At 40.8% G+C, this 144,179-nt stretch overlaps 4 protein-coding genes and 2 long non-coding RNA genes across 17 annotated transcripts; 1 reads left to right on the forward strand and 5 right to left on the reverse strand.

Moving 5' to 3' along the window:
- Positions 1–2,808: 2,808 nt before the first annotated feature.
- Positions 2,809–17,608, reverse strand: LOC310756287 (F-box/LRR-repeat protein 21-like). Of its 2 annotated transcripts, XM_083600027.1 has the most exons (7): positions 17,339–17,608; positions 16,407–16,492; positions 13,661–13,760; positions 7,971–8,430; positions 6,610–6,732; positions 5,772–5,943; positions 2,809–4,664 (listed from the first exon to the last, which is right to left on the reverse strand). In XM_083600027.1, exons 4-7 carry the CDS (start codon positions 8,340–8,342, stop codon positions 4,021–4,023), a joined length of 1,311 nt encoding a protein of 436 aa, XP_083456153.1. In that variant the 5' UTR covers positions 8,343–8,430; positions 13,661–13,760; positions 16,407–16,492; positions 17,339–17,608; the 3' UTR covers positions 2,809–4,020. The 2 variants fall into 2 exon arrangements, with proteins under 2 accessions (XP_083456153.1, XP_083456154.1); XM_083600028.1 differs by lacking the exon at positions 13,661–13,760 and having other exon boundaries at positions 17,339–17,526.
- A 173-nt stretch (positions 17,609–17,781) lies between these two features.
- Positions 17,782–26,475, forward strand: LOC310756305. Its single transcript, XR_014544794.1, has 3 exons — positions 17,782–20,221; positions 25,264–25,420; positions 26,161–26,475. It is a non-coding gene; the product is annotated as an uncharacterized lncRNA (long non-coding RNA).
- Positions 26,476–28,476: 2,001 nt separating this feature from the next.
- Positions 28,477–34,703, reverse strand: LOC310754049 (uncharacterized protein). 2 transcript variants are annotated; one of them, XR_014543567.1, is made up of 5 exons: positions 33,534–34,703; positions 33,401–33,433; positions 33,284–33,310; positions 29,369–29,472; positions 28,477–28,702 (listed from the first exon to the last, which is right to left on the reverse strand). XR_014543567.1 is itself a non-coding variant. In XM_083595498.1 (5 exons), the coding sequence occupies exons 1-5, from the start codon at positions 33,627–33,629 to the stop codon at positions 28,580–28,582; spliced, it is 414 nt and encodes a 137-aa protein (XP_083451624.1). In that variant the 5' UTR covers positions 33,630–34,703; the 3' UTR covers positions 28,477–28,579. The 2 variants fall into 2 exon arrangements, 1 of the variants encoding a protein (XP_083451624.1); XM_083595498.1 differs by having other exon boundaries at positions 29,369–29,503.
- A 6,416-nt stretch (positions 34,704–41,119) lies between these two features.
- On the reverse strand, positions 41,120–68,139 carry SLC25A48 (solute carrier family 25 member 48). 9 transcript variants are annotated; one of them, XM_083600053.1, is made up of 9 exons: positions 63,875–64,157; positions 60,499–60,584; positions 54,686–54,729; positions 51,817–51,888; positions 50,453–50,705; positions 48,918–49,178; positions 45,615–45,748; positions 43,016–43,142; positions 41,120–41,699 (listed from the first exon to the last, which is right to left on the reverse strand). In XM_083600053.1, exons 5-8 carry the CDS (start codon positions 50,682–50,684, stop codon positions 43,023–43,025), a joined length of 747 nt encoding a protein of 248 aa, XP_083456179.1. In that variant the 5' UTR covers positions 50,685–50,705; positions 51,817–51,888; positions 54,686–54,729; positions 60,499–60,584; positions 63,875–64,157; the 3' UTR covers positions 41,120–41,699; positions 43,016–43,022. The 9 variants fall into 9 exon arrangements, with proteins under 9 accessions (XP_083456179.1, XP_083456180.1, XP_083456173.1 ...); XM_083600054.1 differs by lacking the exons at positions 60,499–60,584; positions 63,875–64,157 and adding an exon at positions 68,044–68,139; XM_083600047.1 differs by lacking the exon at positions 60,499–60,584 and having other exon boundaries at positions 63,875–64,183.
- Positions 68,140–87,270: 19,131 nt separating this feature from the next.
- Positions 87,271–94,812, reverse strand: LOC310756292 (uncharacterized protein). Of its 2 annotated transcripts, none has more exons than XM_083600043.1 (4): positions 94,730–94,812; positions 90,437–90,598; positions 89,263–89,748; positions 87,271–88,585 (listed from the first exon to the last, which is right to left on the reverse strand). In XM_083600043.1, exons 2-4 carry the CDS (start codon positions 90,590–90,592, stop codon positions 88,256–88,258), a joined length of 972 nt encoding a protein of 323 aa, XP_083456169.1. In that variant the 5' UTR covers positions 90,593–90,598; positions 94,730–94,812; the 3' UTR covers positions 87,271–88,255. The 2 variants fall into 2 exon arrangements, with proteins under 2 accessions (XP_083456169.1, XP_083456168.1); XM_083600042.1 differs by lacking the exon at positions 94,730–94,812 and adding an exon at positions 94,228–94,591.
- A 21,196-nt stretch (positions 94,813–116,008) lies between these two features.
- Positions 116,009–138,758, reverse strand: LOC310756314. The gene is made up of 3 exons (XR_014544804.1): positions 138,211–138,758; positions 137,486–137,524; positions 116,009–116,137 (listed from the first exon to the last, which is right to left on the reverse strand). It is a non-coding gene; the product is annotated as an uncharacterized lncRNA (long non-coding RNA).
- Between the last annotated feature and the right edge of the window lie 5,421 nt (positions 138,759–144,179).

Raw genomic sequence — 144,179 nt, forward strand, 5'->3', positions numbered from 1 at the left:
TACTTTTGTAGTTTTCTTTCCTCAAACTCAAAATCCTATGTTCTGACATTTGTGCTTGAACTAGCACGTTTGTGCTTGAAATTCAGCAGGCAGAATGATGGCAGTGATCTCTAGCTGCTGCTGCTGCTGAAATAGTGTTTTCCAGCCCTGGGGAATCAGTTCTAGCCAGATGTTCATTTCAGTATGGTCCACTTAAAACTACAGCACTCTTCATACAGAAAAGTTGGAGAAGTTAACAGCTCCCCAACCCTTGTTGTTGCCAAAATGTATCTGCAAAAGCAAAAACTGAGAGCTGCATCTACAACCTTAATACAGATGCAAAATGCTACGACCCATAAATAACTATGTAGAAGTTGTTCCTTACAAGTTATCCCTAAATAGTCCATTCTGGAGCTTTGCAGCAGGCAATAAAAAGGATGTAATCACTTTCCTCTACTTAAAATGTGCAAGTTGTTTCTTTCTGGGAGCAGAATGAAAACAGCATTAGTGCTACATTAAAAGACTTTTCTACCCCAACCTGGCAGTTCAAAAGCACATCAAAGTGCAAATAGATAAATAGGTACCACTCTGGCAGGAAGGTAATCAGCACTTCTATGCGCTGCTCTGGGTTCGGGGTTCCGTTGCACCAGAAGCGGCTTAGTCATGCTGGCCACATGACCTGGAAAAACTGTCTGCGGACAAACATTGGCTCCCTCGACCAGTAAAGCGAGATGAGTGCCGCAACCCCAGAGTCATTTGTGACTGGACTTAACTGTCAGGGGTCTCTTTACCTTTTCCCAGCACAATTTTTACTTTTCATTGAACCTGCAATATGAAGCTGCCCTGGGTTTCAAAAGCAGATTCCTACATGGCAGCAACGGGGATAAGTATTTTTAGTGAAAAGCAAAGTTTAACCTTCCTTGACTTTTGAAAAGCAAAATGAAACACTCCATCTCTCCAAGTGTCAAAAATCATATTTCATAATGTACATTTCCCCACACACTATATATAGTCAACATGCATAGGAAGCAGATCTTTCAGTATGCTAGCCTTGCTTAACTGAAATGAATAAGCTCCATTCCATTTTCTTTTCTTTACATGTATGTAGTTTTGAAATAGTTTTATTTACAACATTATACATTAGTTGATATATCACTGCTCAAATAGCAGTAAGCAGTGTAAAAATTATTTGTATAAATGGCTCTACTTGGTTTTGTTTTACATACCAAGGATTAAACTTCTATAGCTTTCCATAATGTACAACAGATGGCTTTGGTTAAAAGTTTGGAGAACCTTACAATACGACTGTCGGCTTTGTTTTTAAGAAGCTTTGCGCAATAAAGGTAGCGAGATATGGTTCTGGGATTCAAGAAGCTCATCAGGAGACAAGCTGTCTTCCACTTTACCTTAAAGTCCCTGGTCTCTGCTGCTCTTCCAACCACACCTCACCAACTGCACCCTAGTTTTAAAGTTTTAAAAATGCCCTTCCCATTTGTAGTGATAAAGTGGATTAGTACTTTAACTGGAGCAATTTATATGAACTGAAGGAAACTGGTTCACTTATCTTACAATTTTGCTTTCTCTAGTTTATGTGAACAACACATAACTAAGGCTACAATACTAAACACACATACTTCTGGGTAAACATCCATAGGATTACACTGAAATTGTGCATAAATGGTTACAAACAAAAGCTGTACTAAAATTCTACCCTGTTTATGCGTAACGCAGTGCTTACATGCACTGAACATCCATTTCAGCTGTTGAGATTTGCATGGTTACAGTTTAACAATTTTGTTAAGGTAACATTCTACTTGACATCAGCAAAGCCTGGTTCCTACAGTTACACCCAAGGCTCAGAGCTGGAAATGTTATGTGAAAATGAAACACTCAGAACTGATCTTATGTGGGAGGCTTAGGTAATTTCTACGCCACTCTACTAAAACCCCAGCTGCCAATCTAGGCAGAATCATGCAGCCAATCCTATGTATGTTTACTTCGTAAATCTCGCTAAATTTAATGGGACTTTAAACTAAGTGTATACAATCAAATTCCTGTTCCAACTGATAAAATGTGCCTGCCAAATAAAGTATTGCACGAAATAAAAGAGCATGAACTGAGCTGAAGTTAAACACCTGCTTCCCAAGTAGAAAAGGTGTGTACTATTAAATATTGAATGAAGAGAGCAGAGCTTCTGATTGTACCTCTAATCAGGCATCCCTTAAACATGACCATTTCTGCTTATTTCTGAGATATGTGGCATACGCGCAATACACAGCAGTCTTGCTTACATCTCTGGGCTAGCAATCTCTGTATTTCATTCAGGATAAAAAATTTCGTCATCTGCACAACTTCAAACTACAGGAGAAAGTTTTCACACTCTCCCATGGAAACCAATAGAAAAATGGTGCATCTGGGAAAGTAGATCAAACCTTTCTCCTAGACATGCTTGTTTTCAACATGAAGTACTTTTCATGGCAGGAGCAAACAGAAATACCAAAATATAGTACAAGTGGGCAGACTGGCCAAACTTTTTCCAATAGGATTTTTCAAATGGTTCTTTCTTTCCACTCTGTACTAAAGGTGTTTGTTTGTTTAGCAATGAGTTGCTTACACTTGCATAAGTTCAGATCCTGCAACAGTACCAAGGCAACTGTTAAGATACAAGAACCCTGAGCTTCAGTAGCAGGGTGGGAGGTTAGAAAGAACTGTTTTTTCTCTGTAAGGGGAGCACAACCTGAGAGCCTCCAACCAGAAAAGATGGGAATTTCTCTCTCACACACATGCACACAAATGCAACCAGGGGAAATATCTCTATAAACTTATGGGTTCGGGTAACCAGTATCTTTAATATCAGAACATTCAGAAACACAAGTTATTTTCCTGGAGAGGCATCACTTATAAGTAGCATCAACACTATACAGACATACATTATCTATCCTTTCTCAATGCTGGTATCTGTTTTATTTACATAATGGAATCCTGTGTACAGGAAGTAGTAAGAGTTCTCTCTGTGGGTTGTTCGGCAGAGAAGAAAAATCAAATGATTGCTTGTATCAGACTGGCAAGATGAGAAAAGCTGCTGGAGAAAAGTGAACTTGCAATTCTACCACGCTTCAAGCTGTGCTTACAGCACATGTACGGGCAGTGATTGCTGAAGAGGATAACTTAACTTACAAGTGGCGGAAGGCTGAGATGTTTCCAAACTGCCTTTGCTGTGATCACTATGGCTGCCATCTGCAGTGCCACCATCCACCCGTAACTAGAAAAACCGTAAGCTCTCGGACATGTATTGACCAATGTTTTCTATACAGTTACATAAGCAATTTTTCAACTGGTTATAATAATTATAATAATTTATTATTTATACCCTGCCCATCTGGCTGGGTTTCCCCAGCTACTCTGGGCGGCTTCCAACAGAATATTAAAATACAATAGTCTGTTAAACATTAAATGCTTCCCTAAACAGGGCTGCATTCAGATGGTTAGGGGGGTTGGGGGGGAGAGAAACAGTGAAATAGTGCATTTACACAGTTGTCCTGTTGTAGCTTGAGCATTGTCACAATACTAATACAAATATAGGCCTCAGGCATCATACTATAAGCTGTTGTTGTTTACAAGTTGTATATAACCACTGGTTTTAATTAAAGGAACAGCAACAGGAGAAACAGCACTTTAACTCAAAATCCAGACACCCATTAGGCAGAAGTTTACCAAGAAGGCCGAAGTGTTTAGCCACACCAGAAATACTAGTACAAAAGTAACTTGTACTAAACCAAGTGCTTAACAATTAAATACAAATCTGTTAAAAATACTCCAATTAACTGGAGGATAAACTAAGCACTTTATGGATATACTTTCAATGTATACACTATTCAGTATACTCTATTCCATTTTATGATTGGCATAGTACTGCCGGTATGCAATTAACTGAGGAAAATAATTCAGTATGTTTATATTTAAGATTCCTTATTTGCATAGAAAGCAACACCCTGTACAGCCAGTTCTGACCAATTCGGCCATTTGCCTTATTATTATTTTTTACCATGTTGGCATCATATCAGGAAACCACATTCTTCCAAGGTGTTTGGAAACTTCAGAATGAATTTGATCCAGATTGTAGTCATTGTCTGGAATAAGCACTTCCTCCATAATGGACAGCTGGGTAAGCCTGCCTCCGCACATCTTTACAAACTCAATGAAGCCTCGACATGTAACTTCACATTCACCAAGCCCCATGGCAGTTAGATTCTTACAGCGTTCAGCAATGCGAATGAGTTCATCATCCAAGGGCTGTAGGCCATTAGCACAGACAACCAATTCAATCAACCTTGGGCAGTTCAGTCCAATACGTCCGAGCATTGATTTGCTTACTGCACGGCCAAAATAAAGATGAGTTACAGGTGTTTCCTCCCTGAAGAATGCATCAAATTCCTCCTCATATAGGAAGAAGTACATCACAATGTTGACTTTGGGGGAGTGTTTAATGAGAGCATCCCAGCTTTGTTTTTTGATAGCGTGAAATTCAATCTGTCCAGGATTCTCACTCACAACATCTATACGGAGATGTTCAAGATTAACATGCTTCTCACTTGAAAGAGCCAGTAACAATTCATCACTTAGTAGATAGTAATTAAGAGCTAGCTCTCTAAGGCCATGACACTGGTCAGCAACACAAAGAATTCCTAGGAATGACAAAAAGAAGGAAAGAAAAGTTAAGTACAAAGAAAGACTCTAATTTAGTTTACCTCTACCATGCTGAAAAACATTCCCAATTCCAGGACATCACAATTTTCAGAAACCAGCATCAAGTTCTTAGGCTGTTATCTAACAACTTTTATGTGAAGCTTCATAAGATTGTGCCATTATGTACGTAGCCTATAATAAGGGCTAGGATTTTGCCTGCCATGTATATCTGTTTGAATGCATCACTTATTTATGTATTATTATTATTATGTATGTTTTAAATGAGGATTATTGGTAAGAAGGTCTGTATATTGTTCAGCGGATATTTTAGCAATCATTCTAGATTGAGGTCTAGGATACAAAATAATGCTTGTAAAGAACTGTTTTTGGACGTTCCAATCACAATGGAAAGCAATGTAAATGCTCACTGAGAAAAATAACTGCATTTCAAAATGTAACTTTTTTGTACAGTCTGCTGTCTGTATGCATATTTTCTCTCAGTATGTTTCAAGAACAAAAACCTTCACAACAATTTTATTTACCCAAAAGGATTTGACACCTATGAAAGGCAGTACTTGTCAGTATATTAACAAAGCAAGCAACACAAGCATAAAGGACTCAAATCTTTATATAGTCAATTAGTGAAATTCATTCACCAAAATTTGAAGTCTATGGAGAATAAAGCTGTGATTTTCTTAATTGTTTTCAGTTTCCAAACATTATGCTGGGCCTACAAAGGTATTTCATCTCAGTAGCAGAGACTATGACAGCATCCACATAGCTCAATAAAGCAAAGTTAATAGTTCATTGTCAACACACAGATGGCTCTTGCTTTGGGAATGCTTGTGTTTTGTTGCAACCCAATCGTAAGGCTAAATCATCTCTGGAGTGAAACAAGCCATGATCCTCTTTCAGATGTAATGCTAATAATGATATATACAGTTTATTTCTTCTGTAATAAAGACAAAAGTTGTTAAAAGAATTTCATAAACTTGGTAAAGTGAGAGGCAACCTTGATAATTATGAAGATGATTTTTAAATAAATAAAATGTTAATTGAAGTAAGTAATCATGAACTGCTACTTTTAGTTTTCTCAGATTACTTACCAGCTGGTGAAACATGAGGGCAACTGCTCATTTTGAGCAATTTTAAAGTGTCACTATTGTTTGCAACAAGGACCTTCAAGGATGGATCATCTACTGGTGTGTCTTCAATCTTGATGGAAGATAATGACTTGGAATTGACAAATACTACTGTAAGCGCTGATACGAAGTGAGCCTATTCAGACAAAAAAAAAAAGAAGAAAAGAAAAGAAGGAAAACATTGGTATGCAGTTATACATTCACTGCATGATATTTAAAAAGTTTGTCTTGAGACAAAAAAACTTTAGGTTCTATACAATACCATTTACATTTGGCTAGTAAAAGGTATTTAAAGTTCCTTGATTTTAACAAGAAATATCTAGAGACTAAAAAATTAATGATCTATTACCATCAACTGCAGATGTCAAAAAAATATGACTTTAAAATTTTATTCCCAAATCTTTCTTTCCAAAGGAAAAATGTATGGAAATAACAAACAAAATAAAAAATAACTGACAGTCAGGCCACTATGAAGTGGAAGCTCCTAATTCCATTTGCTGACTGGTTGAGTACTGGAAATTCCAATAAATTAATTAATGAAAGTCAAAAACTGACATTGAGAAATCAAATGTTATTTTAAAAGGAACATGAAGCTCATGCTCATTTTACATCCTGTATAAAAATCTGGTACTGAAGTCCCAATAAACTTCACCCTGCCACTGCAATTAGAAACTTTGCCCAACCTCACCCCAAATTACCCTAGAAATTCATTAGGTGCAGAGTAAACCTAACATTTATAACAGGTCCCACCTCATTCTATTTACAGACATAATTTCAAGTTCAGAACTCTATGGAATATTACCTTGGAAACATTCATGAAACTTGGTTTTGCCGTTGAAATCAAGCCAAGTGTCTTGATAGAACAATTCACCAGCTGAGATAGGATGTCACAAGCTGCTTCTGCAGACTCTGTACTACTATCAACCTGAAAGGCAACACACAATACTTTAGTGAAAATCAACATTACATTGAATTATATTCATTATGCAATGTAGAGAGCCATGTGCTGTTTTGTACTTGTGCATTGAAGTTATTGCAAAGCACTTTTGATTCTTAGTGAGCACACCTGTCCAAAATTTTGTACTGCAACTTCATTAATGCTTCCCAGAGATTCTTGAGCAGCAACTATGTATTGCATGCATGACACAGAGTTTAGTGCTGATTTCATAAAACACAGCATCCCTGTGTTTGAAAAAGGAATGAAAGCAGTCTATGCCACTCCAAACCTGCTGGAAGGAAGTGTACCTTCCAGGCTGTCTGGAGTGATTCAGTTTAATCCAAAGGCAGGTTGACAGTGACCACCTGATGCCAGACTTCTTGGTGGGGAGGTGGGAGAGGAACTGTTTGGTTGAAGTGAACGGTTTCTGGACCAGCGAGGGGCTTGAGATTTGTTTATCTGCTAATTAGTGGGTGCAAGTATTGCTTTGTTTATTGCTTGAGTACTGCCAATGTTTTTGTTACTGTTTATAGGGCTGGTTTGTTTTTGTATGTAATATGAAATGTTAATCTATTATATAATCTCTCCCTTTTTCCAACAGCATTATATATGTGCATATATTTTTCTTTAATGTAAGTCACTTAGACACCTTCAAGTGACAAGTGACTAAATAAGAATAATAAGAATCACCTGAAGCTATTACAGTATTACCCTTTCTCCAAATTGGTTCAAGGTGATGTAGAAAATCTATTCCTATACCTTCACAAGAACACCGTGAAGTAGGTTAAGCCAAGAGATTGTGATTGGTCCAAAATCTGAATTTGAATCTCCTTGGTTTCAGGCTCTCTACTTTTCATTTCTACCTGAAATGCTGCAAGTAGGTGGTAAATACACTATATTTCACTTACTGAAATTGGTAAAGAAATAATGCTGAAGGTGCATTTGAAAAGTAAACCCTACCTAATTAACAACAACAAAAAGTATCCTGAATCCAGGAGATGCCCACATTATCTCTTAACACTGGTTTCCCTGGGAAGATAGGAATTGGAGACATAGAAAACTTGCAGTTGCCAGCACATTTCGATTTGATATTTCTACACTTAAAAAAACAGTAAACACTAGCCTAAACAAGTAAGTTTCTTTAAAATTGACAAATACATGTTCTAAAATTCAATGTACATAAAATATTCTTAATTATTACTAGAACACAAAAGAGGCTTCTTTACCTTGAAGCTGACATACTGCAAATGATCAGCATGTCTTTTAATAATCTGTTGAATAAGATCTGGGTGAGTAGACTTCAAGTATGAAGTAGCAGGCTGATTAAGCTCAAATTCAAACTTTCTCCAGAGATCAGGAATATGGAACACTTCATTCCATCTCCGGCAAACTGAAGATGCACGGGCACGATCAACAAGAGGCAGGCATTGAAAGATGTGCAAGACTACGTGGTGTGGCAGACTTCCCCAGTCCATCAAGGTAAAAGGATGAGATGTATCAAACAGAGTGTTGTAAAAACCAGTTTTCTGCTTTTTTGTCCTCTGTAGTGTTTGAAGAACTGGATTTTCAGCTTTAGCTGTCTGCCTGATCCTCTTCATTCCGAGAGCAAAATGATTTCAGGTACAATACTGTTGAGATGTATAGAAGCTACAAAGCTTTCTGAAAGTTTTCAAGTACTGTAGATCTCTATAAAAGTACATAGGGCCGTAACAAACAAAATAATTAGAATTCCAAAGTATATCTTGCAACTTTGCTTTTGTAAGCTATAATATTGTTTGATCCTTTGTCCCAGTTTTCAAAACAATGCATAAGGACTTAAACTTAAAGGGGGGACGGGGTGAGGCACATGCATGTTTCACTCCTCTTATTTGGAATGAAGGCACTTACTAGTCTCTGTATCAGAAACAGTGATAAGGTAGTGTTCCCAATCACAGGGAGGTTTGCAAGCATGTTCAGCTGCACAGCTAGTCAAAAAATATTGGCAGGTATAAGCACAGTTTGACATAATTAGTTGGGAATCATGTTCTAATGACAAGTGATATATGAAACATATGGCTACAGTATTTTTCTTGTGGCAAGGAGTTCCATAGCTCAGCTCTCCTAAAATAAGTACTGACATTTGCTCTAGAGTATCACAACTTACCCACTTCCAAATTTTAAGCAGAAACAGGAAATAAGTTTTCTTTGGTATTTCCCCCTTTTATACATGCCTTTTAAAGGTGTTTTTATTCATCTCCTGTAATTTCTTCTCCCATTCTCCTTTCACACTCAGCTCATATCTTATCTCCAACAGCCATTCCTCCATTCTGTTGTTTCTACATTCACTTCTACCCGATTCCCTTCCTTTGTATTCCTAGTTAATTACTGCTATTATATTTATTAACTTGCATCCCTGGCAACTTTTACTCAGCATGCAAAAATGGTGGCTGTGCTGACACTGATTCAACCAAAAGCTTATGGTATGCCAAGAGAGTAGTTCAAGTACTGGGCATGCTGTGGCCTCCCTGAAAGTGGCCCAGGGCCCATCAGTAGGTCCCAGCCCACTGTTTAAGATTAACCAAATGAAAGTTTTAAATCAATTAAAAAGGTGTTTTTAATTTTGTGAATTATAATTTTTTGGTAGAAGTTCAAATCCTTTCATTAATGATAAAAACATTAAGAGGTTTAATCTTAAAGGTTAAATCTTCCACAAAGAGGGCTGTGTCCAACTGTGTCACTTACCAGCAGAACGTTTCACCAGCAGAGCGGAACAATTTTGGTAAATTCTCCCTTCTTCCTCCCTGCCCCATCTGTTCTGGAGAATCTTATAATTCAATACTGTATTTAGGACTTGGGGAATGGGGAATTGCTAGAAATTGTTTCCCCCCTTCACCTTGCTGAGTGACACCATTGGATACAACCCAAAATATTTAAGCAATGTAAGATGAGGACAAGAAAGATAATCTTGTACCGTATAGGTTACAGACATTTGCAGCCAAGACAGACAAATAACATAGGAACAATGGGTTGTATCTAATGCTAGTTCTGCTCAGAGTAGACCCATTAAAATTAATGAATCTTAGTTAGTGAGGCCTAGTAACTTAAATGAGTCTACTCTGAGTAGGACGAGCACTCACTCTATGTAGCCCAATGTTGCTGGGGCTTTTTTTTTGGGGGGGGGGGAGTTAAGCTTAGAGGTCTTAAGTATGAGCCAAGATGGAGTTCATCAACCTTTTTGCTCTAGAACAAGTGGTTCTCTAATCCTGGTGAAGGCCTGGACCACTTAAGTAATCCATTTTTAAAAAAATAAAGAGCAGACAAATGCTGAAAGACAAGTGTTTTTCCAGAGGAAAGATAAATAGTATATTGAAGCTGAAGGTTCACATTGCTCTAAGAAACACTTATATTCAGAGAAGATGAATAGCAGGCAAGCGGGGGGGGGGGGGGGGAGGTCCCAAATAATGTTGCTGGAGTCCCTGGCTGCTAGCATCAGTCATTTATTGGGATAATTAAATGCGTCCTCCAATCACCAAAACATTACTAGCAAACAAGGACAATTTACAGCACACAAGTCCACTCTGAGGTAATTCTGACCGAATAGGCCTTATTCGCAGGTAAGCAAAGTTAGGACTACAGTCTTAGTAATAATATTCAGATACTATTACAGTATAATCTCTAAAACATCAGCTGTGAAAGTCATAGTATAGTTTTCTGATACTTAGTTGACAAAGCAACCAAAATATATAGCTATAAAATGACACAAACTATAAAGCTGCGACTGCTGTACGGTGGTACCTCGGGTTAAGTACTTGATTCGTTCCGGAGGTCTGCTCTTAACCTGAAGCACCACTTTAGCTAATGGGGCCTCCTGCTGCCGCCGCGCCGCTGCTGCACGATTTCTGTTCTCATCCTGAAGCAAAGTTCTTAACCTGAGGTACTATTTCTGGGTTAGCGGAGTCTGTAACCTGAAGCATATGTAACCTGAAGCGTATGTAACTCGAGGTACCACTGTATTCATTTTATAATCTACCTCACAAACAAATGAGAGCATGTGACAATGGTAGTGTTAGCATACCATGCTAAATCATAGCTAATGGTTTACAGTGGTACCTCGGGTTAACATATGCTTCAGGTTACATACATGCAGCCAGTTTGACCAGAATGCAGAGTAATACTGTAGGAACAACTAATTCTGCACATCTAGAAATTATAAAGCTGTAGTTAGTACTTTTCTCTGAACAAATTAATAGTTAAGACAAAAACATTGCATGTGAACCAAAGTGTCTCCAAATAGATTCAAGCTTGCCCCCCTCCCCAGTTAAGTCAACTACAGCTTAATGGCTACTTGTACAAGTCACCTAGTCTTGAATTAGAGGTGCACTTGCACACATACCTCTAGAGAATGTGGAAATTCCTGTCTAACACAAGTACCTTTATGGTGTCAGAACAGCCATCCCACTGATGAGTCATCCTGTCTGTGTGAAAAGATTCCTTAACTGGAGAGCAGGGTGGGGTCCTAGAAGAATGGCTGACCTATGAAGTCATCCACCAAAGAAAAAACGACCTGCCAAGTCTAGGAAACCCATATGAGGGACGCAGTCAAGTTTTGGAACTATGACTTGTGCAAGTAAATCACTTCCTACTAGTGGTTTGAAATTCAAAATATCTGGAACTGATTAATTTCATGAAAGAAAAACACCAATGGAGCAAGACTTCTAACACAGAAGAATGTACCATGCAGTTTATAAAAGCTTGGCAAACCTGACTATATCCAAGCATATGCCTTTATACTTCAACTAAGAAAATTACAACTGTTTAAGTACTGAAAATATGATAAACAATTCAAGGTTCACCCAGGCTCAGTTATGGTGTGTCCAGTGTTATATCGGAACGAAACCAGATACAGAGGACAGGACAGCAAATGGCAGCAGGTCAGGGATGTCCCCTCAATACTTATTTAGCAAGGTGAGCCTGCCTAGCAAGCTGACCAGGCAATTTCCATTCTGTAAGCTAAGCACAATTTGTATTAACATGCTTGCAACAAGTAGGAAAATTAAAAGCCCTGAAAGAGCTTTGGACTAATGGAATGGAATGCCAACCCAGCAACAAATCATAGAATAGTTTTGAAGCTGGGATTCAGTAGTGCTGACTTCTTCCCATGATTGCTTCTTAAATTTGTTCATTTGTAGGAAAGCTGCAATGGCTCTAATAGATTCTAATGAATCTCTGTGCAGTTAGGCAAAGTTCAGAAAAGGGAAAGATACTCCAAAAAGTATTGTGCAAAACAGGGAACTAAGGCTGCAATCCTATGGACACTTATGGGAAGAAAGCAGTTCTCACAAGGGAAGGAAATAAAATGTAGGATCTCCTAAGAAGTAGTATTGAGCCAATACTTTCTAATTCTTTCATACCTGTATATAACCTAGAGTTAAGGCTGATCATCAAAGTGCATGAGATCAAATTATTCAGGAATGCGAAAACTCAAGAATAAGGCTGATAAGGAGCATCTTCTCTAAAGAGAGATGCAACTACATTTGGGGTCTTCAGAAAACAGGTGACCAGGGAAGGGGTTATGACAAGATTTAAAAATTAAGCATGTTGTGGATGAAGGGCACAGAGAAGGGTTCTTTCCTCCCTCTCTCAGAACAATCTAACCGTTTCCAAGGAAGCTATTTAGATTTAGGACTGAAAAAATAAAATACTTCACATAGAGCATAATTAAAGGAAATGGGTGCCACGAGCTATGCTGACGATCACTACTTTAAGGGCTTTAAAAGTGATTAGCTTATGGTGACTAATGTGTCAATGACTACTTGTTAGGATGATTATTTATCCCTGCCACAAAACACTAGTTGTTCAGGAACAAATACAAGAGAGGGCTATTTCTACATGCCCTGCTTGTGGACTTTCTAGCTGGTCACGCTGGAAAACAGTATGCTGAGCTTTGGTCTCATCCAACAGCGCTCTCCTTATGTTATCGCTGGAACATAAACTCCCATGAATACAGTGGGTTTTGCTTCTGAGTAACATGGATGGGAATCTGCTCTAAGACCTAAGACTCCTCCCTGCAAGAGAGAAGAGGATGTCAGGAACTCAGCTGTGACCAATAAAGGATGGGCCAGATTCTTTCAGCTTGGCTCACAGAAAAGCTGCCCAGAAGATAACTAAAGTACAAGGAGTAGAAGATGTAAGGCAGAGATCGTAACTGTCTCTCACTGGCAGACTGCTAAGTGCAAATCATCTTTTTCTCAAAAGTTCTAAAACTCCCATTCAGGTTAGGCATTCTGGTTAGGCACTCTTCGAATGAATATACAGTGGTACCTCGAGTTAGAAACACCTCAGGTTCCAAATGCTTCAGGTTACAAACTCCGCTAACCTGGAAGAGTTACCTCGAGTTGAGAACTTTGCTCCAGGATGAGAACAGAAATCGTGTGCCGCCAAGAGGCCCCATTAGCGAAAGAACGCCTCTAGTTAAGAAGAGTTTCAGGTTAAGAACAGACCTCTGGAACAAATTAAGTTCGTAACTAGAGGTATCACTGTATTTTAACTATTAAGGCAGTATTTTGGTTGTAGATATATTATTAGATGCAGACATCTGGAACTGGATTTTAAAAGTTAGTAACAGTTGGAAAAAAGTTACATTAATATCTCATTGAAGATTAAAATACTCTTCACTATTAATTCTTTGAAATGAAGTGGTTGTCTTGATATTTCTTTTGCATTTTATTTCAAAAACATACAGAAGACATATTTCTGGTTTATTTAGCAACAGAACATGATGGATATCATAGCATAGATAGCCTGTTTATTGCTGCACAAAGAACAGAAAGCACATCAATGAACAAATATTTATGGATAACATTCAGCTATTACTAATATGGCAATGTTAAACCCAAAGCAAACTATACAATACATTTTTGTACCAACATTCTCTTACCTAAAGAATGTGTCCAAATTATAGTTAACGCTGGATGAATGAACTGGGTTATCTGCGTCCATGAGTCAATCACCCACATCTGTCTGCTTGCACTTGTAGGCTAGGTAAAATATCAAAGAAATTTTAATTTAGTTTGCCAAAACAGAATTTCAGAGTGAGTTTGTAATCGTCCTATATGATGTGGGAATTTAAGAACTATAACTGCACCGAGTTCAGATTTTCACCTATTCTGACACAGAGAGAGGAAGATACAGTGGAACCTCGGGTTACGTACTGTCCTCCTTACGAATGTTTCGGGCAACGAGCTCCGCTAACCCGAAAGTAGATGCCCTTAGTTGCAAAGTTTGCCCGGGATGCAAGCGGAAGTCGCATGCCGCCGGCGTGGCAGCAGCAGGAGACCCCATTAGTGAAAGCGCGTCTCATGTTAAGAATGGTTTCGGCTTAAGAACAGACCTCCAGAACGAATTAAGTTCGTAACTGGAGGTACCACTGTACCAAACAAATCAATTTTCTTCTTCCTTGGAAACCAAGTTCCAGTTTTAGGAGTGGAAAATGTTTAACATTCAATCTGCAATCCTCAATCCAACGAGCACCTTATAACTTCATCACTGCACCTGATAAATTATGTAGAAGATCCTGGAGTGTGTGCACCTTTTTATTTTTAAAATTATGAACATTCATTCTCATAAGGTGCCATTATAGATTCAACTGATCCCTTTAAACTACAAATACTTCCCGAGTGCAAAAAGCAACCTGTAGTTTTGCCACCACAGTTCCGCCCCCACCCTTTCCCCAAGGACTGATGCTGCTTTTGCATACACAACAGCTTGAATCCAACTCCTGATGGCAGGGGGAGAGCAGAAGATGGCTTTTCCATCTTCTTTCCCTAGCAGTCCCCTGAAATGCCTTTACTGAATAGGGTGAGCTATGGCACAGGAGACTGAAGGTAACTGCAAGAAGGTGGAGGCACCTTCCAAGAGTAGACAACATTCTCACTGAATGTGCCTTCGGTGACTTCCCTCAGCAATCTCAGTCCCCTGAGCCTTGTGGCGAGGCTTTTCAGAAGGAGGAAAGTCACTCATTGCACACCTCTTTCCATCAGTACATAAAATCCAAGCCACAATCTTTCCCCTCCCCCCAAAATTTCCTATTAAAAAGAAAACCCTGAAGAGCAGACTCAACTGCTGTTTAAATTCTTTTGTATTAAAACACACTTTTCACCATATGCTCCCTAATTGTGTTTTTAGTTCTGCTTTAATTCCGCCACGGTTTTATGTAACGGGTTATTCTGTTTTATATAATACTTTGATTTAGTTTTCTTTTTATATAAAAAACACACAGAATTTTAAACAAAATATTTATCATGCAAAGACCCCAAAACCGATTAATGAATACTGAGCATTTATAGAGCAGTTTGGGTGACTCTGCAGAGGATCTTTTTAAAAAATGGCATTTTAAAAAGGACACACACACACTGCATATGCTTCTTTATAAGGCATAATTTCATAAAAATCAAGGGTGCCTTCAGATGATCATGCAGAAAGCCATACACCAGATCAGGACAAAATCCCAACAGTGCCATATCTAACAAAAACCCAAGAATTCTAGATCTGACAGAAGTACACCTTTTTTTGATGAGGGGGTTTTAAGTACAATTTAGAAATTAAGAGAATATTCCTTTTCTCAGAGGTTCAGCCAATGATCTCAAACTGGCTAAAGTACAAATGCTGGAATAGAAATTGGTAAGTGTAGTGTGGCATGTGCAAACACAGTGGATGACTTGACCCAATTCATGGTATTTTCAGAGAATTCATGAACACAAACTTTGCCATTTGCAAGTCAAACTGATATGCTGGAAACTGTTTCACTAACTTTCAATTCTGTCATGACACAGTACAGTTTTGAAAGAGGACAAGATAAAATGTCCAATCCAAAACACAGACAGTTGAAATAACTGAGTATAGGCTCAGGTGAAAGAAGTTGTCCCATAATAACTCACATTACCATATATATTATGTATTGTCAATAGTTTAGTTTTCCATTATACAGGTTTAAAGTCATCTTGCATTCCGACAACTATTTAACATGAAGACAGCATACTTGCTGTGACCCAGTTGTATTAACTTAGACACTGAGAACCAAGTTACAGGTTTTAATGTCTCAAATGTAAACTGAGGGTTGTTTTGGAAATAAAAATATAATGTATTCTGGACTGAAGTAACAGGAAACAACATGTAATGGCTGTTAAGAATGATGTGCAAACATAATCATGTTATATTGCTTTATAACTCATTTAAAAACAGCTGCCATTTCTAGTTGTATATTGCCCTGTGATCTTCAGATGGTAGCAAAGAAAATAAAAAAATAGTTGACACATTTCCACACAATTGTTTACCATGTGACTATGTACCTTTTGCACTAGATTCAGATATATGTTAATAACTGGAACTCATAGTTCTGCAGTAAAATCCATGTGAAGATATAAACAGTCCTACTACCCTTATCTGCTGCATAGAAAATTGGTGTAGAAAAACTGACCATCTTCAAGAACTAAGCAAAGAATCAAACAGGATATTTAAAATCTCTACCATCTGCAAGAAAATTGACATTGGGTTTAACATCACCACTCTTAAGCTGTCTTTCAATGACAAGCTCACTGGACACATACCAGAAAATGCATTTTTAGCAAACAAATTTCATGATATATTAGCTCCTGCAGTTATTTGTGAAATAAAAAGCTACCTACTGTCGTTTGTTCAGTCTAGTGTTAAGCACTCCAACTTGCAATGAAGGTCCCTAGATTTTTCATTCAACACTGTTATTTTTCAAAACCTGCTGGGCAAAAATCAGAATTGAGTCAAGTTAACAGTTCACTTTCCCCTACGAAGAAAAGAGCCCGTGTACTAAGCCACAAGAGCACAATGTTAAGTATCAAGTAACAACTCATTAGGTGCCCAATACTAGCTGTGTGGGTTAATTGTTTTTCTTTTCTCCCTTTAAAAAAATCTTCCTGGCAAAAAAAGAGAAAAGCTTCCAGCAGCGAAAGCGCATCAACTGCACCGTTTTGTCCCACTGGCTGCGAGCACACTGACAGGCAAACGAAAGGCAGATAAGTCTATTTACCTGTCAGCAGCTGCAGGGCTGTTTATAAACAGTCGCTCAAGGCGTACACGGACGCGCACTCTTTTACGTCAGAAGCAGATTTTCAGCTCAGGGTGCATTAGGGGGCTAAGGGCTAATTACTGGCATCGCTTTATGATTTAGGGAGGCTACGGCTTTGCTTCTTCCTCGTGCCCCCCCCCCCCAAACCACCACCAAAAGGCGCTTCTTTCTCCCTCCCTCGAGAGCTGCCACCGACTTCCAAACAGGCTTCGTGACTTCTGCCAGGGGAAGGAAGGCGCGAGGGATCCCAACGGACGCCCCCAGCCGCACACTTCTGGCGGACGCCCCACTGCCGCCCTCCGGGCCAATGGGGACTCGCGGCGGAGGCGGCTGCTCCTCTCCCGCATCCTGGCTCAGCCGCGCCTCCAACGCTCCCGACGCCTTCCAGGCCCTGAAAGTGCGCGCGGCCGTTTCTCCGCCGCGGCCCCCCGCCCTCCCCCCAAACGGGCCTTGTTGTTGCGTCTGTGGCGCAGGAGTTAATGAACCCAAGGCGCCCCCTCACCGCTCTCCCCTCACCTCAGAATCCCGAAGGCTCGTGCCAGGACGCGAGTGGCGGGCAGGCAGGCGGAGGAGGGAGGCAAGGAAAAACAAGTCGACGGCGCCACCTCGACCCCACAACAAGCCCAGTCACTTCCGCGGCGGCGGACTGGAGGAGGAGCTGCCTCAACGCCTGACCCGCACCCACCCTCGCCTCCTTTCCTTCCCCTCTGGCGCATGCGCGAGCGTACCCAGCTCCGTTGACCTAGATTCCGGCGCGTGCGCATCTCGATCTCCTCGTCGCTCACTTCCGCACTCTGCCGCTTCGCCGCGTTCTTTTTACGACAGGCGGGCCTTTCCCTCCCTTGGAGCCGAAAAGCGGGTCGGGTTCGGTAGGGTAGGGTTAGGTCTGGTGCGGGGTTGTAGTAGCGCGCGCATACGGGGGTGGGCGGGGCTGCGTGCCTCCCGCCACCATTTTGTGCTTGTCAGGGGTTGCCATGGCGACGCTTAAAATGGTAGCAAAGGCCTGTTCAGTAGCTTTAGGGAACTCCGCTTACTTACACTAGGGTAGCATAATAAATAACAAGATGAAAAAAAATCTTTTTAAATAATTCCAGTGGCACCTTAAATATCAACTAAATATAAGCTTTCAAGGTATGAGCTTTCGTGTGTAATACACACTTCGTCTGATACTCTGAAGCAGAGGTAGGGTAGCAGGGGCAGTTATTAATAGGGTTAGAGAATTATTGCCACTCAATAGGAGCAGCTGTGACGAAGATGCCATTTGGTCATGCTGATGGGAGGCTGAAAACAGGAGGAAAAGGAAGCTGAGTGAAAAAATTCCAGTAGGGCATCTGCTGCTTTCACTGTAAGAGAATTATTTTGTAGACTGAGTGCATGTGTTTTAACACTTCATAGGGCTGGAGCTGAAGCACTTTTGATTGGGTAAATGCTGTGGACGCCTAACTTCTACAAGTCTCAGATGGCATAGCCAATGGCAGGGGCGTTTATTGTGTATATGTTAAATTTATGGCCTGCCATTTGGCCAGGCTGGCAAATGCGCAAGTAATGGAGCTTCTGAACACAGTTTCAATACACGGTAGACAGGGGTTGGGTGGGGACAGTGTGTGGTCCAGTAACATCTGGACCACATCGCTGCCTAGGGAATGAAATCAGTTGAATTAAGTGGTTGCTTCATGTGCTGGAAGGATATTAAAATGGGGAGCATTCCCCAGTTTAGCTGACTGGCTAAAGGAGGCTGTTGGAAATGTGAACATCAGAAAGCTGCAGGGTGGAGCCAATGTGGTTGGTTGAGTGCAGCTGTAAGGAATAGGTTGATTCGAATGCAGAGAGTCATAATGCATAATTTTGGAATATCATGAACACCTAATAGTCTGTAGACTTTGGAATTCCACCCAAAACATCAGGCTTGCCTTAACAGCCCCCTCCCTTTCCCCCTGACTCATTTCCTGAGAAATGGGTTGCCTTTTCTAGGGGGTAGAGAACTTCTGCACCTAGCACAGCCCCCCCCCCCATTTTGACCTGTGAGTCCATTTCCCCCAAACCATACCTACCATCTCCTTTACTGACATGTGGCATCAGATGTAGGAGAGATAGTGACACAGCTGCAAATAAACAAGCAGGAGCCCTATGGTGCAGTGAAACCCTGAGCAAAGTGGACTTGTTGTCAAAACCGATTAACTCATTGGTGCTTACAGCAAGCCACAAGTTGCTATAAGCACAAGCATTTATTTATTTAATTAATTTGTATACCACTCTTCATCCAAAGATCACAGGGCAATTCACAACATAAAAATACAAAATGAAAACACAAAAGACGTAACCAAAACCAACAAAGTGATGCAAAGGATGGTCTTACACATGTATAACTTGAACAGTGCCCACAAATGTTTGTTGTTATTATTATTTTGATTCCTGCTGCCATTGTGGAGAGGAGCGCCACTCATTTGTCAAAGCCCGCAAGGAAGGGGGGGGGAGTTCAGGATTAGGCCTGCTGGCTGGATCTAGTTCTTCACCCAATACCTTTTTAAATGATTCTGGAAATGTGTTGAAATCCTGCACTGTTGCCTTTAGAAAGTATCAGGAGCCTACCACACATCATCAGAGGAAAAATAATCAACAACATACCCTGGTACATTCAGTAGCTGTAAAAGGGCAGCGCATTTATATGGCACCTGGGGGTAGATAGCTGCAAATACTGTAGTCATTTCAAGTGGTCTTAGAGGTGGTCTTAGTGTGCTTCCAATTTTCCTAAAGACCAATGCACTTTCATGGTTTTACACCAAGGCAAACAGACACAATGTAGCACAAAGCATTTCAGGAGTAATTTGGAGGTATAGCATATTTAAATTTTGACCTTTCATCACATCCCAATTCACTCATCACTAAGCTATTGGATTGGGGTGGGTGACTTCTAGTAGCATTTCTGCTATTATTTATGTACCAAAACAAACAATGATTCATCCTTGATAAATTATTTATCAAGGAGATGCAATCCATGAATTCCTTTAGTCATTTGCGTATAGACTTGAAATTGCCTCTTTAATTGCTTACTTTTACCCCAATTGAACTAAGTATGTGCACAGAGAAGAAGACCTCCACATGCACAACAGTCAAAGGAAGAAAATTTGCACTGCAGTTTATTTTGCAGTGTCATGCACAGACTTGTCTGGTGCAAATATAAATAGTTCAGGGTTAGAAAGGCAATAAAAGCTGCACAAGATAGTTATCACATAAATTTACCTATTCAGATGAACTAGTTAACAGGAATAAATTTTAGAACACCATTCTCATTCTTTAAAATTGAAATAATGGTCTTATCATAATTATATAGTGCAGTTCTACTGAGCTGAAATTGCCAAGGAGACAGAAGTGGTAGCAGCATTAATACCTTCAAAGTAGGTTAGTATGTCAACATTCATGAAGGCTGGGTAGTAGTTCTGTTAGTCACCAGCAGTGTTGAGGGCTGTGTGCCATGCAATGTTCTTTAGTGGGTCTTGGCAATTTATTTAGTTCTTTATTTTTTGAAAAGAGGAATTATATCTCTGGGGGTTTTTTATATAAAAAAAACTGCATCATAAAGAGAATCAAGACATATGCAGTTTGTCTGTACTTTCCAGCCTTCAAGGAAGTTTTGTGTTGCTTTAAAAAAAATATAGGCAGTTTTAAAGAAAAGGGTCAGCATGATGTGTCAGCATGATGTAACATCAGTTCTATAAATAAAAAGCTAGTTCATCCATGCCATGGGTTCTTTCACCTGTTTAAAAATAGGTAAGACTGATAGGACAAACAGCATGTACTGTAGTGCATGAAATAAGCTTTTTGAACTTAAAATAGTATAGAAATCTATTGTCACATAATTTCAACAGTGACAGAAACTAGGCTTGCCAAATATTTTCCTGAAATTATTAAAGACACATCCCCATTATTTAGCACAACCCTACTCAATGGTACACCTAGCTTCAGTACAAAATAAATACTCATGTCAACTTAGCCGTGAGACAAAACAAGTTTGCCCATTATTTGCTCTAATTGTAGAACCACTGGCAATGAGATTATGCCAAATTCTGGCAGGATATGGTGTAACTATCAATGGAACTGAATGCATTCTGGGGCTTTATGCCAACGGTCTTGTTTTATCTGCATCAGACTCGCTTAACACTGGAAGGTTATTGAGTATAGAATTAGAGACCTTTTTTAATGTCTCTGGACTTAAGGTAAGTTTTCAAGAATTGGAAATAATATTCTTTCATGTTTCCCCACAACTTCAGGAAGCTTCCAAAATATTACAAATCCCAATAGTGAGAAAAAGCTTCAGATACTTAGGCATTCAAGTTACTTATCATTGAATGAATTTACTATTTCGGTCACAGACCAGTTCCAGCTCACATACAGTATCAGGGAAGTCATAAAACACGATAGGGATACATTTGTATTACTTATAATTTAAACAAATTACTGTGTATCAGACAAATTATATCAAGGGATGGGAAACAACAAATACGGACATACGATGTTGGAAACAGAACTCGCAGCACATCTATTAACCCTTGCAGGAACAACTATTGCCAGCACATGGAAATCATTACAATTGTTAACTATGGACCAAAGGCATAATGTAATCTGCCAAACAGCATTGTTGGAAAAAAGTGACACAATAATTTAAAAGTAGCAAGAGGCCAAAAGAAACACAAATTTTATGCAGTGATATGGATTTATTGATTACAGAAATAGTCCTGCATATGGTAGAACAGTACCCATAGTTCACAGCACAGTCTGGCATGCATGAAGAACATCTTTCCTTTTATTTCCCCTTTCCCCTCCCTCTCCTCTTCCTAAAAATTCTAATGGATACAAAATGCCTTTTATTTACGGCCACCAATCTAAGCAATACACATTACTATACATCGTTTCGTATTTGTAATAATTTTGGTATTTACATTTTGCTACAACTTGGCTAATATATTCAGAAACGTTTATCTGAGTGTTTCTTGTTTTATTTTTATGTAGTTGTTACATTTCAATGCAACCATGTTAAACATTTTAAAGAAGAAAGTGAATAGAAACTGTGTTACAAAAAAGGTAAACACTCATGTTTCCCATATTTTCTAACCCCCTTTATCATTGTATCTACAGTGGCTGTAATAGCAATTGTTTTCCTTCTCCAAAGTAATTAATAGCAAATATAAAATAATTACCTCTCTGAGATCTGTGGATAAAAGGTAGTATACAAATTTAATAAATACATAAATAAATAAAAATTCTATTGGTATTTTGTTTTGGGGTATAAGGCACAGGGACCATCATCATGAAAGAACTTGACTGGGTTCTGGTTAATTTCTAGTCACATTCCCCCCCTGACCTTAGGCCTGAGGGCCAGGGCTTTTTTGATATTGTCATCCGTATTGTGGAACTCCATCCTAGAGACATTCATCAGGCCTTCTTGTAGAAAATGTGTGAAGACCATCTCACTCCCACAACCAAATGAAAATTAATTGCATTCCAGAACTGTTTTTAAAGAAATGTTATTGGGAGTTTTTGAAGATTGTAGATTGTTGGTAATTCAACACATAGTCTTTCTGCCCATTTCATTATGTTGAATTGTTTTAATATATTGAATTTTTACAGATTTGCTGTTACTGGTTTTATGTTTTGTTAACAACCCTGAGTATATTGCCACGTGGCAAGATACAGATTTTAAAAACAAACCACTTACCCAGGCTATCGCTAAAAGTCTTATGATAAGTGCCAAACTGCACTGTTACCTCATTCATGTCTTTAGGTAAGTGTGCTCAATCTTACTGCTTTTATTTTGAAGAAAGATGTTCCAGACCTGGACTGGGTTCCTGTGCCAGTATTCTGCTGAAATTGACCCCACGAGGGGTGTCCAGATGTTTTTCTATAAATCTGTGCCAGGGTATAGTGCCCTCCGTGTTTAATTTTTAATGAGCATTCCTTTATATTAGTAGATACTAATTTATATGGTTTAGATAGTCATAAATTGTCCTACTAATTTTCAGTAAAAGTTGCTTTTTCTCTCATTTCAATCCCAGTAAAAGTCTACTGGGCACTTCCAGTCTGTGCAGAGAGCAGTTCCCATCCTATTCTTATTACTCTGGACTAATAAACATCCTTTCAAATCCTACAAGTGGCTTTCACTAGCCAATACATGCTGGAATTGATAAATCCTCAGCCAGCTAAGAGTCTGTGTCCCTAGATTTCTGTAATGTAATAGGATAACCTTTTACATACAAGTCACATAATCTGAATCCTTTCTCTTCCCATAACTATCAGGCCACCTCAGTGGGAGAGATGGGAAGCAGACTTAATTGCAACTTTAATGCCTCTGGATTACTCATAAATCAATCAGTCAGAACCCAGACAAAGTTGAATGAAATGCTGGACAGAGCCACATTATAGAGTTTCCCCTTCCTCTCACAAAACATATTGCTTCTAGGACACACCATTGCATTCCCACTTCCCTCAGGTTTCCTCCAGATTTTTGCCCTCAACGGACACTCAATGTTCCCTTGCATCTGAGCAAGCAAGTGACCTGGTACTTTTGGAAACCTTGATGTCCCCTTAAATCTTCTGATACTTCCCTCTTGTGTGTGGTTAGTGGTTGGTACCACTGGCTGCATGATGATTGGAGCTTGGAATGAATTTGCCATTTAGTATATACGATAGAAGGTGGTCCTGTGACTTTTGGAGGACCAAATACGTAATGATGAAAAGGTTGCTTTCAAATTCCCATTCCCATACACCCTGATTGCGACTGGAAACCATTCATGTTTAAGAAGCAGCAGTGCTGTGGCAGGCCACAAGAGGGTACTACCACATTATGGTTGCAAATGTGCAACCTTCCAGTGCTGGCAGGAGACTATGCACTGTAGCAAGACATGCCAATATCCTTATAAATGGTGTTTGCAGTTAGACTGCCATATTCTTCTAAGGCAGAGGGCCTTCTCAGTAGTGGCGCCCGCCCTGTGGAATACCGTCCTATCAGATGTCAAGGAAATAAACAACTATCTGACTTTTAGAAGACATCTGAAGGCAGCCCCGTTTGGGGAAGTTTTTAATGTCTGATGTTTTATCATTTTTTAAATTATTATGATCATTAATTCTGTTGGGAGCTGCCCAGAGTGGCTGGGGAAACCTGGCTAGATGGGCAGGGTATAAATTGCTATTATTATTATTATTATTATTATTATTATTATTATTAAGTTTTGTACTGGAGCCAGAAGACCTTGCCTGGATGTCATATTGTTTCACCTGTAATGTTGAGCTGAATTCTCAGTTATCACAGACACCTTTCACTCCTTTTTTAGCACAGTAAGATTGCTAATGCTGTACAGGAAAAAGTTATGGAATTATAATTACCTTGGCTAAAGAAAGGATGCTGTGACTGGCATTATCCAGCAGATGTCAATGTTGCATGTGTATGGTACGCAAGCTGTTGGAACATAACACTGGGACCTGATGTGGGGACTCCCTTCTCTTTGCACGTAAAGCACATATCTCGCCAAAGCATTTGAAACCCAGAGTTGATCCTTCCCTTGAGGAATGTCAGGGGTCAGGCTGCAGACTGGGATCGGTCACTGAGATGGAAACACTACTGGGTTGTAAACAACTCTCTTTCAATGATGGTAATGTATCTGACCCATGCAAATTAATGATCTGTTTCTAAGACCAAGTAAAATAATGGAAGACTTACGGGACACACAGTCACCTCTTTTGTAATGGTCTCAGTCTGCTGCTTGGCAGATTGCCAGCTGAAGACCAGCCATACGTTGCAACTCTCGGGCCTCGGTTCGAAGTAAACTTCCAATATTTGCCCACTCATACAGTTTACCATTCACAAAGCAGACCATTTGCAAATAGGACTTCCGTTTCTGAAATGGGCTTCACCTTCCACTCCTCCCCACACTCCCAAAATCTGCTCCAAAGAGTCCCCCACCCACCCAGAGCAGATTTTGAGGATGTGTGGAGGGCTGCAGGGTGGGAGAGAGAAAGTTGAAGTCTCACTGCACAAAATATGAAGTTTATACTGCTCGTTCCCATGGGTGCCACTCTCTCTGGACACTTCAGTAAAATGAATCTGAGCCTCGAAAAGTGCATAGAGCTGAAGCAGGAAGTGGGAAGGAGTGTCACGCTTCTAACTTCCTTCTTCAGCTCTATGCATTTTTAAAGGGAAGGGAAGATGACTATCCTCACCATCCCATGATCAAGGAGGCAGTGGGAGGGGATTCAGATACTTTGTTATACCTAAGTGTGCAGAAAGAACCCTATAACTGTTTAAAATGCAAGCAACAGTTCCATCCTTCAGCGTTTTGCCTGTTAGTAGACTACTAGAAAAAATGAGCTTTGTGTCTTCGTAGGGAGGGGTTCTCTACTTCAAGAGCCAGGGGCTTTTGTAAACTTTTATGGTTACTTTGCTCTTTTAGCTATGAAGAACCAAGCCCTGTGTGTCAAGACCTCCTCTAGATTCCTTTTTTTCTGGCTCATGCTATATGGGATGTTGTAAGAGTCTCAAGTGATTAAAAGTCTTCTCTGGGAAGAGACCAGAGGGCATTTAGGGAAAGAACAGTGTCAAAACAGCAGGTACTAACAAGTTAGTAGATTGATTCTCATTATCCAATGTCAATTGCCTTAAGGACGTTCCTGTTTCATTCATCTCTTGTTTATAGTTTCCAAAATAATCCTGAAGCATGTCTCCTTTGGGTAAGCTGCTCAGTTTCTTCCTAAATGCCCTTTTGGTGCTCTTGGATGTTTTATTTTTGTTGGCATGAACTGATGCTTGTTTAGATATTCCAGACATCCAGCCTACTATAGGAACTGCTGGTCCTATTGGATGTTCACGAGAAAACTATCAGGAAAGTTTGGTAAATTGGAAAGAGTGAAGCTTAAAAGCCCAAGAGCACGGCAGCTTAACTATAGGGCAACAAAACATAAACTGATAATTTATGTATAGCTAGTTTTGCTGGTGGTGCTGGTGTCAAGAAATAATGAGTTGTATCCAGGATTCTGCTAGCACAAGAGCACATGCATTTCCTCTCCTTCCCTGCATGCCCCCCAAGGGGTGGTCCACCCCTCCAGAACTGATTTTGAGGGGGAATGGGGATCTGCAGAGGACCGAAAAAGAATCTCCGTTGCATGCTTGGAAGTCTGTTGTCTCAGTGGTTCTTCAGTTTTGGGTAATTCCCAATATGTGTCAGAATTCGCATTTGGACTGCTTTGTTCAGACATAATATGAAGAGTTTAATAACTCTTAATGTATTAAAATGAACACAAAGGTAGTTGATGCTCTGATGCTTCATTCCTTATACCAACTTTGCCTTTAGGTTACACTTCCAGCTGAATGGTTTATCCTTGCTTCTGTCAGCCCTGAACTTTCAGCGGGCACCGCTCCTGTAAAAAGAGACCCACACCCACAGATCCATTTCAAAATGATCCTACAGAAAATTGCCGAGTTACACATATTTTGTGAAAGAGGATGTACAATCGGAACGAAGAAAAAGAAAAGAGTTCCGGGGGATTAAGTGATGCAAGTCAAGCCAACCTTTGTTTATACTTGGTTAAAAAAAGGAGAGAATAATCTTATCTTGGGAAATGTCAGAATCAGTAGCATGGCAAATACTGAATAATCCATAAAGGTTTGTGACATCAAGATAACAGATGGTTTGTTTTCGCTGAAAATATGTTTTAGCACCATTGTTCCTGTTCACTTAATCTATCTAGCAGATCTTGCAAAACTCAGTTTGCCTTATAGAATCTTAGCAATTTTGTACCCTAAAGAAAACTACACAGTAAGCAGCAGCTGACTGCATGACGATAGGTTTTACTGCTGCAAATAGTCTAGTCTGCCTTGAATTGCAACTTTGCTTTGATCAACAGTAGATAGCAAAGTGTATCCAAATTATGTATGCCTGTGAACCTATTGGAGAGCCCAAACAGAAATTTGACCCTAGATAGCCAGCAAACAAAAAGAAACATTCCGCAGTCATAGACACCATGTATGTGCACAACCAAACACATGCAACTGTGCACATGTGCACCACAGTCACATGTGCACACACATCTCTGGCAGCAATTTGGCTTGAAAAAAGTGTTCTGCTGTAGGTGATATGAGGACTTCTTTGAGCCTAATTGCAGTGAGAGAAGGGCAGTTTTGGTGTCGGTGGCAGCTGGGGAAGGAAGAGTTAGTTCTTGCTTTCCGAGTAAGAACCTCCTAAATTGCACACACTAAAACACCTTGATTGCAGTGAGGGTTGAACAAAGTCTTCTATTGGCTGCAATAGAATGCTTCGTTCAAGCCTAATGGTGGCAGAGGTGAATTTTTGGTGGAGGGGAATTAACTGTCCCCAGTTTTAACCCAGCCATATTGCCTCCTTGTGTCACAATTAAGACTGGAAAAAACCTCCTATTGGCAACAGTTACAAGGCTTTTTTCAAGCCTGATTTCGGCACCAGGCAGGACCCTGTAGATGCCCTTGGTGACCCATCCTGTAAAGGCTTCATAGAATGTGTTATGCTGAACTTTATGAGCAGTGTTATCTGGGCAATGAATTCACAAGCATTGGGTTATCAGAGTTTTGATTTGGGACAGATGCCACAGAATAAAAATAAAATCGGGATTAAGGAGTTTTCTCAGGATGGTGGAGGGTGTTTGTGCTGTGTCCCAGTGATGTAGTGGTGGTAGCACTTCTGATAGGAAATGCTCTGTAGACCGGGGGGGGGGGGGGCGGGAATTGGTGTGTGTGAGAAATGTCCCTATTTTCATCTGAGGAATGTTGGAGGATATGAAACATTATGAATAAAATGCTTGGGTCCAGATCCAAGTACCCATTCCACTAGCAGAAGGCAGTTCAGGGTGCTAGTGCAACAGGGCTCCCCCTCCCCCCGCTCACCTCACCCTCTGTTTCTCCCCCAAATCTGCTCTGGAGAGTTTGGAGAATCCCCAGATCAGTGCACTGGGAAGAAGTGGAAGATCATTCTGTTGGGCAATAAAAAATGCTTGTGTTGACAGTATATTCTTAGCACTAAGTTGAATTCTGCCCCGTGTGGAGTTTGGCTTCTTGTGTACTTGTAATCCAGGTAAACTCCAGGCCAGGGGTCACCAACCTACGGCCCGGGGGCCGAATAAGGCCCGAGGAACTCATTTATCCGGCCTGCGGTAAGCCCCGCCGCTCCCCGCTCTTACTGGTGTGGCACGGCGCAGTGTGGGGACCCACTTCCAGGGTGGAGGAGCACTGGAAATAGCTTGTGCGCATGCACATGGGCCTCCTCCGACTTGGAAGTGCACCGGAAATAGCATGTGTGCGTGTGTACCGGCATGCGCTCCCCTGCCCTCTGGCCCGCTGTGCAATCATCCCTGGAGACACCGGCCCAAGGCAAGGAAAGCTTGGAGACCCCTGCTCCAGGCATTGTCTGGAAGAATCAGGTTGTGGAATTCTTAGTCAAGAAATGCCCTTTAAAATAGGGTTTCTCATTAGAAAAGTGTATCATTGTGCAAATTGATTATTTTCAACGAGGTCCTCAAAGTTTTGCAAAGAGATCATGGTGAAAGCTCAATATGCAAGTTACCTGGCATATCCTAGGCCTGTTTACTGAGAAAGCTCTTGGCACGATAATTTGGAAAATAAAAAAGGCGTAAAAAGCTAACATATGAAAATCTTTATTCTCTGCACACGTATATGGCAGTTCTGTGGTTTTACAGAAAGTTACTGAAAGGTAAGGCCATATGTGTCAAATACAGTAAATACTAATTTGAGATCAACCTCATGTTCTCCCGTGTTACTGCTTGAAGATGTTCTATAGCCTCACTGAAAAATTTCCCCGTATCTCCACTAGTGGAGTTGTCACACATTGCGTTGCAGATTACAGGCTGTGGAAGGGGAAAAAACATGATGAATGGTCTAATACATTTTATCAAGCAAGTTTAAAGGACAGATTTATTGCACATGGAAATTCAAGTGCTTTTTATTTTCCCTTCCTGGCTTAGTGAAAGAGAACAGAGTTCTTTTACACTTTTAGCAGTTTTAAAATTAAAAATAGATTTTAAAAAACAGACACCCAGATTCCTTAAATATGTAAAAGGTCTGGGTGGACAGAAAAGTCTTTACCTCATGCTGAAAATACCACAAATATGACACTAGGTGAGCCCGTCTGAGAAGGCTAATTGGGGGAGCCACTTCTGAAGAGGCCATTTCCTGGGTGGCTTTTATTTTTGTATCGTTTACTGTCTTCAGTTTACTACTATGACAAAAACTCTTAAATGTTACTTCTTCAGTAAAAAAAAGCTATTAAAAGAAAAAAAAACTAGAAAATTAACCCCATTTGAGAAATTAATACAGAGATCCAGATTTCATACGAAAACTGTCGCAGAATTGTATGAACTGCTAATAAGTGTAGAACCAAATAGAAATTAGAAAGATATAAGGGCAAGGCTTAGAAATACAAATGGTGAATAATAATGTAGCTGTGTTTGTTAAGTATTATAAATATATAAACTCTTGTATGTATTTTATATTTATAGGAATACACCACCAACCTTGCATGCCTGTTTCCTCTTGATTTGTGTATAACGTTTATTAAGGCTCTTAATCTTCTCGGCACACCTGGAATTTGGCTTCAGATTCTGAATAGCTTCAAATCCTTTATCAAGACATGACCATTTACAACCAGTCTGAGAAACATAAGTACTATTTTAACATCAAAACCAACTGCACTTATATCAATGACAACTGTGTAAAACATACTGTTCTGCTAACAGAATATAAAATAGAGTAATAACCCCATCCTTTATATTAGAAAATGGTATAAAACCATTGCTTTTTTTCTAAAAAAACATTTAGGGGTACTCTCACCATTTTTAGTTCAAATTGGGAAAAATAAACACAGTGAATGGACAAAAGTAAAAAGATTCACAAAATATTTAGGGGTATGCGCCCCCCCCCAGAAAAAAACACTGCATAAAACCGTGATTAGGACTTGAAATATGCATATATTGGATCAGAAATTGTGGCATACTTCTCATAATATAAAACTACCATTTTATTGCTAACATTGTCATTCATGGTCAAATGTATTATTAGTGTGCGTTTATATTTCAGCCATCCTTAATGGTTAAGTGAGCGGAGGCGTAACTCACTGTGTAACAATTAGGGATGGCCAGACTCGCTCTGTTGGAACTCATAATTGTCTCCCCATTTATTTCTCACAGCATCATCTTGGTTGAACTTTTAATAGATCCTGTAACTCAGGCATCCCCAAACTCAGCCCTCCAGATGTTTTGGGACTACAACTCCCATCATCCTTAGCTTACAGGACCAGTGGTCAGGGATGATAGGAGTTGTAGTCCCAAAACATCTGGAGGGCCGAGTTTGGGGATACCTGCTGTAACTTTTTTAATTTTTATCTTACTGTTTTTAAAAAATTGACTTTTGGCTCCTGCTTGTGGGTACCGCTGGGGTCCAGTCCATGCACCTGAAATCACTGCTGTGGCTCCTGCTTTATGGTGACCTGTCACTCTCTAGGCAGTACGCAGTGCCAGTACTATGAATCAAGATTGATAGAGTGGTGGCACAGCTAAAAATCAGGGTAGAGAAAGTCCCACAGAACAACAGGTTTTCTTGATGACATGCTATTGCCCTCTGAGAGGATTCTTCACATTTTAAATGTGATTTATGTCCAGGTTACATGCTTTGTGTTCAATTTCTTCATCATAGACCCTGTGCTTCCCTGTGGTAGCCACTTTTAGACCGGTTACTTTAAAAAAACCCACAACAGAAGTGTGCTGTGCCTAACCTTGGAATGCACATGGGACGTTGCTGTTGCAACCAAGTCAGCCACTTAGCAGTTTTTTCAACCGTTCAGATTTGACTTCTGAACTGGCCAGTTATGGGTTTTGATGTCATAACTAATTATAGCCTTCACCCAGCCTGGCCTGATCTTTATTTCTATAAATTTTAAAGGGCAAAGGGAAACCAGATATGTAAGAACATAAAATTATCTGGTCTGAAGTGTAAGGGAGACAGATTGTTAAATGCTGTTGCATATATATATGATGTCTAATGCACTTAGGATAAAAGTGCACCTAGGGGCCACTTAAGTTTTATTCTGAAAATCTCAAATCATGCCAACTTACATGTCTTTAAACTGGGCTCCCATGTATTTGTTCAGTCAGGCAACAAACTCCCAAAATAAGCTAAGCTATGCCAGTCTTATAAACATTGGAGAAGGACTTTCTGTTTCCAAGAAGGAGATAGGTGATCAAGCAGACACTGGATCGTTCATGCACTTATCCCATATAACGTTTCCAGTCAGATAAACAGCTCTCTACAGTTCCTTCATGAGAAAATGGTCTTAGAACAGAGTGGACCATCTGCTTGCCATAAAAAATGTTTTTAAAAGCCTAGCCTCTAGGGTTGAGACCATCTGCATAATTACTTAGCAGTAAACCCCATTGAACCCAATGGATCTTATTTCCAGTTAAATACTTGCATAGGATGAGATTGTGCATCTGTTGAATGCAGTTCTCAAGGCATAACAGGGGGAATGGTTCACATCCAAACCTAGTATGTTTGTTTGTTTTTTTAAAAAAACTTAGCTCTGGTGAATATTTTGAAATTAAGAGTTATGTCATTTTACCTACAAGTCTTCAGGTTAATGCAGTACTTAAAATGATTTCAAGAGAGCATTTAAAGCTTCTTTACCAAAACCGAAAACAGTTGTATAGTTCTGAATCTGAATAAGCCAAACAAAAAAAATTTAATAATTTAGAAATAACATATACTTTTGAGAAGCCATTTTGAGAAAACATGGTCTAGTCCTTTGTCACTCAGAGATTTTTTTTTAATGTATGACAGGTTGACAAAATCCGACAGTTCTTGTAAATATTAGATTTTTTCCATCATTTGTAGGGGCGAAAGGGAATTTTGCTTCATGTTTTATGCATTTTTGGCTGTAGTTTTTAACTTATATTTAAACATATATATATATATATGTTACAAAAATGATACAGTATGATCCATCCATATTAAGCACTGTTAAATACTACTCATAAGAGGAGTTCAGCACAGTTGATTTCTGTGAAACTTAAAAACTGCTACAGTTTCTAGTTTATTCACTTTGATGCATATTTCACATTTCAGAACCATGCACTTTCATGCTGGTATGAACAACAAAAGCCATCGGGCCACATTTCACTTCTTAAGACCCCTTTGTCTCAATCTTTTCATAACCCAAAATTTATAACATGTTCAAATTTCATTTGCAAATTTCATCCTTGCAATTTCAAGAAAGGTGATTTTGATATAGCTGGTTAGCAGATCCAGATTTTTTTTTTTTTTTTTGCAACAACTGTCTGGAAAATAAATCTAATGAACCCACTGCTTCCACTTTCATATATTAAAAAATTCAACACGAATATATACTGTAGATGTACAGTACAGTGGTACCTCAGGTTAAGTACTTAATTCGTTCTGGAGGTCCGTACTTAACCTGAAACTGTTCTTAACCTGAAGCACCACTTTAGCTAATGGGGCCTCCTGCTGCTGCTGCGCCGCCAGAGCCCGATTTCTGTTCTCATCCTGAAGCAAAGTTCTTAACCTGAAGCACTATTTCTGGGTTAGTGGAGTCTGTAACCTGAAGTGTATGTAACTCGAAGCGTATGTAACCTGAGGTACCACTGTATATGTTGAAAGCAGAGTGACTGCATGCTGTCTGTTTAACATATCTAAGTTGTCGATAATTTTTATTGGTGTTTACTGGTTTTAATTGTATGGTTTTATGTTGTAAACCACTCTCATTTTTTTTCCAATGAATAGTGGTATATCAATAAATTTATGTGAAGTGCCCTGAGACCTTCGGGTAGAGGACGGTATAAAAATTAATTAATTAATTAATTAAAATAATTTGTTGGGGGGTGGTCTGTCTTATTAAATTGGATCTAGAGTTCACTTCTGCCAGTGGAAACAACCTCAGAGCGGCAGTGTGGGATCTCTGGAGCAGTGCGGGAGGTGTTGTTTGAGGCTCCAAGGGAAATGGGAAAATTGGCAGCTATCATCTACCCCTCTCCATCAGCAGCATTCTTCTGCTAGATCAAAAACATTCTGTGAAACAGAAGAAGCATTTCTGCTTGTGGAAGATAAAATCCAGGTCTAACCAGTTAAGTTTTATGTTTATTTAAGATGATGATGATGACGACGACACTCTTACACATATTATAATTTTTAAAAAATGCTCTTACACCTTTTAAACTAATCTGGGAACAACATTGTCAACTCCTGCTAATTAATAACAATTCCAAATAGACATGTTAATAACATTATTGGTATTAACTTGTTCATTCTTGCAAGAATTTTAAACAGGTGATAACAAATTGTTAAGAATGACAATGCATATAAGTCAAGGGCTTCAATCTTCCAAGGTTTTTGTAATTTAAGTGTTTTAATTGTTTTCTTACCCACTTAGTAGGAAGACTTAAGTTTACCTGAAAAGGTGGAGAAAAATGAGCATTAAAGATCAGCATGGCTCAAATATCTGTAAAAATAATATTTGCAAAAAAGACTTGTACACTTACAAATTCTCTGTTCAGGCAGGTTTTACTGTTATTCTGAAATGACAATATTATAACAATTTTATTATAACTATGATCATTTTGTAAATAGAAAATAATGGTAATCTAAAAATAATATTAAGCTGTATATACTTACAAGGCTAATTATTTTATTTCTGAACTCATTGACATTGCACTGGTTCACTATGTTCAAACAACAAAAAGCCACATAAGACAGCATTGTGGAGTTCATTCTGTTTGATGCCAGCAAAGTTGCTAGAGAGACTCCTTTAAATTGAGATTTGATCAAAATTCCGTTTTTCACAAGAAGTGGGGAAAAGACTCGTCTCAGAACTGAAACTCAGTAGCCATTTCCGCTTCTTCTAAGGTAACGGTACATTTTAGTGCTAGTAAATTTGGAAATGAGTCATCTGTGTTTGTGGTTTTCCTTCAGACAGGGAAAATTTTATTTAACTTTTAACACGGTGATAAAATTGACTATGATTGAATAATGTCACCATAGGAAGCCATCAGTGTATAATCTTGATGAAAGTATTTTCCATTTTCCATACTTAGTAGATTCTTCCAGTTGAAACTTCCACCCAATATTGAAAAACTGTTGCATGTATACAGCCTTATTCTGAAGATACAGCATTTCGCTTGATTGCAAACTGTGTCCTACAACATCATGGAATTTTCTTATGATCACAACTGAAGAACTCTTGTTCTCTTACTCTGCTTGGCAAAACTGCACCTTGAATTAATATCACAGAAGCTTGCAAGTGCTGTCTTGAAGAACTTGGATTACATATTAGGTCCTAAAACTTGATATATACCACTATGATAAGTTGACAAGATGCTCACTATACACAGTGCCTGAGTAAGTGACGAAGCAGGTTGGTCAAAATGAGCCTATATAATTGCAGAACAATTGGTTCGTCTTGCTTCTAAGATACTTACCTTTCCACCCTGAATTTGCTGGGCTGTGCAAGTTGCAGAACCTGTCTTCCCTCGCCTATGGATAAGGCATTCTATGCATGTCGCATTTTTATAAATTTTGAAAATCCATAATCCGTCAAGTTGCTAGGCTTGTGACACATGCCAAATGAAAAATAACTTGAAGACAAAATTCATCATCCTCTGCTCCTTTTGCCTTCTTCACTTTATCTCTTTATAGCATTTATCTCATTTAAAGCTCTGTTTGATACCCATAGAGTTGTTGCAAGGAGAATACCTCCCTCTTTCTGTCCATGTCTCCCTGTTTCTATGCTTGCTTCTTGCCTACAAGACTGAGCAGCTTTCCTGGGGCGGAGCAAGGAACCCACCTTTATCCCTGAAGAAGTTCCTGTTGATGTGACTGTGTTGTTTGTACCTTTTTATGCATAAATCCTCAAGCAGGGCCTAGTATAATCTTAACAGGAGTAGCCAATAATGTAGTTGGGTCACTCAAACTGGTACTCAAACTGAATTCCCTGTTTAGGGAAGCTTTTAATGTTTGATGCATTACTGTATTTTAATATTTTGTTGAAAGCCGCCTAGACTGGCTGGGGAAGCCCAGCCAGATGGGTGGGGTATAAATAATAAATTATTATTATTATTATTATTATTATTATTATTATTATTATTATTTATTTTAAAATTACATCCCTTAACTGGAATACCTTAAATTGTGGTCTTATCTGATTTCTGTTGTGTCAGTGCTTCTATTGCGCGTTAAATGATTAAGGGGAAGAGAAGAAACCTCTGACTTGTTGATCCTTATGATTTAAACTTCCAAAAATTTACCCACTAATTTTAACTGTTGAATAATTTGAAGGCAGGGTGATTTTAGCAAAAAAAAATTCATATTATCCGATGCATCTTTGAAGTCAATCAAAAATAAATAAGCCTTCCTTGATTTTCTCACTATTTTTTTTTTTTAAGTAATGTCATAATGATGCTGGCTCTGACTCTCTTCCTCAAATTTAAGGAGCGCTTTGTTTTGCAGAAAGATATGTCTGGATCAAGCCCAGATAAAAGAAATGAAACTCACAAGTGCTGTACAAATGTTTAGTTAACACAAGGAAAAATAAAGAATAGATACTGAGAAATCCTTTTAAGGGGAGAATTAGAAACGATTCATAAAATTAACCACATACTGTATTCCCAATAAGTTAGTCTGGGTTTTCTTTCCTTCCCAAATATGTTTTGATTTAAAATTTCCCTTTCCAAGATGGCGTGACATAGACATACTGCTATGCTTAAATCTATCATGCAAGGTGAATTGTTTCATTGGATGACTTCTGTATCCTGTTCTATATTTTATGGTGAATGTTAATGCTGCTGTTCTACTTTCCTTTCCTTTCCTTGTTTATTTTATTATCTTGAGTGCCCATTCAAATGCACCTCAGAGATTGGTGGGACACAAGACCCTTTCCATGTGTTACTCACAAAGAGAGAAAGTGTTACTCCATGTGTTACTCACAAAGAGAGGAAGTGAGCAGGGAGAGGCTGTATGGCCCAGCTTTTGGCCCTGTCCCCATGAAACATGCCTCCTAGCAGCACTGCTCCTTTGGTTGACAGCAGGGAAGCCTTTTTGTGTTGATCAAGAGGCTTCTCGGGATCCTAGTGCTTTGATTTCCCAGGGCTCCAGAATCTGTCAAAATCTCCATGTGAAGAAGTAAATGCACCTAAGCTTCCCCAACTCAGATGGCCAAACTAAAGAAAAGGCAGGCCTTGGGGATCACTGAGTGCCACTTTCCCTCTTTCTGCATGTAACACATGAAGAGGGGATTGAGCAAGGCGGCTTCCGAAGCTCTTAAAAACTGGGTAGGTTTGTGTAGAACAGGCACCCCCAAACTCGTCCCTCCAGCTGTTTTGGGACTACAACTCCCATCATCCCTAGCTAACAGGACCAGTGGTCAGGGATGATGGGAATTGTAGTCCCAAAACAGCTGGAGGGTCGAGTTTGGGAATGCCTGGTGTAGAAGAAGGTGCACTTTCAGCACTCCCAAGCTTTAAAGCTTTGAATTATGCCTTTCACTGTACTTGTACATGCCACACTTGCAAGCTCTGTAAATAAAGATTGGGGAAAGGTAATAAGTGAAATGGGCTGTGGGTGGTGGTGATATGAGCTCCTTTCCATTTTTTTGTAGGTTTTTAGGAGGGGGAGGTTTGTCACCCCGCCATTACTCCTTGGAAACACCTATCTATCTTTTACTCTGAAATGTAAGTACACAATCGCAAGAAATGTTTGTTAGATGCAATACTTTTTCTTTTTAGAATTCAAACCGGAATCTATCCAAAAACAGTTACCGAAGAATGAGGAGGGAAATGAAGGAGCAGGTAGAAAACCAGAGGCAGGAAAAAAATCTACCCCAAAAGATGTGATTGGGATCAAATACAGCAAGAGCAAAAACAATATTGCCACAATTTGATTATAAAAAAGCAAATTAAAGAAACTATATTAGAAGTTCAAAGAACAAAACACTGAAAACAGGCAGCATATAACTAACCATGTCTACAGTTTAGTGTACAGAAGTTTAAAGGTACCTAACTGCAGATAAGACCATTCTTTATTTTATGAATAAATCCAAATGGAAGGCCATCCGTTAATCAATTCTGGATTACCCTTATTCATGAGAAACGCAGAAGTAGGAAAAAACATACTTCTTTATTTGTAGGACAATTACAGTGATCAATACATACCAAGCCCTAATAATTTTCTTGCAGGGTGTGGTATAAATCTCAATTCGAAACAAAAATGAATAGCAAATTCCCACTTAGTAGATGTGACTAGCAATTGTTTTTAAGAACTGTAAAACAACATATCAATATAAGTACTGAAATTCTCCTGACAGCAGCCTTGTGCTCCAAAATTCTACTCAGAATAAACCCACTGAAATTAATAAACAGAAGTTAATTTATCTATTAACTTCAATAGATCTACTCTGAGTAGGACTAGCACAAAACACACGAAGATAGGGAGGATATATCTTATACAGTGGTACCTCAGGTTACATACGCTTCAGGTTACATACGCTTCAGGTTACAGACTCCACTAACCCAGAAATAGTGCTTCAAGTTAAGAACTTTGCTTCAGGATAAGAACAGAAATTGTGCTCCGGCGGCACAGCAGCAGCAGGAGACCCCATTAGCTAAAGTGGTGCTTCAGGTTAAGACCAGTTTCAGGTTAAGAACGGACCTCCGGAATGAATTAAGTACTTAACCCGAGGAACCACTGTATTCTTCTCTTCAGGAACTCACCACAGAAAAAGTCAACTTTAAACAATTTAAAAAATAGGATAGGTCAATCTCCACGAATGCCTGCAGTACTCTGAGTAACAGAGCAATCTAACCCCCACCTTACACTTGGTGGGTGTGGGTTTGGACGGAGGTGTCCCTCTGGCCAGCTCTCCTAGCTATATTGACCTCCACCACCCAGAGTGCTGCAAGCATCACACCATCAGTGAAGGCATCACCAAATGTGTGGCTGGGTGAGAGTGTTACTGGTTTGCAGCCTGCTCTTGGAAGGCTCTGAAGTGGGGCATTCATAAGGCAGGGAGGGGAAAAGGCTGAGCCAGCCAGCTCATTAGATCCCAAGGTGGTCACACTGTAGCTGTATGGTGGCCTGGCCACTGCATCAACTTCAGGCTGCTTCAGCGATTTCCCCAATGCTCACCTTCTGCCCCGGCCATGTGCGACAGCGCAGGAGATGCAGCAGTGGCGGGAGGTCTGCATTGCGGCCTAAGCAAAGGAAAGCTGACAACCCTATTGTGCTTCAACAACTTAGATACAAACCTACCCATCTGAACCAAGTTCTCTAGAACATAATTCTGCAAATTTTGTAAGTGATTTCTTCAAGGAAATTAGTAACATCCAGCCCTTGCTTGAAGAATGCCATGCATGAAAGGCTAGCATGGCTCAAGTTGGAGCAAAAATCCAACTGCTAAGCTAGAGGCAAAAGAATTCACACAGGGAGCTAATTTCCATAATGGTAAAAACCTGTAATGCTACAACACAATAATACTGGTTTTTTGTTTGTTTTTTTACATTTTTGTTATTACAAAAAGTAGTTCCCTGGCATATTTTGGGATATATCCCAGGCATATAAGTATGCATATATGCCACATGGCACCTGACAGATATTTGACTTCCACTGATCACTAAAATAGCCTCCCTCTTCCCGTCACACATCATTCCTAAAACAGCCATTATATCAATGATTTGTAATGGACAACTTGAGGATATACCATGTTTCATGTTCCAGACAATATGAATTCCCTCTGTGCATATATACAAGCTTCAAGAGAAATTGAAAGGTCAATAACCCCTTGCAAATGTCATTTGTTCTCCTATTTTCTTCCTTCTCCAAATGACAGATAAAAATAAACATAAGAAGAGTTAAAGATTTCCCTTTTGGAAGTGTTGTATTCTGAAATTCAGTTTACACTGGCACTGACCATCAGTTGATATGTAAGCTTATAGTAGAACAGTTAACGATTGCATCTTCAGTGAACCAACACTGCTTACAGTTTTGGATTAATGTTTACACTTTTTTCTTTGAAAAATTGACAGGCCCGTCTTGGAGAACATCACACCTTAGGATAATTTTGAAGTCAGTAAAAAGAAATCTGGCTCGCAATGCTTGTATGTGCAGGGTCCCAGCTCACCTGGAATCTCATGACAGGGTGAGAGAAAGACATTTGCCTGAATTCTACAGAAACCTATTTGCCATCTATGCACAAGGGTTGTCTATCTTATCTAACTCTACCAAGAATGCTGACGAGTGGTTTTAAAGTGGGCTTAGGGGGAAATGAAATGGAAGAGGGGAGGGCTGCAGCTCATTGGTGGAACCCATGCAGATGGTCCCATGTTCAATATCTGGCATCACCAGGTAGGGCTAGGAAAAACTGAAACCCTGGAGAACTGCTGCCAACAAGCATAGACAATGCTGAGCTAGGTGGATGAATGGGTCTGAGCCGCTGTAAGGCAGTTTCCTGGGTTCCTGAGATATGGAACTGTCCCTAATGACTCTTAAGGACTTGTCACCTAGAAATTCAGAAGAGGGATATAAGAAGAGTCCAGCTGGATAAGCTCAAAAGCACAACTAATCCAGCTTTCTGTTCTCACAGTGTCCAACCAGATGCTTATGGGAAGCCCACGAGCATGATGTGAGTGTTGTGTGCTTCCCACCATCTGGCATTCAGGGATTTGCTGCTTCTGATATTATCCTCAAAATAGCCATTTTTCGAGTAACAATTGATATTATGAATTTGTCTAATCTCCATTTAAATTAAAAATACCATAAGTTATACTACTTCTTCACACAATGCGTAGTTAATTTCGTATGTCCTGAGCCTTCCAACATTCAGCTTCATTCCTTGAGTTGTATCAAGCTAAATTATACTCTTGAGTCATTGAAATGAATGAACCTAAGTTTATCTTGCCCATTAATTTCAGTGGGTCTGGTCTTAGTATGATTCACATTGGATACAATGCCTTCTTAATTAAAACACTTTAAAGTCTGGTTCCTAAATGTACAAAGCAGTTCACATAAAACACGAAATGCATCCCACTAAAATTAACCACCCCAGGTCTGTTAAAATATAATTTAAGAACTCACTAAAATTATAAAGAAACTATTCCTTTGGCAAAACCAGTCAAGCAAAGTCTTCTTCACCTCAGTAGGAAAGTGGATCAATGGGGTAGGCTAGGGGGAACAGGGGTAAGTGCCCTGTTCTTAGGTATCACTGTCCTAATCTGGTGCACTGATAGCATAAAGATCCATGCTAGATTTCCCAACCACACGTGTAGCATGGGATGATGTAGGAAGACAGGATCCATCAGGTTATGTGAGTCCCAGATTAGATGTTCTTAACCAGTATGTTCATACTAAGTTACATGGTGACAGTGTTAATAATCTACAATAAGCATCCTCTGAGTCCTACTGGGCAAAATGAACAGAGGTACTGTACTGCCATTCTTGACAGATAAATGGTCCAAGATAATGGTATGTTCCACCATAACAAAGGCTGCTGAAGCTTCCAACTACATCAACAGGGAGTTAGTCCCCTTATGTAAACAAAGATCACAATTTACAGTATATTTGGGGTTCAGTGGAGCTGTGTTGCCGTGCTAATAGTAAAGCAATTTTTATTTCAGAGTGATATTTTATCCAAAGCATTTCCCCTGGTCGTCTAGTTGCAGCAGCAGATAACATTCCAATTGTTAAAGAAAAGTACTATGTTGCCTGATTTGTCTACAGACTATGTTCTTTAGCTATTTTGGTAAAGCAAAAGGATCATGCAGGTTTTATTTCTTCTACTCCTTTACCATCCCTTCCTGTTTGTTCAAATTCTCTAGTCTCTGAGATGCACCCATAACCTTTATCCTCTCCTATATTTTCTCATCAGATACCTGTCACAACTAAACTGATGCATTCATTTATTTCTTATATCCTGAATTGAGAAATAATGTCTGAGGCTGAGGTCTGCTAATCGAGAAACTGGTTTTTACTTGGCTAAGAAGGGCTAACTAGGGAAAATTCTGAAAACAGCAGCCTAGCCCTATTCTGCATGCACTACTCTAGCCACCCATTTACTAACAGGAGCCAACTAGGAGTCAGATACCCACAGCAGTGCTGAATGGATGGCAGATATACAGTGATTCCACCTGATTTACTTGATCTTACATTTGGATTCTCATTTGGTGCAACGAACCATGCTCCATAAGATAAAATGTCAGAGAACGCAACATCATGGGACAGTACAAAGAATTTTATCACATTGAGTTACATTTGGGATGGGGGGAAAGAATCAAAAGTGTAAATTTGCTACATAAATGCTTAAACTCTTCATGAGGTTATTACATTCTTTCTTGTCTTACAATGGATAAAGTATCTAGTCACATGGCAACAAACGGGAAGACAGTTTGAGTACACAGGAATATATTTTCTTTGATTCTTCAAGGACCACAATTAACTACTTACTGATGGTTCTAGAAAGTGACATCTGTGGTCGTTTCCCAGCAGAACATGTTGCACTCTTACTTCACCAATAAACGTTTTTTATCATTGCCAGACAACCATGTGCATGTTAAAATTGTTTTTGTCTTTAGAACAAAACATTTTAGAAGAGAAAGGATTTGAATGAGAATTCAGCTGATCCATCCTTGAAACTCTTCAGTCCATGTACCATATCAAAAATCACTCATCGTGAACAGAACATTCTCTGATGAAATTTCTTCACTTCATATGCCACGTTGGTAAAATCAAGTTTCTGATCAAGGCCGTGCAGTTGATTTGGTTCAGGAAGTGAAAGCAATGCTCAAGTACAGAAGTTCCCTTAGGATCAAAAGAAACAGTCATCAGAAAAGCAATCCCACAAGCTGCCTACATACAGCAACATTTTGGAGACATTGGCATTGTACCAGTTTTTGGAATTCCTGCATCATCTCTGGTTGAACTGGTTGTGAATGTTTAAGAGCTTATAAAGCTTAAACTAGTTTCTTGGAAAAGCCAAAACCAATTTCCAGAAACATGGCCAATATTCCTGCAACAGATCTACTGGATGGGCCCGTTCTGAGTAAGCTACTCCCATGACCAGAACTATGCTGTGTCAGGCTGGGTGAGACCCATCTGGAACTCTGGACAGGTGCTACCAGTCAGTGTAGACAATAGGTAGGTAAGACCAGTGTTCTCACACTATGGCTATTTGGGTTTTGCTTCCTCCACTATTTATTATTTATTATTTATTTTTACTTCTGCAAACATTGGGATTCTCTCAAGCCAGCTGATACCGCCCTCTTGTGTGTGCACAGTGCGGTTTTAGTTATATAAAGAATGGTGCTTCTGTCTGAAAATGAGGGAATGGTGGACTTAGTGGCAACAATCCGATACAAAGGTTAAGGGGTCGAAGGATCTGTCAATTTTAGTTCTCTCCATATCTCATTTTCAAATCTTAAATTACGTTCTCCACATTTTGCAGCAATTTGAGATTTTTAAAAAAGAAATCCTCACGAAAAGTCAATTTTCATGCAACTTTCTCTTAATAAAATTTATTTTTATATGCAGTTTTGACCAATGTACCATTTTTTGCAAGCAATTTCCCCTACTGTAATGCATTTTTGGGTGTATGGTAATTTTCACTAATATTTTCATGTTATGCATACTTTCCCCTAATATATGCATTGCTGTAAATATTGTTTGGGTGAAGAACTGCATCACAAAATTCAGAGTAGTGCAAATGTGTGTCATGGTTCATATATTGCTTCAAAAAGTGCATATTTGGTAGATTCAACTTTACATAAGTACTAAATTGAATTTTTCCTCCATTCCTAGCCAATCTGGTTCATTTAAAGTCTAATCTTATGCACACATGCCTAGAAGTAAACTTCAATGAGTTGAATGAGACTCATTCTCAAGGCAGACCATGCAGGAATACAACTTTAATTGGTTTTACATTGATTTTAATGTGCTGGAGAGCATTCAAGTCTGTGCTGGATTTTAACAATTATGTGAAAGTATTTTTAACTGGTTTAAGTGGAAATTGCCTTCAAATAAATATATGCAGCATCACTGTCTACCTTGGTGTTGCAATAATTCCCTAGCTGTATAGACAGAAAAGGCATGAAACCTCAAAACGTTACCATGCAGCTGACCTGGAATTCAAGGATTTGCTTCTGCTTGTTCTCTTAGAGCTTTGAGTGAAAGTTCATATCCAAGAAACATGGCAGCACTCATTGGGAATCCTCGCACTGCATTCACTGTAAGGCCCCTGAAAAAGACCTGTTCAGAACAAAGAAGGAAAATTTACATCAAAAGAGCTTATCAATTTGTATTTTGGACAGAACATAATTGGGATGGGACCTAACAAATGGGAATTAGACATTAGGAGACTCCGGTTTTCTCATTAATGTTCTAAAAGGATTGTGATAACTGATAAATGACCAGGGCTGGATTTAGGTTTGATAAGGCCCTAAGCTCCTGAAGGTAATGGGGCCCTTTATATTTACAGCTGTCCTTTATCAACGACAAATTGTCACTGTTTTTTGTGTTGAATATATGCTATATGGTAATTTATGGACCTAATAGGTCCATAAAAGTAAAGGTAAAGGGACCCCTGACCATTAGGTCCAGTCGTGACCGACTCTGGGGTTGCAGCACTCATCTTGCTTTATTGGCTGAGGGAGCCGGCGTACAGCTTCCAGGTCATGTGGCCAGCATGACTAAGCTGCTTCTGGCGAACCAGAGCAGCGCACGGAAATGCTGTTTACCTTCCCGCTGGAGCGGTACCTATTTATCTACTTGCACTTTGATGTGCTTTCAAATTGCTAGGTTGGCAGGAGCAGGGACCGAGCAATGGGAGCTCATCCCGTCGCAGGGATTCGAACCGCCAACCTTCTGATCGGCAAGTCCTAGGCTCTGTGGTTTAACCCACAGCACCACCTGCATCCCTATAGGTCCATACACAACAGAAAACACTGTTGCTGTATGTATGTTTTATTTTATAAAACATGGAGCCCTAAGTTATAGCTTGTTTAGTTTATACATAAATCTGGCACTGTAAATGACAGCCCCCTCCTCTGTAGCCTCAGAGTCTGAACTGCAATCCATCTCAGACTCTTCCTGCTCACTTAACCCTGTCACTTCACCTGCTGCTGACACCTCCTTCTCCCAGCCTGCTCCTTCTTCATCTGACCACTCATTGCTGTTCCACCACCAATCCCCTGGCTCTGAGCCATCCTCCCCTGGTGGTTCAGTTGGGGGTTCCCTGACTGGTGCCTCCCACGAATCTGCATCCAGCCAGTCCATGACAATGGATTTCAGGAGAATCTTTCCCCCCATGTCTGTCCTTCTCCTTGATGGTTTTCTCTTTTGTGCTTTTATGTTTCTAGGCATAGAGCCAAAAGGAATTTGAACAAGGTTGTTCCCCCCCACAAGTGATTTATTTTTTAAAAGATTATATATATATATATATATATATATATATATATATATATATATATATATATATATATATATATGAAATGGATACAAGGACTGGTCAGTGAGCAGTGTTGTGTCCAGGTTACTTTAGGGAAGCTTTTAATATTTGATGAATTATTGTATTTTAATATTTTGCTGGAAGCTGCCCAGGGTGGCTGGGGATGGGTGGGGTATACATAATAAATTATTATTATTTAATAAGTTAAATAAATCAATATTTCACCCCTCCCCTCAACATAAGTGATCACAGGGGAAGTCACAACAGTATAAAACTCAATATGAAAATTACATTTAAAAACATATCAGTACCCCCATCCGTCATATGGGTCTCAGATATTCAGAAGGCCTATCTAAAAGACTGGGGAAAGGGAACTGTCTTCACCTGGCACTGGAAAATAAATAAATTAGGTTCTAAACAAACTTCAAAAGGAGAAGTTTCCACAATTGGGATGCCATATAGACAACAAGGAGTTGTCTGGGGTGATATTTTTTCCACTGATGATATCTGTTTATACAGCTGTGGGTGGCTGCAGGCAATATAAATTGGCAGTGGGAATATTCATGGCAGCAACCTAAGGCTGATGAGCTGAGATAAACGGGATGATGATGATTGAGGTAAGTGCTGACATAGCAGCATTTAATCATCTATAAGCAAGTGCTGATTTATGGGTAATGACATTCCATGTGCCTGCTTCCCACATCACAAAATGAGGATACAGTAATTCATATTGACCAGAACAACTAGCTAGCCTTGTTTAGTGGTTTCTTATCAGCTATAAACAGCTCCATGATCAACAATGGTTAATGGGCAAAACTTCAAGCCGTAATTCTTTAGTTTGCATGATTTTCAAGTGGCATGAGGCAACATTTTTCACTTGGGAAAGGAATGTCTGTAAAAAATTCTGGTCCATGGGAATGGGGGATGTGCAGCCTGCCACCACAGCTTGGCAAGCAATATTATTAATTACCTGCCTTCCACCCTAAGCTCCTAGAGTGAGTTACAACAAATAAAACACCATGTTAAAAACAGCTTACAGTCATAGAAATAAGGTGGGCCCTGAAAATAAAAAAAAATGGGTAGGCCACATTTACTGGAGGCAGAAGATGGTTATCACGGCTATTCAAGGCCATTTGGACTTGAATTCCATTTCTTCATTATGCATAACTGTGCTAGTTAAGTTGTAAATAAGGGCTGCCATGGGCATAATAGACCCACATGCAACTTGTTACCAAAACCTATTTCCTGATATTTAGTATTTTGATAGTGCTTACTTTTAGACCTTCACTGTGGTAACTTTGGGAGATACAGTCAATGACTCCTCTGTATTTGTTCAAATAAACCCCGTCAGCTTGAAGGCGACTCTTGACAACATCCATAGGAGTGGCTGTTCCCCAAGATATTGCTCCTACGAGAAAAGGGGAAAGTATTAGATATGAATACGAAAGGTTTTCTGAGCACCTTCATCGAAGAGAATTGTAGTTGTCTTTAGGAGTCAAGCTATTAAAAATATGCTAGAATATGAAATGTAACTTAAGATAATGTGAATTTTGCTACCTGGTTAAAATAAAGTTAGATTGGTAGCTAATGGTACTTGGCTTGCTTGTCTAAATACAACATGCTCCTTGTTTGTTGAATGGCAAACAGGTGTACTGTATTTAATAACAAATATATCCACTTCTGAAGTGGCCCTAGCTTGCCATTTAAAATGACCTCATCTGCTTCAGACAAGCTTGTCAACAATTCTTGCTACAGCAGGGAAGTGAGACACTTCAGGAAGTAGATTTTGACCTATTTTATTCAATGACTTATTCTGCCCCCCTTCTCCTAAGTGTTTCTCTGTTCAGTACTAAAAAGAGGTGACATTTAAGAACTGCAGAGTTTTGAATGTAGTATTTGTTGTGAAATGTTAATGCACTACAGTTTCATAAATATGGATTGCTTGCTATAGTTAAATCTGGGGCTTTTCACATTGTGCTAAATGTGTTTTTACAGGACAGTGACTTGAGATGGTGTCAGTGTTGTGAAATACTAGAGCAAACATAGGAAAACTCCAGATGTTTGGGACTACAATTCCCATCATCCCTAGCTAACAGGACCAGTGGTCAGGGATGGTGGGAATTGTAGTCTCATACATCTGGAGGGCCGGAGTTTGCCTATGCCTGTTCTAGAGGTCCTCTTCTTGTTAACTGGCAACTACTTTGTCTTCAAGTGAGATGGTGCTAATGTGCTGGAATTGTCACTTAGCTTACTTCAGCTGGGCTTCTGTTCTTCAGTAACAGAGAGCCAACAGCGGAGTAAACTATATTTTCTAAGTAAAATGATGCTCCATCCTTCTACAGAAATTACCAGGGTGGTTTACAATGAAAGATCCATGTTCATAAAAATGCATAGGGAGGAATTCAATGCCAGCTTGCCAGATGGAACAATCCTTGCTCTCTGCTGTTCTGGGATTTCCCCTCAAAGCTCAAGCTTCCCCCCCAAATCCACTCTGGCTGATCTGGAGAACGCCCACCCCCCACATATCTCATAGTGGAGAGGAGAGAAGGATTGTTCCTTCTGGCAAGCAGAAACGCTTGCACCGGCAGAATGTTGAGAAGTGGATAGTAAGAGAAGCCATACAAGTAATGCTGACACAACCCCTCACACACACGAAGTAGAATAATAGAAGCATAACCCTAACCCCACCCCACTCACCACTCCCACTCCCCCCCTTCCCCCCTTAATTTTTTTCTTCTTTTTCCTAACTGTTTAAACTAATTCACAAACCAAGAATTTATACATTGATCGCTAATAATGAAACATATGTTCTAGATATTTTCCCACATTTATTGTGCTATTTTTGTGATATACAAATGACATGAGAAAACTTGGTATGCTTATTTGTATATTATTATTCTTGTTTATAAAACCCAATAAAACAGTGGTTTACATGGAATATAGTGGGAGGAATTCAACATTTCGCTCTTGTTGTATTTCCTTGGTGGTGGGAGAGGTTGGGTGTGGCTAAGGGTGTGGCTGGTTGTCTTTGGTTGGCTGTAGTGAGAATTGTTTTTTTGTGTGAGTGGGGCGTGAGTGTGTATTTTTTAATCAGGTTAGCCAGATTGATTCGTATGCTGTCAGGGGATTCTTGTTGTTGTCTTGTTGGGCTGTGTATGTGATAAGGGGAAACCAAACCGGGGTGAAGGCGTCTTCTTCTATTTGTCCCCATGTCAGTTTTGGGGTATTGGTTAGCTTTTCTAATTAGGCTGTTTCCCATACTATTTGATACCAATGGTCCATGTTTACTCCTGACAGGTCTCTCCAGTGTCTGGCCATGATGTTTCTGGCTGCTGAGAGTAGGTGGGTTATGAGCTCTTTATGATGTGAGTGGGCATTATTATCTTGGAAGATGTTTAGTAGGGCCAGTTCTGGGGTGACTTCTAATACTTGCTTACTTATTTCACATATTTCTTGTATGATTTATGTCCAGATTTTGGGACATTTCCACCACATGTGGAGGTATGTTCCTGTGAAGGTGCACCCTCTCCAGCATTTTGGTGAGGTTCCTGGGCATATTAGCATCAGTTTCCATGGTGTTAGGTACCATCCGTAAGTGAGTTTCAGGGTGAGTCCTTTCCTTTTCGCTGATATGGATTTAAAGGGAGGTTTAGACCACATTCTAGTCCATTGGGTGGGGTTAATCTCATAGTCTATGTTGTCCTCCCATTGTTTTTTAATTACATCAAGGGTGCCTGTGGGGTTTTGGAGCAGTAGTTTGTATATTGTGGAGACCATTCCTTTGCTGTGTCCCTTTGTTGTTAGAAGGAGGTTTTTGAAGTAACCATGTAAACCACTTTGAGCTGTGGCTGATTAAGCAGTATAGAAATCCAATTAAATAATTTAAACTAAATTATTCGACTTAGGCAGGCACCAAGCAGATGAGTGAGACTGAGCTAGCTCATCCTTAAGGGGAGATGAGCTTGTCTTGGCTGGTGGACTCAAGGTGTCAGTCAAATGTCAGCTTCTTCTGACTGTGTGCCCTGTTTTCATCACCTTTTCTCTTCCGTTCCACTGTGACTCTACTGCTCAAAAGGCATGTGCTACCAAGTGGAAGGAGGCAACCAGCCAGGCACCTCATTGCTTTGTGCAACATCAGCCACAGCACACAGCTGCTAAATTATGCACACTGATCAGTGCATTGCACAGTAATAACAGATTTTTCTGGGCCTCTGACTGCACAGTGTGCATGATCGTATAATAGATAAGCACATTAAAACTTTTCAAAATACTGATGGCAATCCTAGGAGCAACTTATGTGATAAACAAACACAATATGTCTTCAATTTAAAACACTTCTAGGGCTACCACTAACATTGCCACCACTACAGAAAAAATAATATAATAATAAATTTTTATTTATATTCCGCCCTCCCCAGCCGAAGCCGGGCTCAGGGCGGCTAACAACAATAAAACAGTACAAAAGTACAGCACAAACAACACTCTAAAAGCATGTTAGGAGTGAATAAATGAGCTCAAATTTAATCAAGGCTCTAGACAGCATCATTTCTGGTGAAGGAGAACAGAAAAGGACATACCTGCAATGCCACCGGCCATCCACACAGAAAAGGGACTTGGAGAAAGGCATCCATCTGGAGTGATCCATCCACAAAGTAACGTGTAAGGGATGAAGTATAAGCAATATCCTGGAATATCCCTCAGAATCATGGCAGAAGAACCGCGGTACAATCCCCCTAAACCCTCTTGCCGAAGGATCATGCCAACACAGTGAACTGGACCTCTGTAAGCAGTCTCTACTGAAAAGCCAGCCGCTCTGTGCTTCAGGTTTAAGTTGGCTGCTGGAGCAAGGAAAAACACACTTAGTGTCAAGTTACCTAGTATTCTTCAGAACATCGTTTTCCATGTCTGTTTCCTTTATGTTCCTTCTTTCGTTTTGACAATCTCTGTCTGACTAAAAGCTGCTATGGAAGTTTTAAAGCAGAGGTTGGCTGGCCATGTGTCATGGATTATTTAGCTGCGATTCCTGCATTGCTGGGGGTTGGACTAGATTATCCTCAGGGTCCCTTCCAACTCTATGATTCTTCCCAGGTGGTTCTGGGAAGGTGGGGGGGCACCTTACCTACAAACCCAGCGCTGGCTCTGGTGCTTGGTGATTGCAATGTAAGGTCCAAACTACCTTTCATATTTAACAAAAGTGTTTGATCCAGCTGCTCTTGTTTTGAATAAAAAGTATCTGCACTGCAGAACCTTAATCTGGAACCTGCTCCCATTCTGGTCCTATTCCAACTTTTGCTGCCAATTACTCTTTCCTGGTCTGCCTTTTGCCCCTGAAACTGCTCTCCAAAATACAGCTGGTCAGATTAAGTGTTAATCACACTAATTTAAACATGTGACTAACACGATGCGGTTTGCCTGTAGGACAAATAGTTTTGGGAACATCCCTCTGTAATATTACACTGGAAGAAAACTGACGGCAATGGCAAAAAAGGAGGAAGGAAAATTGCCTGCAGCTTTGATGGTAATCTTTTCATTTCAACAACAGCTCACTTTTCAAAATGAGCTGTACAATACATTCAGATTTTCTTTGTCATACTCATGTTCTGGCCTTAACAGCTTATAAAAAACCTGTTGTTTTCTATTTGTTTTCTGCTTTAATAAATAAAACAATACTGTGGCAGATACTGCTTTTTGCTTGTGTAGTTCTCTGTAGCTCAAAGCTCGGAAATTAAAGAGCGAGAGAAATTCTCCACTCATATCAGAGCCTCACAATATCGCTTCTATTCACTGTATGTTTTCCATCACATAATTTGAGGTCAGGACTCTGAAGAATCTTTGCACCTTCATGCAGCTAAATATTTATCCATCTGCAATTAGAAGCATTTTAAACTTTTTTGGTCCATAAATGCTAAATGAGAGTTGTATTAGGTATACTTCATTCTACACATATGAGAACACATGGTAGAGTAAAAAAATATTATATACAAGAATGAGCCATATACGTTGGTCATCTAGCTGTAACACCACCGACATATCATTATAAGGCGGGATAAAGTATAAGCTAGAAACAAACACAGAAGATTAAAAAGAAATTAAAAATTGGATTTTCTTTTACCTGCAATAAATGTTTGTGTCTGCATCTGCAGCCTTATCTTTACCAGATCAACTGGACCACCAATTCCAACTGAAACAGCCCCTGCTGCCATGCTTGCTAAAGCCAAGTCCGCAAGTGATGGAGGATGGTGAGAATTCCCATAGCGCTGTTGGCTAATGAGCCTTTGGGTATTGCTAAATACACCAAAGACCACTGAGTTGTAGATAGCAATGCTAACTAGTGGGAAAGACATTCCCTTGAAGAACCCAGCCACCTGCAGATGAAAGAAAGTTGGATGTGAATAAGAATGTGTATGATTGTTCCTTCCAGAAAGCTTTAAAATCACAGTTTTACCCGGATAAAACAAGAGTGATGGCTTTAAAAAATAACAACACCTCCCTTCCGCTTGACACTGAGCAACATAATAGCAAGTGCAGCAATTGTACACAGTAACTCAATATGTTTAAGAACAGCACAACTAAGATAATGACATCATACAGCAGCAGACCCTCCAAGTGTCCCTATTTTCCAGGGACATTCCTGATTTACAGAGGCCGTCCTGGGTTCTGATTTGATCCCGGAATGTCCCACTTTTCCTTAGGATGTCCCTATTTTCATTGGAGAAGTTTTGGAGGGTATGTTAGCCTATCTCTATTTTTGTTGGAGAAATGTTGGAGGGTTTGGAGTTCTCCGACCCCTGAGCCGTCTGAAGGCAATCCTGTATAGGGAAGCTTTTTAAATGTTTAACGTTTTATTGCATTTTTATGTATGTTGGAAGCTGTCCAGAGTGGCTGGGGCAACCCAGTAAGATGTGTGGGGTATAAATAGTAAAATTATCATTATGGAATGGGACATCCCTTTTTTCACTGGAGAAATGTTGGAGAGTATGCAGCAGTGGAGCTATAACACTGTTAAGACCCAGAATGAAAAGCATATCTCCAACAAAAATCTTTTTACCTGATATCGCAAACTTGACAGTGTGTGGGACAATCACACTTTCTCAGGGAAGGAATTATCCGATCTGGGTGCTGCCACCAAGAAGGCCCTGTCTCAAGTCACCACAGAATGGGCCATGTTGGTTAGTTAGTCATGAGCCAGTTGCCTTACATGAAATTAGACCATTGATCCATTTAGTGTTGTATATTCCAATGACAGTTTCAGCACCTGGCATGTCCTGCTTGGGTCAAACGCTGCTTGGCACCCTTTTTTGGCACTCTGATCACCAACACTGCTGCCTGCTACTAACACCCACCAGCAGCTAAGGCTGCCACGGTGAGCAGGAGGGTGAGGGAGACACTAGCAGAATAGGATCAGAGGCTGCTATGCTGAGGGCGTCTTCAAGTCTAGAGTTGTCATGGTGTATTCTGACAAAATTATATACTTACAGCTTCATTCCTGTAGACAGTGAGAACACATTTAAATGTGTTTCCATAGCCTTGTCCAGCTTGCAAGCGAGTCTACAGAAGAACACAATTATGAAATTAAACAGAAAGAAATGTGTTTCCAATTAATCGAGAGCACATGCTTTACAAACAATGTCCACTTTTATTTGACTATAATTCTTGCTTTGTTCCAAAGAAAAATCAGGGCAACAAATCATGCTCTCTGTCCAGTCTATGCATTACCAGAAGCAGTTCTAACCACAGTAAAAGAGGAGAGAGAGGGAGACAGCACATGTGGGATTTAGCACAATCTTTTACTTTTTCACTTCTTTATTTTATTATTTGCTTGGTTAATTATACTATATCATTTAACAGATTTGTTGCTCAAGGATTCATCAAAAACTAGAGTGCTGGGCAGCACTTAAGTGTCTGTCTGGCTAAGCGAAAGCTGAATCCCATACTTACCCATACACAGACACAAACCATAAGAGCAATCTGGTTTAGCTACATTAAAATCCAGGTCATGCTTGCTTAAGCTACCTTCCAAATTCCTTTTATTCACTGACCATCACATTAATTTCTTGTTCATTGAAATCAGCCCTCTGGCTGGCAGATCCTTCATGGGGTTTAAAGTTTTGTCAAAGTACTCCCTCTGAGCACGGCCTACATGGCTTACTTGTTAGTTTGAAGAGACCTGATGTACTGGAACATAATCCACATTCAATGCACCAAGCTATTCCTCACGGGTCCCCATTCTCAGCCCCCTATTCTTCAGGATGCGCCTTTGCTATGTTCATCAGTAAATACTGAATTACTCTATGACTCCACTTCTCCATTCACCATTTAAGACCTTTCCCTTCCCCCCACTGATTTGGAAATGCAACAAAGCTGCCTCGTTGCTATTCCCCTGCTGCATCCAGATCCAAGGGCAAAGAAGGTGCCAGCTTGACAGTTGTCTTTTAAGCCTTGAAAGATGCGTTGCTTGTTTCTTGGCTGTGCTCAAGCAAATGTAGGAAACGTAGCAAAAATGTTCCCACAAGACCTATTGTCGGCTCGTGGCACGCACTACCAGCAGCGACAGTATGAAACAATCCATTTGCCAGAACTGGAAGGCACATATTCCTTCGACGCTTGCTTCATGGACAGCACAACAAATTGTAAACACACAAATGCGATTAGTGCTCTGGCACAGCAACGACAGGAAGGAGCGGGGGGGGGGGGGGGGGAGAGCATTCAGCCAAGCACTGTACTTTGACGCCTCTCGCTTTCAAACCCTCCAAGCATGCACAGCCACAACCCTGTTCATGGGAAGACAGCACTTGCTACACGCTGGAACAGTCTCCTGCAATATCCTGGCCCTGGCAACAGGCAGCATCTTCTGCATCGTAAAATGGACAAGGCTGTAAACCAAGGTTGGAACAGACACCCAGTCTCAGGGCCGAGTCTCACATGGACCATGAGGGCTTCTTTGCAACCTACAGCGTCATCCGTGTGCATCCAAGTGCTCCGTGGGTTGCAGCATGGCAAATCCATGGTATAATGTTCGCAGTGGCATGCTAAATCAGGAGCTGAACTCTGGTGGTGCTTCTGCAGTCACAGTGGCTTCTCTTTAGATATCGTCAGTGCTTTTTTCTGGGGGTACGCATGCCCCTAAACATTTTGTGACTCTTTGTACTTTTGTCCATTTACTGTATTTATTTTTCCCAATCTGAACTATAAAATGGTGATTTTCTTGAGTCAAAATGAGAGTACCCCTAAACATTTTTTTTTTAAAAAAAGCAGTGGATATTTCCAAGCCACGGAAACAAACACACAAATGTAGGGCATCTCTTGAAGAATCTCCCAAATGAAGTAGCTACCAGTTTCCTATAACATGGACTTTCATTTCTGACTCACATTGCAGAAACCTTTTTTGCCCTTTTTATTACGCCCTTAGAAACAATTGCATCCACCCATTGTTAAGTTCGCAGAAGGGAAGGACATCTCTTGCAAAGATCTGTTTTTTGTTGTCTGACGCAGAGAGGTATATTTATCCTTTAGATTAGAACATCCAAATTTCTACCAGGGCTTTACAGATTCGAGTAATGAAACTTAAAGGGGGAATGGGAAATGATTTATCCTGTAGAGGTCGGGGAGTAGAAATGTAAACCACTATTATAGCTAGGATTTGCCATTTTTAAATTAGTCCTGCTTCTGTGAATTAACAGCAGGGGAAAAAAATAAGCGGGTAAAATATGGAGAAAACTTCATTGATATTTCTGCGACTTCTCTGAAGTTAAGACATAAGAGCAGGGTCAGTGAAAAGGTGGCAACCCTAAACACAACTATGGGGGTGTTTCACGCATTTGTGAAATGCTGCCCCAGGCTTTCCACATGACCCGGAAAGCTATCTGTGGACAAATGCCAGCTCCCTCAGCCTGAAGCAAGATGAACGCCACACCCCATAGTCGCCTTTGACTGGAATTAACCGTCCAGGGATCCTTTTACACACACACACACACACACACACACACACACATTGTTGCACACCACCTCAATCTCTGAACAGTGTGCAAGCTTCTCACTACGTATCTCACTACAAAGAGTACCCATGTTCTCTGTAACATGATCTCTTTCTGTTTTGTATACAGTGGTACCTCGGGTTAAGAACTTAATTTGTTCTGGAGGTCCATTCTTAACCTGAAACTGTCCTTAACCTGAGGTACCACTTTAGCTAATGGGGCCTCCCACTGCTGCCGCACTGCTAGAGCACGATTTCTGTTCTCATCCTGAAGCAAAGTTCTTAACCCGAGGTTAGTGGAGTCTGTAACCTGAAGCGTCTGTAACCCGAGGTATACTAAACTGATTTCAGAACGACTGCAACACTATTTACCTTTACTGTGTCCAGAGGATGTCCCACAATTACAGCAGCAGCTCCTGGAGATTAAAATAAAACAACTGAATAAAAAACAAGTCATTTTTTAAAAACGTATCTTGTTGTTTACCTCAAAGCATGGGCGGGGGGGGGGGGGGCTGCCATCTGAACAAACGACAAACCTCTCTGTTTTGTAAATTCCTAGTCAGCTCCCACCAGCATAATTATGCAAGCTGAGAAAACAATGTGAACCATAGATGGTCGCTGCATAAGCACCCCAGAGGAATTGCTTGTCAGTACAAATCCGTACTTTCTCTGGACCAGGCTGGGGTGTGGATTGGACTGGGCAAAAAGGGTTCCTCTGCCCAGCTCTGCCAGCTTCTGTCTGCAGAGTGATGGTGCCAGTGCCCCATCTCTAGCACAGAGCCACCCTTCTGCCCACCAAACAGGAGGGTGAAAGTGCTGCTGATGGGTTCTCCATTGACAGAAGGCAACAGAAAGCTCTGGAATAGATCTCAGGCCAGCCCCACTGCTGCCACATGATAGCATAGGGTCCAGTCTGGGTCCATTCACTGTGTCATCTCCAGGTTGGTGCAGCAATCAGCCTTCCCTTTCACCCTTGACACCATGCTCAGTGGAGCTGTGGATGCAGCAATGGCCCCACCACTCTGTTAAGCCTTGCCAAGATTAGGGTTGCATCCTGAGCCGGCAATTTCCAACCTGTGTGTCAGAACATAACCAGGGCTTTTTTTCCAGGGAGAACTCACAGGAACTCAGTTCTGGCACCTCTCAGAAGAATGAGGGAGGGGTTCATGGTGAGTTCTGGCACCTCTTTTTCTAGAAAAATAGATCTGAGCACAATAGTTTGGATGCCATGAAAAAATACATTAATGAAATAACTACAGACCATCAGCTGATGTGAAATTTTGCCTATTTTCAATTCACCTATCCAGGCGGTACCTTCTCTGTGAGGAATTATATAGCCCATAACCCTCCACAACGTGTGCTAAAAGTGATCTACAGAATATACCGTATTTTTCGCTCTATAAGACGCACCAGACCACAAGACGCACCTAGTTTTTGGAGGAGGAAAACAAGAAAAAAAATATTATGAATCTCAGAAGCCAGAACAACAAGAGGGATCGCTGTGCAGCGAAAGCAGCGATCCCTCTTGCTGTTCTGGTTTCTGGGATAGCTGTGCAGCCTGCATTCACTCCATAAGACGCACACACATTTCCCCTTACTTTTTAGGAGGGGAAAAGTGAGTCTTATAGAGCAAAAAATACGGTATTTGGAAATATTCTCTGCAGCTTTCTTTCATAAGTCAGGATGTGTTTAAAGCTTTACCCTTAACATTGATTTTTGCATCCAGTTTATTGTTCACCCAATTTGAGAACAAGATGACTCAAAATTACCAGGAGACACTGAGAATACAGACAAATAATTAAACATACTATGCATAAGACGTGCATAACATGCATACAGAAATTAGGTTTTCAGATTTCTCTCATCGAGAAAATAAATGACAGTTTTGTGTAGATTTTTTGTTTTTTTACTTACTTGGGAGCATTTCTGAGAGTTTTTCAATAAGACAGTAGTTGTGCAAGAGGAGGAGGCTGCCAAATCTGAGCTAACACTCTCAACTCCTACCCACCTGTTTCTCATTCAGCAGGAAAATATCTAATGCATCATCGTCGTCTGTGAAGTAAGGTGCCAGGAGAGGATTTTGCTCCTGGGGAGGTTTTTAAGTACAATATTGATGAGGATCCCAGTTGTTACCATGCTATTTGGTTTGGTTAACATTGAAACCAATGTAATTGGTAAATCTATGTAAATAAATGGGGCAGGAATTTGCCTACCAATTTGAAATCAATTAGTTTGATCAACTTTATTGGCAACTATTACTGGAAACCATCTGGAAACCGTTTCCTGTTTTAGGGTGGTATTCAACTAAGTTTTACTCAGAGCAAACCCACTGAAATGAATGAACATCACAGATTTAGCCCATTAATTTCAATATTCTGAGTAAAATTTAGTTCCACCCTTTTCAGGTTGTTGGTTTTTTTTGTCATATGTGATGCATTCTCTTAATTGGAAGGGATTCCCATCAAATTGCTTTCAGTCAGAGAAAGCTACCTATACTTTCCTGCACCAAAGGTGTGTTTCTTTTAGCACATACCAAGGTGGAGTCAAATATACTGTTAACTTTTCTGAGCGAGTGCTATGACAAAACTTATTTAAGTATACAGATGAGGAAATGAACATTCTTGTCTTTGGTCATTAGCCAGGTAAGTAACAGATGATGTACTGACAACCAATCTATAGAACAAGTTTGAACCCATCAGTATCTGTTGTTGTTATTCTCAAGCTGAGATATCTGGCAAATAAGGGCTTAGCTGTTAGATGAAAAGCCAAGCAATTAGCACCTTGGCATTTTGGCTTGCCTTCCACCAAGGATCTAAATATTGCCAATGTTTCGAACCTGTTAGGCTTGTATCCAATATAGCGCTGCATAACCATCCTGTCAGCACAAGGATTTCCACTTGCGCAATGGTGCTTTTCCTTTTCTCCTCCCCCCACATGCCCCCTAAATCTGTTATGAGATTTCTCCCCAATGCTCCAGAGCAGATTTTGGGGGGAGAGCACAGGGCATGCACAGGAGGTGTGGGAAGAGAGAGGGGGAATAAATCCTTGCACCAATGGGACAATGCAGGGGGCTGGACTGGATTACTCCAACTCTACAATTCTATGATTCTATGACAGCTACCCAGAGGCGTAAGAAGGTCAGGTGGTACCTGGTGCAGACAATTTTTTGTCACCCCCTCCACACACATTGTTTTTTGGAGTTTTTTGCCTGCAAAAATGGTTTTACATTATTTCATATTTACTTACAAAGGAATGTGGATTCTGAGCCTTTGATAACAAGTAGGCAACTATGGACAGATACTTAAAGCTACAGGATGGATTGTGTTTTGGCTTGTGTTATTTTATTTATATTTCTTGTTTATTTATTTAATAAAATTTATTTTAGAAAACCTGCAAAGTGGTTTACCAAAACAAAAAACAAAAAAAACACCACAGCAATAAAATCAGGAAAAATTAACAATCCTACTTTAAAACATACAAAAGCTAAAATATTAAGATTAAAATTACTTCAACTTCCCAAGCATCTAGGTATGCTTGCCTAAAGAAGAAGGCTTTTAGCAGGTGCCCGAAAAGTGTCTAGCAAAGGCACGTGCTTTGCTGAAATTTCAGCCTTCATGACATAGGAAAAATGCCAAGTAAACAGCTATTTTCGTGGAGGAGGGTCAAGATATTAACTGATATGCATGAAATTTCATATTAAGCTATATAATCCCTAGTGTAGTAAGATAAGACCTTTGGAGCAGGCATTAAAAAAAAGAGAGTTTTTTTATGAACCGCCCTAGTAGGGCAGTAATTGTTCCTTGATAATTTGTCACCCCCCTTGATAATTTGTCACCTGGGGCGACCCCTTTCCTACGCCCCTGCACCTACCTAGCACTACATGGGATACAAGCCTTAGGTTCCAAATTTAATCAATAGTTGCTCTCTCTATGCAAGAATTGTGTTCTGTTTATCTATTAGAAACATAGGGAAGTTGCCTTATAATGAATCTAACCCATGGCCCATCTAGCTCAATATTATAAGATCACTAGCAGCACTTTTTAGATCTGATCAGGCCGGGCTACCTACCCCTCATTTTCCTCTACAGCACTTGCAGAAATCACCTTCTTGACCATTGGACTATCAGTCTCGCCTGCTTATAAAACTATACTTCTATCATTTGCCCAAATTTGAACAGTTACTGTTCCTTGTTAATTGTTTAAGCAAAGTCTGAGAACATGAGTAGTTCTGTACATGAAGTAACAATCTTCTTCCCCCCTTTTTCTTTTTAAAAATTAATGTAAAATTGTAGGTGGAATAGAAGAGAGAATTTTGGATCCAGAATTGATCTTCCATTCTGGGAGAGCCTTTGATCCAGCAGAGACTCTCACTGATGGAGGTGATTTATTTTATTTTTTGGCCAAATTTCCCACCTTTCTGCTTCAAGCTTCTATACCACCTTCCATGAAGGACTGAAGGATCCCCCAATTATCCAGAGTAGATTTTCAGGGACTGAAAGTGTTTATAAAGTACCCAGTGAATATGCACTAATGAGTGGAGAGATAAATATATATACTGTAGTGCCATTCAATGGAAATTGCCTCTCCATGCATCTATAAGAGGGAGCATTGCAAGAGTGGAACTCCATTCACAGAATTTCATGATGCAACCCATTTGTCATTTAAAAATAAAAAACTTGTTTTTATTATTGCTTGTTAGCCGCCCTGAGCCTGGCCTTGCCTGGGGAGGGTGGGGTATTAATTATTATTATTATTATTATTATTATTATTATTATTATTATTAATGTCTCTTTATTGTCATACCTGTTTATCTAATTTTCAGAATCTCTGTAAATGATCCTGTATGATTTTATGATGTTTTAAACAGATAAATTGGACAGAGAATATTTATATTACTTTGCTTAGATTTTCTTCCGCATAGAGGACAGAAGCTGAATTACATCAGCCATCAACTCAGTGGTCCTAAGAGCTTCCTCATACGCTATCTTTTTAGCATGGTAAACATGTTGTGCATTTACTAGAAAGACAGCATGCAAGGCAGACCATCCCTCTCTATCATGTGTACGCACAGTGCAACTGGAGTTTATTTTTAGTAATGTGAGTAAACAACATTTGCCGCTAGTAAATCTTCACTAGAACTGATCCTGCATCTACTGTAAAGGTGACAGGTCATTTACATTTTCCTTACCATTAATTACCTTGTCATTTTACAGCTTTACAGTATAAACAACCACTACAGTGTCTGGGACTGCCACCAGACAGAATCAGCTGGAAAGGCTGGTGGCCGTGAAATGTGCTCCCTTGGGAGGTAATAGCAAGACGGCAGGCTGTGCTATTTGCCAAATGAACATTTGCCCATTGAAAAACAGAAGAGGATGTTGCATGAGCATGGCACTATACACACAAACACACACACACACAGTCATACCTTGGGATAAATACGCTTCAGGATAAGTATTTTCGGGTTGCGCTCCACGGCGACTCGGAAGTAACGGAGCGCGTTACTTCTGGGTTTCGCCGCTTGCGCATTTACAGACAGTCAAAATGACGTCACACGCATGCGCGGAAGCGGCAAAAGGCGACCCGTGCATGCGCAGATGCACAGTCGCGTTCTGTTCAGGATGCGAATGGGGCTCCGGAACGGATCCCGTTAGCATCCCAAGGTACCACTCTGTGTGTGTGTGTGTGTGTGTGTGTGTGTACACACACACACACACACTATTAGGCTATAATTTGAAGACTTCCCCCCTCCTTAACTCTTTCATCAAGTGAAATATAAGAATTTTACACGTGTTACAAAAGCTCTGCATCTTAGGGCAAGAAGCAATGAGAAAAATAGCCTTATTTCTCTTACTCCAAGGATTTTGCAAAGTAACTAACAGTCTCTCTTATAAGAGTTAATTAGCAAAACAAGAGTCCTGGGATAGCTGGCTTTTCTATTTGCCACTTATGTATGTATGTATGTATGTATGTATGTATGTATGTATTTACACGCTTTAGCTGAGATTCCTGCATTGCAGGGGGTTGGACTAGATGATCAACTCTACAATTCTATGATTTATATATACCACATTTTCTCCCAAGGAGCTCAAGATGGTGCACATGATTCTCCTGGTTAAGAAATTCAACAGGGTTACCAGGAACATCCCCAGTCAATCTTCCACCCCAACCTCCTTCTATGCTCACTTCTGGTAAACTAAAGGACATTGTTGCAGCCTCTTCAGGAGATCTCATACATTTTCCTGGGACACCTGCATGCCTGAACTCTTACTCTGCAAATAACAATAAGAGGCTGTCACCTCAGGTTCTCCTGAAAGGGGTAGGATTACAATTCGGTACTATACATCTTCGCACCTCTTAAAAGCAGGAAGGCACGAACAGTCAATATCAAGAGAGCACAAGCATTCACATCATTATGAGGGACAAGCCCTGGAACTGGGTATGAGAGAGTGGGGAAGCCCATGGAGAAGCTGTTGGACCTGAGATCTAAGGCCGTCTCCAAGGCCAGAGAAGGAGGGCCAAACACTGAATGTGGCAACCCAATCTAAGGAGTAGGGAAATTCCTCAAAAGAAGAAAACAAGGAAGACTGTACTCCTGTTCTTCTCTATAACTCATCTCTTCAGTGACTTAGAATCTTATGACTTGGTGGAGAGCGCCAAAGGAAGCACAAGCCACTCGTACTTCCTGTTCTCTGCTTCATTGTAATCTGTGAAGCAGAATCCTTTCATCACCCACCACCAATATGACCCGTGGGCTCCCTTCCAGCTCTACAATTCTAAGATTCAATGATCTTCCTAATGAACATATGAGGGCCAGATGAAGAGAGGAAGCTCTCACATTGCACAGGGGGGAAATATGTGCATATTCTGCCTCAGACAATACAAAGAATCATGGGATAAGACAGACCAACCCCCTTTTTGGCTAAGAATGAAACTTTGCAAAGCTATCACAGACATTTCATATGCTCTCCTTTCTGGAGAAAGCCACAAATCCCTGATACATTCCAGGAGGGTCATACTTTGTGTCATACTTGGAAAATACAGTAAACACATGAACAAAGGTTCGGGAATACATTAAAGGTAAAGGTAAAGGGACCCCTGACCATTAGGTCCAGTCGTGGCCGACTCTGGGGTTGCGGCACTCATCTCGCTTTATTGGCCGAGGGAGCTGGCGTACAGCTTCCGGGTCACGTGGCCAGCATGACTAAGCCGCTTCTGGCGAACCAGAGCAGCGCACGGAAACGCCGTTTACCTTCCCGCTGGAGCGGTACCTATTTATCTACTTGCACTTTGACGTGCTTTCAAACTGCTAGGTTGGCAGGAGCAGGGACCGAGCAACGGGAGCTCACCCCGTCACGGGGATTCGAACTGCCAACCTTCTGATTGGCAAGTCCTAGGCTCTGTGGTTTAACCCACAGCGCCACCTGCGTCCCTTTCTCGGGAATACATTAGTCGTATCTCATTCTGCTTCTTGCTATGGGGAGGCTCTTTAATCCATCAGAGGCTCCTGTCAATGGAACAAGGAGGAGAATATTGATCCCAATTTGCCCTCCCCTCTTCACCCCCATGCCACCTCTCACATGGTTCAAAGAGTCCCCCAATCTACCAGGCGGATTTGGAGGGGTGGGTGGTAGATAATGCAGGGAGAAGAGGGAATATGCAAAAATTGCTTTCCTCCCTCCATTCTGTTTACATAAGCCTTCACTGAATCAACTGTCCATTACTGGAGGGACAAAAGCCCATCCTACCCAATATGACCTTTCTACTAAAACACACACACCAGTATTTCTGATTCCTCCTAGGAACATAAGCTGCTGGTTTGTCTAGCTCAGTATTGTCTACAGGCAGCAGCTCCCTTGGGTCTCAGGCAGGCGACATTCCCAGCCCAAACTGGAGATGGCAGGGATTGAACCTAGAAGCTTCTGCATGCAAAACAGATGCTCTGCTAGCACTGAGCTATGACTGTTCCTGTCTTCAGCTTCATCTCAAGGGCTGCAATGCATTAAGAGCTCATTAAATTGAAGCAACTTTTTGCATGACTATTCCTCCAGTGAGCAAAGCACAGAAAGTAATTTTTCCTGTCCAGAATGTTTCCTTTGGACAGTTTTACAAAAAAAATAATCTGGCAAATTGTCTATCTGAGCTCTCAGTAGCTATGCATGTATGGCAAATTTCACCATTTGCCACAAGGTGATGTCCTGGGGTGCATGTGGCTCCTGTAGTCCACGTTTTTAGAAAACAGATGAGGTTTTCCCAAATGCTTGCTCGGAGAGCTGGTAAATTCTGAGCAAAAAGGGAGCTGGTGAGAGATTTTACCCATCAATGTACAGTGCAGCGCTTGTCACCACAAGATCCACTTTTGACTGTTTCATGTATGTGTGTATTTACTCATGGACTATTAGTAGCCCATTGTGGCAAGCATTGCCTTTCAATTCCCAATAGGAATCCGGAAAAACAACTAGCGTGAAGCCAGCAGAGCCCTTCCATTTGCAAAAGGGGTTCTTCCATTCCTGGAAGGGCTCCATCTCTTTGCAGTTCTGCCTTCAGTCCAGCAGAAGCTCTCTCGGTTAGAGGAAGGAAAGGTGATTTTCACTTAGTTTCCCCTGTTCATGCCCTAGGGACGCGGGTGGCGCTGTGGTCTAAACCACTGAGCCTCTTGGGCTCACCGATCAGAAGGTCGGGGGTTCGAATTACCCGCATTACCTCACATGGTGTTCTTGGGGGAAGGGAGTCTTCTGAGCCTCTGATGCAGTTTTTGTGGAGTAGACTGCTGGCAGATATATTTGGGAAGTTCTCTTCTCCCTTTCTATCAACTGAAACATTCAACGAGCAGAAATCCACTGGATCTATGAATCCAGCCCATTGGTATTTATGTTTCCCCCCACATCTCCAGAGCAAATTTTGATGGAGGATAGGGAGCTACATGGGAAGAGTAAATCTGACGAAATTAGCTCTTTTTTGTAGGGCCTTACAGTACCTCTGGTTCCAACTGAACAAGAAGAGTGAGGGGAGGCAATCAGTCTTTTTGTCCACACACAGAAAACAGGCAGCCAAGTGGACGAAATGCTGGCAATTATCCATATTTTCTTATCAGGATTTCTAGAAAGAACTGGAGTTCATGAAGGGCAAGGGAGTGGATGAATGGTGCATTTTGACTGGCCAACATAATGTCCCAGCTGTCCAAACATCGGGCTCTGTCTCCATAGCTAATTGACTTAGGATATGCTAATAATGGTATTTCACCCAGAAGTATACTTTTTTTTTATCTGAACCATACATTACCTGTGGGTGTGAGTATGCTACCTTTGACACACACACAAACACACACACACACACACACACAGGTCTTTATATCCATAACAAGTAGATAAAACTTCACGAGGCACAAGGAATACTGCTGAATTCAGAACTTTTCTTCCAAAATTGGACATATTAACATACATGGAACACTTACACAGAATGTCATGTGTACCATCAGCCAAGCTCAGAGTTAACTAGTATTCAGCGAAATATGTGCCCCTCTGCTGATCCTTTTTCACAGCACCCCACAAGGGTCACTTACCTCCTACCCATCCAGCTACAAAATCATCCAATTGAAGGCTGCCCATAATATTATTATTATTATTTTTTAAAAAGCAGTCCTGTTCAGTTTTATTCTTGGACAGTTTGCAGTTCACATTCAGCTCCTTCAGCACCAAGCAAGCAACAGAAGAGAATCTGAATCTGCCTCCTTCAGCCTGTTTTTTTCCACATCCCACAGTGTCCCAGAGTGACTGCAGCAGTTTGTTTCTTTGACAACTTTCAGCAGCCTCAGAACTGAAACAACTCTGATTCCAACCTCTCACACTGTGTCTCTCCCAAAGTGCCTTCAAAGCCCACGGTGACATCACACCCACCCAGTTTAAAGGGACAGTGCCACAAGAGTCAAAGGCTACAGAAACAGTCTGGATACGTTACCAATTAAATGCAAATAACTAAGTTGCTTTGTTCACATATATGTTTTTTGCTTTTGAAAAAGGGAAGTTCATTCTCTCTCTCTCTTTCTCTCTCTCTCTCTCTCTCTGTGTGTGTGTGCTGGTTTGCAACCCAAAAGTACAATTGTATGGGTGGGCATCAGGGCCAGATTTAGGTTTGATGAGGCCCTAAGCTACTGAATGTAATGGGGCCCTTTATATGTCCAGCTGTCCTTTGCCAACAACAAATTATCGCTGTTTTTTGTGTTGAATATATGCTATATGGTAATTTATGGACCTAATAGGTATCTAAAGCCATTTGCACATAACAAATGTGCAAATAACAATTTGCAGGGCCCATTACTTACATCATAGGAGCCTACACAACACAAAACACAGTTGCTGTATGTAGGTTTTATTTTATTTGTTTTTAATCTTATATTTTGGAAATGTACATCCAGGTTTGTTTTTCTTTTAAATTCCCCCCAAGAGAGTGGGGCCCTAAGCTATAGCTGGTTTAGCTCCTGCGTAAATCTGGCACTGGTGGACATATAGCTGGAATTACATAACCATATAAGAAACCCAAAGTGGCCAGCAATATTTGCGGGGATGAAATGAAAGTCATCTCACCTCCTCACCCATAGGGTGAACATTACTAAGCAGTTACAGAAACATGAGAGCACTCTGCTTCTAAAAGATGTTGACAATCTTTAACTTAAGTATCCTCCTGAAAACAGAAGAACTCAAGAAGATCGTCATGAATTCTCTGGATGAATAGGAAGGAAAATTTAGCCAAAAGAGAATTTAGGCTAAACAGCATTAGCTTTAACACAGATGAGTTGCTGCTGCTTCATTTTGAGCTACAGAGCAATCCTGGTGGGGGGCTGGGAGGGTCTGGCACCCACCACTTCAGCTGCAGCCCTGCCAACTTCTGCTGGCTAAGGTGGAAAGTGCGAGTGGGGGACAGTTCCCACCCACCCCACATTTTTTGCTGCACTAGCTCTAGGCTGGCCCAGCTGAGGAGCCTGAGGATCAGGGCTGTGGAGGGATTACAAGGATCTGGATCCAGCAGATGCAAAGGTGCCAGTGCTGTGAAACACCCTGGGTTGCTGCTAGTGGTACATTCCCACTTGGCAGGTGAAGCTTGCTTGGTGAGCCCCCTACTCCCCAGCAGCAGTGCTCTTCTCTACTCACAGAGGTTGGTGAAGAGGCAAGTAGGCTGGGATGGGGCCTACTTGCTCCTCTGTTAATACCCACCCATCCCCAGCCATCAACACTAGGAGGATTGTTGTTGATAATCAGAAATATAGCTATGCTCTTAATTGTTTTTCCAGCAAAATGTAACGATGGACAGGAAGGTGTTTCCAGTAGATACCTGGATGTGGAAGTTAGTGCCATAATCAATTCACCTGTGGTGTAGTGGTTAAGAGCGGTAGTCTCGTAATCTGGGGAACCGGGTTCGCGTCTCCGCTCCTCCACATGCAGCTGCTGGGTGACCTTGGGCCAGTCACACTTCTTTGAAGTCTCTCAGCCCCACTCACCTCACAGAGTGTTTGTTGTGGGGGAGGAAGGGAAAGGAGAATGTTAGCCGCTTTGAGACTCCTTAAAGGGAGTCAAAGGCGGGATATCAAATCCAAACTCTTCTCTTCTTCTTCTTCCTCTTTTGCTGCAACAAAACGTATTTCCAGAAGGAGTGCTCAGCTAATTATTTAATATTGTTATTTCCCCTGGTCTGTTTTAGATAGCAATCCCTTTGGGATATGAACTTGTCATACTTGCTGTGTCCTCTGTTTGTTCACCCAAATGCCTGGACAGATCTTGCACCCATTCATCTTGTATGTGCTTTGGGTCAGTACACATGTCCTGCAACCTTTGTTTGCATCAGTGATCCCTGAATCGCATGTAGACTCCTTTCTTAGGTTCAAGTGAGCATATGAAAGCCAGTGGTTGGACCAGCAGGTGCAATACAATTGTCCACCCTCACATGTATATTCCATATGGGGCTTTTGTTACTGCTGAATTTGTTCCTGTGTACGTTTCACTATATGCACACACTGCTTAGATCTGCTGGCTTACTTTTCACATTATTGGGACAGTGGTGCAAATGTCATGCAAAGAAGGAGACTGGACCAGCAACAAGCAAATTAATGGGTTGAATTCTTTGGAAACAGATTGCTAAACTGAGGCATATTTTAGGAGTAACATCACCTGCTGCCAGGTTACTGAGAACTAGAAAAACAGGTTTCCTAATCTCAGAATTATGAAATACAAAGTAACTGTCCAGAGTGGACAATGCATCACAGAGGTTGCAAAATAGTTAAGCCAGCATACACACAGAGTTATGTGTACTGTGCTGTTCCTTCACTATATACACTGTGTATGTGTTTTGTCCCAAAAAGCAAATCGAAAGAAACTGGATATTGTATTCTGCACATTCATCGGGGTGGGGGGTGGGGTTGCCCCTCTTTGTAAGAAAATGTCTATGTGCCCAGTTCAATCATGGCTGGGCATACATTTGAATCTGAGCCTCCCACTCCCAAACTCAGCACTGCATCCCCTACCCCAGCCTGTGCATTTAAGAAAATTTCCATGATGGAAATGACATTTTGCTACTCAGAATCCACAGAGCCCAGTGCTAATACTTTGAACAGGGGTTTCACTAGCACAGTTGTAACCAAACTCTCAGGATTTTTACTCTTGACCTATAGTTATACATTACCAGATAACACCAGTGGCACATTAACTAAGATCACGTAATTTCATAATGTGATGACCTCAGTTCTTTACTTTTTACCCCAAAGGTAAAAGATTTCCAACTGTGAATTGTGCAGACCCAGAATGAACTCTTATTTCCTCACGTCTGTGATGATTGTTAAGAAAACAACCGCTTATCATTCAAGTGCCTTCATATTTAAGTTAAGCTTTTAAGAGAAATAATCTCTAGAGGTGTAAAGAAGCAGGCCAGTCAACAGAGCCACAATCATGAAAGCAAATGATCTCACTGGGATTTTCTAAAACAATATAGTTTGGACATGAACAAGTTGCTAAAACAAAGTCAGCTATGGAAAATGTGTGAGAGACCACTCTGTGACATCTTCTGAATGTCATTATCATGATCATGATTGTAAAAAAGTACAGTACCAGTGAAGGGAGATATATTTATATACTGTATGTGCAAAAAGAGGAAGAAAAGAGAATTAAAAAATGAAGAAAAGAGATTACCTTTTCCATTAATAATTATACTATCATATACATGGCCATATAGACTAAGAATAAGTGTGCATTTGATAATAATCATAGATCACCCCTAACAAAGTACAGTGGTACCTCGGTTTACGAACTTAATCCATTCCTGAAGTCCGTTCTTAAACTGAAACCGTTCTAAAACCGAGGCGTGCTTTCCCTAATCAGGCCTCCCGCCACTGGTGCCCTTCCACCATTCGGATTCCGTTCTTAGAACAAGGTAAAGTTCGCAAACCAGGACACAACTTCCAGTTTTGCGGAGTTCATAAACCGAATCGTTCGTAAACAGGGCTGTTCTTAAACCGAGGTACCACTGTATGTGTGAGTTGCATTTGATTGCGCCTTAGTCATCCAATGCATTGTGAACGTACATCATTCTTCTACAAAGCATTCTAAAACTGCCTTCCCCCTCTTGCCCTATCCGACTGGTCACTTCTATCATATTCACTACACCCCATACTTTGGTTAACCAGTCTTCTGAATTTCTGTTTGAGAATATGTTCCAGACTTCTGCTGTGACAGTCTGAGTTCTTACCCAATCCAAACTCCTGTTGTGCCCACTCTTCAAGTCATGCCAGAATGGATTTGGTGACTATTCTTAGCTCTTCTGCAACATGAAGTTGAATTACATACAGTGAAAGAAAACAGTAACTGGAAGTATAGTACAGGTCTAAAATTAAATGAGGGGGTTTGGTTTTTGCTGTCCAACAGCAGCTCAGAGGAAAGATGACCTGTCAGAAATGTCTGTGAGAGAAAAAGTGCCAAGGGATAATACTCTGCAATGGGCTTACTTTATTACATCAGCAGATTAACAGCTTCTCTAATATCTTGTCAGCCGTCTCAAGAATAATTGACATAGCAAGTCTAATAAGGTTCGCCTTTCCAGGTCTTTAGATATATTGCCAGTCACAAATACCGGAAGGTAAGACTGGTTGAATTCTGTCATCTATTAGTTCTGAGCAGACAGGGAAGAGAAATTCAATTCAGCTCTCATTTAAAGGCAAACCTAACTATTTCACACTTTTTGAGACATTGTGCAAACTGAAAGACAGCCATCCTGTGAAATTCAGGCTTCTCCAAACATTGCAATGCAGTTCTCCAGCCAGGAACTGTGTGCAAAAAGTCACACACTAGGAGAAAAGGTATATTATAAAAGCATATATCTGTGAAAAGTAAAAAATTGCTTTGTAAAAATGAGCCTAGTAGGTAAAATTGCATACAAACGTTATATTAGGAGAAATTCGCACTGAAATACTGTTGATTTTGCATGAGGAGTTAAAAAATTTGCAAACTGATGTGCTAATGTAAAGAATGGAGCATAAGATTGGACAAATGAGAAACCGAGGGAAACCAAAATCATTGCACACCATTGCTCAAAAATATGTATTAAACTACTTTAAGCTGCCTAGATAAAACTTTCAAAACACATATGTGCCATATTTTCGCAACTTTCCCCAAAACTAATTCATTTTTGCTGTACTTCATTTAATAAGATAATCACAACACACACACTCCACCTTGAAATGCTGCTTTTCCCAGGAAAGGGGTACATGTGCAACTGTTTGTATGTGCCTGTAAACTTAGCTCAAAGTTCACCTAAATAAAGAGAAATCCTGGCTCTGATGACCCCACAAACCTAAAACTCTAACTACATGTGATATTAAATGGGTCACTGCCCATCCACATCAGTGGCTTTTGTTTATTTAATAGTGAACACCCACTTTTTATCAAGACTATAATGCAAGGGTGGTTTCACATCTCCAAATCCCCACTGTGATATCCATGAAAATCCCTCCCCTGCCCTGCTATTGGTAGTGATGCATTTAGCATCATTGTAGTTAGGCTCCAAGTCATGGCTTGCGAGGAATTTGTTTGCCTTTTGCATTTGGGCCATCAGCGACAAACCACAAACTGCTTCTGACTCAAGCAGCAGGTGAAATTTAAAAGGAAACAAAGAAAGGAAAACTGTTAGCACACTGCCATCTGCTGTCAGCAAGAGCTGATTTTCCCTGGGCCTCTATTATCCCATTTAGTGAACACCAAGTCTGTCCAATACAACTGAGGGCTGGTAAGTAAGACACAATGAGGAATTAAATATGTGGCTGGCACTCTGAAATTATGTAAAAAAACAAAACAAAACATGTGTGGGGTGGACTCCCCACTTCCCCCAAACTACACAATTCCACAGGGGGTGGAATACAGGTAGAATGCTGTATCTTCATTTTTCATATAACAGCAGGTGAGGCAGGACAATTTAATTAGGAGGCTAATTTAATCAGGAAACTGGTGTTGATAAAAGAATTAAGCATCTTTACCAGCTCTGCTTTTGCAGCCAAACCCAGAGGGCCCTGTGTGTGCTGTAAAGTTAAAAAAGGGAGATCAGATCAGAGATCTCCTTCTGTTGTCATATCTGTCTCAGCCCCGAAGTGCTAAATTTTCTTTAAAAAGACAAATGAGACACATGAGAATATTCAGCAGATGATATTTTCATCAACGTGTCAGTTAATGCCAGAGCCTAGCTATTACTCTGGTACCAACTTGCCCAAATGTCTTGAAGCAAAGGAAAGATATAACAACACTTCATCTGCAACCCTTCCTCTTTTTTGCCTTCAATACTTTAATACATGCTGGGTATGGACTCTTGAGGAACTTGCCTTAATGTAGGAGTTTGGACTAGCGTGAGAGCTTGAACTAGTACAGGATATTTGGACTTTTGGCAGACAGGCTCTCTCCCCAGTTGTCCAGTTCCACTCTTCTCCTGTCTTCACTTGCATTGCCAACAACTTGTGCTAATGGAGATGTTTTAAACTCTCAATCCAATTGGCTGCTGAGGATATGAAACTCTCTGGGTGGGGAAAGAAAGCCACCTGGATGCCATCAAGGCCTTTAGGTCCTTTATCCGCAGTTATAATTCATGTCTCTGCACCTGCTTTACTGCAACACATTCTACTCCCATATTCATAACATTCATCAGTTAAAGTCCTGGATTTCTTTCATGTTCCAGTCTCTGGGCAGAGTTCCCTTCTCTGTTTATATTGACTTCATACACAGAGGGAAAATATTCCTTTGTCCCAAGTGGAACTCAAAGTCATCTTTTCTTTCTAACAAGAAGCCTGGAGATTACCGAAGAGATATGGGATTAGCATATCCTCATCGCTGAGTCTTGAAGACACACTGGAGCACACAGGACTGTAATATAGCCAGAAGCGGAACAAAAGGAAGCTCTCCATTCCAAACTGGGTGCAAAATTCTGTGCTTTTATGTCCAGAGATGTTGTGTTTTGTTCTGAATCCCAAATTCTTTCCATAAAAAAGCGTAGCTGTCAAGCAGACTTTTGTTTATTGCGCTCAGACTTCACAGAGCTACAGTATGAGCAAGAGAATTAAGTCTAACGTAATTTGCACATACAAAGTGGAGCTGTCTCCTGTGTGTGCTGCAATTCCTTCTGCAGATGTGTCTAGAAGTGAGCTTTCTTGAGCCAAAGCCTCTAAGCCTGGGATCCATCATGAAGGAAAACTTGGGAGGGGTAGAAATAAAACAGCTAGTTTTTGGCTGCAGGCATGAGTTCACTGTAGGCCTGCTCTCAGGCATCTCTTACCTCTGTATGAGTGGAGAGAGAAAACTTTAAAGCAAAAGAACTGGAAACTCCTCTCTTGACCCCAACCCTTTGCTTATCCTTATTCAGGTTGTTGCCGGCCTGGTTCTTTGACATCATTCAGCTATAATGGGGGAGATTGGTGTTTGTCATTGGGAGCAAACCAGAAGGATCCCAATCACTTCCTGCCTTACTGGAAGTATTATACCACTTATTTGCTGTTGAGGCAGGACTAAGGACAATTACAAACAGCGCTTTGTTTGCACACAAATAATCCCTACATAGAGCTCATGGTGACAGTAAAGATGTTCATATGAAATGCTCACTCCTAGGGACAGTCAAACCTGTCAATTTCTCATTTTTCCAATCTTAAATTCAGTTCTCCACATTTCCACAGAATTTTCCAATTTATTTATTTTTAATCCGCATGGAAATTCATGTGTGACTTTCTCCTGACAATCACATTTGTGTATGTAGCTTTGACTAATGTGCACATTTTGTTTTGCAAGCCCCTTTCTTTACCCAATAAATGGCTCAGGACTGCAATGCCTCAAGGACCACTTCTGCCCATATGAACCAACCCAGACCATGCACTCATCAGCTGAGGCCCTTCTATGTCTGCCCGCTCCACAAAAGGGCCAGAGGACAGCAACACAGGAATGGGCCTTTCCTGCAGTGGCTCCCTATTTATAGACTGCTCTCTCCTGGGCGGCCTGCCTGACCCCTTCATTATATATCTTTAGCGCCTGGCAAAAACTTTCCTTTATAACCAGGCCTTTGGCCTTTAGTTGTCTTTGGCTTTTTAGAATGGGTGGGATGTTTTTATTGTATTTCTCTTTCCCCTTGGTTTTAATGTATCTATGAGGTGTTCATTGTCCATCTGTCTGTCTGTTTATAAGTTTCTTTGGTTTGCCCTGGTCAAGATAAAGCAACTAACAAATTTTAACAACAACAACAACAACAACAACAAATGCCTATTTGCATGTTACTTTCGCTAACATATTTACTTGCTAGCTAAGTAGCTTTATATGCACAGCTTTGGGGAGAAGGGCTTTCAAATGCCAAAGCAAATCCAATTTTTAAGTTGTTGAAATATTTAATTCAGGAATAATATAAGTTTGTGGGAATTTGTCGAAGCTAAATATAGCTCCATCCATGTTTGCCTCTCCAAGCGTTCTTCCCCCTTTCTCACTCTGTTGTTTGCTTTCCATGGATGGGATTGTGTTGGTGCCAACATGGGGCTCAATGGCAGCCTGAGGTCATCGTTTAGGAAGGAGAAGCTGGCTTGTCTTGAAGGCAAATGTTTCTGTTTACCCACAGACGTATTGACAAACAATAATGGGGGGAAATACAGTGCTACAGTGAAATCACAAGGCGGTTTTTTAAAAGGAGAGTTCCTAGAGACTTATGAAAAGCCCTGAATAGCACTGAGAATTTTTATGGAAGAAAGGAAATACCAGAATAGACAGAAAATGGCCATTTCTGTTTAGGAGAAAACACACATTCTCTGATTCCTATTTCGTCTCAGACGTGACTCTGTCCCTATATCCAATGTCCATTTCAGCCCTACAAATTCCCTGGTTTCTTACAGAGTTACATTTCTCTCCCCCCCCCCATTGTTGCTCTTTTATTTGAGGAATGAAGGGAAGGTTACAAGATCCCCAAGGCAGATAAATGCAAGCAAAATTATCTTTAAAACTGTTTAAACTCTCTGCTTCCAATTCCTAAACATGCCTGCTCCAAAATAAGTTCATTTGGACTTAGTCCTAAGTAAGTGTGCTTTGGAGTGTAGCCTCAAAGCAAATGGCCATTGCTGTCTGTAGGATTATGAGTATGGTTCACATCTGCATGGAGAAACATTTGTACAGATTCAGGGAGAGAATTAACAGGATCAAGAGCAACCATTTGCTAGTGAGGAGTAGCAGTTGAGATTAAAAAAGGGCAGCACAATGGATGCAACTCTTACTTTTGCGCAGTAGGCTGCATTTCAGTTATGCAAAGGCCAGTACTTTTTTTTAAAAATACTCCCCCTTTTTATATACATTTCCATCCATCCATCTAAGCTAGAGGCACTATCACAATTCAAGGAAATAGTCCAGTCAGGTGGGGTGTGTGGAGCAGGACTGTTAAGCCATGCTGACTGGGGAGGGAACTGTCGCACCAGCGCCAGAGGAGGAAAAAACTTAAACATGTACCAGAGTTTCCAAAAAATAGACCACAGGTACTTCATCCAGCAGAGCTTTATTTTCTACTGAAGGCAAATGAGCATAAATGGTCACAAACCCAATATATCAGGATTGGTACAGTCTATAAAAAATCCAATTGCAGCACTTAAAACAAAACCTATATTTAAAAGAACTTATAATGAGACTTAAACAAAGAGACAGAAAGAGTGAGTGAGAGCCAGGCTCCTGCTGGCTTGGCTATTATAGGATGACCTTGACAGAAACATAACAGAACCAGTGTAAAACAGCTGTACACAGCTTCCCAGACAAAGAACCAAAACATCAGAAACCTTCTTCCCGTTTCTCTGACATAGAAATAAACCTTCTAGAATCCTCCTGAACTAATCAGAATAGGAAAGCTCTCTACACATCACACCAATACTTTCTGTAGTAAGAAATGAAAACTGAAAGGAACATGGCCCAGGAGAGTCCTGAGTCAAGATAGAAAGTTCTGAAGTCTGCATTTGTCCCCACAGGTCTGAATGTAACCCACCCCTGGTTTACACAGACTGGCAGAGGCTCTCCAGGGTTTCAGAGTGGGGTCTCCCCCACCCCTCCCTAGGATTGAACAAGGGGCCATGTGCATGCAAAGGAGGTGCTCTGTCACTAAGCTCAAACCTTCCCTCCTGTGGTGTCTCCTCTTATCCACATCCTGTAACTCAAGCATGCATCTTTTCACTTGCTGCAATTTGGAATGCAGAGCAAGGGTGTTAGGACCTGAGATTTGATGTACTGGAGTGCTTATTTTTTAATAGGTGGGGCAAAGGGAGTAGCCAACTTTTTAACGAGGTTTCTGATATTTGCCCATTATTACTTCCACAAATTAACCTATACTTAATGAAAAGTTGGGAGAGAAATGGACAGATCTTCTTGCAAAACGCCACCTCCACAACAGTCCAAAAGTTCAGTTCTGCAAAGAATTCAGTGTCTCATTACAAATCTGTTTCTGTTCATATGTTCCTCTCATTTCAGCTGCTGTTCCCAAAATTTCCCTTTAGCCACAGTTGTATAATCATAAAATGTGTGCCACCTAAACCCACGGAAACATATTGTTACCACAAATAATCACACACCTTCTCTGTTGCCACAGTAACATTGTTACCTCAATGTTATTTTTTTAACACTTGATGTTTTATGTTTTTAGATATGCTGTAAGCCACCCAGAGTGGCTGGGGAAACCTAGCCAGATGGGCGGGGTATAAATAATATTGATTATAAACTATAAACACCTGCTATTTTTTATTATTGGATGTTATGTACAGTGGTACCTCAGGTGAAGTACTTAAATTGTTCCGGAGGTCCATACTTAACCTGAAACTGTTCTTAACCTGAAGCAGCACTTCAGCTAATGGGGCCTCCCGCTGCCGCCGTGCTGCCGGAGCACGATTTCTGTTTTCATCCTGAAGCAAAGTTCTTAACCTGAGGTACTATTTCCGGGTTAGCAGAGTCTGTAACCTGAAGCGTATGTAAGCTGAAGCGAATGTAAGCTGAAGCGTATGTAACCTGAGGTACCACTGTATTACCGTAACACAGAGTGCATTTCTTTTGCCTGTTGTGGTATAAAGGCAGGAGTCTATCTATCCCATTATTAACTTTTTGTTGTTTAATTCTAACAGAGACTATTCCTGGCAAATGCTGTGTGTATCTTTCAAAAACGAAAGGTAGTTTTCCACAGAAAGGCACAACATGTGCACAGAGGATTATTGCAGGCTGAAATACAAAGCATTTGGAGAGCATGTACTGCAAATTAAGTGAAAAGCAAGGATAGGAGTCAGCTGTATTTATGTACTTTTAAAAGTGCAGTAGTACTTTAACTATAGTCCATTTTACTCTTGAAATCAGGAATTCTGTAGGGACGGTGCTATTATATAGTTTAGGTAGCACTGGACTTGGTTGTATCTGAGTAGTGTCAGAAGTTTTCTGGTTTTGCTCTGCTCTTGACTGAGAGCAACAATAAAGTACTTGTCAGGTTTCCTGACTGATGTATCCTCTAAGCCAGGAATGGGGAACCTTCAGACCTCCAGAAGTTGGTAAACTACAAATCCCATGAGCCATAGCAAGCATGGCAAATGACATGGGATGGTGGGAACTGTAGTTCAACATCATGTGGAGGTCAGAAGGCACCCCACACCTGCTCCAAGCCTTCCATTGCACCAACCAAATGCAAACCGAAGTGGATCATATCACACGTACAAAGGATCAGAAACAAATAATTGATTATGAATCTGCAGAAATAGCTATTTACAGATTCCAGAATATTAGGAGCAAATGCTTTGCCATTAAAAATGCAGCACTTGCCCGTAGAGGGTGTGGCCATATATTTTTCTCTCTCTCCACATCTCTGCATGTCAGGTATTTTATAGGAAACTGAAGATTCATGGATATGATCAAAACAAAAAAAAAAAAAATTTTTTTCTTTCCAGTAGCACCTTAAAGACCAACTAAGTTAGTTCTTGGTATGAGCTTTCGTGTGCATGCACACTTCGTCAGATACACTGAAATGGAAGTTGCCAGATCCTTCTATATAGTGAGAAGGTGGGGAGGGGTATTACTCAGAAGGGTGGTGGGAATGGGTGGTTGGCAGATAGCTGAGATGAGCCTGTTGACGGCTCTTAACGACTGCAATAGGTCTTACAGGAAAAAGCAAGGGGTGAGAAGGTGAAAATGATGCAGATATGATGCAGATCTTGAGTGAGAAAAGGGGCAACTATAGAAAACAGGGCACAGCTCCTGTGAGGAAAGGTTATAATGTTTTATAACTTAATGACTGACTGACTGAATAAATATTTATACCCCACCCATCTGGCTGGGTTTCCCCAGCCACTCTGGGTGGCTCCCAACAGAATATTAAAAACACAGTAAAACATAAAACATTAAAAAACTTCCCGAAACAAGGCTGCCTTCAGATGTCTTCTAAAAGTCAGATAGTTGTTTATTTCCTTGACATCTGATGGGAGGGTGTTCCACAGGGCAGGCGCCACTACTGAGAAGGCCCTCTACCTGGTTCCCTGGTTTTAAGTTTATAAAAGTTTTATACAGTGGACAAGAATATAAAAAAGCCCTGAAAGATCACAGAAAAGTCAGATGGGTGAAGTACTACTGTTGTTGCTGCTGCTGCTGCTGCTGTTATAGCATTCTGTTTTGGCAGTGGCCAATCAGCTGCCTACAGGGAGAATTCTTTCCTCCTATCTTAATACTAGAACCTGGAGTCAGCCAATTAAACTGAATGGCAAGAGAGTCAGAACAGACACGAGGAAGTACCTCCTTCACATGGTTAAAACAATGCCGTTTAAGACACAGCGAGGGCTATAAAGTTAGAGGGTTTAAAAGGGGATTAGACAAATTCATTGAGAATGCCCCAGCATCTCCTGAGGTGGTTTGGAGACACATTGCCCTCTATTGATCCTTCATAAGAAGCCCTCCATGTTTGGTGCAGTGACGCTGAACAGGGTGGGATTCTGCCCAATCCCAAGCATGTTACTAGCAGGACTGGCTTGAGAGAATAAAGTCCAGAAATCAAGCTCACAGGGAATCATGCTGGAAATATAAATTTTCTGTATTTCAAAGCATTGTTGACAAAGCATTGCCTAAAATCATTGTTTCTCCAAGTTTTGATGGGTTTTGGGGTGTTGTTGTTTTTTTTTTTAAATGTAACTGAAACATAAGTTGAACACACTGGTGGACCTTCTAAAATTCAAGGCTATTTGCTTAGATTGGTGATGTATATTTGCAAATATCATACAGTATATCCAGAGCACCAGTCTGGAGCACCAGAGCACCTGCCTTGCTTTGAGTCATTCCTCAGATATCCTTTAGGCAGCAGTGTGTGCTTATAATTTGATCGTTTTTTTAAATAAATAAATAAACAAGCCCCATCACCTGTTCACCTGCTTTCTTCAACCGATTATAACAAATAAAAAGCAAAGACAGGAACAAACTGGTTCAAGAGAACTTCTGTGCTATTCAAGTTCTGATTACAACAAATAGAATAAAACTGTTCTTTCCCCATGACAAAGAAACAGCACAATTTTGTAGTGACATAGAGAGTGAGCTCCTACATGTGAATATGCAACCACCACCATGTGGATTGATTCGTTTCTATTTATTCCATTTCTACGCTGCCTTTCTCCCATAACGGAGCTTTGTCAACTGGGGCTCACCTTGCATTCATGGAGTCAGGCTCTTCCCCATGTGTTCCTTACTTATATACTACTGCCTAGCTTCCCTCAAATTCTGCTACAGCCAGTTAAATTTGGAGATCCTGTTTGTTTTTTCCTTTCTTTTTTTTTAAGGAGCGCATGAATCAATGGCTGAGCTTCACCAGACTCCAGCGGGTGGAAATTTAAAGAGCAAGATTTAGGTCAGCTGTATAGGATGGGTTTTAATGGGTAGGGGAGGATATCTTAATTCCCTTTTATGCCTCCAGGCATCCACATGTGTGAGTTAAGCAGAGTTTTAAAATCCCCTTCTTGACAGCCAACTGAAAGCATAGGAATTAGGCTGTAAAGCCTCCTTTTGAGCAAGTCCAGCTAACAAAGTAAACTGGTGGCTTCCCCTTTTCTTACCCTGTTTAACAAAGAAATAGGTTGTTCTCATACGCCTTCAGCTTGACGGTGTGTACATCCATTCAAGGAGTGATGGGAATCTGTTCAACCTGACATGTCTCAGTGCCAAGAAAAATGTGTGGCAGGTCCTTATCTGAGACATATTGTCTGTAGATGACACAGCCTTGACCACACACTCCGAGAAAGCTCTGCAGAGACCCATCAGCCATTTTGCCCAAGCCAGCAGGGGGTTTGGCTTTATCATCAGCCTGACAAAGACCAGCATCCTAGGTCAGGACATCACCAGTACTCCACACATCAGCATTGGTGACCACACACTAGTGGTGGTAGACGATTTTGTCTACCTGGGTTTCACCATAACCAGTAATCTCTCCATTGACGCTGAGCTGGACAAACGTGTTCGCAAGACAGCTACGGCAATGGCTCACCTCTCCAAAAAGGTATGGGAGAATGTGATGCTAATGTCCAATGCCAAGATGAAGGTATACCAGCCTTGCGTGCCAAGCATGCTACTTTATATAGCAGTGCATCGTGGGCAATTTACAACCATCAGGAGCGACGCCTCAACGCCTTCCACATGTGCTGCGTCAGGAAGATTTTGGGCATTACATGGCAGGACAGAGTCTCAAACAAAGATGTGCGCTCCTGAACCCACATTCCCAGCATGTTCACACTCCTGTCTCAGCGACGTCTACACTGGCTTGGTCATGTCCACAGAATAAAAGATGGTCGTATCCCCAAGGACGTGCTCTTATGGAGAGCTGGCTTCAGGCCCCAGGCCCATTGGCAGACTAACTCTGCATTACAAAGACATCTGCAAATGTGATATGAAGGCTGGAATCATCAACCCCACCATGTGGGAATCCCCTGCAGACAACCACAGTGCCTGGAGACAGACAGACAGGTCCATAGAATCCATAGTATCAATAGAAGTGACCAGAGGAGGAATAGCCGCTGGGAGGAGTGCAGAGAGGAGAAACACCATGGTGCATATGCAGCAGCACAACCAGATTCCTTTATCTGCCCCAGCTGCAACAAAACATGTCTCTCCTGTATCAGTCTCTACACCACAGCAGGCACTGTAACTCTCCAACAGTTTGACTCAAAGGCACACTTCATCATTGTTTCCTGAGATAGATGGATGCCAGCCAGGACTGCAGTTCTATCCCACTACCCTGGAAATTAGTGGCCACAAACTCAGTGAGGTTTACTTCTTAGTAAACATGGATAGGATTATGTTGCAACTATGGGGAGGGGGGAGGTGTTTTTCACCCTTCACATTCCATGACTTGACACGTCTTGACACAATGGCACAGAAAATTTATTCCCATCATCAAATGACTGGGTCTCAGAGGTTTGAGTAGAAATAAATTCTGCCAATAAGAAACAAGACAGAAACTATTTGCCATTTTGTCTGGAGGATCATGCTTTTCAAAGCACCATATGTTTTTTCAAATTAATTTCTGATTAATTTATGAGACAGTCATATAAATTACCTATGAACAGGCATTAACTCAGTTAACAGGAGATCTCCACATCTTAAGCAGATGATGCAAAAGAGCGGCTAAGCTTCTCTTAATGCAAGCTTCCCACCCCCACCCCCCAAACAAATTGGAGCGATATTTCCATAAGTAGAAAAGCTGTCATCTTTAAAGGTTCTTTAAATTATATTCTGTGGCTTTGACTGTGTGTGGTGATGTAACTAGCTCTAAATAGCTTATTTAAGCATTTAATGTCATTTTTTTAGTTCTCACTCTTTATATATTTTTATTTCATTGTTCATTGTGTGTGAACGAAACATTTTTGTCTAACAGTGTCATAAAAATGTTGTAAAGATACAATTGCACATAACATGTGGTGCTTTTGAAAAGCATCCTCCAGGTTGCTGCGTAATATTTCAGCTGTGCGTTGATGACTAAGACCTAATAGTTGAAGCAGTCCGGTGGGGATACATCTGCCAGATATAAATATTTATGAAAGGAAAACGGGGAAGAAAGAATAAGGACCATTAATCATCTCTCATCATAAACCATTAGATACTAGCGAGGCTCATTTGGAACCAGACACTGTCACACAACCCCACAACCAACAGTGTCATCTTATGCATGTCTACTCCAAACTAAGTCCATTGAGTTCAATGAGGCTTACTCCCAGAGAAGCAGAACTAGGACTGGTCTAAACATAAAAAAGAGTAAGAAAATATTGTCCTCCAAGGACTAAATTACAGTGTAATCCCATCCAATGCTATTGAATATCTGCCTCAAATAAGCAGGAGGCAAATCACTTTAAAAATTCCTATTTTTCTTTGCTAGCTGAGCTCTGGGATGAAAAGGAAGCATCTATGTAATACACAATTAAGTAAACCCTTAACACATAATAATAAAAGCTTGGATACTATACCTCATGCTTATAGCTGTTAAAAACGAATAATACCCAGAGTCATTTGAAGAAGAGAAAAATGATTAATTAAGGCTATATTCAGATGTCACAATAAACTATGATTTAGCATGATAGAAATGAGATTTGGTGAGCCTCAGGCCACACTGCCTGGCCTCATCCTCCTCTGGGAGTGCCATGTGGGGGCATCTGAAATCGTTTGCATCTATTTTTGAATAACCACAGTTTGCTGTGTCATCTGAACTGTGGCTAATCTTAACTATGGTTTCTTTGAAAGAAGCCAGCTTCAAACCATACTTTATGAAGCTGGCTTGTTTCAAGAAACCATAGTTCAAATTAACCATAGTTTAGGGTTCAGACAAAATGTTTAACTGTGGTTAATCAAACACAAGAAAAGGCTGCTTATAATTGCTCTCACAGTACGTACATAGGGGAACATTTCTCTCAGTTGCAGTGAGAGCTAAGGTCCTTCACAGCAATGCAGTATTGACAGCATGGCTCATTAAAACAAGTGTTTCTTTGGTGAAGACTGATGATCATGCGTGTGATATGTTAGGCCAAGTTGGTATTAGTCAAACGAGATACCGCCTAAAGGGTGCTCATGTGTTTGTTTGTTTTTAAAGCCATCTCCTCTTCACAAAAATCTTCAGCATAAGCTTTCCTTTCCGCGCGCGTGTGTGTGTGACAAAGATCTCTGTCAGCTTCTGCTGAGGACTTTTCTCCCCTCAGCTGGGGATGCTGCTGCTCTGCCAGACATAACACAACATCTTCCAACATTCCCGATAATGTGAGGCCCTTCTTCTGCCCACAATTACGTGCAGTTATCCTGTAGCCCACACTCTCTCTGGCGTACAAGCTTGAGGATAAATACTATTTGTGTTGCAAACCTGGAAAGCAGGAGGCCCACTAGTTATCACGACATCTTCACATCATTGGGAACAGCTTGCATTGTATGTGGCACCATAGATGGGGAGACAAGAGAGCTTATGGGAATCATATTATTGTGTACAGAATGGTACAGGAGGGATAAGGATCATAGCTGGCTGGGCTGTCTCATTTTGTGTGCTTCTATTCTTCTCCTTTTAAACCTGAGATAATAATGTTATATGACCAGGCACCATAAATACTGCATAGGATAAGAATTAGCTCTACGTCTCCCAGACGTTTCTACTCATAGTTGCCCAGCAAGTGTCCACTTACAATTATCTTTTTTAAAAAGTATTTTAAAAAGCACAAAACTCCAAATTTAGGGCAACTCTTTTCTTTGGACTGAGCTTGAAAGGTAGAATATATAAAAGGAGTCTGAACAAATATGATCAAGAGGAGAACATGATGCAGAAGCTACCCCTCTTTTGACTCTGACTGCAATTTTCATCATCTGCAGGTCTGGTGCAAGTCAAAGGATTCCAGGTGGTGAGGGAATTCCGGGAGCTGTTAATCAGAGGTCTCAGCAATGCCTTTAGAGACTGCTATATTTATGGAGGGAGATTCATTCCAGTCATCCTGTATTTTTATATTCTCCTGGTTTTTCAACTCTGACTCACTGTGATCTGTGAATTAGGAAGTCCTTTGTTCAAACCTCTCTCTTTTTTATTATAAAGTCACTAGGTGACTTTCGGCAAGCCACTTGCTTTCCCTTTGAAGCAGTAAGCGGAGCAAAAGTGAAAAAGAATAAGGGCGATGATCTCGTATCTTGCCAAACTTGTCATAAAAGCAGAGAGAGATGTGGGAGAAGCTGATTCAGTCCAAATGGCCTGCTGCATACCTGTCACATATGGGGTTGTATCCAGGGTTAGCACAGCTTGGAGTAGACCCATTCAAATTAAGGAGCATGACTTACTTAAATTCATTAAATTCAGTGGACAGGGGGAGACTTACCCAATTTGAAACTCCATTCAGCTTGGTCATGTGACTAACTCAGCAAACAATATAATGACAAAAAAGGGTTGTACAAATACAGTGGTACCTCGTGTTACATACACTTCAGGTTACATATGCTTCAGGTTACACACTCCGCTAACCTAGAAATAGTGCTTCAGTTTAAGAACTTTGCTTCAGGATAAGAACAGAAATTGGCCTCTGGCGGTGCGGTGGCAGCAGGAGGCCCCATTAGCTAATGTGGTGCTTCAGGTTTAGAACAATTTCAGGTTAAGTACAGACCTCCGGAATGAATTAAGTACTTAACCCGAGGTACCACTGTATACCCCTATTTTAAAGGCTTATTTTCCCTCTGCCAGGCTTGGGTTGGCCTGCTGCTGAACTGAGTTTGGAATAGGGGTAAATTTCGCTGGTTTGCTTTAGTCTGGCATAAATTACACTGGCTTCCTATAGTTTGGATTGCTCTATCCAATAACTTAAAAGACTTCTCCCTCTCTCACGCTTTCTCTGACACACACACACACACACACACACACACACACACACACCAGTGTGAGAGATTAGTGTTTTATCTCTTATTCGGAATTATTGGCAATCAAGCCAGAGTTCCTAGACAAATGTGTTTGTGGAATGGTTCAACCATAAAAAGTGCATCCCTGAAACTGAACCACAACAACTGTCACAGCTGTTCCCTTTGGAGGAACCAAACAAATCATGTGAATCAGGATCTAAAATGCAAACCTAGTTCCAAATTGACATTTTGCAGAGCGTTCAGATCTGTGCAAAATTCAAAGGTACTTTCAACATGCTGTTAGTGAAAATAGCGCAGAAATGCATTGGATGTAACTCATTTAGTGCTGAATGGACAAAGCAATCCCAGGTCAAGGTGCTGCTCTTAAAACCATCTGAATAACAAGGGAATCTCTGAATGGAAGCAAGGCAGCTTCATAATAAAAAAATCCTTTCCATTTTTATATGAACCAGAAAGGGGGAAACTCTATAAGCCTCTTTTGTTGAATGCCAAGTTCTGCAGCTCTGTGATATGTGTGACGTTCCAAAGCTTAGTTTCTAACCAGAGTTCAAAGCTAAGTTATTAAGTCAGATTCATGGGGAGAGGCAAGAGCTTAGATGTACAGGCGCTGCATTTCAGTGTAACCATTTAGTCCGTTAAACAGCCTTAAAACAGACCCTGTTAGCTCTTTATGTAGTTTTCTGCAGCTTGTGTTGCACTTTCATTTTCAAAACTCTGGGGTCTGAGAAAACCTCACTGGGGCAGTGGACACCAGCACCAACGCTTCCCAGAGCACAGCTGGTTATTTCATTAAATATGCCCTTATGGAGTATGGATTCAAAAACTGCTTGCATCAGCAAGAATCTTGCCATTAACTCAGGGATGGCACATCCTGTTTCATCGTGTGAGGCAAAATGGGAACATGCTGCCCCAGTGAGGGCCACAAAGTGCCAGCAGTGGTGCCAGCTTGCTGAAATATTGTGAGATCTCATGTGCTCCGTGAGATCTCATGAGATCTTGGTGAGATCTCTTCAGAAACCAGTTCTACTGCTGTTTCTCCACGGGGTGCCACTTTTTGGGCTTCAGCCACTTGAGCTGACTGCCTCGCCTCGCCTCACGGGTGGGTTGACCCTGCGTTAACTTTTTATTCATCAGTCATGAGAAGCACGATTCCACTGCAGTTGACATGCTCTGTTGTTTCCTGGTGGCATTACATTGGCCAAATAAGAGGAGAAAGAAAAAGATTATTTTGGGGCAGCTATTGGAAGTTGTGATGCATCATGCCACTTGAGTTTTAAGCTGACACCTCTGTGTTGTGACTGACTATGCTTGCAACCAAGAAGACATCAGTGGCAGCCAGTGAGGTGAGCTGGGTAGGGCTCAGTTCATCTTCCAGTTTCTCCACAGAGTAGGAGTCACATTAGTACATGTGGAGGACCTGGCAATTACAGCTGAGGTAAAAATCAACTACTAAACTAAAAATATCAAAGGGAACGAAACAGAGACACATTTTGGGTGGATTGACACACTTATATTATGCGCAGTGCAGAAGAGGAGCACACGGGATCTCCACGTTACAAAATATTTCTGTTGCCATGACTGCATGTGGTAATGGAAACTGCCACATAGCTGGAATGTGATGACCTAAGGAATATAAGATCTGATGTAATTTGACCTCACGTCTTCTAGAAAGGTCAGAAATGTGGGTTTTGTTGAATGGTAATGATAACGATGATAGAGAGAATTACAACAACAACAAAGGTTGCTTGCGCTTACTGAGAGAAAGGGAAGGAGTGAGGCATGGGGAGCTGCTCCTACCAGCTGCTACTGGAAGACAGGGATAGAAATTATATTCCTCCAGTGCAGGATTAAAGTTGGGTTTAAAGCAGAGTAAAACAGGGCAGTCTGGCCATTGTCCAACAGAGACCTTCTATACACTGAGAGGAATTTCAAGTCCCAGAGGGCACATGAGGTTTCCAATGGAACCTGATTTGCAAGACAGGGGATAGCCAAGACTATTCTGGACCAAGATAAGCAAAAGGTCCAGTATCCAATCTTTGGCTTTTAGGAACTGGTGAGAAATTCAATTCAGTTTGTATTTAAAAATGAACCTACCTAATCCACACTTTCTGAAACATTATATGAACTGAAACCCAGCCATTCCTTGAAATTTATACTTTTCTGAATTTTGCTACACAGTTTTCCAGTCAAGTAACATTCCAGTCAGGTTAGTGTATATATTTGTGAAAATAAAATACAAAAAATGAATCCTATTAGGCAAAACTGCATACATATCTGCATATCAGGAGAAATTAGCACTCCAATGCTGAGGAATCTGCACGAGGACTTTTTTTTTTTTAAGTAGAAACTTATTGTGAAAATGAGCAACTGAGCAAACCCAAAACTGACAGATCTGCCCATTTCTACCTGGCAACTCTGGACAGGGCAAACCCCCTGCTTGAAACCTTGCAGAGATGCTGCTCCCAGATAGTATATATGACAAATATATGGTTATTGGTGGGGTACAAGGCATGTATGAGATTAGAAGCACTCCATCATGTTATGACAAAGAGCTTGAGACGAGTCTTGTGGGTAATAATACCTGGACAATGTCAAAACCATTTAAATAAACACTGGGTGTGTAGCAGTGGTAATTTAGATTCAGCCACATTCCCTGCATTTATTTTCAGATATAGAAACAGGGAAGAATGGTTTATTTATTTTGATTTCCCTCCCACTTTGCCTAAGGGATTCAAGGTATCCTCTGAAAACTCTTTGAGGTCAGAGGCTTGGCTGAGAGATAGTGACAGGGCCACAAAACAAAACAAAGCAAACAAAACCCCTCTAGCTAAATACTTTTGGTGGAAGTCAAACTCCTAACAGGGAAACAAATGGTGGTGGTGGTGATGATGGGTACTTTTTCATTTTGATTCAAAATGGAGGCCCAACCAGTCTCTTGTGAGAAGTCCCTGAAGATCCACCAATATAACCCATTTCATTATTAAAATAAAGCATTTTGTTGAGGCTTGTTTTTAAAAATTAACTTTGTGGATTCATGAGATTAAAGGATTATATGAGATCAATGGAAACTACATGGTGTGTTTCTAAGTAATTGTGGATTGTTTTGGAAACTTGAAAGAACCACTAATAATATTGAAATATTGAGGTCTCAGAGCAATAATTATGGATTTTTCAAGTAGAAAGATAAAAGTAAACAAGCTCCAGTCTGCCAAGACTTTACTGACATATTTGTCATTCCCAAATGAGGCGTTTTCCTTGGTGAAGGCTATAACGTGCCCTTTTCTAATTCAGTGCTGACATATGGAGAAAGTTTTGAGAAATTCATCCTGTGCTCTGTTAACTCTGTTACATAGAACAACACAAATGAAAATTTGTTTAGTGAGTATTCTTTACACTAGGAAACTGCAGTTAGCCTTCTTGTTAATGATCTCTATTCTGCTATTGCATGGTTCCATGGGGGAAATATTTAAAAAATAACTTTCCATATGCTAATGTGAAGTGAAGTGCTTAATGATTTTGCTTCAGATTTACTTTCATAATCCAGAAAGCCTATAATGCACTTATCTCCAAAATCCTTGATTTCTTAGATTCATTGTTCACATAAATCATATAGAAAAGCCAGTATAGAGGAGCTAATTTTAGATATATCCCGTAGCTAGAAATGAGGGCTTTATTTGATCCTCTGAATGTTTAGAAATGCAAAAATTAAGCTTCATGATAATCTTGTATGGTTGTTTTTTTTTTACAACTCTTCAGCATCATTCCCTCTAACAGAAAATTTAGGAGCTTGAGTGTTGACAAGATTAGGGCCACAGTGGGACTACTGAGAATCTTAGAGCAAGGCAGTGCTTTTTTTCTAAAAAAAATGTTTAGGGGTACTCTCATTTTCCTACTCAGATTGAAATATTGCCCCTCAATGAGGCCAAACTTAGATTTACAAAATGTTTAGGGGTATGCATACCCCTGCGTCCCTCCCCCCGAAAAAAAGCAGTGGAGCAAGGTACAGTGGTACCTCGGCTTAAGTACTTAATTCGTTCTGGAGGTCCATTCTTAACCTGAAACTGTTCTTAACCTGAAGCACTACTTTAGCTAATGGGGCCTCCTGCTGCTGCCGCACCGCCAGAGCATGATTTCTGTTCTCATCCTGAAGCAAAGTTCTTAACCCCAAGTACTATTTCTAGGTTAGCGGAGTCTGTAACCTGAAGCATATGTAACCTGAAGCGTATGTAACCCGAGGTACCACTGTATTTGAAAGTGACTGAGTGGCAAAATCAAAACGGATTCCATTATCAGTTCCCAATTTTGGCTGCAACTCTAGTTACCACAAGATTTTTTGGCATGCCTAAAACCAGTTGGGCTTATTGCTTATGCCTAAGGAATTGCTTATAGCACATGATGCAGTTTTAAACAGGTCTGATCCTGTACAGTGTTTGCGTGGAAGTCTGTCCGAGGCCATTTTTAAGCTGCTCTGGGCTTCTTGGAGGAAAAATTTGTCCAATTATATGTGGTTGCTAGAACATATTGGGTTACTTATGAACAGTCTCAAAGAACACACATTTTAAAACATGGCACATTAATAAATAGTTGTATTTATTAAGTTTTTATACAAAATAGTTCCTCCCTATCCGTAGCTCATATCAAATATAATAAAATACAGGAACTGTTTTTTGTTGTTTTTTAGCATGGAGAAAAATAGTATTGCTTGAAAGATGTCGTATCAGCAGTCATACTAGTAATTTGAAGACTTCTACATCCTCTTCAAAGGCTCCATGCCTCTCCTTTCTTCTCCCACATTTTTCTAAACTCTGACAAAGAATCAGCTGGTAAAGATGGCAATGAATAATGCATCTTTCATTCCTACAGACTGAAAGTTGCTGTTTAGTGGGCAATTACAACACCTCTGTTACATACTGAATCTTTGTTATGCTGTTAGCCAGGATGGAGAATTGGTCAGGTTGTCCCTGTCTTCCTTTTGTAACAGGAGTGCTTGTAGAGGGCATTGTCAGTGGCAGCAACCAGAGATGATTGCTCATTAGATTAAGTACACTAGTTTTTCATCTGCAGTATATTATCCTCCATGCCTCAATATACAAATTCTACACTTTTTGCAGCTGAACTATTTGGTTGCAGAAAGACTTCTCTTCTCAGATTTTCTCAGCTTGAGTTTTTGTGGTAGAGAGAGAAGCTAAATCTCAAACCACATATTATCAACTTCTTATTTTAAACAGTGGTATGGGGGGCGTATTTTGGGAGCTTGCCTTGATCATGACAAAATTCTTCTTTCCTTCAACGATTTGAGAGTCTGATTGATCATCTATAGGGCTGGCAGTTTTTTAAAAAAACAATAACTTTTTCATCTCCTTTATCTTCTGCCAGAGATGGTCAATTTCTCCAAGTTCAAGCAAAAGCTAGTTGAACATTTCTCCCATTTTTTCAATGGCTCAACTTAATATGAATAACAGTTTCTTATTAAAATGTTTCAATATAAATTATTACTAGGCCGTGCAGTGGTAAGAGTCCTTAAAACCATGCCTGTGGTTTCAATCCCAGTGGAGTTAGTACACCGAACAGCCATTGTCATTGTCCCTAGTTTCTTGTAAAGTTCCTTCACTTTCCATACCAAACATTTCCAGTGCATCTCTGCTGCTACAGAGTGCATTACTTGAGGCTTCTGGGCCGAGAAGCAATTTCCCATACGTTCTATAATATGGAAAATAACCACTGTCGGAAGGTGATTGCCTCAGGTTTAAAATTTCATCAAAGAGAGAGAGGTCAGAATCGCAGGACTCAACAATGGAGTCAGTTAATACTTGGTTTTCAGTGAACTGAAGACTCCCAGAACATTGGCTGGTATCCTCTGATGTTTCACAGTTTTCCTGAATATCCTGAAAACATAAAGGGGTGAGTGGTCAAAATTCATGGATTATGTGAACTAAGGACCAGTCCCTAATAACTGTGGACTACTTTGGGATGCTCTTTCAGAAATCTATGGGCCTCAGATCTGTGAAGTTGTGAGTGTTGAAACCTCTCTTTCATTATTATTTATGTATCTCTAATGGGCATGAAAATATTGTAACAAATAATGAATTTGACAAAAGAAGCAATAATTCTTCCAAAATAATAAACAGATAAGAGTATAGAGTTCCCAGGGTGTGGTTATACAGCCTCACACATCTAAATTGCCCACTTGCATATTGGCTTTTCTCTTTTTAAAAAAGACTACAAGTGTTTTAATACACATATTTATATGTAACATTTAGTTAGGCCCTAAATCTCATAGGTGAGCAGCGACAAAAATGATGTTCTGCCATCCATAAAGCTAATAATAATAATAATAATAATAATAATAATAATAATAATTTATCATTTATACCCCGCCCATCTGGGTTTGCCCAGCCACTCTGGACAGCTCCCAATCGAATATGAGAAACACAGTACAGCATTAAACATTAAAAATTTCCCTAAACAGGGCTGCCTTCAGGTGTCTTTTAAAAGTAAGATATAAAGGAAATTATTGTATGATATTGGGTTCAGCGTAAGATTTGGCCTTTCTTGTACTTACAGGACCTTCAGATACTTCCTCAGTTTTACAGCTAATTTCACTCTTGATTTCCTCTGCATTGTTTGCCACACTCCCTTCGCTCTCTGCTCCACTGTGTATTTCACTGGGAAGATCTGAGCTGCCAAAGTGTTCCTCATATGTTCTATAATATGGATAATATCCCGTGGTGAGACTCACGTCCTTTAGAGGCTCATCGTCATACTTAGGATTAAAGACACAGCCATCGCTTTGAACTTCTTCTCCTTCTGCGTTCTCATGGCTCAATTCTATATTTACCTGCAAAGGGATTTCCACAAGGTTTGAGTATGTCCTGTAATAAGGTATGAACTCATTACAGGGCGCCACATCACTTGAGAAGAACAAATCATTAAAAATGGTCCACTCGGTATTGAAATCCTCAGCACTATTCTCAACTGACTTGGAGGTTTCTTGACAGGAGAGAGTTGGTGCTCTTTCCTTTGTTTCTTTCAAACTTTCTTGGCTTTTCTAGAAAGAAAATGACAAAGGTTAACGTACTGAAAGGTCTGCAATCATAATTTCATACATCAATGATCTATTATCTAATAACAATGATCACACCACTTGTAAGCAGAGATGTAAGAATGCATTGTTTTCCACTCCTCCCAGTAACCGTCTCACGCAACACTGTTTCCACTCTGCTGCAGTTCGTCCTATGCTGAAACCAATATTACATCTCTGAACATTGTGAGATGGGGAGAGCGCTATTGCTCAGTGCAAAGCATCTCCTTTGCATGCTAAAGGTCCCAGGTCCAATTCCTGGCATCTCTAGGTAGGGCTGGGTGAGAAACCTGCCTTAAACCCAGTGAGGCATCTTTTGCATGCTGCTGAGCAGAGAGCCAGGCAGGCATAGAGAGGGTCCCTTGGAGGTTGCTATAGAGAGGGAGGGGCCTGACATAGAGGGCTAGGGAGTGAAAGGGGAGCCACAAGCCAGTCTGGACAACAGTGTCACTAAGACAGGGGCAACCTTTAGAAGTCTCTCTGTGTTCTTTGTTCTGCTTTCCTTCATAAAGAAACTAACTGTAAGTTAGCCAAGTGTTTCACTCTTTTTCTCTCATCTGTGAATGACGTGCTCTTCTTGTTGGCTCCCTGACATTGAAGGGCTAGGTCCTAGAGGGTGCTTGCACTTCTTTCACAGAATTAGAGGAGGCCGTACCTCCTTTGACTGCAACCTTTTCTTTAACTTCCCAGTGTTCTTCCAGGGTGAAATCCCGTTTTTCTGTTTCCTCATGAATCGGCAGCGTGCTTTCTGCTTATAATTCCTTTCATCCTGGGTTACTTTAGCCTCTGAGTTGTCCTCCTCCTTCATCATGTGTAGCTTTAAGGTGGAAATAAACAAAAAGGTCATCACGTGTGTGCTCCATGAATTTAGTCACCAAAACCAGATGCTAATACCCATAAAATCACAGTCAGGCTACCCCCACCGAGACACTTTTACTATGAAACTAGCTAACTGCAAATCCATGCAATGGGTAAGAGGTTGACAGCACAATGCCTCTTCTTCTACCAGAGGGAAGGAGTTTTGAGCGGGAGCTGGTTCCAGCGTTGGCAGGGGGGCATATTCGGCCCCCTGCATCAGTTATTCCAGTTGCTGCACCACGCCCTTCAGTCAGCCAATAGGGCTGGCTTGGGGGCGGGATTTAGACGCGTTTAAGCGGCCGCGGCAGCACCGTGCCCCTCATTCCGCTTCCTGAATTCGATGTATCACCCGCCCACCCTCCCTTTAGGTCACATCTATGCTTTTGACCTTGCTATGGACTTTGGTTGGTTGCCTTGGTTGCCCAAGGGGCCTGGTAGGAATTTTATCCATTTGGCAAATTGGTACCAGCCTCTTGGTTTTTGCCTACCTCATAGCAAATCGTCACAACTTGGCGGTTAGGCATTGGAATATGTGTGGTATGTCGGAAGGCAGGTTGTAGCCATCACCTACCCCTCCCCTCGTTGGGTATTCCATTAAAGGGATCTGGCAGTCGTGGATCCTGTCCAATGCCCTGCTGGTGGCTAGGGCCATGGCAGGACCCCCAGTGATATCAGGGGAAGCGTCCAGTTTTATTTGCATCAACAAGCTCCTCCCACTGGTTGTTAACCCTCAGATGACTGCCCGCTGAGTGGGGTGGAGTCATGTATAGATTGTTTGATCCAGTGCCTAAGCCAATACCACTCACATGCTGTAACCAATAAAGTTGTGGCCTTCTTTAGTCCATCAACCTAAAATACTTGTGTCCTTGTGTTTTAATTATCACTAAGTGGGTGGCGGGTCCTTGACTCACAAAAGGAAAGACTGAAGGACAGTCTGGCATGACAAGGACCTTCTAGTTCCTCTGGTTTGCAATAATAGAAGTGTTGCAGCCCTAAGGGGATTCCAGGAGGGTTTCAATACACCTAAGCAATGCAGAAAAGGGTTTTAGTCCCTGGTGCTTTTCTGAGGATTTTGTGATGCTGCCCTTACCAGCACAACTGGAAAATCAGGGATGACTATTTTTATGATTATTTACTAAATGCATCCATTGCTTTTTCTTGCCACAAGCAGCTCAAAGCGACTTTCCAAACTTGGTGCAACATTGTGTAACCTCTCGGAAAACAAATCAGAATAAATTATCAATAGCAGTCAACATTGTACAACTTCCTGCAAACTTTGTGCAGACATAACAGGGCAAAAACTCCATAAAAAGGTCATCTGGAAGCGCCCTGAGTCATTGGTCCAAATGCAGCCAGTCAAAATCATGGCCAAATCCCTATTCAGCTAGAACCCTGAGCTCACCAACTCAAACAGCTCTTTTTGCTTTGTACCTTCAACCCATCTAATGGCAAATAATGGATATGTCTGTATTCTGAACCCCATAACTTTATGGGGCTTCACTGAACCTTCTCACGAAGACTTACAACTAAGCTCTCTGCAATATTTAAAAAAGTTTCTCCTATTTATATTAATCTAGCTGCCTGTTTAGGTGATTTGTCATCGTTCATATGCTGTATAAAAAGATAAAAACATTTCACTCCTTTAATTTCCCCAGAGCTGACACTGTTTTCTCATTTGTCTTGATCAGACCCATCACCCTTCAGCCAAGTTAGTGTGTAAAACAGAAGCCTTGGTTTTGTAACCTTTGTAAACATTGAATTCATTCCACGTTCCCATTTTTGTTGTTGCTGCTCTTCCCTTTTCTTACTCTGGGAGATGCACGCATGACTCAGCTCCGTCCCAGCAGGATGTAACACATTCCGTCTTCCACCCACTCTTTGCATAATATGGTCCCATTTGGCATCATTCTCCCAAACAAGTTTAAAATGCACTTGTTTGTGCATACAGGCCTTTGGGGAAAGGGGACTGGGACTGTTATTTCCCTCCTGCTCTGCTGTATAGTTATACTGCTATCCTGATAGTATTTTTGTACAGCTGTTTAAAATGTTTAAACTGGATTGCTGGGCTAGATGGTCATTTGGGCCCCTTCCAACTCTACAATTCTGATTCTATGTGTGTGCCACTCTGGGTTCCTATGGGAGGAAGATGTTAGAATTCCTGCTCCATGATTGCAGGATGTTTGTGTTACTGTGCTTCAGTGGGTTAAAAATATAATGAATAAATATAGATGCCACATTATGTCATTGTAGGGAATAGAAGGCCCATGCATAGCTCTTCATAGCCTTTCCTATGTCTGCTCAGTTAAGCAAACAGGAGGATGCAGAGATCAGTGGCTGTTCTACCTCCACTGCATGCACTGGCGGAGGAAGAGGAGTGCGGGGGGAGTGCACCGCTCCTGGCAGCACGCTCCCGGTGCGGTGCCATCGCGGCTGCCCTCCCGCCCCTGCCACGCCCCCAGGACACATGCCAGTCCCGCTCCCACCTGCTCTCTGCCTCCCAGTGCCAGAGCATGAAGCTCCACCACTGACTGCATGCCTCTGAAAGCCCATTGCATGGGGACAGTGCAACTGTGTCTTTGTTGCGGTCCTCTCACAGACATCTGATTGGCCAGTGTGAGAACAAGATGCTGGACCAGATGGGCCATTGGTCTGATTCAGAAGGGTTCATATGTTACACTACCATATTCTGGAACTGCTGGGTGTACATATCCTAAAGCCGAGAGGAAGCACATAAATGTGTATGCAGTAGGCAGGGCCGGCCCAAGAAATTTTGGCACCTGAGGCAGACCACAAAAGTTGGCTCCCTCCTTGCCGGGGAAGAATGGGTGAGTGAATATCTACATCAGGAAGAAGGGGAGAATAAAGATCTACATCTGCCTCCCCTGTGGCTCCTGCCACCTGAGATAGTTGTCTCACCTTGCCTCTTAAGGGGATCGGCCCTGGCAGTGTAGGTATGATCAGCAATGGTAGACATTTCCACCACACTGTGCTGTTCCTGCCATCCCAGTGAGCAGTAGCAACACAGGGGGCAGGAGGTCGGGAGAGCACCACCCCCTGCAGCTCACTACTATGTTACAGTCAATTTTTAAAAGAACAAAAAACCCACTCCCATTGGTAGAGATTTAAGCATGTGCTCAATGGTCTCACTGAAATCAATGATGCTTAAATGTGCTTTGTTTGAATTGTTTCTTGGTTGTGTCTGTGTGAGGCTGTATGATATGGAATATAGGAAGCTGCCTTATACCGACTCAGATAATTGATTGATCTAGCTCAGGATTACCTGCACTGATTAGCGCAGGCATAGGCACACTCCGACTCTCCAGATGTTTTGGAACTACAATTCCCATCATCCCTAGCTAACAGGACCAGTGGTCAGGGATGATGGGAATTGTAGTCCCAAACATCTGGAGGGCCGGAGTTTGCCTATGCCTAGATTAGCAGCTTCTCCTTGGGGTTTCCAACAAGTTTATTTCCCAGCCCTGCTTTGAGATGCTGTGGATTCAACCTGCGACCTTTGGCATGTGTTCTGGAAGGATAAAAACAAAAGACCACAGTGCTTGCATTTATGCATGAGAGTGATAAAAGCACCTCCATTGTCTTCTCTTCCTTTTCTAACAATTCCTAGCAGCTACACTGGATGCGAGTCCTTTCCAGCTGTAACAGTAACTGAAATACACCAACGCTCGAACAGAAAGTCACATTTTTGTAAGGTCTATCTTTGATCTACTAGTGTTTGAAGATTTTTCATCCACACCAACTCCCAAGTGGGTTCTTCTCTTTCAAGCCAAAGACTGTTCTCCAAGAAATGTTTCTTTGAAGGCAACTTCAGGGCATCCTATAAAGACTTCACAGAGCAAAAGCCCACACATTTCAAAATAAGCTAGAATCATTGGAGAATGGAGAGGATAAAGTCATTTTCTGAACTCAGGAAATTCTGGTTATATTGCTTCCTTTTTCTTTCTTTAGACTGTTCCTAATTTTGTATCTCAAACATATGCCAATGAAGTGTGGGTGTAGGTGTAAGAGGAGTGTGTGAGAGATTTTCAAGGGACTCATAGATATATTCAGCTTTCCCCTTTTCATAGCTTACCTTCTGTCAAACCACAGACCTATGAATAGTAGAAGGGTTCAGTCATGACATCAAGACGGCAGTTTGTTCTCTCCTTTGGTGAGGTCATAAGTAAGGTTCCAAGAGGCTTCCAACAAGACCAGCTGCATGGAGATTGAGATGAAGATCAGAAGATTCCCCATTTTCCTTTCCTCACATTGTGTCTGGCCATGCCATATTCCTGGATAATACCAAAAAGTGCCGTTAAGATTCAGATATATACATTGTTCATCTTCTTTTGGACCTGATCCTTGTTGTATTTCTTCAAGAAACATTATTATACTGGAACTTTGAAATCTCTTGTTCTGGTGTATATTTCAAAATAAGTAAGGTACAAAGATACAATATGGTGGCATGATGTGAGACCGATAATGCTGGGTGTTTGCTGAACTACTGATATGCAACCTCTCATTTATTGTGCAAGTGCGGTGGTTCAGTATCTATGCCACACTTTGCCTGAATTAGTTGGACAGAGAGAACATCCCTCTTCAGCAAGTTGGGCTATTGCAGCAAGTTACCCCTACTGGGGTACACAAGGCCCAGCCTTTTAAAAACTGAAACTGGACTGGGGGCCTGTTTAGCATGTGAGGGAGAAGCTTACATAGTGTTGTCAGTACTGTATATAGATAATCAAGATTGACTCAGGTGGACAATTTTTAGTGAAATATGAAGCTTTTTAGATTGCCTTCAGTAAGTCACTTATCCCCCTGCCTTTTCTACCTTACAGGGTTCTTGTGATAATGAACTGGGATCTTTCATGCACCTGTAAATACAAATACAAGCACATTTTCAACCACTTGATTATTATTACTTCTTAATATTCAGTCCATTCAGTTTACTGGTCCACCAAAAGCAGTTTTATCCATTGAGATTGTGAGTTACTCAAAACTTAGCATACCGGGTGCTTTGGGGTAAGATGGGGCGAGGCATTGCATAACATTTGTAGGCAAGACAAAAGAAATGTATGGTGGATCCCTTCAGATGTTTAGGTTCCATGTGTTACTGGAAGGCTCACTTCCTTTTTTGGAAAAGTTTTCGTGTGCATCAGTCCATTGCAAAAACACATTAATACTTTAATATTAGCCTGGTCAATAGCACAATCTTAGGTTTTTGTTGTTTTTCTTAGTATAACTTCCAGATTTTTGTTTGGAAATACATTCCAAGCTATTCCATCTGTGTTCACAGCTGGCTAAATAATTCCAACTCCTTCTTGAACAGAACAGGGTGTTAGTTTGGGCTAAAACAACACAGCCCTCTTTAAATGTGCAAAAAGTATATGAGGAACTTCAAAGAGAATTACCAGGTACTGAACAATCTACTGAAGATCAAACCCTGGATGAAAACAGATTATTTCTGCGCAAGGAAACAACTGCTTGATTTCTGTTAGAAATCAAGCCATTATGACCAATGGTTAGGGAGGACAGGAGTTGTATCTGAACAACATCTGGAGGGACACAGATTCCCAATCCCTTATTTAGATCTTTAAACTACAAATTGATAAAAAGCAGGGAGGGGGGCATCCATCCTTTTATAGTTAAAACAAGCAAATCACCAGTTATTTCTAAAAATGCATACTCGGCAGGAAGGGAAAAAATCTGTCATGGAAGAATGGAGAACCTACTGAAATATTTCAAGTGCCCTCTTGTTCTCTTTAAAACATGGTTGCCATTAATTCTGTTCTTTTTCAGGACAGAATAATGGGTGTAATCTCTCCCACTGACCAGCTGTGACAGCGCCTCTGGTTTAGACCCCTTCTTTAAAACAAAGGCTTCTATTATTATCATCTGATTTTAAAATATGGATGTAGGTTTGTATCTGATACACACAACCCAGGTCAAGTCATAACATCTGTTTTATTTTATTGGTTCTTGTACGACTCTTTCTTTGAAAGGAGATCATTAATTTTCTTCTACATGGAATCCATAAGTCAGGCTCCTCTCAACACAGAGAAATGAGGGAAGTACCGGTATTTGTTCTTGTGTCTTCTGCAAGGTATACTTGTTCCCCCCTAAAATAGGCACTGTAACTGAAACATTTTGTGTGTGTGGAACAGGCCAGATAAAATGACTAATATTATCCTTTACTACACATTTGCACACACATATCAATTTCAGTAGGACAAGGGGCAATTTACATCACAGTTTCTATGAATCAGTAAACCCCATTCATTAAGTGTGTGTTTTCATGATAGAGGTGAACGCTGAGGCATATGTTATATATGAAAGCCAGTGTGGTGTAGTGGTTGAGTATTGGTCTAGAATCTGGAAGACCAGAGTTCAAGCCATGAAGCTGATCTTGGGCCAAACATTGCTTGTCAGGCTAACCTACCTCACAGGGATGTTGTGGGGACTAAATGTGGATAACACTGTCTTGAGCTCCTTTGAGAAGAAGTGGGATATAAATGCAATAAATAAATCAAAACAATAAAATATGGCATAGGTACTAGAATCAACTGAAATTCAAATTGTTATGGTTAATGCCAGAGAAGCAGAGCAACATCCAGGATGTTTCTAGAGCAAGAGAGTGCAAGCATTGTGTGTAAGAATTCATGCAAGTCTTCAAGGACTTCAAGATCAGTAGCGATGGACTAACACAAGCCACAGCTTGTTATCCACAACAAAACTCCCCACCTGTGCTTCTACCCTATGGGTAGAAATTATGATATTCGTTAGATCTGGAGAAGCAAGATCATGGTGACCTTTTAAAGGAAGTACAAGTACGGTAGTTTAACGTGAAGTTGAAAAGAGAGAAATTACTGGAAAGCAGATGAGTAATAAGGTTGAAATGGAAAGTGGAAAATACAAAATAAGAAGCAGAAAGACTGTTATAGTTTTACCATAAACAATGTGAGAAATAGTAAGAGAATTAATATGTTTGTAATATTTGCAGAAAAACCAACACAATCGTATTAAATGAGTGCACTTAAATGAACAGAGATGAGAAATACATTAATTTAAGAGCACAAGAAGAGCCCATTTGGGTCAGATCAAAGGCCCATCTCACCCAGCAACTTATTCTCCTAGTGGCTAACCAAATGCCCAGGGGAAGCCTGCAAGCCGTGTTAAGTATAATTGGTTTAATTCACATTGAAATGGGAATGGCTATGTGTATCAATGAAAGATTTAACATGGGGATTTTCCACAGAGCTATACTGAAGCCAAGAATAGGACTCTGAACTCTAACTCGGTTGATAATTATAATTAACTATTGTTGTTTTCTGCTAGCTAAGATGTGATGGTTTAGCCTTAGATCACATGAGAGGTATTGAATTGCAAAATTTGCCATCTTGGAAGGGCTGGAGTCTTTTTGTTCTCAGACTCTGCAAGAGTGAGGCTGTAAATGAAGCTCTCCAGGAAAACAGCTCTGAGCAAATGGAGGCTGCAAAGAGAGAGAGACCTCTGCCTATAGGCATGTTAGGAGTATTTAATTTTTTGTAAAGTGCTGAGCCTATGCCTTGGACTCGTATGTGTCTCATGGAACTGTTTGGCTGTATCATTTTGCTATGTTATGAAGAAAGTTCTTCCAGTAAAGTTTTGAACCATCTAATGGATCTAGACAATGCTTCATTTCAAACATAGTCAGTTTTTAATGCACCCAGTCACTTTGAACTGTGCAGTATTAATATCTGCAATAAGCCAGACCTGAATGTAGCAGCACTATCCCAAATTGTGAATCCCAGCAGCTAATATTGAGAGCAATACTGACTCCAACACTGGAATTAGCACATAGCCACCATAGCCTAGTAGCCATTGATAGCCTTAAACTCCATGCATTTGTCTAATCCTCTTTTAAAGCCCTCCAAATTCGTGACCATCACTGCATATTATGGCAGTGGATTTTGTAGCTGAACAGTGCTCTGGATGAAGAAATGTTTCCTGTTGGACTGTTTTGAATCTCACACGATTCTGCTTTATTGGGTGACCCTGGGTTGGCATATTATGAGAGTGGGTGAAAGACTTCATTTGAGGATCAAATGGCCTTGGACCAGTTTATTCACAACCGATAGAAATTACAGCATGTCCATTTATTGCATTGGCTAATTGGGTTCAGATGGGCTAATTGGGTTCAGATGATACTTGTGAAGACCTGCAGATTTCAGGAAGCATCAATCTTGAGAAAGAGGATGCAGAGATATATTAGCCTTCAGGTGAGTATTTGTGGGAAAGAGGTGAGGCATGGGTCATCCAAAAGAATGGGGGAAGAGCCCTATGGGACAATAAGAGACTCTTTGGTCTTAACGCTACAGTTAAATAATTCTCTAATGAGTAATGATTCCATTCTCCCTTGCAAACACATTTATAATAAATTGGTGAAAGACAATGCAAAACCATTAGAATCTTTCAAAGCTCCCCTGGCAGAAATGAAAAGCAGACAGTGCAATGAATTAAAGTAATGAAACACTGAGCTTCCATTAAAAAATATTAGCACCACTAGTATTTCATGACTTCTGGCAGGAAGTAATGAAGATGGCGCCTTTAGCACATCAAAGCAGTGTTGAGATCATGGTTTCGCCACCATCACATCTTACACACACTGACAGAAGCTCAAGAAACCAGGTTCTCTGTGCAATCCACACATTGGTTTTCATGCAAAGTGATGCTAGTAAAATAGGTATACTTGACATGCAAGCCTCAGTATTGTATATATTCTGTATATGCTGCTGCTAGTAGCCTATGCATATACAGAAAATTTCAGTGTCCCTGTTATGAAAGCCATATAGTCCCAGCTCATCATTAGGCAATTAGATTTTAGAACTTCAACTCTTTCATATAAGTGGGAACATCACATACAGACTACGATTCAGGTGTCTTGTACAAGGCGTATATTTTTTATTACAGGGGCTTAAGGTACAGGCAGTACATACTAACTACTTGAAATATTTCAAGAGAGCGCTGAAACCTTTCTTCAGTTTACACCTGGTTCTCACTATTGCTTGGGAGGGGTGAATTAATCCAAGAAGTAATCAGTCATCCAATGAACTATACAAGATGAATGGTGATAGGTCTTTGTACACAACATTGAGAATCAAGAATACCATGCAAACATCCCCACCCTACTGACACCAACCAGTGACAAAGACTTCTGGACAACCCAGCTGGCTTTTTATGGAGAACTGCAGGGTGACCCAGTCAATCAAATTCCAAAGTCTAACAATGATGTGCGTGTGTTTTGGACAACCCCTCCTTCAATCTATAAATCAAGATAGTCATAGATACTATTATATATTTCAGGCATGCTTAAACACAAATCATTCAACAGTTGAACTGTGTGTGAATTGTTATTGCAAAGTTAACATTGGTCATCATAAGCATTTCATTAATCCTCTGAGTTCTAAACATTAGATGGATTCTCTTTTGAAATGTTGCTTACAAGTGCTGCTGTGGTGTTTCATGCTACAGTGAATTCCAGAAATGTTCTCACTACTAGAGTCTGGTCTTTATCAATGGTTATATTGATTTAAATGCAACAGCATTAGGACAAAGAATGGAATGCTAAACCTATTATAGGCTTTTGGGGTGGTTTGCAGCCATTTCAGTTTTTTTCTTGCAAGCATGTTTTTATGGATATGTGTGGAATTTCCATAATGAGAGCTAAGACGCACAAGGTTGTTGCCACAAAATAATAATGTGTCAAACAGACATGCATTTAACCGTGCTGTAGTGGTGGTTTCTTGGAACATACATTTGCTACATTGCAATACATTTGTTTTAAGAGCAGAGCATTCATTGTCAATAAACTTCCACTACATGTAACCAAACAAGCAAAGCATAACAGTGAATACTTTACTAAGCACTCTGGGAATGTGACCCTGGTTGTTATGAATCTCTTCAGTAGCAGACTACAAAATAAACAGATTTGAAATGAGCCTCTAGTGTTTGAATGCCTGTGACACGCTCGGAAGAACCTAATATGAAATAAGAAGGTATAGCATGTGAGTGCAATGAGGGAGTCTTTGTTGTGTGATGGGGTTGCAAAGTTATTTTAAAAACTGGCCACAATTCTGTCTTGCATTCATTTAGCATACTTCAAGAAATCTGGAAGTAACTATGGAACTGCATTAAGTTTTAATTGGAACAGCTTAGGGCAAAAATGCATGTTTCATGAAGCATGTGTTTTAAAATGGTGTGCTTAACACTGCCACTTTAGTTTAAAAGAGAAGCAGCTGATTGTCATGTGTTGCTGGTTTGGAGAGACAACCAGTTAAGAGCAGCCGCTCCTTTCTTCCCTTGCCTTCCATCTAGCAAGTCTCCTGAACCTGCTGGAAGTACCTCTGCCTTGCAGTTCTACCACATCCAGGAGGAGAAGGGGAAGAGGGAGGGTGAGGGTATGCAAACAAGACAACTTAAGAATATAAGAAAGGCCTGCTGGATCAGGCCAATGGCCCATCCAGTCCAGTATTCTGTTCTCACTGTGGGAAAACCTCAAGCAGGACCCAAGCACAAGAGCACTCTCTCCTTCTGTGGTTTCCACCAACTGGTAGAGCTGGTAGAAGAGCATAAAGAAAAGGCAGGAGAGAAAGTCAATGTAGCTTGCTTTCAGTGCAACACCAAAGGTTGGTCATGGAAGAAAAAGCCACCACATCCTTTCACTTGATTTCCCCTTCTAAATCAGAGGTGAGGAACCAGAGCAGCCCGTGGCCTTCCAGTCTCCCCCATTTGACCCGTGAGGCCATTTTGGCCAAGACAGACCCACTTGCCTTGCAAGTACCATGTTGGGGTGATTGGTTTCAAACCACGTGGGGGTGAATATGGTTCACAAGACATCATTGTGACATCAAATGATTGACAGGTGGGACAACCCCACACCCTGCCACACTTGGCTGGCATGGGTTAGGGGGTATAAGGATCCAGACCGTGGCTGGCTGAAACTAGTTTACCACTCCTGTTCTAAGAGATGTAATGGTGAAGATTGGGCTCCAAGAACAAGGCAAAGCACTGCCTCTGGATGACCCAACTGGACCCAAGCCTCCCACCATACCACCCAGAGAGCAAAGGTGAAGGAGCAAACAGAAGCAACAGCTGACCTGAACTCGGTATTCTCTGGCCACAATCCTGGCTCAGAGATGAACTTAGGAGGGGGAGGAAGAATTGCTGGGAAGCCCTGCTCCCATTCTGCACAAATGATGTAGCCTTACCAGATTCCTCCAGCTCAAGAACATCCCTCCAGTTCATACCTCATCAGCTCGATGGTGTAGAAGCCAGAGGTTACAGAACTTTTTAGAGAGAGAGAACTGGGAGGCAGGCAGTGGCAGGGAGTGGTGCTAATAGGAGGTTCAGGCTGGCCAGCCTTCATAAGGTTTGGCATGCTGTTGAGGCAACAGCTCCCACTGAGAGGCTCCTATTGAACAACGGTCACTGTGAGCTCTCCAAGGTACTGACACCATGACTTCTGCCCTTCTCCCTATCAGTGAGTGCCCTTGGGAGTCTAAGCTGAGAGGACAGCACAACCCCAATATAATCAGCCTGAAGTCTGTATTTTCCATCCTTTCCCCCAGAGTTCTGTTTAGTTTATTTTAAAAGGAAAACATTATGAAGAACAGGAGAACCTGAAGAGTGGCAATTTGCTGCAAAAATCTCCAGCCTTCTCTCTCTCTCTCTCTCTCTCTCTCTCTCTCTCTCTCTCTCTCTCTCTCTCCCCCACCCACACACACACACACACCCTTTTTGGTGGTGGTGGTGCTGGGGAGAAATGCAAAAAACTAAAACTAAACTGATGTCATGAAGTGGCAGGGAGCAGGGAGAGAACCCCAACAACGGGTATAGCCAGAACTGGGAAACACTGGAAAAAGCTGGGGAAAGGAGAGGTTATTGCAGGCAGTATTCACATCATTTTAATATATTTTTCTGGTATATTATAACTGGTACCACTTTGGAACTCCTTCTGGAAGTGGGAAGCGAGATATGAATTGAATTGAATTGAACCATTGCATTCTGTGTAATGTGCACAATGACTCTGAGTCCAGGCTAAGGTGATGTCATGCTAGGGCTGCCACCACTTGACCCTTTGCTTTACAAGAGTGGCTAGGAACTTCTGTCATTGGGGAGTCAAACTGAACAGCACCTCACAACTTTCTTATTTAACTTAAAAGGCATTGCAACAAGCGGTTTATATGATATATCCTTCAGATTTAATATAACATGTTCATTTCACCTCTTGAATACATAAACAAGGCCGAAGCCAAGGGCTTAAGTAGCTGACTTGCTCATTTGACTGACTTGTGGTTTTGAGAAGAGAGGCATTTTTAAAATGGTAATACTTAGGCATGAAGGAGAATTTTATTTGGTTCACGTTTTAAAGTGAGCTGATCCAATTCATATCTCCCAGATTAATACTTGGGTTGAAGCATAATTATCTATCAGATTTCACACTTCTTTGCAGTTCTCAGCTTTAAAAAAACCATATGAAACTTTTGCCTCCTGATTTCATCATTATATCCAGCCACTGAGTCTGAACTTTCTATGGCCAGTATTCCTTTCATTGTAATTAGAGGCAGAAGGATGGAGTGAAAGAGAGGGAGATAAGAATATGCTAGCAGGGTGTCTTCCACATCATATATCTTCTTGTGTTGCCAACCTTGAGATCCTGTTTTATTTCTACCTGTTACAGAATTACATGTTGCATCAAACCCAATGGAAGAAAACCTAGTGGAAGGTAATCATTTTCAGGAGGCTTAGCAGTCTATAGAAAATAGAATCACAATGACAGGAGGGGAATATGTGAGCTGTCAAGGAATGTCAATCCTCAAGTCTTATCATGTATATATTTCTGACTTCACAGAGCTGGAGATAGGGGAAGAGTGGATGAAAAAGAAAAGAAAAGTAACTGTGTAAAAACATATTACCTTCTGAAAATGACATGCAAAATTGAAAGAGATTTATAAACTGTTTGCAGGATTTAGGCTTGGAAAACACCTATTCTTGTCTGGTTGTAAATATTTCACAGACTTTCAAATTGTGTGAAACTTGATGCTTGTGAAATGTTATTCTTTCTTTAAACTGCCTGGGGAACATAATTGAAAGATGGTATTTTTTAAAAAAGCTTATGCTGAATTATAAACAAGAAAATGTTCCCAGAAAGAGAGAGCACTGCAATTCTTCAGACAACTCTGAAATGATACAGCATGAATTTCTTATTTGTTTAATTCTATTTAATTTATCCATTCATTTATTTCCGCGTTTGTATGCCACTTTTCAAAAGCAAGCCCCATCCCAAGATGGCTCACATCACAAATTTTGTCATGAACGTAATCATAACCTATGAAGCACTATCTGGAGTAAAATGGAAAGGGCTGAATTCAGTATCATGCAAGATCTCTGCCCAGGTGTGGTCAGTTTCCCTACTGTGGGTCTGGATGATACAACCTACAATGTTTGGCAGGTCCCCTTGATAATATGGAAAGGTATGAAATTTACGGCATGTAATGCCTTAAGAGAGAATATTATGAAAATGATATATAGGTGGTACATGACACCAGTCAAGCTTGCAAAAATATATCATTTGCCTGATAACAAATGTTGGAAATGTAAAGAAAATGAAGGTACATTCTTTCACCTTTGGTGGACGTGCCCAAAGATTAAGGCTTTCTGGGAGATGATCTATAATGAAATGAAAAAGGTATTTAAATATACCTTCCTGAAGAAACCAGAGGCCTTTCTCCTGGGCATAGTCGGCCAATTGGTGCCAAAGAAGGACAGAACTTTCTTTATGTACGCAACAACAGCAGCAAGAATACTGATTGCAAAGTATTGGAAGACACAAGATTTACCCACCCTGGAAGAGTGGCAGATGAAGGTGATGGACTATATGGAACTGGCGGAAATGACTGGCAGAATCCGAGACCAGGGAGAAGAGTTGGTGGAAGAAGATTGGAAGAAATTTAAAGACTATCTACAGAAATATTGTAAAATTAATGAATGTTAAAATGATGATTGGATTGAATAGGGGGTATTAGCAACAAAGTTAATAAGAATATGCAAAAATGAATTGATAATGGATGAAAATATAGAGTTATAATATGTTAAGATATAGAGTTAAGATAAATGAAAGAGGGTAAGGATTTGCTGATTTGATTATCTAAATGGGAATACAAAAAGGGGAGGTGTGAGGAGGTCAAGGAAACAAGTTAATGAGCATAAAGTTATAAAAAATGGATTTGTTTTTAATTCTCTTTTACCTATTCATTTTTTGTATATTGTATTTTTATTTGTATTTTTTCTTTTTTATGTATTTTTTTTAGGTTTTCTTTTTTTATTTTGTTCTTTTCATATGTTCTTTTGTGTATTTTGTAAACTGATGTTTTTGTAAAATTCCAATAAATATTATATGAAAAAAAAAGATAATATGGAAAGGTTTGTGGGGACAAAGCTGGGAGGGCTTGGGAGGAAGTGAAATTTCTGCTTCTGAAATGTTGGATCCAGTCCTAAAACATCAAAAAATGTTACCCCAGCAGCACTTAAAAGAACACAAATGGTATAAAATATTACATATATTAGATTTAAGCAGTTGACAAAAGAGAGATTAAAATAGCAGCGCTTTGAATACAGTATACTAGGATATTAGTTAAAAGTGACTTCAAGCAGAAAAGCCTTCAAGGGATGTTTCAAAAACAACTGAATGGGAGCTATATGTCCCTGCCTACGGGGTGGCCACTAGAATGGCCCTGTCTGAAAGCAGTTGTCAAAATAACTTGACCCCAAACTGAAAGCTCTAAAGGTAACCACCAGCACTTTAAATTGAGCCCAGAAATGAAATGTCAACCAGCGTAGATTGGATGAGTGATATTTATTTATTTACAAATATTTCTATACCTCAAGGATTAAAAAACAACAGCCAAGTGATTATAATAAAATCGTCAATAAAAGACGTTACTTACAGCAATATTACACCAACAAATCAGTAAATCAGTTAACATTCATCCCTCAGGGAATGCTTGTTTACCTGGGCTAACAAATATGCTAAAATCAATGTTTTCAGCAGAGTGCAGCTAGAAAGGTCCTATTGAGTAGCACTTGACCCCTGAGGAATTCCTCCAATGAGAGGTGATGGACTCTCCTCCCTTGGAGGTTTTTAAGCAGGGGTTGGATAGTCACCTGTTGGGTATAATCTAATCAAGACTCCTGCATTCCAGGGGATTGGACTAGATGACCCTTGGGATTCTCCTCCTGACTGTGAGGATCTCAGTCTGCCTCTTGGGGCACTGTGGTTCACAGGGGATTGGGGGTTGTTCTGTCTTGCTTCAGAGGTCCAGCCCCCTTTTTGCAGGGAGAGATCCCTGCCAGTCTCCACTGAAGGTTCCAGGTCCTCCTCAGCTGTTGTTCTGGACTGCTCCTGTGTTTCTGGGGGTGCTTGCTCATCTTCGGCCAGATCTTCCTCAGAAGGAGAGTCATCTGATGGGGACAGGAAACCCACAAGGCCACCATAAAGTAGATCACAAGGCTCCAGGGTTATGAAATAGCAGCCCACTTCAACCTAACTTGACACCTTTAGCAAAACAGAATGGCCAGTCCTACTATCTTATGGTGGAAGCTAGACCTGAATTTATTTTCTGGTTGGTTAAGGGCAAGGTTGCACTTAGAAGCCAACAGTTGCTTAATCTACTGAAGAGTAAAGAGGAAGGAGAAGAAGGTTCCCATAATGCCAACAATATATCTGAAAGTTATCTCCATTGTTCAAGGGTATGTACTAACCACAAAATCCAACTCTGGCCCCTTAAAATCAATTGTGCTTTGCTGCTCAGCAGAACTGTATCAGGACTTGCTTCCATAGAAATCACAGCTATCAGATTTCATAGCTTTGCAAGCAGTCTCCTAAAGGAAAAATATTTATAAATATTTACACAGGTGTCCACTACAGGTATGTCGCATTCAAGGAAGGATGACAGGATGTAAAAGAAAATGGCATTTTTCCAAACACTGAATTCAAAAAGATTTAGAGAGAGAGACAGAAAGTGGGAGAGAAGACTATTTTCTTGTAGCTCACCTCTTCTGTTTGGCAAGTGGACTACAGGAAATAAGACTTCAAAGGAATTAACTGCACATCTGATGACATTTAGAGAAGAAAAGAAGAGAGGAGGATTTACTTTTTTTAGACTTACAAATGGCATCTGTATTCATGACTGTCAATTTCCATTAAGAAAAAGGGGGTCCCCCCCTCAAGAAACATATGGACCAAAATTAAAAGGTAACTATGGTAACTGCAATTTGAAATAAGTATGCTTCAATATGACAAGCACTTGAACGTGATCATGCTCAACTAAAGTCCACTGACATAAGCTTTTTGGATGCTCTAATTTCTATTCTGTAAGCTCAATTTATGCCTTGTACATTAGCTAAGGAGATATATACTGTATTTTTCTGTGTATAAGATGCCCCTATTTGGGGGGACTCCAAATTAAGACACTTCTCAGCACTACCTGTGTATAAGACGAGCCCCAATTTTAAACCTAATGTTTTGATAAAAAAAAAACACCTACGTGGGAAAATACAGTAGATGATAGATGATGATAGATAGATAGATAGATAGATAGATGATAGATAGATAGATAGATATAGATATAGTTATAGATATAGATATAGATATAGATATAGATATAGATATATAGATATATATAGATATAGATATAGATATAGATATAGATATAGATAGATAAATAGATATAGATATGTGGAATATTTTTCAGCTCAAGGGCTGCATTTGCTCATGGCTAACCTCCACTGTGGATGGAACGAGGGATGTGACTCTTATTATACAGTAGGCTACATTCCAGCCACAAAGAGCCACCATATATGTCTACACCAGGCATAGGCAAACTCAGGTAGTTTGGGACTACATTCCCATCATCCCTGACCACTGGTCCTGTTAGCTAGAGATGATGGGAGTTGTAGTCCCAAAACATCTGGAGGGCCGAGTTTGGGGGTGCCTGGTCTACACACTCACCTACATGCATCTCTCCACACACTAGCCAGGCAGGCAAGAGGCATTCTCCCAATTTATTCCAGTCAGGGTAAGGCACCCAAAGAGGGTTTAGATCAGGCTGCTGAGGGGGCTGGGGCTGTAGCTTAAGTCCGTCCTCACTACTGATGTCTCGAAGGAGCTGTACGAAGGGCAGCCTGCAAATGCGTGCATAGGGTGGGCTTGTCTGTGTCAGAGCAATGGGGAAGGACCTAAGGTAGTCAATGGGTGGTGGACATATGCAAATGGTAGACAGAAAATGTAGTGTGCCTCAGCCTGTTAATTTTAAGTGGCAGTTTCATAAAAGGGCTAAAACTGGGTGAAACTCCTGTTCTGTTGGATTTGGGGGGGGAATAAATCTATTTTTTATTTTATTTTTAACCAAAGTCTTCCTATCGTTTAGGGCTTTCTGTCACATAGGAACAACCTGTTTTCAAACAGTGTAACATTTGGTTTTCCAAAATAAACCACTTCAAACGTCACTGGTCTTAATCATCTCAGTGATATTTTTGACTAACATTTACTTAAGAGGCACACAGCACATTCCTCGCGAAGAGAATGAAGATAGTTATTGACATTCTTTTTTATTTTCGTGAGACTCATGAAAAAAGCACCCTTAAAATCTTTATAATACAAACAATCTCTAATGTTTGCAGACTTTTGTATTTTCATGGTGCAATATTTTTCAATTAGGCAATTTTCTACTATATCTTTGTAGCCAAAGCATAGGGGGAAATAAACCAGTAAAGGCTTCAGTGAGGGATTCTTATTTCCCCCCTCTCTTTCATTCCTCCTCTCTCTCATACACATCTCTCATAGGAAAAAAAGTGCATCAATTAAATTTGCATTCTTTCCTGAATGCAGGTATTCATATTTGTCACAACATGCTCTTCAATACACATTGAACAGGTGTAGGATTGATGGCACTTTTCTAATACATATCACTCAACAAAATGATAGTTGAAGGTAGACTCATATGGCTAGAATGTTGGCCTGCACCATAAATCAGATTTAAAAGTAATGGGAATTTGCGAAGCTCAAGGGCTGTTCCTCTTTCAATCACTTTGTCTACATTATAGCTTCTAGTATTGAACATTGATTGAGTTGTTGTGGTGCGTCGGTTTCATACACGAGTCTCTCCAAAGAAGGATAACAGACTGCAGAGAGGACTCAAATTCTAGTGCCAAAAGCAACATTACCATGGCAACCAGGCGCAGCCTTTCTATCATGGAAGGCCGCCTGGGCCAGCACTGCCGTTAGGCGAAGTGAGGCAGCCATCTCAAGTGGCAATTGCTGGAGGCAGCAGAGGCAGCACTGCCACTTTAGCCATTCCTGTATGTTGGAAAGCAGAGCTGCGGGTGCCGCAGAGCTCTCAATATACCTCCATGAGGCCCAGCAGGAATCATCCCCGCTCACTTTTAGACACTGTCTGAAAACCGTATTATTCAGGCAGGCCTTATGTGAAAGACCACTCTTTCACATAAAACGTTGCAAGGCATATGCAACCTAAAGAACCCAATAAAAAGGATAAGAATGTCAGACACAACAGTAAAAGCTGGTTGGCAAATAATTTTCAAGTTCAAGAGTGGTTTAGAAATATTTAAAGAAATTAAATAAAATTAGAATACATTTGAATGGGCTAATCTGCTTCTTCTTAACACCAGATTGGTGGTACTGCCTATGACTGCTGCCCAATTGACGCTGACTCATGACAGGACCTTCTTGGTGGTGGAATGCCCTCCTTGGTGAGGTGTACTGCTCTCCCTCAGCCCAGTATACCTGAAGGAGCATCTCCACCCCCATTGTTCAGCCTGGACACTGAGGTCCAGCTCCGAGGGCCTTCTGGCGGTTCCCTCACTGCGAGAAGTGAGGTTACAGGGAACCAGGCAGAGGGCCTTCTCAGTAGTGGTGCCCTTCCTGTGGAACACCCTCCCATCAGATGTCAAGGAAATAAACAACTATCTGATTTTTAGAAGACATGTGAAGGCAGCCCTGTTTAGGGAAGTTTTTAATGTTTGATGTTTTATCATGTTTTTTATATTCTGTTGGGAGCTGCCCAGAATGGCTGGGGAAACACAGCCAGATGGATGGGTTATAAGTCATGCATTATTATTATTATTATTATTATTATGCTTCAGGATAAATTCAAAAATATTTCCGTATACCAAGGCTAAAATATACTGGCTATGGCAAAGGTGAAATCATTAACTGGAAGGGTATGTGATTGATTTTAAATATTTTTAGAAGTTCTAAACATTTTTAAATGCTCCAGATGATGATTTTAAAATGTTTTTATTTGGTTTTAAATTGTGCTGCTTTAACGTTTTGCTGTTTGCCACCCTGGGCTCTTTTGGGGGAAGGAAGGGATACAAATTTAATAAACAATAAGTAAATGAAATGTTTTCACACTCAGCAAAGTACCACCCTGCTACAAAACTGTTATTTTAGCATTCTTCCCTGTGCTCTCAGCCTGTGATTTGACTTCCCTGAAATTGTTGCTATAAAACAATATGAAAGACTTGGGGGAGGGCTGTTCCTCAGTGTGAGGTCCATGGGGTTTCTTCACATCAGTATCATCAAATATAAATCTGAAGCCAGAGTTCAAAACCTTTAAACCAAGATAAAATTACACATTTTGGAGCTGTTGGTGCCAAGCCTACTGCTAATGTCTGAATAGTCTTCTGATGGCTCCAGTCACTGCATAAAACTCTAGGCTTCCTGGTTTATTCTCTTCTATATTCCCAATCCCCCTTTTCATTTCATGCCTCCTACCCATTTTATATTTACCATTTTGATATATCCATCTCTTTCCCCCCTCACAGCAAAGTGCTTGTATTGTAACAATGCTATGCCTGATACAAGAAGACTTTAGGTTAAAACTGACCACCCAAATGCTTGTATTCTACACTTTGATCTCAAATCCCAATGAACTTCTCTGTGTTTTGCTTTTCAGCATAAGCCATTTGATACAAAGGATGTAAAACCTGGCTGAAGAACAGAGGGTCTAGCAGTAACTAAACAAGAGAAAGGGCATGGAAATTTGTGGTAAACAGAGTTCTGTTGTTGTCAGTGAATGCCTTGTGGGACAGCCCTTGGATTGCTATTATGCACTGAAACTTGGCTTCATCGCTCATGTTTTGATTTTTCTTCTTTACAGTATATATACAAAACTCAGTGCTCTTCCTATTCATCTTCTCACTTAACTAAAAATAAAAGAAGTCCTGGATATTTATATCCGGATAATATGGAATATTTGGTATAGTGAGGAGTAAACGCACATGAAAACAAGCCCCTTTATTCTATTTATTTACTGTCTACATCGGTAAAGGACAGGGTGGTAGGAGTGCACTGCTCAGGCGACTGCCTTCCACCTGAGTCAGTGTGATACATATGCACCTGTGGAGCCAATCTGGTGATACACCCACCTCACTCCCACCTCACCCCTCTCTGTCCTGGTATACAGTAGTGACCCAGCTAGAGGTATGGTGGGGTGAGTGATGCAGCCCCACCATGCCACCTGCTACCTACTGGTCTGCTTTTGGCCCACCAGCAATACTAGACAGCACAATCCTATACATGTATACCAGTTTTTCCCAAACTTGGGTCTCCAGCTAGTTTTGGACTACAACTCCCGTCATCCCTAGCTAGCAAGACCAGTGGTCAGGGATGATGGGAATTGTAGTCCAAAAACACCTGGAGACCCAAGGTTGGTTAAACACTGATGTATACTCAGTGGTAACCACAACTGAGTTCAATGCACTGGGCATGAAGACACACTCTGGACATTTTATCTGACCTTCAGGCTTTAAGGTCAACTTGCATCTTTCACTTTCATACTGAAGCCGGCCACAGTGCAAAACAGGGTGACAAATGAACCCAACTGCTGGTCCTATCTAATCTCTAATCTTGCCATTGTTGCTTCAAAATCTTCAACCTGAAAGCCTGATACTGATTTGCAAGCATCGCTGTGAGATCTCCTACATTTTAACCATGAATGCTACAGTCCTGTGGCACAACAAATTATAGTGGGGATCCTCTAATTTTATCCAGAGTAGCCAGATATTGGTGGTCATGACCATATGGCGAAATACGTCTCTAAGGCAGCCAAATTAGCCAGAGGCGAGACCCAAAGAAACAGATTCTTGGGAAGCATAACAGAAGCATTTTTAAAGTGTTTTGTTTACAATTTTTACAAGAAAGGAGCACTCTCTTTTCTAGCAGCTACACTTATAATCTTCCAGCCCTTCTATGGAACAGATCTCAGGTGCACCAAAATTATCATAGGTGCGGCAACCTACCTGTTCAAGGTTCACAGCCTTAAAGAGCCTTTCTGCTGCATGGTAACAAACTCCTTTGCAAGACCCTATGGTGGTGATGACATAAATGCATTTGCTAAATAACTTAATTAAAGCATTGGTGTTTTGTGTGAACACAAAGAAATACATAGTCTATATCCAATATAAGTAATGGTCTTGAGGGAAGACAGGATTCTTTGAGGGAGTCTCTGTTAGTGTTCCCCTGTGGCTCAAGCACACAGCTTGAGTCCATCAGGAGCTGTGCATTCAGTATTTTGGGTTCTGTCCTGCAGAACTCCCTCCTGGCTGTGACCTCACAGGTCCGCTCCCTATCTGGTTTCTAGTGCTCAAGCAAGACTCTTATTTCAGCAGGCATTTTAAGTTCTTCTGTTTTATGATTAATTTTAACCAGTGTTGTTTACTATATCTCTTTTGTAATTTTATTGCACATTGCTTAGAAGCTTTGCTGTTAAAGCTTCTAGGCTTTAACAAATAAATTGTTCAAGCTTATAAGTTTTAACAAATAAATTGTTGAAATACATCTTAATGAAATGAAATAAACACTTGGCAGGCTCTAAGACAGAGACTCCCAGGGTCTGTTGGGAGATGCATACTTTTGGCTTAAGTCTTAAAGAAGCTACAGATGCAGGCAAAGCAATTAGTGACATTTGGGATGTGTAAAGCATGTCAATAACCAGGACAATAAATTAAAATAAAGCTTCCAATTTCTGCAAAATAAGAAACAGACTAGATTTCAGAAAGGAGGCTCTGAATTCTGAAATATCCCAATTAAAATGGCAAATAACAAAGGAAGCCTTTCTTGTTTTTTTCAGTTCTGGGTATACTGTATTATGCCTTCCCATCTCAGATGCATCAGTAAGAGCTTCCAGATTTTTATTCTATTTAGCTGCTATATAATAATAAAAAAGAGCAGATGAAATGAATAACGTGCCTGATAGTTTTTTCCCCTGTTTTAGTTCTAGGAATATTGCAAATACAGATATGCATCAGATTTGGGCAAACCCCAAATGCTGACCCAAAGGAATATTCAGGGCTTGTTCATACTGAAGCAAGCACCTTGTACAAAAAGGAGGAACTCTGAAATGATTCAGGCTGCTTCAGAAATTTGAACATTGAAAAAACACTGCAGGCCATGTGCAAAAAGTGGAACTGTTCTCACCAAGCTTCCCATAAAAGGAAAATGCCAAGGTGGAAAGAGAGTGTGGCAGAAGTCTTTTCTGACTGACAGGTATAGCTTCTAATCACAGGAAATGATTTTACTGGGGCCTTCCACTCATGCACTGTGAGTGGAGGTGAGGATCTTGAAGTACAGTGGTATCTCGGGTTAAGTACTTAATTTGTTCTGGAGGTCCGTACTTAACCTGAAACTGTCCTTAACCTGAAGCACCACTTTAGCTAATGGGGCCTCCTGCTGCCGCTGCGCTGCCGGAGCACGATTTCTGTTCTCATCCTGAAGCAAAGTTCTTAACCCGAGGTACTATTTCTGGGTTAGCGGAGTCTGTAACCTGAAGCGTATGTAACCTGAAGCGTATGTAACCCGAGGTACCACTGTAGTGTAATATGTCACCTTGTTCTTCTCTGCATGGTGCTGCTGAATAGTTCTGCTAGTTGTGCTTGCTTAGAAAATACTGGGTGTTCAGGTCCTTCACCTCTGCCACATGCTTATACATCTACATCCATTCCTGCCAAACTGTGGAATGGCTAGAAGATGCTATCTTGTCCTTCACAACAGGTAGCAAAATATTTTTTGCCAGCCCGACCTTTGGCAGATATAGACCCCATGACAACCTATTCCTTACTAAGCCCCATGTCTGACAGGACTAAACCTTGTATACAGGATACTGGGGTTTTTTTTGTTGTTGATGTTATATTGTTAACTGCCCTGGTTAACACTTTGGTAAGGAAAGGCAGAATATACGTTTAGCTTTCTAACTGGATACAACCCTTTGTCTTTAAGAAAGTACAAGATAACCAATCCCCACCCCCCCAGATTATTTCAGTTTGTACCTAAAGTGTCCAAACCGAAAGGCCTCCAACATTTGACAGCTGAAAAGGGGACACCATTGTGCACTTGTAACCACATTACTTTCCGAGCTTCCAGGCCACATCACCCACAGAAAGATACAATGCATCAGTCTCTTCTCCATTAGCTCCCATTGCACGCACTTTCTCTGCAACAAACTGTCTTTCAGCAAGTTAAGAACCTGCTTACAGTTTTGGTTGAAGCTACGCTAGAGAATTGCAATTGCACGAGAATCCAATATAACATGGCCCTTCCCTGGATGCTTCTATCAAACAAAGTGTGTTGGTGTTTCCTGGTTTCTCATTAAAGAGCTCTCTCGGCCTTGGCAAACAGATACATCAGCAAAAAAATTGATCAGGCCAGGACTGTGGCAGACATGAAGTGTACAACTGCAACTAACAGACTAAAATACTACACATCCTAAGCCTCTTCAAGAAAACCCAGGCTGAAGGAATCTGTTGCGGTTCTACCTTGTTGCTAAGCTTGTGAGTCAAATTTTCAGCTAGGCTTCTCTGAGTGCAACCAGAATTAACTGAGCTGTGCATCCTAAGTGATCATATACTCAGGAACTGTTTGAGAAATCCTAAATACAGATTAGTCCATAGCTTGCACATTTTGGTGTGATTGCTATTGCAATTGCAGTTGCGACATAGACTGTATGATGATTGGACTTACAGAATATAACTTTAGCGTTCAGTGTGGAAATGATTGCTACTTATTTGTTTATTTCCTTATTGAGTCTCATTTCATATGGAACATTTTCTGTTTCTCAAAAAAAAAAAAATAAAGAAAAGAAAAGAAAATGAAAACAAACCAGTGAGAAGAATTTTGGAAATGTTGTTTTCATAGCACTAAGTTTTATTTGGTTTCCTCTGCAAAGTGTTCTGGGGAAAATTTCCATGAAAAGAAAAGACCACACACACTATTTCCACACTACTGGATGATTACTCTTAACCAGAAACTTGGGGGATTTGTACAATTTTGAATGATGCTGAATCCTTCGTGCTTTGCCAAAATGGGGGGGGGGGAGAGAGAGAGAGAGAGAGAGAGAGAAATCATGAACAAAATTAAAATGTGTTTCATGGCAATAATGGATTGGCTAGTTCATATGACCAGGGCAAGCAAAATTGGGTAGCTCTGCCCCCAAAGCCCCCACTCTTCCCTATGACCCAACCCCTATGTCACACCTTAAATAAGTTCTTTATTTTTTTATTTAAAGTTAGTTTTGTGCTTATTAATAAAATGTCCAGACTCTTGGAGTTGGAGGAGATCTTAGATCACTTACAAAGTGTCTTTATACACATATTGTGATCAACCCATAGCTTTTCTTGGCTGCTAGTCATTGCCTTCTGTAAATTCAAAACACGGCTTCCTTTAAAACTTACTTATTAAAATTACCATAGATCCAGTATAGAAGTGATTAGCTGTAGAATTTTCAAAGCTGCCTAAAAGATACAATGTCATAATTCTCAAACTAGAATGTCAATGTTAGAAGTTGCTAAAAATTTAGGTCAGGGGGAAAGTAGGTTGGCAACTATTTTGAACTTATAAAATACACTGCCTTCTCCCAAAAGCTTAGATTTTGTTCATATATACATATCCACCAATATTTAGGTTTCTTGCATCATATGAAACATATTCATACAGCTTTACAGAACCTTTCATGTATTTTCTACCTCCAGTGCTAATCCAAATCTTTTTTCCTTTAATTAAAATATTACCTCGCAAGTGCCTTCAACCTCCGGTTCAAACTGTCAGACTCAATCCCAGCTCATTTTGATAACAAAGTGCTCATTGGTTTGAATGACAACTTTAATTAACATGGCCAATCCACTGTAATTGCTATATTATTACCAAGATATCAGCTTGCAGAATTATTTCAATATTTCGTTATAAAGGACATTCTTCTTTAAAATGTTGCTAAGGAACATTCTGGGCATGCAAGTTACTCGCTCCCCACCCCGTCTTTTTGGTTTTCAGAATCAAAAGCGACATTAGGGAAGGAAATTATATCAAAACGTTGAATAATTGGACTAACTTTCTATGACTGCAGATGTATGAGGGCCTCTTCCTTCCACAACAGCAGTGATATTTCAAAGCCTGGAACAATGAAGAAGACCAAGATGGGACAGATAAAACTTAGCACTTCTTCACACAGCACATAGTTAAACTATAAAACTCCCACATGAGGCAGCAATGACCACCAACCTAGATGTCTTTAAAAGGCGATTAGATAAATTCATGGATGAGAGAGCTATTGATGGCTACTAGCTGTAATGGCTATGCTGAGCCTCCATGGTTGGGGGTGGTATGCTTCTGAAAACCAGTTGCTGGAAACTGAGAAGAGAGTGCTCTTGTTCTGGAATCCTGCTTGTGGGTTTCTCACAGTCATCTGGTTGGCCAGTGGGAGAACAGAATGATAGACTAGATGGGCCATTGGCCTGATCCAGCAAGCTCATCTAAAGTCCTTATGACTTTCCATGTTTGATGCCATCCCAGTTTGATGCTGCCCAAATGGTTTTGGCATTTAAAATATTAAGTGGGTGGTATGGGGAGGGGTTCTTGTGGTATCATGTGTGATGGGCAACCTGATTCCGGAGGGTGAAAGGGCATTTGATTAATCCCATTTCCTTGCTTATGATGATAATGGGGGGGGGGCACCCACTGTTTCTTTCTCTCCCCAGAAAGCTGCGCAGTCCACTTTTTATCAGCCTATGGTCTAGGCTGACCATCAGCCACACAGAGGAAAAGATTGTCCTGAAAGCAATAGAAGAATCAAGGCCAACTTAAGCAGAACACATTAAACTGGATACAAATTAGAAAGGTAAGAATCCGAACCAGTGTCTGTTCTGCAATATTATCCAATAGAAGTGATACCCAAAGCCTTCTCTGCTTTCCTGCTGGATACATATTACCTAGATATCAATGAATCTGTTTAGACAGATGCCATTTTCAGGCAACGGTTATGCTGCAAAGAGTTTTCGAATGAACTGTCCCTCTTAGAACTCTGGTGGCATACGGAGCGGGTAGCAGGAAGTCACCCCTTTGGCATTCTTGTGGTCAACCCATTGTGAAATGTTGTACTGGTCCACGGAATGGAAAACATGTTTTGTAAATATGAAGCACTTAGTAAATAGTTGTTGACCTTTACTTCATGATCTATTGCTGTTCCAAACAGAATATGTGACAATATTTCATAACGTCTTGTGCCTGTAGGGACACAGGACCCAACCCACCTATCAGAACAAAAGAAAACAGGCCAATGGCCTATCCAGTTCAGCATCCTGTTCTCTCAGTGGCCACCCAGATGCCTATGGGAAGCCCAAAAGCAGGATCCTGATCACAGCAGTGCTATCCTCACCAGTAAGTCCCAGAAATGGACATTCAGAGGAATATGGCCTCCAACTGCAGAAGCAGAACTACAATGTCCAGTAGAACTTAGCGATCATGGCCAGTGTCTAAAGAATTTGTCCGATCCCTTTTTAAAGCCCTCCAAGTTGGTGGCCATCATTGCATCTAGTAGGAGTTAATTCCAGAGTTTCACTGTGTGCTGCTGTGTGAAGAAAAACTTTATTTTACCTGGATGTTCACTGGTTCTGTGAGAGAGGAAGAAAGACCTTTCTCTATCCACTTTCTCTATGCCATGCACTATGTTATAAACCGGTTATTTGCCTTTTCTCCACCGTGAATGGAGAAAGATGGGTATTGTAGTCAAGCAGCATGGTGAGTGCAACCGGTTAGCCATGCCCGCTCTACAAAGCACTAATACAGGGGACAGCAAACTTTTTCAGCAGGGGGCCAGTCCACTGTCCCTCAGACCTTGTGGGGGGCCAGACTATATTGGGGAGGGGATGAATGAATTCCTATGCCCCACAAATAACCCAGAGATGCATTTTAAATAAAAGGACACATTCTACTCATGTAAAAACATGCTGATTCCCAGACCGTCTGCAGGCCAGATTTAGAAGGCGATTGGGCCAGATCTAGCCCCCGGGTTTGCCTACCCATGCACTAATGTCTTAGGCAGCCACCAGCAGACAGCATTGAGTGGTAAGGCTGGCATTGCTTGGAAGGAAATGATTGCATACTAATTATCCCAAGTTACAAGATGTGAATCTTTGAAGCCTTTGCTCATAAGCTGCCATGCGACCCAATAAACAAGACTTGCCCCCAGATATATGGCATTAAGGTGACTTCGGATGTTGTTCAGGTAGCACTAAAAAGTGAGTTTTGTGGGCCTCCTACTTCACTCTTACCAAAGGAGACTGTCTATGCATTTCCAGCTTGTGTAGATCCCAGTGTAAGCTTCTCTTCTGGCATTACAGTGGAGGAAACTATTGTACTTATAAAGGTGAAAAATAGTCCCACTGGCTTTGACCAAATGCCGTTCTCTGATGTGCAGGGAGGTATCTGTAGTTGTGGAAATGGCAGGGTGTGTAGCAGCTCCTCTCAAACTCAGGCACTGGTTTAGACAATCACTGCCTGTATGAAATTCCTGCTGGGCTACATTTGATTTATTTGATCTTCAAAACTTATGAATTGGGGCAATATTGAGTCTTGTAAGTGGTACTCTTCAGAACTTTTGAGGAGGGGATTGCTTGCCTTTTTACTCAGCAAAAATCAAGATTACCTCTCCCTCTTCCTCTTTTTCACATCTCTTAAAGACTTTCTCAAGTTCTTCATTTACCTTTGTTTGGAATTTTCCTGGATTGTAAGGGCTCATACAAATTACTAATTGGAGGATTTCCTTCTAGCTGCAAATGACCTTTTAAAACCTGGCAGTTCTTTATTATGTCCTCTTTCCTTTCTATTGTTTCTTCTGCAGTGAGCAACTTTAAAATCCAAGGAGCAGTTACTTAAGGCTTATTCCCATTTATGTTCCTAAAGCTAATCTTCATGTCTAAAGTTGGCATTCTTCTGTTTCTCCTTACAGAATCATTACTTAGTCTAATGACCTTGCAAGGTGATTGAATGCACTTTTTCTGTTAAAAAGTTCCTATGTGGACAGAGACCTCAAATGTACAGAGAACAGTTCTGGGTGCTCAGATGTCCAAAAAGCAGAGTTACATGCTTAGGTGGGGGTCGGTCTTTTGCCAAGAGCAAAATTTGGACAAGGATTTGGACAAGGTTGTCCCTTGGTAAGCAGATTTTATTTACAGATAGAATGAGAAAACAAGGAAGAAAGGGCAAAGCAAAAGAGAGAGCTTGCGTCCCTGCGGTATCTGGGAAATCCTCCGAAAAGCAACCGAAGGACTCCTCTAATGGCCAATATGTAGCACCTTCCATGGTCTCAGTCTGTTACAGTATACTCTTTTAGGCATGGGAAGACAGGTAGGAAGTTAAAACTTTGGTATTTTGCAGAATTTCTACCTGCTAAAGAGCAAAGATACAACAAGATCCCATTATCTGCACTTTCTGGAAACCACGGAAAACATTTTTGTTCCAACAAGATGTCCCAACTGGAGAAATAGGCCTCTGCCACAGTTGTCCCCTTTGTATTGTTTTAAAATCCATCTTTTGTTATTGTTATCCATGGCTTTTAACTGTTTTTAGCTATTTCATTGTATTTTGTACATCACGGTGAGACATTTGTGGAAGGGGATTCCTAAGAACAATAAAATTTGATTAAGTAAATATAGAGGCTTCTTCAATAGTGTTTTTTGCCTGTTCTGTGCCATTGCCAGGGTTTATTAGTTTGTAAATGTCTAAAAGACACAGTGGGCTTGGAAACACAATAGAGTTTTACTGAGCATCAATTATCCATGGACATCTAACCAGGCTGCTTGAATTTAAGCCAGATGGGTGAGGGAAGAGGCCTTCACGTGATGAATTATTTGGTGAAGACACACTAAACTTTTGTCTCCTAAAAGTCATCAATGTTTCAGCAACAGTTTGGCGTACATACGAGGAGATATTAATGCCCTCATTAGCAAGAGACAGGCATTGTTTCCTTTTTGAACTTGATATGTCTGCATACAGAGCAAAAATCCCAACATAATTTATAGGAAAGCACAGCTGAGGAGCACCTGTTCTTACATTACTTGTTCTGCCCAATTAGTTGGGCGGGGAACAAAATCCACCACACCATTAGACATGAAATCTTAGAACGATAGAGCCATCAGGAAATCAGAGGTTTTGTGTTGGAATTTTAAAAAGAAATATAATGTTTAGTCTTCGAAGCAAATTCTGGTTATGCATATAAAACCCCTTACCTCTTCCATATTCATTTACAACTAGAATCCTAAAGTATGAATTTTCTCTAATTTATCTCTTGTTGGCTTTTGCTTTCCCTGTTCCCCCAGTACCAGAGCTGTTTTCTTATCCTTTAAGTTATCCTGTAACTTAAATTTTTAAAGTATTTTAAAGCAGAGTTTTTCCTGCATATAATTACTGTAATTTGCGTTACAGCAATAGGCAGAAGCTGCTTACTGGATGAGGCTATGCCAGGCTTCCTCAAACTTGGCCCTCCAGATGTTTTGAGACTCTTGGGATTGCCGATTGGAAGGCCGACGGTTTGAATCCCTGTGACGAAGTAAGCTCCCGTTGCTCTGTCCCAGCTCCTGCCAACCTAGCAGTTCAAAAGCACGCCAGTGCGGGTAGATAAATAGGTACCACTGTGGTGGGAAGGTAAACGGCATTTCCGTGCGCTCTGGTTTCTGTCACGGTGTTCTGTTGCACCAGAAATGGTTTAGTCATGCTGGCCAAATGACCTGGAAAGCTGTCTGTGGGCAAATGCAGGCTCCCTCAGCCTGAAAAGTGAGATGAGCACCCTAACCCCATAGTCGCCTTTTACTGGACTTAACCGTCCAGTGCTCCTTTACCATTTTACCTTAACTCTGAATTTAGAAATTGAAATTTGTTTGTTTGTTTGTTATTAATCAGCATCATGTATGTGCTGCCCCCAAAACACCATTCAATAAATGTAGATGTTGGACTTCCTTTCTAGACATTGTAAGACAGAACTGTGGTTGAGTTCCTGCAAAAGATAGCTTGGGCACAGCTGCCACAATCGTCAGCAGAGGTTGTCAGCCTATGAAATCTCAGTTTGCTCTCCCCTTCAAAAATTAAAGCAAAGAAAACCAAAAGCCAATGTGGTGTTGGAGTAATAGTAGTAGTAGTAGTAGTAGTAGTAGTAGTTGATGCTGCTGCTGTTTTATTTATACCCTGCCCATCTGGCTGGGTTTCCTCAGTCGCTCTGGGGAGTGTTTGAATGAGACCTGGGAGACCAGGGTTCAAATCTCCACTCAGCCATTAAGCTAAGACACTTGGGGCAGTCACTATTTCTTAGCTTAACCTACTTCACAGGTTGTTGTGATGATAAAAGGGGTAGGGGGAGAACTATGTATGCCTTCTTGAACTCCATAGGAAAAAAGGGGATAGTAACGTTATAAGCAAACAAATAAACAATATTCAGAAGCACTGTGCTTGTCCCCGCTTCAATAGAGAGCTTTCGGATTTTGACACAAGATAAACTGTTCCAAAATATTAAAATATTAAAAATTCGCAAGTCAGCCACTGGGCTCAGTTTTATTTAGAAGCATATTTGTCTTTGCATATGCCACCTTCAATTGTCAAGAACTGCCAAAATGTTTTTGAAAGGCAGGGAAAAAATGCTCCATCATTTCATGCAAGCATATAAGATAAATAGCTTGACTAGAGGAATGCAAAACTGTTATTTGTGAACATGCTTCAAGTTGTACAATCTCTCTAATAAAATGGTGAGGGGTTGTTTTTTAAAACACACTTCATAAATCAAGTTAACATGGACCAAAAAAAGAAGAAGAAGAAGTTATCAGGATAATATATCAGACATGACTTCAAAACAGAGTCACCACAGTGTAAAATAAAGACTCAAGTAGGAGCATGTGCATCTGTGAATTATTTGGATTCTTTACCTGCATTAATCACAACATGAGACACACAGCTCAAGGCAGAGCATATCCTACAACAGCTAGGATAGCACAGTAGGTTTTTTCCACATGCCTTCCTGGAAGTACCTTTGATGAAGAAAAGGAAAAGAGAGAGCTAGCTATTATTCATAATTGTTAGGAAAAAGAATGATTGGGGGAAAGCAGGTCACCAGAGCAGTCTAACCCTGCTGCTCACTCCTTGCTCCCACAGCCAAAATGTGGAGGAGAATGATGACCCATGCAAAGTACAGTCCTGTTTCTTTGCTTCAACATCCCTCCCCAATATAACTGTGCCTTCGGAAAATAATTCACTGTGGTTAAAGGCTGGAAGGGCTGCCCTTAGTCTGCTTGGTTTCCTTCCTCAGAAAAGGAGGGAGATGTTGTATGTTTAACTTTGGGGGGGGGGGCAAGGCAAAGCTGCTACTCAGAAGGCAGGAAGCTCCTTTATCTGCCTTCACATGCCTTGTTAATGGGGCCAGCCCAAGACATTTTGCCACCTGAAGCAAACAAGAAAATGGCACTCCTAACCTGGTATTCAGAAGTAGACTACCCCTGAACCTGGGGGCTCCCCAAGCTCAGAGAGAAAGTGTGAGAGAGAGCCCAGGGGGGACTGCACAGCGCTGTGTGCACCTGCAGGAGCTGAGCCTAGGCAGGCAAGTGAGTGGCTTGGTTGCCTGGCTGAGCGGCCTTCAGGCACCGCATTCGCAACTGCTGCCCCCTGCCCTGCTCATTTGACTGTCTGCCTCTGTCCATCCACCTGTCCCTCCACCAGCCAGTCTGCCTCCAAGACCTTTGTGTCCTGGGCCAGGTCCTGTGCCTCGCCTGCCCACCTGCCTGACTCACTATGGCAGTCACCACCCATTCCTGCCTTTCTCTCAGCCTGGCTGGGCAGCAGCTACACACAAGACGAGGAGCAAAGCCGTGCTCCAGCCTGCGCAGAGAGGACCAGCAAGCAGAAGAGGAGATAATACTTTCTTCTTCTGGGAGCAGACGGCAGAGCCAGCCTTGGAAGTTTTCTTGCCACAGGAGCAGAGGAGGAGCAGGCTACTGCTTGCTAGACTCTCCCTGCCACAGCTGCCTCCAGCATATGCTGCCTGAGGCAGTTGTCTTGCTCAGCGTAATGGTAGGACCAGCCCTGAACGGCACAAACTGATTTGGGGAAATAAGAATCTACCTGAAATCTCCTCAGTTTTCTCCTTGTTATTCAGTGTACACAGAATCTATGCACACCCCTAATATATGTATCAGTCTCTAAACAGAAATGTCCATTACATGCAAATTCTATCCGTATTATGACGAGAAACCACTTAGTAACTGAAGAAAATTTCAAGTTCCTGACCACTTCATAAAATGGAGACCATACCATTTACTGTTTTGCTGGCATGCCGATACACTCACTACATAGCTTTCATTCATACAGAGTCATTCACACATAGAGTGAGGGATACCAGTAAAACGTAGAATATTTTTCTCAGATAGCTGAGGCACATCCACAGATGCTACAAACCTAGAGAAGAATTCAACACAACGTTGAGGAGATTGCTTTGCCAGCACAAGTATTTCTGCATCCTTAAAGAACATTCTCCCTTCTCCTCCCCTGCATGCTGCTCTGGGGGTTCTCCCCAACCCCAACCCCACCAAGCTAATTTGGGTGGGGGCAGACAGGGGAGGAGAGTGAGGAAGCCCCATGGCACCGATGGAAGTCCTCACCTGAGCTTCTGCTAGGTGGACTGGTTAGTTAAATACAGCCCTTAATTTTCATACCACCCAACAACTGCTGCACTGCTACATTTTAAACTCTCTAAAGTTAAACATGTAAGTAAGGCCCAGCCTGCTATGCTCAATAGATGTTTTTGCAGCCTGTTTTGAAGGCAATGTTTCTTTCCTACTGCAACAGTGTCAAAGATTGCCATTTCCTGAAGGTTCACACACACACAAACAAACATACACAAATGGTTGGAAGAGCTTTTGCGCACAGTTCTGGACTTTTCTTTTATATCAAACTCTTGCTTGTACCAGGCAATCTGGGATTAATCAAGCCTTAGAATAATAGCAGCACTTAAAGTTTATTACAGCTTAAAGCAGAGAGCATTTGAGCCAACAAGAATGTGGTCTTAATTATCGTGGTTTGAATTTACAGTTTAAGTAACATAAATTTCCCTCCTTGCCACTGGGGCTCGCCTTAGGTCACCATTTTTCCAGCGTGTTACACACTCACATACACAACCCACCTCCAAACGCCGGAAGGCTTTCAAATCGCAGCGTTGGAATTCTGAGGTCAAACAAGAAAGCTGCAGTATCACAAGGCTGCCCCCTGAATTAGAAGCCCAGTCATTTCTGCATTGGGAAGACCTGAACATGACCACAAATGCAATAGTGGAATTCAGCTTGGATCCTACAAATCTGGGCATGTCAGAGAGAAAGGAATTCATTCCCAGATTCTGGGGAAAGAGGCACCACACCAGCTGTGGTGTTTCTCTCCTCTCTCAGTAAAACGCTCAAAAGCACATCAATACGCAGATGTTCCAGTTATATCAGGGTAGCCTCCATTCCCTGAAGCCTTTTCCCTGCTTAAATAAATGTCTTTGTTTTGCCTGTATATGAGGGGTGGGAGAATTTGGGGAGGAAAGTTATCGCTGCTATTTATTTATGATATATAAGGATCTTTTTACTGCTCTCCAGTTTCATCCACCGAGGGTGTGTGTGTGAATGAGAATAAAACAACATTTAAGTACAAATATATAATAACATAGGGGATGCAGGTCGCGCTGTGGTCTAAACCACTGAGCCTAGGGCTTGCTGATCAGAAGGTCGGTGGTTCGAATCCCAGCGACGGGGTGAGCTCCCGTTGCTCAGTTCCTGCTCCTGCCAATCTAGCAGTTTGAAAGCACGTCAAAGTGCAAGTAGATAAATAGGTACCGCTCCAGCAGGAAGGTAAACGGCGTTTCCGTGCGCTGCTCTGGTTCACCAGAAGCAGCTTAGTCATGCTGGCCACATGACCTGGAAGCTGTCTGCGGATGAACGCTGGCTCCCTCGGCCTATAGAGCGAGATGAGCGTGCAACCCCAGAGTCATCTGTGACTGGACCTAACGGTCAGGGGTACCTTTACCTTTACCTTTATATAATAACGTAAAAGCTACAGATTAAATAAAAAAGCACACAACACTGAGCAGGATTAAAACTGCATGTAAAATGATCAGGGAATAAGAAGGTCTTTTCTTGGCACAGAAAGAATGGTGAAGCAAGTGTCAGGCAACTGTCTCTGGGGACAGCATGCCACAAGTTGGGCACCACCACAGAGAATGCCCCCTGACCGCAGCGGCAGTGGTGGGAGGACCTGCGAAAGGCTTTTTTCATCAGATATCTCTGTATTCAAGGAGATCTGTATGGCGACGGTTGACCTTTTAAGCACCGTGGTCCTAAGCTGCAAATAACATTTGAAGTCAAAAGCAGCACTTTGAACTGGGCTCAGAAATGGACTGGGTATCGGTGCAGTTGGCATAGCACAGGTGCAATATGATCACAACACCCAGGCCCAGTTAGAAATCTGGCAGCTGCATTTTGTGCTTACTGCAGTTTCCAGAGTGCCCCAACATTTCCCCCACAACTAATGTTAAAATTACAACCCTGAACTTTCCAAAACTGACAGAAATATAAATAGATATTGATATTTTTAGTACACACTAGATCCTTCCTTCCTTCCTTCCTTTGAGGTAGAAAAGTTGGAGACCAAATGACTTGATGACTCTCTCATTTTACGACACCCAAAGAACAAAATTTGAAATCTCAAATGACTTAATCAAGAGAAGAGGTGGATAACACTATCATCTATCTATCTATATCTATCTATCTATCTATCTATCTATCATCTATCTATCTATCTATCTATCTATCTATCTATATCTATCTATCATCTATCATCTATCATCTATCATCTATATCATCTATCATCTATCATCTATCAATCATCTATCATCTATCATCTATCATCTATCTATCTATCATCTATCTATCTATCTATCTATCATCTATCTATCATCTATCTAATCTATCATCTATCTATCTATCTATCTATCTATCTATCTATCTATCTCCAGAATTGAAAAGACAAATATGGAAGTTTTCCTAATGTCTAGAAAAGTGTATATGTGCACATGTAAGACTGGAGCATTTTCCCTGTGCTTTTAAGGCTTCTTCTGCCTAGTGTGCCCTGAACAGAGATTACGGGGAGGCACAAAAGCTTTTGCTAAACATAAATTCTTTCTAGCAGAAATTCTGTCAGACCCATATTAGGATAGGTTTAACATTGTGCTCCATATTTTCCTAGCAGTTGTAGCATACTAGAATCTGGAGCAGTCAGACCCATGTTTTACTTAGGGCTCAAGTGTTCTCTTTCTCTCCCTCCCTCCCTCCCTCCCTCCCTCCCTCTCTCTCTCTCTCTCTCTCTCTCTCTCTCTCTCTCTCTCTCTCACACACACACACACACACACACACAAACACACACCCATGAAAGATTCGGGTGGGCCTCAGTCTGGACTTGCTTGATACACACTAAAGCTGTTGGAATAAAACCATATCCTGCTTACACCACTCCTCTGCCTTTTCTTGGGTCCCTGAAGCATCTTACAATGGGGGAAGGGAAACAAACTGTGCAACTTGAAAACAATGTGTGGCTGGAAGATTTTAAGCAGAGCTGGTGTCAACAGTGTGCAAACCATGGGCTGCTTGGCATCAGGGGCACTTTGGAGTGGCCAGGGACTTCTAAAGTGGTAGACAAGGAAGGGGCACTAGGGATGCTCAAGAAAGGAAGCTTCCCCAGGGAGCTGTAGATGGTAAGCAGTGTTCAACATATGCTGAAATCTTCCTGATGTCTTCCTCTGTCCTGGTGATTAACCAGCATAAGGGTTAGGTTACATCTATGCTCTATGTCTCATGTCGGTCTGTGCCTTGGGGTTGTCCAGCTGTTTGGATGTCTGTACACATGCAATGAAGCTGTGGCCCTAGCATAGCATTCTTTGCTCCTCCTTCATCACAATTCTTGGCCCAGGTGGAACAAATCTATCCCCTGTGAGTTTGTGCCCTGCAATCAGATTGTATCCTGTCTGTTTGTCAATCTACCAAGCTATACATAATCTTTGTATTTGCATTCTAGGACTTTGTGACCTTTGTTCAGTTTTACTCGAGGCATTTGTGGAAAGAGATTGCAAGGATTATAAACTTTGTTGTTGTTGTTTTTAACAACGTTATGTTAAGTTCCACAGAACTAAGTACTATTGAAGATTATTGCTGTATGACAAGGACTCACCCCCAAGTCTCATATACCAAATGTTTGGTCAGCTCTCATGACAGTAAATCACCTCAGGACTTCACAGTATGACCAACATTAAATAATAATACAGCTTAATTCTTGTTGATAGTATTTTTCATTATAATATTTCTAATATATATATATATATATATATTATTAGGGCCATCTTGGTAGTGGTGCCCTCCCTGTGGAACACACTCCCTTCAGATGTTAAAGAGTTAAAGAACTGCACAACTTTTAGAAGACATCTGAAGGCAGCCCTGTATGAGGAAATTTTTAAAGTTTGATATTTTATTATGTTTTTATATGTGCTGTAAGCTGCCCAGAGTGGCTGGAGAAACCCAGTCAGATAGGAGAGGTATAAAATAATAATTGTAATTTTAATTGTTATTGTTATTAAATAAATCATTAAAGCTGCAATCTACAGTTGCCTGGGAGTAAGACTCATTGAACTAAGTCCCACTGAAGTTAATGGGTCTTTGCTTTAGTGTAGGAATGTACTGTAATAATTTAGGCTTCATCAGCATGGTGCGGGGTGAAGCTCTAACTTCTAAATATGAAAGTTAAAATATTGCAGAAGGTGACGGGAGGGAAAGGATTGGCAGCAAGTAAGAGACAACTTCAGCTCGAGCTTTGCATTAATTTTTTCAGGCACCATGACTAATTATTTTAATAAAAACAAGCACAGTATTTTGCCAGCGGACGTTAAGTCTTTCAAAGACTACCAGGGGAAAACTCAGAGGACTTATTGGAAAAATGTTGTAAACAGATGTATTTTAACATCTGTAAGATCCTCACGCTCCGCAAGACATTAATAACTTACATTTTTTTAAAAAAACCTTGTTGGCTTTGTCTTAAGTTATATTAGGGAATGCTGCCACTTTTTGAATATTTTGAAGCTGTTAAAAGCATAAAGCCTTTGTTTGGGAAAGGGAAATTACCCTTTTATAGTGTGTGTACACACTCACTTACACACACACACCTGGAACTAAGGCCCAATTAACTCACTGAAGCTTACTTCTGAGAATTGCTTTATATTTTGAATATTTTGAATAGGATCAATCCTATGAGACATCTTCTCTAAAAAAAGAAAAGTCTTCAGTAGGTGTTCAGATCCTTGTATACTCACTGCCTGTCTAATGTCCACAGAGAAGGAATTGAACAGGGCCAAAGCATTGTTATTAAGGATTATTAAATTTCTACCCAGCCTTACTTCTATTGGAGCCCAGGTCAGCAAACAGCAAAGTCATAAATACAACACAATTTAAAATAAAACACATGAAATCATATTAAAAAAATTAAGAGCATCAAAAAACATTTAAGAAAATTCAGGTACATACACAGCTAATAAATTGCAAGGTTTTCAGAACAGTCTCCTTTGGCCATCCAATGCCTGGGTGAACAAAAATGATTCCTCCTGAATTTTAATAATGAGGGAGACAAACAGGGAGGTCTTTCCACAAACAGGGAGCCACCAACAAGAAGGTTCTGTCATGGGTCAACACTAAGCAGGCTTCACCAGTGGTGACACCACTTATTGGGCCTCTGTGATTAGAGACACTTGATATTGAGAGACAGATCTCACAGCCATTTAGGGTCTCACATGCCTAATGCTAATACATACATTGCATTGAACCTGGTAGCTGATTGGCAGCCAGTGCCATGTTTTCCGGTCCAGTGACACATGGTCCCCTGGGCTGCCCTACGCACACACTCTCTCTCCCTCTCTCTCTCCATATAATGTGACTGCCTCAGGCAGTAGATGCTTGGGGCCCTCAAGCAATAGCAAGATGCTGGCAGACAGAGCACTGTGTGCCATGAGGCTGTGCCTATTAAGCTAGCCAATTGCCCTTGGGTGTGGTGGAGGATGTTGTCCCATCACCAATGTACAAGCAAGACTCAATTGTCAGTCCATTTGGCAGCTGTATGTGGGATGCTGGGACAGGCGCCATCTTGCCCTTTGCGTCAGGCAGCAAAATGCCTTGGGCTCACCCTGCTTGTTTTCCTGACCTTTTTAACCACAGAGCCAAAATATGGAAGCATAAAGTTGCTTTGCTTGTTGGCCAAGAAAATATGGGCCTGATGATGGTGGCGAAGATGTTGCAATCATTCCAAAGGTCAGGCTTGCAACAGTCTGGAATTTTGAGTTATTCATCCCAGCACTCCAAAGATTAATTACGGTAACTTTATTGAAATGGGAATGGTTTTACAAGCCATTTCCACTTGAGCAATTGTGCAATGATTACACTACCATGAGCAAAGGAGAAAGGACCTCTTGGATGCATTAAGAGTTTGATTCTCTAATGGATTAGTGTTTTCAGGCTTGAAGTCCAAGCTTTGTACTCAGATTCCCGTTTTTACTTTATCCTAGAGCGAGTCAGCCCTGCAGCTGTACTCTGAACTTTCCCAACCCCAATTAGGAAAAATAAAAACGAAATGAACAGCTGAGGTTTCAAAGCAACCTGACTTCAAACGATTTGGTGTCTGCCCACCCCCAGCCCTTCTCAAATTAGAAAAACAGACAACCCAACCCAAAAACATGGTGCCCTAGCTAGGCTTGAAATGATTGGGGCATAGGCTCGTTATAAAGCTGAAAGATATCAGGCAAAATCTGTTAACTGTTCCATCTGTTTGCCTCTCTACTATTTCCCCAGATCTTTCCCAGCCCATATTTAGATTAGTCCGTTCTCAATATTCAAATTAAATGGTCTTTCAGCAGTTTTGTTCAAGACATCTTGCTCTTTAGTGATAGGGAGAGTGCTGGAGATGTCCAAAATAAGGATGAGAAGCTCCTCCCCCCCCCCTGCCGGCTCATTGCAGTCAAAATTTGATGGCTGTCATCTCTCCTCTCAGTCTCCTCTTTACCAAGCTAAATGTACCCAGCTCCCTCAATCATTCCCCATAAGGCTTGGTTTGCGGACCCTTGATCATCATGGTCACCCTCCTATTCTCACATTCCTGCTTGTCCACATCCTTCTAACATTGTGGTGCTCAGAACTGGGCACAGCACTCCAGGTGTGGTCTGACCTTGTATAAATAAAATGATTTATCAAAAACTGAGAATTTGACTAGAGAAGGAAGTGAAATAATAAAATGCAACTTTCCAGACAGGTGTTGTGGTCCAGCAACTGGAAATACTCTTGGACAGATACAAATAAAAAAAATATTATTATGTAAAACTGAATCTATCAAACTGGCAATTTGTGGACTGAAATACAGCTATCTTTCCAATTTTGCTCTTATTCAAATATTGTGGTGCAGTTTTCTGAGCAAGCAATTTTTAGGGGGAAAAATACATAAGGGGAAATCAATTTGTGAAAATAACATACCAAAAATACATTGTATTAAGGAAAATCCTGCAGTAACAAGTCTCAAGGTCTATAAAAAACCAGTACATTTCCTGGAAGGCCAGGAAAGGTACTGTTTTGTTCCTATAGAGCAGGCATGCCCCAAACTCGGCCCTCCAGATGTTTTGGGACTACAACTCCCATCATCCCTAGCTAACAGGACCAGTGGTCAGGGATGATGGGAATTGTAGTCCCAAAACATCTGGAGGGCTGAGTTTGGGGGTGCCTGCTATAGAGACATGCACATGCCCTTTAGCCATGCTTCTAAGGCAGTTTCAGAACAAAATACATACACTGAGAACAAAATGCGTTAACAAAAATAAAACGGTATCTATTCCTATTGACCCCTTCTCTTCCTTGGACCTAACAAGCTTCTCCTGGCAAGATGTCAGTTTCCTTTTAAATCACTTGAATAATGTGAAATTGGAAAGGCTTCTGTTTACTGGTCCAGGTTTGATGAAACAAAAGCAAGATGAGGCACAAATGGGTTGGGCAGGATCAGTTCTTTGACTGTAAGGTGATAGAAGAACACTAACACCTCACACTCTTAATCTGATAACTGATCTTGCCCCACTTAATGCCTCATCTTGCTTTTCATTAAACAGGGGCCAAAAAACAGCTTTCCCCCTTCTTGTGGAAACTTCCTTTTGTCAGACGGAGCATGAAATAAAAGAAGATCAAGTGATGTCAAACATTTTCCAGCCTTGCTTCTTGTCTTAGGCCACAAAGTTCAAAAAGAAACTAGCATAATTCATGAACGCTTTATATGTCAAATGCCAGATAGACTCAATGCATTATTTTGAAACAAACCATGATGTTCCCCTGCCTTTTAAAAATGGCTATTATTTTAAACTTTCCAGGGGAAAAGAAAGAAGTTAAGGCTTTGTGCGCATATTACATCTTCAGTATCCTGGGTTTCCTTTCAACTGAGGCACTTTGGAAACAGACAGACCTTTGAAGCTTTGTTTTCCCAGGGCTGAGATATCCTGAGGCGCAGAGGCTGAATGACTCAGGGCTTTTGGGAATAACAGGGAAGTGTCAAAGTCCCCAATAAATAGCCATCGTGTTCTTCCATAACAAAAATCAGTTTTAAAGTCCTGTACCATTTTATTTTCTGTCAACACTAACTACACCAGCTTTTCCTGTACTATATTAGGCCAGTGGACATATATCCCTTGTGATAAGAAATGAGCAAATATTTTGATAGGAAGCCATTTTGTAGTTGAGATTTAAAGTGTGGCTAACATTTCTAATATTTGCTAATAAAGCAAATTAGCAAATATTTCTAGGATACGTAATATTTCTCTCTCTCTCTCTCTCTCTCTCTCTCTCTCTCTCTCTCTCACACACACACACACACACACACACAAAAAAAAAAAACACACACAAAATTTGATTCATTTATATCCCACTTTTCTTCCAAGTAGCTCAGGGTAGTACACATGATTTCCCTGCATCTCCATTTTCTTTCACATCAACCTATGAGGGAGGTTACTGTATTTTTCTGTGTATAAGAGGAGGTGTTTTATTATAAAGAATTGTTAAAAATTGGGGGTCGTCTTATACACGGATACTGCGGGGGGGGGGGGACATGCGATTGGTGGCAATCACGAGCAGCAGATTGTAATCGGCGATTGGGCGGGTGATTGGTGGCTGCAGCAAGGCCTGCTGGTGATTGGCGGCTGCTGCAGCAAGTGGGTGGGCGATTGGCAGCTGCTGGTGGCAAGCGGGCAGACAATTGGTGGCTTCATTGAGGCGGGTGAGTGATTGTTGGCAATCCTCCCCAAGAGGGGTCGTCTTATACACGGGGCCATGTTATACATGGGAAAATAGTATAGGAGAGAGAAAAAGAGAGAGAGAGACTGGCCCAAAGGGACAAGTTCTTCATTATTGTGGTTAACTATTTTATTTTATTTAAATACCTTTATTTATGTGTCAATTGTGTTATGGCCCTAATACCTTGAAGAGTCAAAACAGCTAATGCTGCAGCTGAGGTCTGTTTCTAAACTGCTCTTCCACTCTAAGCTTCCATCCTGAAGGTGTGAAGTCTGGAAAGGACAGTTTGTTTCTCTTGACTCATGAACCCAAAGGGAGAAAACTAAAGGTTCGCCAGGTGATGGTAGCGATGGGCATATATGTCAGTATTTGGTTTCTCTCAGTTTATCATTTTTTCAAATCTTGAGTTCAGTTCTCCATACATGCATATCAGGTTGTGATTTTAAAAACCAAATCAAACCAAACCACAAATCCTCTTGAAAATTACATTATTCCACTGCACGTTCCACCTTAGTAGATGCATTTCGGAATCCCCTACTTGACTGCATTTCAAGATTCAGAGAAGTGTGAAGGGTTTCCGAAAGTCTGTACTTGAAGATCTTCTAGAAATAACAGTTAAAGGAAACCCCCAAGAGCTGCTTCTTTTTTCAAAGACACTAGGTTTAAAGTTTTTTTAATTATTGGGTAGGATCCAATGCTAGTCGTATTCTGAGTAGACTCTTTACTGTTAATAAGCATGACTGACTTAAGTTCCTTAATTTCAATGGGTCCTCTCTCAGTGGAACTTAGCAGGTTACAACCAGCTATAGTGCATGATTGCTATGTGGATGTTTAATTATGCTAAGTCCCATAGAAGTCAGAGCATATTTTTAAATGTGATTGGTTGGGGCTTCTGATCTTGTGTAGGTAGAGCAAAAATGTGTGTGTTCATCACAATGTAATGGTGCCCATGTGGGGTCTATGCTGTTTCCTATATGGACATGAGAAAGCATGTCGGAACATTTTCGGAGAATTGGTGTGATTCAGTGTTGCTCATCTGTTCTACATTTTATGACTGTATAATTTTGTGATGATAAAATAGCTTTTTTGGGACACAACCATGAAACTTATACTTTTAATGAGCTGTCAGCTTAGAAATATTCTTCTGTACTCTGATTTCTCTTCAGATTGTAGAAATATTTCTCCTTTTTAAAGAAATATTATTCTAAATAAATAGCACTTTTAGTTACCAAAATTAAACTTAATAATGGGAACCACTCGCCCCCTGTGAAAACAGGACATCTCCTCTTAATTAATTGCCAACAAAGGACATAGAATATACTAGAATCCTTGTGGTTTTCCATCCCAACTGCCCTCCACAAGTCCTTGCCTCGAATGGATCTGTTCTCAGAGGCTGAATGCCTGGTTCCTATTAAACTAATTCCAGCAGCTTACTGCTCAGAAAATTAAAGTACAACTTTCTAGCTTGTCTGCACAATTAGTTTATTACAAAGTCATGGGATATGGACATAAATTACGTTATACCCAGTATATGTGGCTTTTCAAAGGAGAAGTATGGATTTTCTAATTGTATCAGTTTCTAGCAAATTCAACCTGCTGGAGAAATTGTTCCTGAATCAACTCCTTGTCCTACAAAATGTCACAGACCAACTTCAATTTTTAAAACCAGGAAGAGCCCTGAACATTCGCTCTGAGGTTTAAAGGAATTTATTTGAACTGGCATTACAAAGAAGTTAGGGCTGTAGTAATAGGATTGTAGTCACAGGAAAATGAAGCACATGATTCTTGTCACATATGGTGCAATATATCAGCCTGTCTTGGCCCCTCAGCTTGTCTGCTTCATGTGTAATTTTGAAACAAAAGATCAGAAAACCCTATTAATCCATGAGAAAATCCTATGAATCTCCTTAGTTCTTTAATATCTTACTGCCGTGAATCATTACCAACAAGGCTCCCTGACTACCTTGATAAATGATCCTATACTTTGCAAGAATAATAAACTCGCCAAAGCAGCTCAATTTTTTGTCAGTCGTGAGCGATCGCAAAAACTAAACAATGAATGAGCACTCAAGATTAATAAAACAATCCTTATGCACTTCTATCCAGAGGTTAGCCCCACTGAGCTCAATGCAATTATTTTCCCAGGAAATTGTTACAGGGCTGCAACCTAAACCTTCCTTTGGATTAAACATGCAGACACCCTATTGTAGGGGTAACCAACCGGGTGTCCTCCAGATGTTTTGGACTCCAACTTCCATCAGCCCCAAGCAGCATGGTCAAAGCCCAGGGATTGTGGGAGTTGTAGTCTTTAACATCGGTTGGATATCTCTAAGTTGAAGACTGCTCAGAAAGTCCGCTATAATCACATTTAATTGCAAAAGAGTGAACTTTACTTATTTGTGTGTGGTGGGGGGAGTCAGGTTATGTTAAAAGGAAGCTGAAATGGTCATAACCCATAAAAATGATGATGACAAACCATTATAACAGATGGTTTGCAAAAACATATTGGAAAAGGAAAATTACTGAGCAGCTCAAAAGTTTAATACAGCGTTGCTAAAGAAGTTAATAAAAGTCAAGAAGGCTTCTTTTTAAAATGTGGAAGTCTCCCAAATGAGAACAAAAATGAGCCCTAACTCGATCATTGCAAAGGTACGGTAAGTTGATAAGGCTAGCTGGAAATATCAAATGAAAAGAGCTTGAGAAGTGCATTACTCATACTTTTAAAACCAGCAATAAAGAATGATGGCTGTGATGTAAATATATCAAAAACAGACAAAGATCCAGAGAAACGTTTGGGTTTTTAAACAAAGGAGGTATAACAATTATGAAAGGAGAAAAGGGAGGAGAATTTGAATGACCTTTTTATCTTGGTCCGCCCTACCAAGGATGCTGGAGAGATACTCACCCCAGAACTGCTTTTTCCAGGGATAGCATCTGAAGAACTAAATCTCCAGAGATGGCAAGAGATGAAATTCTTGGACCAAACGACAAAATGGAAGAAATTAACTGGTCGCGGAGTGTGGAGGACATATATCTGAAAGGTCTTAAAAGTTCAAATGTCACACACACACTCCTCACGCTGAAATCAGTCTCTGTACCAGAAGGTTGGAAGGTAACCAAAATAATCTCAATTTTAAAAGGGAGGGGAGCCAGGAAATAGCAGGGCCACCTGCCTGATATCTATCCTGTGTAAATTGATAGAATTTAGTACTATATTGTATAGATAAATGTTATCTGTAGAGGCATGTGGACTCAAATTTTGTCGCACTCCGTGGATGAAAGCTTGAGTCTGACAAAAACATGGGGGGGGGGGGCAGTGGTGACGCAACTTTGCAAGGCGGGGCAAGTTGCCACTGTCTGCCAGGGCTCTTTCCAGCTGGTGGCGGCCATTTTTATTTCCCCATACACACCTTGGAATAGCATTGCTCTAGTATGTCAAATTCCAGAGTGCTGGTGAATTCCGACATTTTCCAATTGCTTCACACTGGAATCCTCTTCTACCTTTGAAAGTCCACCTCCCACCCCAAGGATGCTGACTTTTAAGATCCACTACAGAATATCCAGGGAGACTCATTCCCCACCCGCCACAGCCCCAGTGAGTTCTGAGAGCTATGCTTTTTTTAAAAAAAGTCTTTTCTAAGGAAGTCTGCAACTGCATAGGAAAATTATACCCCTTTTGCAAAAGAGCTGCAGGAAGTGAAGTGCTCTCAGCTGTGCATCCATCCCTTTTTCTACTGGGAGTATAAACAACATTAAACAGTTTCCATCAGTTTGTTTTTTGCATCAGCTGTCCCCCCCACCCCACCCTCAGGAAAAAAAGAAATGAAATCCAATCCTCAAATTCTTTGGAAAAGGCAGAAATTGAAAGAGTGCTCATTCTTCTCTCTCTTTTTCTTTCTTTCTTTCTAGGAGCATTTTCAGACCATTGACTCCAGGCCAAAACCCCTGTAGGGGTAGTAGAGCCATCATTCATTAAAAACATGTGCAGAGCTCTGATAGATTGTGTCAAGGAATGCTCACTCTAACCAACTTTGACATTTAACAAAGAGCCTTTGACCCCCTGCTATAAATATTTAGACATTAAAATAGTCACAGAATCTGTGTATCGAGCTTCAGGACGCTCAAAAGAGTGAAAGGGTGTTTCCATTCCTTGCCTGTCGGTGCAACACGCTCACTTGAGTCTGAACATTCAGTCCCGAGTCTGTTCTTAATTATAGGAACTGTCAAATGCGGCTAGCTCTGGAAGGGACAGATTTGTCAGCAGGGATGGGGAACCTGTGACCCGCCAGATGTTGCAGGACTACAATTGCCACCACCCCTGAATACCTTAAGCCAGACACCTCCAAGCTCGGCTCTGCAGATGTTTTGGGACTACAACTCCCATCATCCCTAGCTAACAGGACCAGTGGTCAGGGATGATGGGAACTGTAGTCCCAAAACATCTGGAGGGCTGATTTGGGGGGGTGCCTGCCTTAAGCTATGCTGGGTGCAGATGATGGGAGGGTTTGATTCTAGCATTGGTACAGAATATCTGTGGGAGGGACAATGCAATATGCCTGAAAAGGGGGTCCCAGCCTTAATAATCCATTGCAATACTAAAGGTCTTCTTAGGCCTTATATTGTGTAAGCATGGAGATCTTTCACAATGAATTAAAATGTGCTGGAAACTTAACTCCTCATACTATTCAAAATCTACTATTGTTAAGAAAGGTAAAGGTAAAGGACCCCTGGATGGTTAAGTCCAGTCAAAGTCGACTATAGGGTTGCAGCGCTCATCATGCTTCAGGCCGAGGGAGCCAGCATTTGTCCACAGACAGCTTTCCAGGTCATGTGGGCCAGTATGACTAAACTGCTTCTGGTGCAATGGAACACCGTGACAGAAGCCACAGCACACAGAAATGCCATTTACCTTCCCGCCGCAGCAGTACCTATTTATCTATTTGCACTGGTGTGCTTTTGAACTGCAGAAGGTGGGACAGAGCAACGGGAGCTCACCCTGTCACAGAGATTCGAACCTCCAACCTTCTGATAGGCAAGCCCAAGAGGCTCAGTGGTTTAGACCACAGCACCCCCCGTGTCCCTACTATTGTGTAAACTCAGTGCTCACCTGTTTTTCAGAGATGCCATGTTTTCAGCAGTAAAATGCCTGCAAAAAAAAAAAATCAAGGTGCACATTATTACCATTCATATTAGAATTAATGATGACTGAGCTGGATAATCAAGCTACAACTATTGGCCTTTCTGAGCAGTAATAACTCAGTAGGATTTGAAGATGCAGGACATGCCAGTGTATGTCTGATCTGGGGTATAGAATGTAATTGGCTCTACCCCTAGACCCAACATTTTACTTCTGCCTCTTCCCTCGGGCCCATTACCATTGTGCCCCGACTCTGCTTTTCGAACTTTGGGGTTCTAGTAAAAATAAAAACTTGAAAACCTGCTGTCTGTGCAGCCTTGCCCTAGATTTATATTGTTGGTGGTTCCTGCAGGTAAGCTTATATCCATTCAATCCTCAAAATGCTATGAGTAATAAGTGTTCTCGAAAGGGAAATGAACACGGAGTTTTTTGCGAGCTTCCTGCAAAATACAATTACAGTGATGGAGTAATTCGGTAACCCACTGCTTAATCCAGAAAGAATGAGATCTGATAGAGTCGTGCTCTGCGGTTGTTAATGCAAGAGTTGTATCAACAACTCCAGGGCTGCCTGCTTTATTTATTAAAAAGGAATCTGGAGATAGGAACAATTATGGCAGATTAACCTTGGCGTGACTCCAATAGGAAAGAAATATCACCAGGGCCAAACTTTGCTCCAAATATAATATCTCTCTTACCGTTCCTGGGGTTCTGTTTGTTATGTTTGGAAGACTGAGCTGTAGTTAATTACAGGAACATGATGCCAATATTTCATGCCAACTAGGCTTCTCATGATCTCGTGCTTCGCTATAGGGAAGGTGGGGGAAGAAATCCTTTTGCCTCGATGAAGTTTCAGCAGAACTCTCTTTGATCTAATGGAACTGTTTATTTCCCACTGGCTTCCCTTTGTTTCTTTCTGTTTGGGACAATTAATGGCGTGAAATCTGAATTTTATTTATAGTGGTGGGTTCCTCTTATCTCCTCCCCCCTCAAAACCATGTTTGACTTCCATGACAAAACAGCCGTGTGTCTTACTTCCAAATTCTTTATGAAATTGCTGCTCCTCTGGCAATATATGTGTCTTCTTGATTCAACTAGATTTACCAAATTGTAAGCCTCAAGGCAGGGGGTGTCTTTTGGTTGTTGGTTTTTTAACTCATTTGTAAACAACCCCAGGAATAGTTTTTTGGCTGAGTCACGGGGTAAAGAAAATGCTTTAAACAATTAAATAAATTGTAGACACATTCTGAATTACTTTTACTAGGGGGGAAGTCCTGGTAAGCACAGTGAGACTTGTTTCTGTGTAAACATGCGTAGGTTTGTGCTGTTAATGTTTTTAAAGGTTTGTGTTTTGGCTGTCCCACTGTCCATTTGGATAAATGAATGAGGTTATACTGCGCTCAGTCAGTTAGAGGCTGGAAGAAATCAGAGGAAAGGAAAGGACAGCTTTCCTGAGTCAGTCCACATCTCTCATCGTAAGTAAAAGGAAATGAGGGAGTTCCTGGATTCATTAAAATAGAGGATCACACTGGTCTGCAAGAAAAAAAAAACATTCTGCTTTCTAGTCTGTTTATTTGGTTGCTTTTTCAAGTTTTCTAAGGTAGCAGGCATCACCACCACATCTTGCAGCAATGAATTCCATGAGTTAATTACTGTAAGCCTCTTGTGAATAAATGCTTCTTCTTTTCTTGACTCTACTTCCAATCAGTCTTTCAGTGAATGACTTCAAGTTCCAATATTCTGAAAAAGAGAGAGAAAGAGATGAAGTAAATAATTTGTCCCTGTCCATGCTCTCTGTACATTTCAGTGTCCATAAACTCTTTTTATTTGAAATGGCTCCCACTTTAAAATAAAATACTAAGAATTAAAATTGGCTTTTAAAAACCTGATACCAAAAAGAAAAACCCACAAACCTCTACCTACAACAACATCAAAACCATTTTTAGAGAAAAAAATTCTAAAAATCAGCAGACTAAAAAGTACATCAAACTAAACAGAAATAAAGATAAGCAATTCTGTCAACTTTCTTTGAAATGCTCTTTTAAAGGCAGGTTCAATGAGGTATGAAGCAGAATGCAATAATGTGGCCATTTGCTTCTCTGTTTTGGTGACACTAGTGAAAAGGCCCCACTCTATGTGCGAACATTCAGTTATCATATCTATCTTTTCAGAAGTATAGGGCAACCTGAGAAAATCTTACAAATATCTCAAAGAGTGGATTGAGAGAGGATACTCTCACTTTCTCCAAATGTCAGACTATGAGGTCATCCAGTGAACTTTTATTAAACCACAGGTTGACATTCACTGACACTTAGATGCATAATTATTATACTCTTAAACAACTTTGCTAGCTCTGGTTTTGCTCCTTATTAAAAATTAACTTGACAGACAGCATGGCCTTTGTTAAGTCTGCCTTCATTTGAGGTGTTTGGTGGTTCCATAGATTTATTTTCTCAAATCAGGTCAGGAAGTGCTAGCTAAAAGCTGGATCATTTTACCTTTCACAATATACATGGAGTTTTCCTCTTCTGCAGGCTTTAAGGAAAACTTGAAGAGTTTAAATCTTATAGGAGTGAATTCTAGGACATTCTGCTGGGAATACAGTGGTACCTGAGATTAAGAACTTAATTCATTCTGGAGGTCTGTTCTTAACCTGAGGTACCACTTTAGCTGATGGGGCCTCCCACTGCCACTGCGCCACCACTGCACAATTTCTGTTCTCATCCTGAAGCAAAGTTCTTAACCCAAGGTACTATTACTGGGTTAATGGAGTCTGTAACCGGAAGCATCTGTAACCTGAAGCATCTGTAACCCGAGGTACCACTGTAGTCATTGAACCCCTCCATGTGTTGGTTGAACTCCACCTCCCATCAGCCCTAAGCAGACTGGACAATGTTCTGGGATGGTGGGAAATGTAGTCCAACAGTATCCAGAGGTCCACAGATTCCCTATTTGAGGTGAGTAGGTGCACAGAAGGTAGAGTTTTCACATGCTGGGTAAAGCCTGCCCCATTGAAAGTGCTGCCTGTCACACAACTGTCAAAGGCACATCAGCCATGCCAGAAATCAAAGTGGCAACACAACCTATAAATGATCTTGAGCCATTGTTAGCTGGGTGCCTCAATGCTGGTAAGATAAAGCTTGTTAACTGTTCCTGAAACACTTTCAAACCCCATCTATGCAAATGTTTTCTCCCAACATCTTAGCAACTGCTAGTAATTTTCTTTTCAGCTGACTTTAATTTTCAGTAGAATTCCTTCTCAACCCGCAAATAAGAATAGCTACTCCAAAAATTTTGCTGTGTATTATTGATTGTTCCTTTTTTAAAATAATAATTTGCTGCTTAATTTTTTTTCCCCTGGTAAACGGGCACATGTGGGTCTTCACATACTCCATGCGTCTCATTGTCAGTCACAGTTCATACAAAATGCTTCAAATCCAGAAGAGAAGCACACTGACCACTGGTCTGTTTCTGGGGAAGGAAGGAAGGAAGGAAGGAAGGAAGGAAGGAAGGAAGGAAGGAATCAGCAGATCTTTCCTGTCCCTAAAAAAACAGACCTTTTTAGCATGGTGGTCAGAATTTAACTTGAGGGATTAGTAACAGCAAAAACACAGCACAAACTTTCACTGGGAATGAAGAAATGTTGCTCTGACTGTCCAATTCCACTTGCTCCCTGTCAGTTCAACTGCTTTAGGCCCCTTTAGCCTGACCTCTGCTTTAGGTTGGTCTAAGCATTAACGTCACAGAACCTGTCGGCTAGGGAGTGTTTTGCAAAGGGCGACTTACATAAAACCTGGCTTTCTTAGGGAAGTTCATGGCAACTGATACACATTCAGCAGCCATTAAAAACCATTGCTCTGGCAGGTAACCTTGCATGTAGGTAGACTTCTATCTTACTATCAAGAGAATCTAAATCAGGCATTGTGAACCTCTGGCACATGAGTTGCATTGATGGACTCCAACTTTCACCAGTTCTGTCCACATGGCTGGGGATGACAGGTGTTGTTGCCCGACAACTGATTCACATGAAAGAAGCTTACATTTCAATAACATCTGAATATATACACAGTTATGTAAGGTATGCTGGTTCTTTTGCCATCTCCCCTAGTGTATGTGAGCAGTGAATTATGCAGTGTTGCTAACACCTTGTCAGATGTGCTTTAGTCTGTCTTTTATTCCCCTGGTCCTAGGGCAGATTGTTTATGCAAAGACTGGCTCTGCTTGGTAGGCTTTTTATTTTTTAATTCTCTTAGACCCATAAATATGCATTGGTGAGCACTGAACTCTACTGGCAATATCAGACTCTTTCCACAAACCTATGGTCTTGCAGTGTGTGTGTGTGTGTGTGTGTTTACTAGTTCTGAACCCAAACTGGTTCAGAGACCAAACACTTTCCACGACCATCCCAATTTGGCCATTATTTATTTAGCAGCAGAATTTTGTTTGTTTGTTATTCATTAAAATTAAATACACATTTTCCTGATGAACATAAAGGTTTTCCTATAGACTATCTGGTTGCTCATGATTTAAAGTTCTTGTGTAGTCTTAAATAATATTATTGTTTGATTGTAAAACTACAGAGCGAATGTTTTAAATTCCTTATTTAATTACAATAATATACTTAGATATCCTACAGGACATTTTGGTGAGGGCAGATGATGATGATGATTGATGATAGGCATGACTGAATAAAAGTTTTTTAAAAAAATATTTCATTGAGAAAGTTTTAAAACACATGCTTAGAGTTTCTTTTCAGGGGGACTGTGCTCAAATGGATAAACTCCAGGCTTTTGCAAGTCTTTTGGAAGAAAAAAGAAATTTCTGGGGCAATAGACCAAAACTGCATGTGATTCTGTTTGTAGTTCTCTAGATTGTTCACTTTCTATCATATATGTTTTTAAATCCTAATGGTATTCTGTATTCTCTATCCCAATCTAATTAAACAAGCCCCCTCAAATGCACACAATGATTTCTTAGAATGTTTTGGGTGTTCTTGTTTGTTCCATCTTGCAACGACACATTGGTCTCATTTCAACCTGAACAATATCACTCCAGTTGGCTTTATTTGCAATTATGTATCAATATTTGAAACACATTGGGTGGGGGGGAAGTTGTGAACTGGAATGAAATTCCATGCATATTCCAGAACTTGCCATGCAGTGTCCAGCAAACACAGATTGAAACCAGTCAGTGCATAATTCAAGGAAAATAATATTTCCATTGTAAGTGATATTAAAACTCATAAATCAAATGCCTAACTATCTAACAGCGGAAACAGTCCCATGAATTATTGAATCCCCCTATCAATGATCAAGAGCTTTGCTGCTGAAATTACAACCTGGTATTTATGAACAAAAAAGAAAGAACAATTCCTAGAAAATTTCAGCAAAGTTGCACCTGCCTTTACCAAGACTGCCTTTAGCCTCAGGGCTCAACAATATTCTCCTAGCAACCCAAAATAATTGCATGCTGTGTTTAAAACAGAATGGGCTTGGAATCACACTCCAGGCTTTATATGTTTTGTCAGATGACACCGTTTCCCTTTGTTTTGCTTTGTTTAAAATTCCAAGAGGAAAGTAACCAAGGCTGCAGCGTTATACACATTTACTTGTAAGTCCCATTGAGCTCAATAGGAATTACTTGACAGTAAACAAGCATAGGATTGCACCACATTGCCCCAAATTTAAGGAAAGATTGTATACAGACTGACTGATTCTGGGTGCTTCCAAATGAGGGCTTAATACTGCAAATGGGTTCTTCACAAATGGCAACATTTTATAAGCGAGCTCATCAGATTTTCCATGGAAAGGGTAAATCTGGATCAAATGTTAATGGCATTGTGTGGACACTGTGAAGCCCTTGGATGCATGTGAAGCACCAATTCCACAATAAGCCCACATCTGAAACCACTCTTTGCAATGCATGTATCCCTTGACTGTGCCACTAGGAAGGAAGAATTGCTTCCAGGTTACAATTACACAATTGCATAATTTGCAATTTGCTTTGCTTTTGAAACTTGATCATGGCTTTGTGATGATCTTTAACTCAATGAATAAGAATTTAAATTATAGTTATTAGGCTAAACACACCCCTTGGGTGTCAGAGATACACACATGCAATAGATGCAGGCAATTCATGTAATTTCAGAGGCAAATATTACTAAACTGCAGATCTGCAGGAACCACTTTAGAATTAAATATTGTGCAAGTTGCACAAATCTCAGAAAAGTCACTGATTTGTAAAGTAAACTGTGTACTCCGCATTTTGGGCAAGGATCTGTCTGGTATTTGTGACTAGCTCACTGGTGTAAAATCCATACACCCACAACTGAGCATACTATGTGAAAATTCATTTTCTAAATGCTCTCTGCTTACTCAACTGTAGTTCACATTACATCTTGTTTACAGAAACCCAGGTTTGATCAAGACAATATCTGCATGCACAACACCAAACAAAATACAGTGAGAAGACCTGAACTCCTAGAAGAAATGGATTTGAAATGCAAATATTTCCCTATATGGGTGTTGAAAGGAAGCTTTAGAAACAAATGCATTTCAGGCTGTGTAGATACGATATTCCATTTTAGAATCAGTGAAGACTCAGTATGGTTTTTTTTCTATGTAGTCCATGCAAATCTAGATCTATTGCATATTTGTTGCCCCTGAAA

This window comes from Podarcis filfolensis (genome assembly GCF_964270895.1).
Source record: "Podarcis filfolensis genome assembly, chromosome: 2".
Lineage (NCBI taxonomy): Eukaryota > Metazoa > Chordata > Lepidosauria > Squamata > Lacertidae > Podarcis > Podarcis filfolensis.

What these genes read in the sequence shown, in the direction of transcription:
- LOC310756287 (XM_083600027.1), bottom strand. Translation starts at nt 8,342, where the DNA reads ATGAAGAGGATCAGGCAGACAGCTAAAGCTGAAAATCCAGTTCTTCAA. An exon ending in TGCAGTATGTCAGCTTCAAG is followed by an intron (nt 6,733 to 7,970) that starts GTAAAGAAGCCT and finishes GTTGCCTTTCAG; the next exon opens with GTTGATAGTAGTACAGAGTC. An exon ending in GTTTCATGAATGTTTCCAAG is followed by an intron (nt 5,944 to 6,609) that starts GTAATATTCCAT and finishes TTGTCTGAATAG; the next exon opens with GCTCACTTCGTATCAGCGCT.
- LOC310754049 (XM_083595498.1), bottom strand. Translation starts at nt 33,629, where the DNA reads ATGAACTCCACAATGCTGTCTTATGTGGCTTTTTGTTGTTTGAACATA. An exon ending in CCTGCCTGAACAGAGAATTT is followed by an intron (nt 33,311 to 33,400) that starts GTAAGTGTACAA and finishes CCACCTTTTCAG; the next exon opens with GTAAACTTAAGTCTTCCTAC. An exon ending in TAAGTCTTCCTACTAAGTGG is followed by an intron (nt 29,504 to 33,283) that starts GTAAGAAAACAA and finishes TATGTTTCTCAG; the next exon opens with ACTGGTTGTAAATGGTCATG.
- SLC25A48 (XM_083600047.1), bottom strand. Translation starts at nt 63,920, where the DNA reads ATGGGCAGCCTTCAATTGGATGATTTTGTAGCTGGATGGGTAGGAG. An exon ending in ATCCTCTGGACACAGTAAAG is followed by an intron (nt 51,889 to 54,685) that starts GTAAATAGTGTT and finishes GTTCTTCTGTAG; the next exon opens with ACTCGCTTGCAAGCTGGACA. An exon ending in GATGGCCGGTGGCATTGCAG is followed by an intron (nt 45,749 to 48,917) that starts GTATGTCCTTTT and finishes CTTTTCTCGTAG; the next exon opens with GAGCAATATCTTGGGGAACA.
- LOC310756292 (XM_083600042.1), bottom strand. An exon ending in AAAGGTTGCAGTCAAAGGAG is followed by an intron (nt 89,749 to 90,436) that starts GTACGGCCTCCT and finishes TTTTCTTTCTAG; the next exon opens with AAAAGCCAAGAAAGTTTGAA. An exon ending in AGGAAGTATCTGAAGGTCCT is followed by an intron (nt 88,586 to 89,262) that starts GTAAGTACAAGA and finishes TTATGTTTTCAG; the next exon opens with GATATTCAGGAAAACTGTGA.